The following is a 144179-nucleotide window of genomic DNA, read 5'->3' on the forward strand; positions in this document are numbered from 1 at the left end:
GCAAAAGTGAGGTGCTAAGCAATTCAGTGAGCCCCTGTCTCTAAATAAAAATACAAAATAGGGCTGAGGATGGATGTGGCTCAGTGGATGAGTGCCCCTGAGTTTAATCCCCAGTACCCCCCCCCCAAAAAAAATCTCCTATAAACTCAACAACAAAAAAACAAACAATCCAATATAAAAGTAGGCAAAGGATCTGAGCAGACATTTCTCCCAAATTTAAGGGGAGATGACCAATAACACATGAAAAGATATTCTACAGTTATGTATACTTCATACTCATTAAGATGACTATTATCAAAAAACAAAAGCCACATACACACAAAAAATATATGGAGGTGAAGACATGAGGAAATTGGAGCCCGTGTGTACCATTGGTGAGAATATAAAGTAGTGTAGCCGCTATGAAGAACAGTATGGTGGTTCCCCCCCCAAAAAAAAAAAAATTAAAATGGATCATCATATGATCCAGCAATTCCCTTTCTAAGTATATACCCCAATGAATTAAAAGCAATGTCTCAAAGGGACTTGAACACCTATGTATATGGCAGCATATTCACAATAGCCACAAGGCGAAAATAACCCAAGTGTTCATCTGCAGATAAGTGAATAAACACCACCTGGTACATACATAGAGTGGAATGTTCAGCTTTGAAAGGAACAAAAATCATTATTACAACATTCCAGTGTGGATGAACCTTGCTGACATTATGCTAAGCAAAATCAGCTAACACAAAAAGACAAATATTGATGACTCTACAAATGTAAGATACCTAGAGTAGTCAAATTCACAGACTCAGAAAGTGGAATGGTGCTTTCCAAGGGCTGCGGGCAGGAAAGGATAAGAAGTTATTGTTTAATGGGTAGAAAGTCTTGGAGACTCTCTGGAGACAGGTGGTTGCGATGGTCACACAACAATGTGAATGTACATAATGCCACTGAACTCAACGCTTAAAAATAACTAACGCGGCATTGCCATTTTATGCTATGCATATTTTATATACCTAAAGGCTACTATCATGACCTCACAGAATAATAATCTCCAGAGAAAACACATTTACTTCCTTCAACTCATTCTCATGTCACATGAATCAAGTTCCTTCATACCTCCTTCTGTTCACTCTCTGAATGCTCTCTAGCTACCTGTAACCCCATTTACCCCACAGATTATAAATTGCAGTATGGCACTGACTGGTATCACCTTCCTCAATGTGATACCTAGACTTTCAATAATGGAGCTAGTGTTCCTTCTAGTTTATTAAAACATCACTAATTCTTCTGGAGCTAACTATCCAACTAAAACCATAAGTTATTTTCTAATGTGCTACCACTAAAACCTCTTATTGGTTAGAACTCTCTCAGTGACTAAAAAGAAAACCAAAACATACACACAAGATCATGCAAATTGACTTCAGCAAAAAAATAATTGATTGGCACACGTAAATGTTCTAGAGATGATGGCGACACAAAATGCAGCTTGATTCAGAAGTTTAAATTATGTCACCAGGTCTCGGCTCTTTTCTTCTCTTGAGCCCTGTCTATTCATCTCCTTGTTTTAGTTTTCGTTCTTCTTAGGCAGGCTTTCCACCCATAAAATGTCACAAAGTTGGTGGAACAAAGTTAGAGTATTGTTCCCAACAATAAGACAAATATGTTTGCTTCTGGTGGACTCTAACTGGGTTACATCCCTGTATCAGTCTCTGCCCAAGATAATGCAAATATTGAGTGGCTTTGATTCAGGTCACATGTTTCGTCCCCCAAATCCAGTCAATCCAACTGAATTAGCCCATGGGCTGAATGTGGAACAGAGCTGGTCCCCAGAGAACAATCAGGTTCCGGTTAACAGCAGGGTGAGGGAAGCTTGAGCAACAAAACCCACAGGTTCAACCACCCTTCACTGTGTTTTGTGGACTGACATATGCTACCCTCTGCTTATCCCTATTAAATATGATTTATCTAACTACTCTGGCAAGATATTTTGTGGATCCTGATACTGCAAGGCAGCTCCACAGTGTGATGAATTTGCCTTTGCATGTGTTGTTGCAATCAGCCATATGCAGGTGGTAAGTATATTAGCATATTTTATATAAGCACATTACGTATAGACTCTGAAGACCCACAGTTCTAATGTCACCTTCAGCAGCTCCTTGGCCCACCATGACGATCTTCCTTCTGAGATGATGTTGCTAGCATCTTTGGATGTGCACATACAACCAGACACCAGGCCCATCTTTATCCTTAAGTTTGGGCCCTATTTCTTGTACCCAAAGATATTGGGAGCCATGTTAATAAAAGGTCTAGACTCCTGGGAAAGTCTTTAATAATGAGTTAATGTTCTATGCAACATATAGATTCATTATTAGCATCATCAACAAGAGATATTTTTCTCTACATGTCCCAGATTTTTCATCCTGTCTAAATAAGAGACCTCACCCCTCAAAAAAAAGTAGCCCTAGTAGTAGCAAAGTGCATACAGTGTTTACTAAAAGCTGGATCCTATTCTAAAAGTACATAGGATTAAATATTAACTCATTATCTTCCTCACTACAACCTGATGTGATAGGGAGTCGTCATCATCATCATCATCTCCATTTTAAAGATAAGAAAACTAAGACCCAGAGAGGGTGACTGACCACATTCACACAGGTAGTCAGTACAAGCAGAACTTGTATCCAGATTGGCTCCAGAATTCTCACACTTACCACAAAAGTGGCCCTCAGCCTGAACACCCCTCACCTCCCACTTCCAGCCCCCACACAAACGTACAGGTGAGTCCACTTTTGGAAAAAAAAAATACCACGGAAAAATTAGAGCACTACCATCATACTTTAAAAAACAGTGAATCATTTTCAATAACAAGTTGCTCCTGGTACAGGTTAACTGGTTAAAAATCATTAATGAATTCTTAGAAATACTGGGACAGAAACCCAAACCAAAGGTTAGAAACCCTGCCAACTAAAGATCAATTCAAACTGAAAAGCATCTCTGGTATAATGTCCACATTAGGAGAAAAATACAATTTAGAAAAAAAAAAAAAACCACCTTTAATTTCACTCAAATGTTTTCTTCAGACAATGGCTATGCTTGAGGGGAAAAACATGCCTGGGAGAGAGTGCATAGGGGAGCTCAGCATAGCTTCTCACTAGGAGTCTCCTTATTAGAAAAGCTTGCTTCCCAGACCTTCCTGTGCTCCCTGGGGTCAGGCGACCCATGATTCTATTGTCACCTTTGTATTCATTAGTTCAATCATGCACAACAGTATAATACAGGTGGTGACTCAACTCAAAGGAGATGCATACCACCCTATTCCTTCTGGAGCAACCACCTCATGAAACTCCAGGGATGACAGGAAGGGCCTTTCATGAAGGTACAACACTCAGAGATGAAACAGGATTCCAAGGAAATGCGCCAAAAGTGAACAGGTGAATACCAGCAGGAAGCCGTTACCTAGGTCACAGCTGAAGGAGAATGAGAAGGGATGGTTGTCATGGAGCCCAGTGAGAGCTGGCTCTGCAGAGGAAGAACTGGCAGGAGGGACACTGCTACTGCAAGGCACTGGACTGGGCAGGGGGGAGAATTGCCCTATCTTTCTGTCTCTTCTTCCATCCCCACCCGTCTCCTGCCAGTACCTCCCCTGGACAAGCCAGGGTGTGAGAGGTCTGGGGATAGTCAGTCCTCGGGATGCAGAGCCAGACAGGGAAGCATTCTGAGTGCATCTAAAAGACAGAGAATGAGAAGCACAATGCCTCTCTCAAAAGTGGGTAAACTGAGTCACTGAGAAGCCAAGTAACATGCTTCAGATCAAAAATGAAACACAGAGCCAAGATGAGGGCCCCCTTCCTCCTCTGGTCTTCACTGATTTTGAGAAACCCGAATGCCTGGAAAGAACCACAAAATCTCAAAGAATGTCTAATCCCTCAGTTTCCTTTCCAACATACAGTGGTGTTACACTAGCCCACCTTCCTCCAGAAGTGGTGAAGGTGCCGTGATCAGGATGACTCAGCTGCCTGCCCAGATTCACTAGAAAGGTTTAATGAATCACTCGTGTGGGTGATGATTTAGGTGGTTATTCTTTGAACAAACTCACTCCACACACTAACAGGGTGTCTGTTTGATTCATAAAGGTGACTCATCTGAAGAAGTTGACCTGACCATGGTCTATCAGGCAGCATCTAACGGAGATGTCAATGCTCTGACTGCAGTGATCCGGGAAGACCCCTCTATCCTAGAATGCTGTGACAGTGAAGGTAAGATCTTTACACACTTTAAATCTAGGCTGTTATGTTTTATCCTTTTGAGATGATGTTTTGAGATAATTATGATTTTTAAAATTACTTGTGACAGTACACTTTGGTACTGCAGGATATATTTATTACCTGTGGCTATGTGCAAATACTGCAATATTTCTTTTAAAAAAGGTGTTAGAAAGCTTCAAATTCTTTTACATCATCACTCAGAATAAAGTCAGCTAGTTTATTTCCTTTATCTTCATATGAGTGAGCAAAGCAGAGAGGCCAGATAGTTCTAACAGGGTCATGGAAAGAGTAGGTTACCTTTAGTGGCAATGGATGTTGGAAAAGTGTAACTCTTAGAGAGCAAGGACTTCGGCTTCTGGGAAGAGGGAGTGAATGTGCTTTTCCCTCTATCCTTTCTGGTAAGTACAACTAAAGACCCTGGACATTATAAAACTGTATAAAATCAACATAAGAAAACTCTGGAAGATGGAGAGAAAATGACAGACTGGCTAAGACCTTGGAGCCCAAGGAATGACATGGTGGTAAGTACTCTGGGTTTCCTTTTGCCTGGTACATTCCAGAGTTGGAGTTGAAGAAACTGGCAACCCAGAAATGTCAACAGACACAGACAAAAATGTCCCAACAAAAATTTGCATTTTCTAGCCAAACTACCAGGAAAGAAACAGCTTAGCAAGACAGAAAACTTTTTAGACAATGACGGTTCTATTCCAGCCATCACCCCCCCCCCCCCCCCCCCCCCCCCCCCCCCCCCCGCGCCACACACACCCACTGTGACCCCAGGCAACTCACTCTAGCAATGACCAAGTGAGGAGCCTGCACCTCCACTCCCACCTGGCATTCAGGTCCCCCTTCCCTTACCTGCAGTATGATGTCAGAGGGAGGCCTTGTTGAAAGTTAGGACCTCAAACAGCACCCAGTAATAATCAAGAGTCCTCTTCAGATTTCAATGGAAGCCAAGCAGGGAATCTGGATTTATAACCCCACTTTACCATAATGAGATGTCACCCCCTTTTCTTCCTTTCTTTGAGCAGTGTCTAAGGAAGCCTGCTAAAATAGAGTGAATCAAGAATCACATAATATCCAATATACCAATATATGTAAATTATTTGTCCTACTAAGAAACAGGAAGATCTCAAATCAAATGAACAATCAATAAATGCCAATAAATCAAACAATGTTAAGAGGGAACTTTATATACTAAAACAGATACATATGTTAGAAAAGAGAGGAAACCTCAATCATTAATTAATCTAAGCTCTCACTACCACAAGAGCTTAGAAAAAGAAGAGCAAAATGGTTTAAACCCAAAACAAGCAGAAGGAAAAAATAATAAAGAAAAAAGCTGAAACTGAAAACAGAAAAACAGAGAAAATCAGTAAAATAAAGGACTGGTTCTTTGAAAGATAAAGTTGACAAACTTCTAGCAATACTGCCAAACAAAAAGTAGAAGAAGATACAAATTACCACCTTCAGGAATGCAAAATCAGGAGATCACTGCAAACCCTGCCAGGCATCTAAATGGAAGAAGGAAATACAACAAACAACTGCACACATAAACTTGGCAATTTAGTTAAATGGATTAATTCCTCAAAAAATAACAAACTGGGTGGGAAAATGAAGATTGGATTTGATTAGTGCATGTTCTATGCATGTTTGGAAATATCACACTGAACCTCATTACTATGTACAATTAATATGTGCTAACAAAATTTTCACATAAATTGCCATAATGCAACCAGTAGAAAATTGGTGATTTGAATATTCCTTTGTAAACTCTTTAGGAAATTGAATTTACAATTTTTAATTTCCCCAAAAAGTATATCTTTAGGCCAAGATGGTCTTACTGGAGATATCTACAAACTTCTAAAGAACACTCTGCATCAATTCTACAGAATGTCTTCCATAATACAGAACAAGAGAACAATACAACTTGTCAGTTATATTTATGAGCTAATATTACCTTTGAATCAAAACCAGACAAAGACTATATTTAAAAAAACTCTACAGACCAATAGTTCTCATGAATGTGAATTCAAAACTCCTTAATAAAATCAGGGTAAACTAAATTCAATTATATATGAGAAGAATTATACACAATGATGGGAAGAAGGCAGAGTTCCTAGAGCTATAAGTCTGGCTCAATATTTAAAAGTCATCGTAATCAACCAAGTTAACCAAATAAAGAAGAAAAAGCATGTATTCAGTTCCATTGATACAGAAGAAGCTTTTGACAAAACTTAGTACACATTCATAATTTAAAATCTCAGAAAAATAGGAAGAGATGAGAACTTTCTCAATATGATAAAGATTATCTACAAAGCCAGGTGTGGTTGAATGAGACTGTATATCAGCTACTTAGGAGGCTGAGGTGGAAGGATAATGATTTCAAAGCTGGGGTGAGAAATGTAGTAAGATCCTGTCTCTTATTTTTAAAAAAAAAATCTACAAAAAAAACCCAGAGCTAATATTTTACTTTGTGGTAAAAGTCAAATGCTTTGATCCCAAAATCAGGAACAAGGCATAAATTTTCACCTCAGGCATGAATGTCCACTTTCATCTCTCATGTCCAGCCTAGTGCAATACAAGCATAAAAAGGCAGTTCAAAAAGTTAATGAAATGAAATAAAAGACACATACATTGAAAAGAAAAATGCAACCCTCATGTATTTGTGAGGTAATTTTTATATGTTCATTGGTTTGTGTTTTCTCTTTTGTGAATTGCTTGTATATATGTGTATGTGTATGACTTTTTTTTCTCTTAGGTTGTTGAATTATTGACTTGTTCTTTATTAACTTTAGCAAATAATCTTTTCTTGGTTTTATAAATTAAAATATCTTCTCCCAATATGTGGCCTTTTCATTTTGTTAATGCTACCTTATATAGAAGGTACCAGAATTTTCTTATGTAGAAATTTTAAATTTGAATATAATTGAATTTAATAAAATATTTCCTGGGCTGGGGCTGGGGCTCAGTGGTAGAGCACTTGACTAGCCTGTGTGAGGCACTGGGTTTAATTCTCAGCACCACATATAAATAAATGAATAAAATAAAGGTCCATCAACATCTAAAAAAATATTTTCCTTGCAGTTTATGATTTTTATATCTTCTTCAGTAAAGTCTTGCCAATCTTGAGGTTAGAAAGATATGAGTCTATATTTTCTTTTAGAAATTTGTTAAATTTTGCTTTTCATATTTGGTCTCTAATCCATCTGGACTATGTTAATATATGGTATGAAGTCTGGATTTTATTTTAACTTATCCCTCTGTATCACCAGTTGGTCAGCACCATTTATTAAATAATTTTTTTCTTACTGATTTGTATTGTCCCTTAGTCACACACTTAGTTCCTTTGTAGGTTGGAATGTTCCTGAGGCTCACTTTTCTGCTCTGTTGATCTATTCATTGTTTCAGCAATCAAAACTTTATAATAATTCTTGTCAGTTAATAAGGCAATTTCCCTCCCTTTGTTTTACTTTTAAAGTCCTGGGCATAGGGGGGCTTTTGTTGTTGTTGTTGTTGTAGTTACTTTATTTTTCGAGATAAATTTTAAGATTTTTCTTTCAGGTTTCACAAAAGCTTAGTTGAATTTTTACTGCAATTGCACTAAATTTATAGGTTCAGTTTCATGAAATTTATATTGAGTTTTCCCTTTGTAAACACTGTATATCTTTCCATGTTTAGTTCTTCTTTTATATCATCTAATAAGTTTAATGATTTTGTCCACACATCTTGGTCTTCTTCTGTTAGATCTATTCCTAAGAACCTTAGTTTTTGGTTGCTTGCTTTGTTAGTTTTCCCATTGCTTTTGTTTATAGGAATTCCTTTAATATGTTTTTAATTTTATATACAGCAACAATGATGTACTCTCTTATTTGTTCTATTTTGAGTTTGTATGTTTGTTTTTTGTTTTTTTTGTTTTTGTGTGTGTGTGTATTTTTGTATTATCAATAAGGACAGTCAGGAATGTCAACTTAAAATAAAATTTGGAGTCCATTTGGAAATGAATCTTCCATCAATTCTCTCTAAACCTCAGAGATAACTCAGTAAGATTATCTTAAAATAAGAAATGTTCAGTAATCATTCAGCTATTCATTTGTTAACATCTTCTATGCACTAGGTGTAGTGGTTGTCTCCCAGGATATAGTGATGAGCTCAAGGGATGTGGTTCCTTCCCTTTAGAACTTACAACTCAGAGGATGATTACCCCCAAAAAATGCATACTTACAAAGTTTTAAAAGAGTTATTAAAGAAGAATAAAGGATGATAAGAAGAGCCTGTAACTTGGAGATCTAGTTGGCGGGGTTCTTTAAGGAAATTTATATATAATCTAGGATCTCAAGACAGATAGAGCCGGGTGTGGTGGTACACACCTACAATCCCAGGGACTAAGAAGGCTGAGGCAGGAGTTTCACAAGTTCAAGGCCAGTCCTGGCAACTTAGTGAGACCCTGTTGCAACAAAAAATAAAAAGGACCAGAGATGTAGCTCAGTGGCAGAAAGCCCCTGGGTTTGATCCTCAATATTTGGGATAAAAATAAATAAATAAAATCATTAGCCAGACAAGGAATGTAATTTTTTGAAAATAATATTCAGGAATTCTTTAGTTTTATATACTGACTATTTCAGATTCAAAATGCTTCAATAATTTCCTTTTCAACATGTTCTTTTTTGTCCTAGTAGTTATAACTACCACTTGTTGACAGGAACAAGGGAGGAAGGGAGGGAAGAAAGGAAACTCACCACTATTTTAAGACACAGCACTTCATTGCTGTTTCCACCCAGCACAGATGCCTGAAAGAGTTTTGGAAGGGAGAGATTTAGGAAGAAATTGGGTTGCTGGATGCAATCTTTCTGTGAGAACATCCTGGGCTATTCCTGCCCTCAGGGATCTCTGAGGGTCAAAGCTTGCAGTTCATCCAGGGAAGAATCACAATTCACCATGAATCTCGTCAAAAGACATCTGAACAAATCTGAGTTGGAGGAGGGCCTGTGTCTGGTGTTTGGTTTCTTTTGCTTAAAGGAATGTGAAGCACCTGGATTCCACCTCACCAGCTGGCTGGTTCCAACAGCCCTGCAAAGTTCATCAAAATGTGGAATTTCATCTCTGTTTTTACTCAGGAAGAAAATATACTTAAAAATCAAATACCGTTGCCTATATTGGTTCTGAAAACAGAGAAGTATTCAGTACAAGTAGATCCTTTTAGTTAAAATTTCTATAACCTAAGGCTGAGATTCCATCACTACCTTCAATAGAAGTATACCTGGCTGAAGCTGCTTTCTACACATTTCCAGATTCTGCATTGTCCAAGCCAAGTCAGGATAAACCTGCCTATTTGATTCCAAATTATGTGGATTCCTGGAACAACAATAAGTAATTTTTCTCATTGTCCTCAAATGTTTTAATCAATTATGCAAAATTACAGAAGATTGAAAAAAAAGTCAGAAAGAATAGTTTACATAAATGTAGCAACAATCTTCTTCATCTCTCTTCAATCCCACACAGTTCAACAGCTGGGTTTGTGTTACAAAGAGCAAAATGGAGAGGCAAATAAAATCTGCTCATTAATTTCATAAGTCGAACATTTTTAAAGGCCGTTGAAATGTCTCATTGCAGGATGTACACCCTTGATGCATGCAGTTTCTGGACGCCAAGTGGACACGGTGAAGCTGCTTCTGAAGATGGGAGCCAACATTAACATGCAGGATGCTTATGGCCGTACAAGTTTATGCCTGGCAACCTACTTGGTATGGACTTGAGTGGGTCAAAGGGACTGAGGAACAGGGTGTGGATTAATGCAATAGAACTTGAAGCTTTACCTTAATCATCTTCAACATTGATATCACCACTTTGAGTTCTTTCATGGATTTAATTCATTTAGGATCCTCCAAATGTTAAGATAAAAGGAATGTTATAGAAGTAATGTCACCGCTCGAGAACATTCCTTTCTGTTTTAACAACATCAGAATCTCTCTTGGGACATTCTGGACACTTCTAAGAACAGTGTCCATAAACAACTCGGAAAAGGTGGTATTGTTTTGAAGATTCAGTTAGCATCTGTGGGGTAGGATTAGTTGAGTGGAGGCTCCAGGTTAAGGAATGTGAGAACTGGGATGAATGAGGGGAGTAGCAAGCAGGGGGTGTACCAGACTTATAAGTGGCAATACAGAGTTCACAGTCAGTGCTCAAGTTAGAGGCTGTGTGATGCCAATTTGAGAGATTTCCGTTCAGCATTTCCCGACATTAGAGCAAGCTTGGTTAAGACTCAATGAAAATCTCCAAACCCTCTCCTCTCAAATCCTCCCTGTGGTTCTTCTGGGAGGCCCCAGGGCTGACCTGAGTCCATGTCAAACAAGTTCTAATCACCATACAGGGGACATCCTTCTTCTTCCTCTCGGACAAGGTACCTAGGAACCTTCATATGACCACTATCTCCTTGCATCTGCTGCCTTTTGCATTTGCTATTGCTGCCTGTTGCTGGTGGTGCTTTCCCTCTGGATGAATTCCATTGAAGGCGCCCTGCTTGAAATAAAACATTTCCCTTCCCCCCCAACGTACACCACCCCTTCCTGCCATGATCTAGCATAGATTGCAATGGTGTGTTGCCCAATTCTCAGAGATTTTCTTCTGAACCCAATTTTTCTATGTGCATGCCCTCTTTATCTTGGACTCACAAACAAATCTGGGAAGACTTTTTAAAGTGAGGTCCACAGATCTCTTGTGTCAACATCCCTTGGAGTGTTTTGTCAAATGCAGTTTCCTCTGGTACAACCAAGACCTCCCTGGACTCCAGGAGCAGGATTATGGTGGGAGACAGGGTCTGCACATTGAACAACTTCCTGGAAATTTTTGTGTCCTCTCAAGTTTGAAAAGCACTCTTCTGTGTGTGCCAGCTGATGTCCCAATATCTCAGACAGATGCATGACTCTCTCCCCAGTCCCCTCTCTTCTAGCACATTCCCTAGTACATCTCTTACTACAGATGTTTTGATATCTGAACTGAGGAAAATGGAAAATTTGGGTGAAGATGTCAAGAAAGGGGCAGAGGTGTTGCCTACAGTTGACTGCCATTAGCCTACAGAATATTGTGGGTAAAACTGTATTTGTTTTGAAATTCTAAAATTCAAAATTTCCAATTTCTTTGGCTGAGCTGCTATACAAGGCCTGAAGGAAGGAAGTACTACTCTAGACAGTGAATTATGAGGGGCACCCACCCTTGAAACCTAGAAAGGTAACACCTAAGTACCTATGCATGGTCTCTGTATGACTCCCCAGGGCATGTTCTCTCCCTGGCCCTGCTGAAAGGAGGTGTCTTGGGAGTACACCATGAAGTCTACCACCCATTCCTAGCAATGTTCCAATTCAAGTATTAAAGAGAAACTTGGCAAAGTTTCAGCTCCAAACTCAGTATACAAAATAAACATATAGGTGTGTAACCTTGGACAAACCACTTCACCTCTCTTGTGCCACTTTCCTCATTTGTAAAGTGTAGCAAAACAATAACCTAGGTTTATCATAGCTGAAGGAGAAGTTCACATGAAATCAGCACATACTAGGTACAAAACTCATTTGTTAGTTCAGAATAGTGACAAAGGTTTCAGATATATTCAATGGTGTTCTGATTTTTTATTTTTTTAAAGAACGAAAACCACACACACACACACACACACACAAAATCACACACACACACACAGTTCCAGGAAATATTGCAAAATGATTTTTTTAAAAAACTGTTTCAAATCTTACCCAAAAAAAGATCTGCTTTTCAAAAACTGTAAATGTTAGGCAACCCTAAAATTTGTCCAGCATGCCTTTCTTTTGGATCTTCTGATCTTTTTTCCTCCTTCTAATTAGAGAACTTGATGACTTAGACATTAGCCACTAATAACAGATTGAATGTATTAGTAAATTCTGAGTCAAAACTGACGATACCAGAAAAAATGTTTGCTTCTACTTAAGACTTACATAATATTGGTCCATTCTATAGTACCATATTCAGTATTATAACAGGACTTTGGGTGTGCTTTTGTTGACAGATATTTCCCAGACTTTTCAAAACCAAAAGGTTCTTTTCTTATCATTGTCTTCCTTCTTCTTCATGCATTCATTAATATTTTGGGTTTTTATGATTCCACTATTGTGATGTTAAGGGGGAAATTCGTCAATTATCTTTATCGTCTAAGAAATCTTAAAGCTTAATTACACAAGAATGAAGGAAGCTAGGAAGCTTGCTTCTGAACAAAAGAGAGAGTTGTCACATTTTTTCTTCATAATAATAGTTTCATCTACTTATTAGTTTACTTATAACCCAAGTGGTTCTAGATAAATGTAGGTCTTCATACTCCTCAGCATGAAGCTAACCCTGGTTATCAAAGGTTTAACTCAGTTAAAGTAATATGGAGAGAGAGAGAGAGAGAGAGAGAGAGAGAGGGGGGGGGGGGGGGGGACTAGCCTAGGATGACTCCTGAGATGGGAGAGAGTGAGAAAATGACCCAACTGTGTTGGCCAAGCAGGGGACAAGCATGTGATGTAGCAATACAAGGTCTCCATCTGTACAATTAGTAGACAGCAGGGAGTTCCCACAGCATCTTGGGGAACTCACTGGTGAGTGAAACAGCAATGAGGAGCCCTTGGCAAGTGCTGAAGAGACTCCCCTATTTAGGGATTCAGGCTGTCAGCATCTGAGTCCCAGCCATAGGAGTGGGATTCGGGTTAGGCTTTTGGGCACTGAGGGGGTGAGTAGAAGAAGCAAGATGCTATCTGTGTGGTTACTAGAAAAGGAAACTGGACTAGTGGACCAAGGCCTATTTATCAGACATAGATAAACAGGGATGAAGAATGGAGGCTGAGACTCAAAAATGGTGTAGAAGTCCAGTTGTTAGAATTGAAACATGACATCCAAGTCAGACCATTGGCAAGCATGATCAGGAGTCACGCCCACAGAATGAGAGCCCCAGGCTGGCTCATTACCCTCATCACATGCTACCTGTGGCCCTAGGAACTGGTGCAACCTGAGCATATCAGTGTAACATCGGTGAATGACTCCAGAAATGGGGAGGGGGAGGCAAAGGAGAGAGTCTAGAATCAGTCTGCATCTGATGGGGTAAAGGGCAGAAAGCTTGGGAATTTTTACTTCAAGACCTTCAGATTTCTATTGAGGTGTTTAAGTTGGAGTCGTGGTCTTTAACTACTACAAGTCAAATACACCTTTAGCCAAACCAAAGAAGGGGGGAAACGTAGAGAAAGCCTGTTGGCATATGTTATGGGAGTTTGTGTTATATAATGACGTGGTTGCTCCTGCATTTCAGGGTTGGCTGGAAGGCTGTGTAAGTCTGCTCAGAAATGGTGCCAAGCACAATATTCCAGATAAAAATGGCCGTTTGCCACTGCATGCTGCCACTGCAGAGCCAGATGTGAGGTAAGCAGCCAGGTTCAGAGGACACACAAGTTGGGAGGGATCCAGCTTGCCTTAGAAACTCATCTAATCAATCCACTATAGCTGATAATAACAAAACCCATCCTTTTTTTTTTTTAAGTGGAAACAGACAAGGGTGCAACAAAATACCCTGGAATAATCTTCAATTCTAATGTTATTCTTTCCCCTCCTCCTCTGTTAAAACCTTGTGTTCCTAGATTTTGATTTAAGAAGATATTGCTATTTGACATCATTAGAATTCATGTTTTTATTCATTCAAAATTAGTCAGGCAATTATTAATTGAAAAACTATTTACTGAGCACTTATTATGGACCAAAGATGGCTCTAGTCCCTCACAGACCCATAGGAAGCAAGACAGAGTCTCTGACTTTCCAGAGCCGACAGTCTATTAAAGGAATTCATTGGCATACTGATAAAGAAAGGAATGAAATAATACCTAATAATGAAAGGAATGAGATAATTTCTAATAATGACAAGTGCTTTGAAGAAAGTCAAGCAGGGTAAATGAGCTCTGACTGAGCAGAAAGGTTAATGTCCAAACTGAGTCTACTGCATGTACAGCAGTTGTAAGGAAGCAGCAATGAAGCCTGAGACAGGGAGGCCAGGGGGCTAGAAGGAAGACCAGAAGTGTGTGTTCCTGGAAGCCATATGAAGAGACAGACTTCGAAGAAAGGGGATGATGAAGAAGGCCACATTAAGACACCAAGGAAAAAGGTTTGTCTGGACCAGAGGTAGCTTCCTCATTCCTCTGTGTCTAATTGGCCTCTGTCCCCATTCTTTTGAAAGGCCCCGCCCCCCCACAGCCACTGGCAACAGCATTTCCTACTAGGGAATAGTAACACTGCGGGCTCTTCCTTCGCCTCTGCTGTACGAAACATGCCTCTGACAGGAATCTAGCATTCCCCAGTCCTAAGCCACAGGCCAACACCACAGCCACAGGGAGTGTATTCTGCATGCCTCATCCTCCACACCAGTGTCCAGAACCAAAACCTAAAGCTCTGCAGAGCTGCAGAGAACCAGGCCTTAACCTTCCAGGCTGAGAGACAACAAGGTTCTTCATTTCAATTACTTTAACAGTAATGTAAAAAGGGCCTGGGAATTTCCAGGACTATCCCCAAGACTTGCCTGTTATTATCTTGGACTATATCCAGAAACAACAGAAACTAGGATTTACCCAAAACCCAACAAAGCAAGGAAATTTAGAGAAGAAATAGCAAGCCCAGACAGCCAACAATCAATAAATATCCAATGTAAGGAAGGGGATGACTCTGTTTTGATTAATTTAGGGGAAAAAGATAAAAACAAGAGTGCCTTTTTTAGACAACCCACACAAATATTTAGTCACAAAATTATACTGTTTTTCCAAGCATGGTCTTTAGAAAATAAGTTTAAGATCTACCTTTTAATATAATTTTGCCTTAATTTACCGCACTTACATGCCTTTCTCAGAATTATCACTTTAAAATCTACTAAAATCTATTAACTATTCCTAGAAGAAAAAAGCCTACTTAATAGTACAGCTATTGTAACAAACCCCAAAACTTCGACCTTTTAACACTATGAAAATTTATTTCTCTTCTTGGACGTGTAATGGCTCTGTGTGGATGCTCCTGGATGGTGGGTTGTTTCCCTCCACATGAAGATCAGGGACCCAAGCCTCCCCCGTCACCTGGCTCCGCATCCTCTAAGATTGCAGAATACTCTCCTCTCGGTCTTCTGTGAGTGGGAAAGAGGAGTAAGGAGAAGCCTCATTTATTGCTGTAAAACCTTTAGCTGCAAATGACACAATTCACTTCTTTTCACATTTTACTAAGAGGAACAAGTCATTCAAACGTACCTGGGTGTAATGAGCTTCAGGGAATGCAGTGCCTAGCCAGGAATTGACTTTCCATCTGTAATTCTCATCTATGAAGGGGGAGATGGGTTTTGGTGACAAGTTAGCTGACTCTGCCATCACCCCATTGCACATGAGGGCTGAACTAAGCCTGGTCCGTCAAAATCATATTTGAGGTCAATTAGGCCAATCAATCAGGTTTATCCTCTGCAATCACTGCAGTAATAATCTGAGTCCACTTCCTCTTTGGTGGACCTCTGTGTCTATTTCTTACAATGACCAAAATTGCCTCTGGAAACTCCAGGATTTACATTTATATTGCTATAACTGGGAAAGCAGAATTGCAGCTTCCCCTCCTCTTAAGATTGTACCTAATGGCACAGCCACCACTCTTGGATGAATTGAAGAAAACAAAAAATTCCCCATGTGCTGATGACATAGTTATATTATCCTAAAGGGACACTTGGTTCTGAAAGATAAAATCCAGCTTTAGTTATGATACTACCAGCTGCCTTAACTAATAAAACCCAGAAGTTGAGATTAACTATTCCAAAACCAAAATCATTATTTCTAATAACTGTTCTCCAAAAATTAATTGGGTTAAACTCTAACAACCCCTATAGCAAATCAACCAGTTAAATTACCTACAGAACATTTGGAAACCACCTTGCCTTAAAGGAATTACATTGCTAAAAATTAGATATTTTATGGTAGTTTTGTTGAGAAATTTTATGGTCATGGCAGGTTTTAATAACATTTGCATTAAATGTTTAAAGTAGAAAGTACCCAAGCCATCCTCTCTGCAGAGCTGGCTATAGTCACCATTTGAGTATCAGCATAAACTTAGAATTGCTTTCTGAGAAAAAAAGAAATGGTACAGGACTGGGGTTGTAGCTCAGTGGAAGAGCACTTACCTAGCATGTGTGAGGCACTAGGTTTGATTCTCAGTACCACATACAAATTAAAAAAAAAAAAAGGCTCACCAACAACTAAAATTATATACTGAAAAATAAAAGAAGAAATGGTTCAGCTTGTAGGTACTTCATAATCCTACAACCAAAATGAGGAAGGCAGAAACCTTCTATTAGGTCAAGTGAGTCTGCAAGACCTTAGGCCATCTTGGCTGACCACTTAAGTGTACAAGTCTGTACTTAATTTATGACAATAAGGAGGAGGTAGAGAAAGATGACTGGTTAATACCATGCCATGAGCAACATTCTAAGTGCTTTCTATACTCTTCCTCATTTGATCTTTACCACTCCTCGATGCAGTAGGAAACATTTCTATCACCATTTCATAGATGAGGAAACTGAGGCAGGCACAGGAAAGCTAATTAATTGCCCACTGCATGTGTGAAGATAACCTGCCCAATGGGTGTGCTGTGCTCCTGGGACTTGTTACTATGGAACTTGTAGAATTTATTATGACCATATTTTGCAATAAGCACTTGGCCTTATAAGAAACAGCCTTACTGGCTCATTGTCAGGACATATTTTATTCATTACAGCATCTAAAAAATCCTATACAAGAAACCACAAGGAAAAAATATTCTACTAAAGGAGGAATTGATGTGCTTCTCCAGAGAAATTATTTTTATTATATGGACACTGAATTATGATTGTGTTTTTTTTTCTATGTTTAGAATATTGAAACCCCAATTTGAGTTTCACCCCTGGCTGTAGGACTATAGATTACGTCTTTATTCTGCCATTGTTTTCTTTTTGTCTTCTTTCTTCACTTTTCTTGTTTTACTCCATGTAACTGAAAGCCACTTAAAAGCTCGTTGGTTGAGGTCAAGGGTAACCAGGAGTCAGACATTCCTCTCTTGCCAATCATTTTATCCTGAGCAATTTAATGTATCATGGCTAAATAAGCTTTATTTTCTAGAAAGTAGGCAGAATGTAACACTTACCTTATAGGAAACCAGGGAGAAGTAACTAAGAAAAATGTACAGAAACTGCTGAAAACAGCCTCCAGTACACTGCCATGTTCAGAAAGTATTGGTGATGATGAGGAGGGTGATGATATTGATGATATGGATGACAATAATGATGATGAAGATGATCATGATGATGATAATGGAAAGAAATAAATACCACAGATCATCAGTAAAGAATGGAACCCTTTTAACTGCCACTCTACCGGCTCCTACCCTGACCTTCACCTTGGACTTTCACATGGTCCACAAAAAATATGTACCTATACATAGATCTGTGTACGTGCAGTCCCACATCCCAGTGTATGCACACACATTGACTGCAAAAGATGTTGGAGTATTGTCTTGCCCTGGGGACATGGACTGCTGCTACATTTCAGACCCAATGAATATTAAATTCAACCATTCAACTCCCCAAAACCTCTTTTGCTTCCTTTGTTAGTGCAGATACATCTGCATTTTCCTCCTAACAGTAAGCATGCATGGCCTTGTACAAAGTGTTTATATTGGTTTCAAAATCTGCTGACCCTTAGAATTCCAAACAGCAAGCTCCTACTTGGCACTCGCTGGAAGTTATTCAAAGGGAAGCTTCAAACCAAAGCTGCCTATAAACAAGTCAGAGGGACACTTCAATTAGCCTTCTGCCTGCAGAGGTTCTCTGATGGAAACAACCCTGTCCTAAATCAATCAGTCCTGTCCATATCCTTAGCTGAATTCCACTGCAATGGAAATTGAAGCAGAAACAGGGATAGGTGGTTTATAATTATGACAAGAAGGCACATTGGGTTGATAAAAGCAAAAAAGCACAGGTTTCAGATCATAAGTCCCCTTGCTGCTTTGGACCCTCTGCTTTCTCAGCAGGTCCAAGTTTTTTGCCTTTCAGCTCCCCAGGACTTTTCTTGCTCCCTTGGCCGGGACATTCAGAGGGTGCCTGTGTGAAAGAGGGGGCATGATCATTAAGACAAAGCTCCAAAGAGAACAGAGTTGTGTTTGTACAATGCTGCACATGCTAGTGTTGGAAGGCAAGCAGCAATTTCCTCTGAAAGCAGCCACAGGATTCTCTGAAGGCCTTTTTCATGGTCTCTATGGTTACCAGCAGGTTCTACCACCTCCCTCCCCCCTCCCCCAGTCCAGCAGCTCTGCCTCTTTTCAACACTCTTGACTACAGCCAGAGGGAGGAAGGAAATCATTTCCTTGGGGTCCTGTTCTCTAGTTACCAAGTGATGTGCCCTAACCTGAGGCAGACCAGTCTTTTCATTATAGCATGCTCTCACATCCTGCTCCAGGGGCCAGAAGGGGAGACCACTGGCATAAAAACCATTTCCCCCAATCATCCCTGGGCTAGCTAGCACCAGGGAGCCTGAGGGGCTGGCAAAACAGAAACTTTTACAGAAGTAATTGCCCATAGGATGCTTCTAGCTGATACCCTTACCCCTATGAATTACCTAATGGTGACCAGGGAGTACCTAGAAAAGACAGGCTAAGAGCTTTTAAAAATAGTAATCATTATAATAGAACGTACAGTGGCACATAAAAGCTATTCTAAGTGCTTTTCATAACTTAAGTCATAGCAAATTTTTAGGCATTGATACTATTTTATAGATAAGAAAACATAGTTTTTCTCCATTTTTGCAGATAAGAAAATGTGGGCCTTAAGAGTTTGCCCAAGGTCCCTGATGGTTGGCAGGGACCAAAGATTCTGACAGGCAGGTTAAGCTGGCCCCACCTCTATGCTCTTGTCACTCACATACTGAAGATCAAGCCTGCTGTCTTAGAGATCAAGAGCAAGTGGGAGTTTGAAGTGGTGCTAATGAGAATCATGGGCAAAGATACTCCTGGTCACCATAGCACAAAATGGGAGCTCTGGGAAAACAAGACAAAGAGGTCTGCAAGCCATCTGGTAATTACAATTGATGTGAGCAAGTTCTTGCAGATTACCTTCATAACACAGAGTAGCAAGGAAGCACACACCTAGCTTCTGGTTCAGGCAGGATCACCAAGGCATCCTGTAGTGGCCTTAACAAGTTATATGGGCCTCAAGTTCTTTGCTTTCATAAAGTGAGTAAGAGAGAGAGAGAGAGAGAGAGAGAGAGAGAGAGAGAGAATGGAGATTGTTACCAGTTAAGCCCTGGCCCCCATGCATAAGCAGCCATATGGGATCATTCCACCTGTGTGTGGCTTTATTCTCTACACTCCTGATGTTATGCTCTCTGTTGTACACATGAGGATACAGAAGCTCAGAGGTCACTCAACAGTGAGGCCAGAATTAAATCTCATAGCCTCTTGGCTCCTCACAAATGACCAGGATTAGACTAGATTCCAACTATAGACTTCCTGACTATTTCACCCCCACAACAAATAACAAGAATTCCATTCCCGTTTATCACATTTACTGTGAAGGCAATATGATTAGTCCATCTTTTTTCTATTGTGAGTAGCAATTTAATAGGTAGGTCTTTAGATGTCATCTAAGATGAGAGATAATAAAAACTGGATTGAAGAAGAGACTAAACAGGGCTGGGTATATAGCTCAGTTGGTAGAGTCCTCGCCTTGCATGCACAAGGCCCTGGGTTTGATCCCCAGCACCAAAGGAAAAAAAAAAAAAAAAGGAAAAGATAGAAAGAGACTAAACAATTTTACTTTTCAAAAGTAATTTTTTCAAAATAACTTTGAATATCTTTTATAGGCTACCCATACATTATTCTTCATCCTCTTGATGGTGTCCATTGACTAACTCATTCAGTACCTTTCTCAATGGTTTCCAAACTTGAATGTTTCCAGAATATTCTGAACCACTTTTTAATTTTTTTATTATTATTTTTAAAATTTTGTTTATTTATTTATTTTAGCTACACATGACATTACAATGATCTTGGCAATCTGAACCACTTTTTTAAACTGTAGAAGCTAAACTTCTCCCAGATCTATGGGGTTAGAAACCCTGTGTATAGAGTCCAGGCATCTGTGGTTTTAAAAATTTCCCCTGGTTATTCTGAAACAGTCCAAAGCTCAAACTTCAAGGGTTAAGAGTTCCAGAAATAACACTTTCTGTTTTCCAGGCATTCTCTTGATGCTTTATGCATATTAACTCATGTACTCCTCATACTGAGCTGTAAAATGGGTATTTATTGCCCCTCATCACAGAGGAAGAAGCCTATACAAAACGGTTAATAATTTGCCTGGAGTCACTGAGCTAAATAGTGGCAGGGTTCAGGAAGGGGCAAACTAAATGCTGACTACCTCCCAGCATAATCTATGCATCTAAAAAGCACAACATATAGATAGCCAGGAGTGAAGCAGTTTTGAAAGTCCTGGGTGAATATATGTGAAATTAATAGAGTAAGCACTGGATGATTTGGGTTCTTGAAGTGCATGCCTAGGTGACATAAAGTGGGCCTGGGGAATAAGTTGAACCTGAAGACTCATCTTCTCCATCCCCTTCCAGGGACACCAAATGGGGAGAAGAAGGGGGATTCTTCTCAGGTGTCTTCTTACTTACTACACTGCTTTCTCTTCTCAGATAAGTGGAAAGACCCTCATCTTCATTTGTAGACCTGCAACTGTCTATATGTCTAATGTCATGTTTTTAAACCAATTCTAAAAGCCCTGTGACTCTTCTCTTGAGCCCCTTCTGTTTTTCCTTACAGACTCTTGACAGTCCTGCTGCAGCAGTCCAACCCCAGTGAGATCAATCACCAGGACAATGAGGTGAGTCACCTTCAGGCCACAGGTGGCCCATTTGCCTGCCAGGGTGGAGGGAAGGGCTTTTCTGAACCCTGGTTCTTCCTCTCACAAAGGAGGAAATGGAGCACATTTTTGTGTTCCTACTCTGAAAGGGTAGGTGTCTCCATTGTTAATTCTCAGGAGGAAATGTGGGTGTGAGTAGTTCTAACAGGGAAGAGCTTTATTGCATTAAGTACATTAGCATTAATCATATGACTGAAATTTTGTAATTTCCCTCTGGACATTGAGAAATAAATACTGCTCTCTTTCCTGTCTTCTCGAGTCCCTGAAACTTAGATGACAAATGATGGCTCCAGATGTGTTCTCTCTGAGCAAAAGAGGACAGAGAGTGAGTCATTCCAGGCTACCTACTCCAGAGACCACATAATTAATCTCAGTGATCTTGCAAAGGCAATATCATGGAAAGCTTCCCAAAAGTGGGATGCCCGCACCCCTCTGCCCTTGAGTAAAGTTCTTAAGAGAAGGTGGGTCGGACACTACATAGCTGCCCTGGAATAGCTTAGGTCTTGTTATGTATCCGTAACACTTTTAAAAAGCAGCATTGATTTTCACTAGTTGGCCCAATTTAACAAGCTTCTTAAAACCAATTTAAATACCTGGTGTTTGGTGGAATTTCTTCATAAATTTGTGCTTGGTTTGGCTGCACTTCCCCAAGAAGTTCTGGTAGTATTAAGAAGGCTTTAAAACATTAAAAATGCATTTACACAAGGTGCCACACTACATTGTTTTTCAAGAAAGCCACTGGCCAGACAATAGGGTGGGGGTGGAGCCCCCCAAGAGTTTCCTCGTGGACTGGACCTCCGTCTGTTTAGAGCCTTTTGGTGAAAGGCCTCCTCCTGACCAGCATTAATGACCACAGCAAAAAGCCCCTGCTTGCAGCCTGGGTCTGAGGTTGGACGCCTCCCTGTCTCAGATCACACAACGCTTTCACTCCCCAAATGTTCAGTGGTTTGAAGCCAAACCTCAGAGGACAGAAGATTGCACTGTTTTAAACTTCTGCTTTAAAAATGAGAACCAGGGATGAGACAGTCCCCCTGATCACTCTCTGCCCATGGTATGAAAGCAGGACACTTGAGTGGTCAGCAGATCGGGAACTTCTATATCTGAGGCCAGTTACCAAACACTTCCTCCACCTCCAGTCCCGGCTGTCACCCGCCTACCATGATTCTTATTTAGGAAGGTGACCAGTCATCCATACCCTAAAGCTAAAGTCCACTTACAGACTTCCAACACTGTCCACCCCTCAATTGAACTACGGCCCCTCAGCAAGGCACAGTTCTTATTTCTCCCCACCCTGGGAGGCTCTAGGCTGGTGAACAATGATAGCAGAAGCAGATCTCTTGAAGAATACTCATTGTAATACCTTGCAGATAAAAGGTGGTAAAGTCCTTGATTTTTCCTCATGCAAAGTGGCCTCTGTGAAAAAGACTCCTCCTGCTATGACACCAGCATTTGGACCCCCCCGGGTTTTAAGCTCAGAGAGCAGCAGCCTCAAAAGAAACACTTTCTTTTCGATGTCACAGCTTCCTCTTCAGACTTTGTCACAGCAGGTCTGAAACCCATCTAAAACCAAGTGTTAATGCTTGCCTGTGTTTTTCATAATATGTATGTATTTAGTACACAGTTATCCCTCTGTATCCATGGGGGATTGGTTCCTGGACCCCCTTATGATTCCAAAACCTAAAGATGCTCAATTCCCTTATATTGAATGGTGTAGGCAGGTGCAGTGGCACATAGCTATAATCCCAGCAACTCTGTAATTTGAGGCAGGAGGATTGCAAAGTGGAGGTTGCATCACAGTTTTGCATCCCTTGAAATAAAAAATAAAAAGGGACTTCGGACTTAGCTCAACAGTAACATGCTTCTGAATTTAATCCCAGGACCGCTAAATAAATAAATAAAGCTAAATAAAATAAATAAAAGGATGTAGTATCTGTAAATAACCTATACAACCTCCCATACACTTTAAATCATCTGTTTTGAGCCTTTTGGTAAAAGGCCTTCTCCTGACCAGCATTAATGACCACAGCAAAAAGCCCCTGCTTGCAGTCTGGGTCTGAGGTTGGATGCCTCCCTGTCTCAGATCACACAACGCTTTCACTCCCCTCTAGATGACTTATAAGACCTAAAACAATGTAAATGCTATGTAAATAGTTGTTATACGTTTAAGGAATAATAATAAGAAAAAGTCTGTACATGTTTAGCACTGACACAATTTTGTTTCCCAAATATTTTCTAACAGCAGTTGATTGAACCCATAGATATGAAGGCCACAGATATGGAGAAAGGGGTGCATGTGTACACAGACATATACTCATATGTGTGTATATTACATATATATGCATATATATGTATATGTAGTTGCTAATATGAGCCAATTAGTACATATTTGCAAAGGTGGAAGGGGGAGATGATCAAGAAGTAGAAAGAACACAGCTCAGGCTTTTCATTACTTTCATTTCATATTTCTCTTTCAACGTTTTGAACAAACACTCTTTTTTTCTTCTAATCAGTTTTCAATGAGCTCCAAGTACGAGGTAACTTACAAATTGTATATGGGGGGATGCAGGGATAACATTTAAAACAGATGGACCCACCCTACATCTGCTAAACACCCAGAAGCAAAAACAACAAGGCCAGAAGCAACGAGGAAAAGGGTAAGTTAGTGCTGGTGCAGCATTCCAGTTTCCTGATGACAAGAGCACCGAGTCATGGCATCTTCCAAGTTTAGAGTATTATTTTCCAGAAATAACTGAAGGAACACAAGCTTATCAAAATAAGAGTTAAGGGCTAAATAATCAATTAGTAGAAATCTGACATGATTAAAAGATTATTAGATTAAAAACTGAAATTGAAGAATGGAGAGACAAAAAGAGAAAGAAAAAAATAATTTCTGAAACCATCCTGTGACTGCTCACATAAAACGAAACCTGATGCCATTTTATTTCAGGGTAGTGAATGCCACTTTAGAGGCCGCCCTGATCTGAACTCAATGACTATTTTTTTTTTCCATACCCACCCTTGCTTTTTAAAAATTTAAATATTATTACCAGTAATGCTAGAAAGTCCTTGATTACTTCTACCTGCCACCTTTGCCCTCTGGTAGGCACTGTCTGATATCTCTTTCCCAATCTTTTATATATATTTACAAAAACAATGGAGTATCGCATAAAAGGTATCACACTCTCCGTTGTTCTACAACCTTGATTTTTTTTAACTTAAGAATATATCTAGGGGCTGGGGCTATGGCTTAGCGGTAGATCACTTGTCTAGCAAGTGTGAGGCCCTGGGTTTGATCCTCAGCACCACATAAAAATAAAAAAATAAAATAAAGATATTATGTCCAACTATAACTAAAAAATAAATTAAAAAAAGAATATATCTAAGTCATGAGATTGAGACATGAGGATCGAAAGTTCAAAGCCAGCCTCAGCAATGGCAAGGTGCTAAGCAACTCAGTGAGATTCTGTCTCTCAACAAAATACAAAAAAGAGCTGAAGATGTGGCTCAGTGGCCAAGTACCCTGAGTTCAATCCCTGGTACCTCCCCCCAAAAAAGAATATGTCTTAGAACTCCATTCATGTTGATAGATAGAGCCTTTTAATGGTTTTGCGGTGGTCCATACTACGAAATGCTTCTGTTTAGCCATTCCCCTGTGAATGAATATTGAGGTTGTCTCCCGTTTTTCACCATCATAAACACTATTACAGAGTTGTCTTTTAGGCATCTCACTGAGTACCTTATGGAAGCATTTCTCTAGAATCGTCAGGTAGCAGAGAGTGTACGTTTCTATTTTATTACATGCTGCCTAGTTATTCCCCAAAATAGCTGCATCAGTTTATAGTTTCACAAGCAGTCTAAGTGGTACCCTTTTCAATTCATCACTGGATTTTCTTGTTTACTTGCACTATCCTGGTTAATGAGTTTGCACCTCATTTCATTGGTATAATCATCTGTTTTATATTTTCTTTTCAGACTTGCCTGTTCAAATCCTTTGTCCATTAACCTATTGGATTATTCCTCATTTTCTTATAGATTCACAGGAGTTTTATTTTATAATCAAAATAGTAATCCTTTGCCTACTGTTCAGTTTAAAATATTTTTTCACAGTCTGTTCCTTACTTTGGAACTGTTCATTGTCTTTTCTTGTAGAGAAATTTTAAAATATGATGTAATCAAAATGATCATTTTTTTTTTTCTGTTACTGCTTTTGCTCTTGGTGTCTTTTTAAAGAATGCCTTCCCTACCCCTGAGAACTTAATTACAGTATGCTAAATTTTCTTTTAGTTTGTTATGAGATTTTTTAAAATTTTGTGCTTTCCTTTCCTAACTCTTTATTCTGTTCCAATGATCTGTTTGCTTTTCTTGTTTCATTAACCACATTGCTTAATTGTGAAGTGACTTCTTTAAATGCTATCCAACCACACTGCAGAGTTTAACACTGTAGGAAAGGTGGGATGGGTCAGATTGTCCTTTGTACTTTTGTTCTAATCAGGACCTCATGGGAATCATTGACACAGACGCTTGCCTGTTGCAGCTACAGTTAGTAAATCTCTAAACAACTGAAGCCTAACCTCCTCTGCTCTTATTTTAGCTTTGACAGGAAGAGTACCGCATCAAGAGTGGCTCTAAGAGTTGGGAACATAGGTCAGTGGTAGAGCACTTGCCTAGTGTATGAGCAGCCCTGAATTCAAGCCCTAATATTGGGTGACAGAGGGAGAAAAATAAAAAACTAAAGTGACTCTGAGCTGTTAGCATCTGAGTTAGAACTTTGAATGCATTTATCTAGAGAAGTGCCATTATACATAGTATTTAGAATATATTGTTGATTCCATGCACATTCTTCTGTTAGTAAATTTTTATGAGCAGCCTGACAATCCCAACTTCAATTACAACAGCACTCTGAGAAAATGATTCCAAGTTGCAAAACCAGATGTGAGCTTTTGGACATAATCTTAGTACCAGTTCCATTTACTACATTCCTAAGATATAATCACAAGCAGACATTTTGTGCTCCAAAGGCAAAATCAGGAGAAAGAGACCCTGACTCTAAAAATCTTCTCACTTTACAGTTAGCAAAAGGTAAAATAATAAAGCAAATGTTTTTAAATGCACCCAAATTTTTATCCTAAAACTGAATGTCTCTTAAAAAGTAGAATAAGGTCAGCATGACTTAGGACTTCCCTCTCTCCCCCGCCCCAACCCCATGAATGTCTAAAGGCAGACCACTGATTTCCCATCTTTGTATCCCTAGAATCTAGTTTGGTAACTTACACATGGTGAGACTCAAAAAATATTATACATTTATATATATGTGGATGGATGGATAGATAAATAGATAGATAGATTTAATCCTGGGATTAAATTCAAGAAAAATCCATGTTATTTTGTTTTATGGCCCTTTCTCCTTTTGTTTTATTGACTCAACTTAATTACCCATTTTATCTACCAGACCTGACTCCAGATCAAATAATGTTAGTTATTTCCAAAATCTACTCCCCCAAAATAAGATTTTATGTCATTTTAAAAAATATTTATTTTTTAGTTGTAGGTGGACACAATATTGTTATTTCATTTTTATGTGACGCTTAGGATTGAACCCAGTGCCTCACATGTGCTAGGTAACCGCTCTACCACTGAGCCACATCCCCATCTCCAAGATTTTATATTATTTATGGTCTTTAAAAAAAATGTCCTGCAAACTGTCATGTGTTGTTGAAGCCTAGGGACCCAGTCTCTGATATTCTTCAGAAACTGTCTAAAATTTCATTAAAAAAATATATAGGATAACAAAAATCACTTATACTAAAATAGAGTCATTAAAATGTTTTAAAGCATAGCCAGGCACAGTGGCACACATCTTTAATCCCAGTGGCTCAATAGGCTGAGGCAGGAGGATCCTGAGTTCAAAGTCAGACTTAGGAATTTAGCAAGGTCCTGAGCAACTCAATGAGACCCTGTCTCTAAATAATGTACAAAGTAAAGGGCAGGACTGGGGATGTGGCTTTGTGGTTGAGGGTCCCTGGATTCAATCCCAGTACCAAATAGATATATTCTAAAGCACAAATTTATTTTAATAAATATAATTGATACACTTTTAAATTTACATCATTCATTCCACTTTTCTGAGGAAGGTTTTCTATAATTTTTGTGGGGAATTGTCATCAGTGGCTAGGGGATTATTAGTATATGAATTTTTTATGTCAACCAGAAACAACATGGTTGTGAAATTCTAGATCCTTCAGAGGATGTGGAATGGTTTTGTTACCTCGCCACCTGCTATAATTCTGTCCCCTGGTGCACCAAGACAGGTGGGTACCCAACACCCAAGCCTAGCAAAGTTTCTCTGTGCCTTTTGGGGCTGGCTAGAGTTGGGTTAAAGCGTAGTTCTGAAACATGAAACCTGCTAAACATTAAATCAGATTTCTGACTCAGAAAATAGAAAAGTTGTGGTGGTTTGCGGGGGGTGAATATTCTGAGAAGCTGATAGAACTTGTAAGCTCATAACTGAAATTGTAGTGGCTCAGGCTTGGGGCACAGAATCACTCATTTGAGCAAGAGCACTGTTCCAGAGCAACCCTACTGTGCACCCAACAGTTACAATGTGCATTTATTTAGTCTTCTCAGCGATCTAAAAACAGATCCTAAGTCAACTGAAGTTTAGCACTTGACTTCAAAATATTCAGTTATATTCATAACTGAATGAGAATTATGCTTCACTCTGAGCCAATGCTTTTTATTTTTTAAAAGAAATGGGACTTTGCTGTCAAAGTCCCAAGGCCATCTGGGTATTGTTGCAACATATTTGCAAGTGACTCCTAGATTTTCAACTCCTAGTTGCTTTCAAGGTCCAACTGAGTCTCCAGTGAAACTCTAGGGAGCTAGTAGGAAAGGTCTCCACAGTTTAAACACAGGGGGCTTGTCTTTCTTGCATCCAACAGACTGATTTTGTTCTCCCATATGTTCAAGAAACCTTGATAATGTGCAATTCACTAGTTATTTCTAGTGAACATTTCTTGAACACCTAGTGTATGCTCAGTGCCAGGGACATTCCAGGGTGAATACACCACAACATCTGCCTTTACCTGTGTCAGAGCTTCATTGTGATTTCTGTCACTGTTGACTGATGACACCATTCACCAAGCCTGAAGTCCACCTTGAAAATGGTCAACAACTACAATGACTATAGCATCAATAGAAGCTGAAGAAAGGAGAAGGAGGCAGTTGTAGGAAACTGTTCCTAAAGAAAGAGTGTTGTGCAATACCAACCACTGCCCATGAGCTGATTTTGAAAGTTTTGGTTTTCATATTATTAACTCTAAGAGGATTTATTTTTATTTCTCATTACTCAACTGAAAAAAAAAGGCAACAGCAGGAAATTTCTCTTGGGTGAATGTTCACAAATTGTTTATATTGTGATAGCATTTAGAGAAGTAGTAAAGTAATTCAAGTCTCAATGTGGGGCCATTTAAAGGACTGTCATTCATTTCTAAAGGCACTTGAATTCAGCTCCTGATTCAAAATCACAAAGAAAAGAATTTTCCAGCACCTGAGCTTATTTCCAAAGAATATCAGGGTAAGTTGTAGAAAGAACATTTTTCTCCAGAGTCAGAGAATCCTGAATTTGAATCCCAGACCTACTCTGTACTTGATCAGGGCCTTAAGCAAGTTAGTTACTGTTTCAAATTCCTAATATGTGAAATGGGTCTAAAAATACCACCTTTATATAGGATCATTGGAAAGATTCAATGAGATAGATTGATATGAAGATATGAAGTTCTTGGCACCACGTGGGTGTATCTAAAATAGCAGTAGTTTTGTCATCCCATTCTTTTACCAAAACATGCAAGAATTGGTATTTGAAGGAGTTTTGTTGTTGCTTTAAGAGAATAACTCTGAAAAGTCTGGCAATTGTGTTTAGGTGACTACATAATCACAATTTAATTCACAACTACATTTTCATACTGAATTCTCACATCCCTGAGTCGTATCTCTGAATATAGTTGTTGCTGTCTACCTCATCTTTGACAGCATGACAAAGGACAAGATTACTTGTCAAAAAAATTCTAATTATCAACTGATAAGTTGGTATCAATTATCATATTTGACTAATTCTTTTGCTGTAAAGGAGAGGTCATGTTTTGCCTTTTCCTCGGAGTGTATGATTACAAAAACTCAAAGCCAAATTTTATAGAACCAAGAAATCCAATCGCTAATAGTGAGAAGTTATTCATCCATTTAATAAGTAGTATTTACAGCTTCTACAATGTGCCTGCCACTATTCTAGACTTTAGGGATTTATACAGTCAGACAGGGGCCCAGATCTCATAACTTGAAAATTGACTCAGTCTTTAGTCCTGAATATTGTTGGCACTTAGTGATAAATCCAATGACTCTGAAGCAAATGGAATTTAGAACTGAGAAAGGAGTGAGCCATGCAAAATAAAAATAAAAAATCTGATTCTCTCAAGTTTGAATTCCAATGGGCCCAGTTGAAAATGAAGAGGACCTATTAAAATGCACTGAGGTACTCAGTATTCCCCAAGTAAAACTTCAGCTGTTGGAATAAGAGCAAGACTTTCCACAGCATTCTTTTCCACATGGAACCAATTTTTTTAAAAAGCCTCAAGAATATCTCTAGAGGCTCAGTATTATATGACATTTGAAACTTGAAACCTGAAAGTGCACCATAATTTAAGGATTTAAAATATGGAACTAGTTGAGGGGATTTAGCATTCTAATCCCAGGGCCCCACAAACCTCAAACCCTACATTCAGTTCCGTGCTTACTCGCAGACTTGAGAACTTCTCTAGAGTTCAGTTTCCTCTTCTATAAAATGAGGACAATTGCACCTGTCAGAGTTGACTGTCTGCAATAGCAACCCAAAATCTCAGTGGCCTGACACAAGAAAAACTTATTTCTTGCCTACATTATGGTCCAAAACTAGTTGGCAGGATGGATCGGTTTGCCCTCATCAGTCAGGACTCAGATTTTTCAGTTACATAGTTCCATCATCTTCTAGAACCTTGTCTTTTCTCTGCATTCAGTTGTTGGATGAATAAAGTGAGAAGGTAGAGAGGAATACATGGTCTCTTTTCTGGGCCAAGCTGTAGGGTTTTTCCTCCCTTCTGTCTATATTTGAATAATCAGGACTCAATCACCTGATGACTACACCTGTCTGCAGGAACTTTGCAATATAGTCTGACTATGTGCCTTGGAGGAAGAAATAGAATTTGGTGAACACAGAGTAGACCTCAACACAACAGAGAGGTAGTTTGGAGGATTAAGTAAGATTATATATAAAAGAACTCAGAAAGGTCTCTGGGTCAATAAGTACTAACTTTGGACTGTTATTACTGCATTCCTAACTAGGCAAGGTCTGTCTTCTCCACTCAGCTTATACTGGATGGAGCAGAGAAGGCCAAGGCAATGTCTCGTATCTGCAGGGATGACTATAAGGAAAAAAAAAGAGAGAGAGAGATCTTTAAAGGTGTTCATGCCCTTTGCCTCCTTTAAAGACATCTTATTCCCAATTCATTTTGGATGCATTTTATGTAATAGAGAAGCGTGAGCAAGGAGAAGTGGCTGTCTTTCAGAGTATACTTCCAAATCATACCAGTTCTTTGGGGCCACAATTTTCCAGCATAAACTTATTACTATTAAGTTATCCCTTAACTATATGAAATTCTGAAAGAAGCTGAGGTTCACCAGATTGACTCTCCCAGCTTCCACAGTTTCTTTGCAACAGTATAAATAGGATCATACCAACATCTGCTATATCCTCCACTGTCTTTCCATTGAATTTAGAATTAAATCCAAATGGTTTATACAGCATCAGTATCTACCCTCCAAATTTCCCAGAATCAGCCCCTGCCTCCCTCTCCAACTTCATCTTGTTTTATTCTGTCTCCTACTCCATGCATGCATTCATTCAACAGCTATGCACACAGTCTCTATTCTAGGCTCTGCAAACACAGCAGTCAGAAACATCCCTGTCCTTGTGCTGGGGGTTTGCATTCTAGCATGATTCAGTCTTAGGGGACTTCCTTAAACATACTCTCTTCCTCTGTGGCTTGGTGCTGGATGTCTTCTCCCCCCAATTCTTTTTATGTAAGTCTATTTAGAACAAGCCTTATCCCTTGGCTTACTCTCTAACACAGATCCTTGTGCACATACTTAACAGCATTTACCAATCTACAAAATCCTCTGGCTTGTTTGCATGCATTTATTGTCTTTCTTTACCACCGTGCAACACCCATGAGGGCAAGGTCTTGTTTATCTTACTCACTTTTGTATCCTCAATACCTATTTGCCTGGCAAAAAACAGAAGCTCAACAAATATCTGTTGGGTGAATTATTTAACCAATGAATGAACAAGCGGTAACCAGCCCAACTGCCCAGTACAGGGAGAAAGCACGAGCCCTGGTTTCCTTCCTGGGAGTCTGAGCTCATCTGTGCCCCTCTGATTGTTGTTTTGCAGGGAATGACGCCACTCCACTGGGCAGCTTTCCACAACCGACCTCAACACACCCAAATGCTGTTGAAGAAGGGGGCAGACCCCACCCTTGTGGATAAGGACTTCAAAACAGCTCTCCACTGGGCAGTTCAGGTGAGAGATTGACCAGTGGGCCCATCTCTAGTTTATATGTATAAAATAATATTAAAGATTTTCTAAGCAGGTCGAACGTGAAGGATGGAATTATCACAGGTACAAGGCCTGGTGTGGATATGACAGAGCAAGTAGGATGTACTCTGCCCTTCTCTGCTTCTTTTAAATCCAGAGGGGCAACAACAAATCTGTCACTTTAGAGCCTCTGCCTTGCTGTCTGTCTGCCTGCCTGTCCCCCCCACCCCCGTCACACACATACACACACACACACACACACACATACACACATACCACCCTCTCTTTCTTCATCTCAGTGCTTGCTGCTGGCTTAACAGTAACCTTCAAAGGATTACTGGGACAACCCCTTCAATGTCTTTGAATCATGACTCTGACTCTCTTTCTTCTATTAGAGTCCTGCACAGAGGCCTCATTGCAGGAGATCCTAAACTCTATTCTGAACAGTGAAAATAGTGGCCCTTGATCACAGAAGGGGGTCAATGCCAAAACACAGAACCAAATGTAAAATGACAGAAATCAGAGTAGACCTGCAAAATCTTGAGTCCAAAGAGGGTAAAACAGAATGAGGGAAAGAATGGCAGCTAATGTGTATAGCAGTGCCTTCCATTTTCAAGGGGAATTATTACCTGGTGTAATAACCAAGAAGTTATCTGTTCCCTCCTTCAAGGAGCACAGAGCGCAGTACTATGCTTCCTTTAACAGACGTGTGGGACCACTCTGTCTCTGGATGCATAAACACAGACGTCCCTGCTGTTATTTCCATTGACCCAGTAAAAGCACCCTTTCAAAACTGCTGCCAGCATCCTTGTGAGAGTCGTTTCTGCGGCCCTGACTCTGGTTTCACTCATTGTTTTCATATGCCAAGCGCAGCAGAGGTTGGCACCTGGGACTTTCAGGACTGACACATGTGCCTGGTTAAGGGGAAACAGAAGTGATTTGGAAACTGCTGTTTTTGTCCCTCCAAACTTGGCTTCAGTTACTCTGCACCAGAGCCAACCCCAGGCTAAATTGCAAAGTGAGCAAGACTTGTTTTTGTCATTTCCACCTGCCCTTAGCACCCTCCCACATACTTTCAGTATCTAATCACCCCCCCCCCCCCCCCCCGCCCAGGCCCGCCTTCCCTGCCAGTCTGTGCCCAGGGTCCCCAGAGCTGGCGTCTAGCCAATCACAGGCCACCACTGTAGCAGTGGCCTCAGAACCTGGCTGACTCTCAAAAAAGTGCCCCATGATGTTGGTTCTCAGCTAAGGTGAAAGTGGCATCAGGATCAAGCATTTTCTGTATCGTCATCCTCAATACCTCTGCATTCTGAATCCATAGTTCTGGGATGTATGTGCCTTTTGGAAAATTTTCCCCAGGTAATTCTGACTGACAACCCCTCCCTACCTCTCCTTCAGCCCCAATTTAGAGCGACCTGGCCTTGCAAGGAAATCACTAACAGTACTTGTGACATTACAGATTCCCTGACCCCAACTCCAGACCTTTTGAGTCTAATTCTGTGGGGATAGGACCACTGTTCTGATCCTCTCAGAACCAGTTTTGCAAAACTAAAAGGACAGCATATTCATTTTAGAAGATATGAGTTTTTATTGACAGACCTGGGTTTAATGTGAGGAGAGTCACCAATACCTGCTTGGCTTAACTATCTAGGTATCTTTGGGGGGTATGAATGAGGCCAGGCATATGGAAGTGATATGTAATGTGCTATGGAATTGGAAGAGCTAATTATTTTATTCCTGATTTCCTCCCTAAAATTGTGGTTGTCATACCCATGCCTTCATATCCTGACTCTCTACTTAATGATACATCTTTCAACCTGCTACTTTCATTAGAAGTCATCTGAAGAGCTTTTAAACAAGACTGGTGCTCAGGACCCAAATATTTAAGATTCTCATTCAGTTGTTCTGAGGGAGAGCTCAGGCATCAATATTTTTTAGAGCTCTCTCCTCAGAAAATTATAATGTATAGCTAGGGTTGAGAACGACTATGATAAATGAATCAAATTAATACCTTATCCACTTCTAACCATGATGTTTACATTTTGTCCATGATTGTATAAATGTAATGCCGCCCTCATTTATTTATTCAATCACTTAATAAATATTTCTTGAGCATCTACTGTGTTTCTGGCACTGGTGGTAAAATTATTAACAAGACAGGTACCTTTTTGTACTTCCACAATTGTATGCAATATCGTATGTGTAGTTGTGTGAGTATGTTTGCATTCATTTTAATGAGGAAGGAGTCCACTTCTTTTTTTTCAGTTACTCAGTGAGAATCAGTGACTATCCCTGAAAGGTTAAGGATCATGGCTTTGCTCCGCCCCCTTTGCTCCCTTCTCTGTGGTTAGCAGTAAAATTCAGAAGCATGTGTTCTGCTCTTTACATTGCAAAGACAAAGGGTAATTCCAAACGTCAGTTGCAATCATGATTACACTCGCTTTCTTTAGACTTCTTGTTCATTTATAACACAGAACAGCATTGTACTCCTTAAAGTTTTTCCACATGAATGATTCTATTTCCCATTGTCATTTATTCCTTTTGATGAACTTCCTGTTTTTCTGTTGAACTATATAATGAGATCCCATTTAAAGCTATAGTACTTTGAAATAATAAAGCCTTTGTATTTAGCCCAGTTAACCAAAGCAGTAAATGATTGAAATATGCTGGTTAGACTTCTTGCTCCCATGTCTTAGGTCCCATGGTAGCTAGTGATCCCCTTCAAGAGGCCCATCACTGTCTTTCTCACTCCTCTAACTGCTGAGAAAATGCCACTGCTTGACTGTACCTGGACTAACAATGACCAGGGTTACATCTTCCCCATGACAATCACCCCAAATGGCATCTAGTTCCTTAGGGATATGTCCTTATCTACCTATGATGACACCAACTTATCAGGAGTGAAAGGGAGATGAGGTATCTCCCTGCCTCATCTCCCTTTCATTCTTTAACTAGACATAAGTTTATTCCTGAGTTCCTTTCCCACTGTTCTTAGGAGAGCTTATCAGCTCCTGTGTCATCAACTACCATACAATTCTGAAGAGTCTCAGACAATAACTCCAGCTATGACCTCTCCTGACCAGAGACCCACATTTCCAGCTCTCCTGAGCATCTCCCCACAATTTCCCACAGATACTTCAAACTCAATATAGTCAAACTGAATCTTTAATCCTTCCTTCCTATCACACATCTTCATCATCCCAGTAGCCCAAGCTGAAGACCTCTATGTACTGTATATGAATATATGAATACCATTTGCTTATCACCCTTCACATCCAGTTGGTTATCAAAACCTCTCAATTCTACCTCCTCTCCACTCTCTCTCCTCCTTTCTATCCTCACTGTTCAGGTCAAGGTCCCAGTAGGAAAGAGATGGAACACTCAGATGTGGATCATTGAGGAGAGCGTCATGAAGAGACTATTAGCACATACAATATGAGCAGGTTGCCATTAGGACATATAGGCCTAAAGAGCATGGGAAGGAGGGATTGGCTATGAAGACTTTTTATTTTTATTTTTAGGGGATAAAGTTTCAGAGGTTCAGTTGATGGTGGGCCAACTCCATAGTTCTGAGCCTGAGGTGAGGCAGAACATCAGGGTAGAAGAGCATGGCAGAGGAAAGCAGCTCAAGACATAGCAACAGGAAGTAGAGAGAGGACTCCACTCACCTGAGAAAAAATATTAACCCAAAGGCACGTCCCCAGTAACCTGCTTCTTCCAGTCACACCCTACCTGCCTACAGTTACCACCAGTTAATCTGTTTCAGTGGATTGATCTACTGATTGGGTGACAGCTCTCATAATCTAATCATTTCACTTGTAAACATTCTTGCATTGCCTCATGCATGAGCTTTTGGGGTTACCTCATATCTAAACCATAACATTTTGCCCCTATACTCCCAAAACTCATGCCCATCTCACAATGCAAAATACATTTAGTAACTTTCTAAGCGGTCCCAAAGTATTAATAGTTTCAGCATTAGCCAAAAGTTAAAGTCCAAAATCTCATCTGAGATTCAAAACAAACTCTTCACCATGAGTCAAGATCAAAAGCAAGTTACATATATCCAATCTATTATGGCACAGACTAAACATTTCCTTTCCACAAGGAGAAACAGCAGCATAAAAGAAGGGATGGAATCAAAGCAAGAACAAAATTCCACAGAGCAAATAAGTCTTGTAGTTCCACATCTGGCATCTGGAGCACACGGCATTGTTACCTCAAAAGGGTAGCTCACCCCTGTGGCCTTGCTGATTTTAGCCCACATGGCCTCTTTCTTGGCCTGTCTCTGTTCAATTCCTGCAGCTTTCTATGGTAGACATTCCATGTTACTGGCATCTCTTAATTTCAGGGGTCTCTACTGCATCTTAGGCTTTCTTCGTACATCTTTACACGTTGCCCTCACAGGGGTTATTGGCAGAGATTATTCTTCACATCCAGTTGGTTATCAAAACCTTTCAATTCTACCTCCTCTCAACTCTCTCCCCTCCTTTCTATCCTCAGTGTTCAGGTCAAGGTCCCAGTAGGAAAGAGATGGAACATCAGCCCTGCTCCACTTTTCCTGCCTCTTATGCTTTCCTTTGAAATATGGGTGGAAACCTCCATGACCCCATGACTTTAGGATTCCTGAATTTCTGTAGAACCTACATCATGTGATTTCACAAACCAAGGTCTTGTGCCATCTTGAGCAGTATCCGAGCATCCTGGGGCCACAACTGCAGCAACCTCTGAGTGCCGGGTGACTAAGCATAAGGAAACAAATCCTTGCACCACTCCCTCTTTCCATGGTACCCCCATGGTCTTTCTCAAAGGAATTTTTACTTTTACACCCTTGAGCCTGAGTGGATTTGGTATTGCCAATTTCTGAGATTCCCTCAAGCCATCTTTCCTATTGTTTCTGAGTAAAATACTTAGTATTTTTTTTTTACAGGCTATAATCTCTTTAATAACCACAGCTCCTTAGCCCCAGTTTTACTTGCACTTTTCTGGCCAGACTGCAAGTCTTTCAAATCTTTCTGCCTCTTATTATCACAGTAAACTTTGCAAAAAGTCACCAGCAATATCCATGCCACCCCCAAATGCTGTGCTGCCTTGAGATTTCCTCTGACAATTTAATTAGTCCATCACCTTTAAAATCAGCCCCACAGAAATTCTCAGGACATGAAAAATAGGCAATTTCTTTATCAAAATGAAACATGAATGGCCTCTAGTCTAATTTTCAGTAAAGTCCTCCTTCTCCTCTGAAACCTCATGAACACAGTCTTTACTATCCATAGTTCTATAGGCATTCTGGTGTTTTGAGCTTTCATCAGAATTGATCATTAAGCTCCACTTAGAATATTTTAAAGATTTTCCAGCTTGTATCTCTAAAAACATCTCTAAACTTTTCAAAAATTCTTCCCTCTCTTAAACTAGCTCCAAAGTCTTTTGAACCATGTGGTCAAATTAGTCACAACAATTAACCTTAGTACCAATTTCTGTTTTAGTTAGCTTTTTATCACTATGACCAAGAAACTGACAAGGACAACTTAGAGGAGGAAAAGGTTTATTTTGGCTCATGGTTTCAGAGTTTCAGTCCATGGATGACTGACTCCATAGCTCTAGGCCCAAGGTGAGGCAGAACATTGTGGCAGAAGGAAGTGGTGGAGAGAAGCAGCTCAGAACATGGCAACCAGGATACCGAGAGTGACTACAAAGTCTCATTCTATTTTGGGCTGCTTTAACAGAATACCAGACAATGGGTAACTTATTTTTAAAGGGATTATTTCTCACAGTTCTTGAGACTCAGAAGTCCAACATCAAGAAACCTGCATCTTGTGAAGGCCTTAATGCTGAATTATTCCATGGCAGAAGGCAGAAGGACAAGAGAATATACATGAGAGAGCAGATGGAGGGAGTTGAGCTCATTCTTTATAAGGATGTCATTCCCACCATGATGAGACTATTCCTGAGATAGCAGCATTAATCTATTCATGAGAGCAGAGTCCTCATGACCTAATCATCAATTAAAGGCTCTACTTCTCAATAATGTTGCATTGAGGATTATGTTTATGTTTTTTTTTTTTCTTTTCTCTTTTTTGGTACTGGGGATTGAACCCAGAAGGGTTCACTTAACTACTGAGCCACATCCCCAGCCCTTTTTATATTTTTATTTAGAGACAAGGTCTCACTAAATTGCTGAGGCTGGCTTTGAAATGGAATTGCATTTTCTGGAATTACAGGCATGTGCCACTCTGCCCAACCTGGGATTATGTTTCTAACACATGAACCTTAAAGGATACATTCAAATCATAGCTTTAAGACATAGCAAAAGCTATAGCTATAATAATGCACCTTAACAGAAACTGTAGCCCTTGGTAGAATAACAAAATTAGTTTAGCAGGAAGAGAATTGAGGGATAAATACTCCAATCTCTCTTTCCTCCTACACCCACCTTCAGTCAATGCCACCCACTTGCCAAATCCAACCAGACGCCAAAGGCCAAGGAGACATTCTGATGCAATTCACAGATACTGGACGGTGGACCCAAATGAGAAAAGAACATATGGAAACAATTTAGCACACTTCCATAGACCAAGCTTGTACCTTCTCTCTTCTGAACAGTTACAATAACTGGTATTCCTACTTTCATCACATCCCTTCTCTATATATTCTTATATTGTCATTGAATGTTTTTCCAATTAATCAAAAAGACACCAACATAACTGTTATTTTAGCAAAACAGTTACGATGACTGTTGGTCATTGGCTCAAAAATCCTCACTGAGTTAATTTTGTAGTAAAGGGCAAACTCCTTAAGTCAGTACTTTACTGCTGTAAACAACACCTCCACACTCTACCTCAGCCACCCACAAACCCTCCTTTTCAGTCTATATAGTCTTATCCAATCACACTGAGTTATCATTAACCCCCCCAATCCATCATAGAGATCCATTCTATCTCCCCTCCCCCGATTATTCTCTTTTCTTTGGGTGAAGTGCTTCTTTCTTTTTACATTCCTCACATCATCTCTTCTACCTGTAGAATTACAGAATTTCTGCTTATTCTTTATTATTCCTCAAAGCCCAACTAAATGTCATTTTCTCTGTAAAGATTCCTTTCAGAGTTTTTTCATCCATGTTGTCTGACCAGCACTGTCTTGCACCTAGGGCTTGTGTTGCACTTAGGCAGGGATCTGTGTCTTCCCTTTTAGACTGTGTGCCTAAGAGCCCCTGTGCCTTATTCATCTAACTGCTACTCAAGACCCAAAGCAGAGCTTTCTGAAGCTTAAGTCTCCAAAGATGTATTCACTGAATTCAGTCCCAAGAACAAATCCATGTCAAACTAGTGGGTTAATATGTGTGGATATAATTTTAATTTAAAGATTATTTAAATTTTAATTATTTAAAGGTTATTTAAACTTTAAAGATTATTTTTAGAGGAGTTTTAGATTTGCAAAACTTGAGAAGAATATACAGAGCAATTCTTCATATCCCCTGTACCCCATATGATATGCACAGCCTCATCCATTATAATCTCTCTTACTAGAATGGCATATTTGTTACAATTGATCAACCTATATTAGCACCCCAAATCCATAGTTTACATAAGGGTTCACTCTTGGTTTTGTACATTCTATGGATTTTGACAAATGTGTAATGGCACACAGCCACCATTATTATATCATATAGTGTAGTTTCACTGTCCTAAAAATTCTCTGCACTTTCTTTATTCTTCCCACTGTCTCCCCCAAGCCCTGATCTCCATATTTTTATTTTTTCATTTATGTTTCCTCCATGCCTTTTCATTTATTTTGGTGCCAACTAATATTCCATTGTCTGGATGTATCACAGTTTATCCATTTGCCTGTTTAAAGACATCCTGGTTGCTTCCAAGTTTTGCCATTTATGAATAATGCAGCTATAAATATTCATGTGCTGGTTATTTTTAATATTTATTTTTTAGTTATAGATGGATGCAATATCTTTATTTTATTTTTATGAGGTGTTGAGGATCGAACCCAGTGCCTCACACATAGTAGGCGAGCGCTCTACCCCTGAGCCACAACCCCAGCCCGTGCTGGTTCTTATATAGACATAAGTTTTCAACTTCTTTGGGTAAATACCCAGGAGCAAAATTGTTGAATTATAGGGTAAGGGTATGTTTATTTTTGTAAGAAACCAATAAACTCTCTTCCAAAGTAACTAAACCATTTTACAGTCTCTCTAGCATTTTACATTCCCTGTTGCTCCACACCCTTGCCAGAATTTGATGTTGGTGTTCTGGATTTTGATCATTCTTATAGGTGTATAGTGATATTTCAATGTTTTAATTTGCATTTCCCTGAAGACTTCTGATTTGGAGCATCTTTTTATATATTTGTTTGACATTTGTATATCTTCTTCAGCGAGGTGTTTATTAAGGTCTTTGGTGCATTCTAATTGCAATATTTGTTTCTTATTAGTAAGTTTCACAGGTTCTCTGAATATTTTGGACAACATTCCTTTATCAGATGTGCCTTTGGCAAGTATTTTCATTCAGCTTGTGTCTTGTTTTTTCATTGTTCTGACAGTATCTTTACAAAGCAGACATTTTAAATTTTAATGAAGTGAACTTTATCAATTCTTTCATGGATCATACTTTTGTTACCATATCTAAAAAGATATCATTTATTTAAAGCATCATTTATGTTTTGTCCTATGTAACCTGAACGTTTTATAGTTTCATGTTTTATGTTTAGGTCTCTGATCCATTTTGTGTCAATGTTTCTGAAGGACACAAGGTCTCCTGTGTCTAGATTCATTTGTTTGCATGTAGATGTCCAATTGTTCCAGCACCATTTGTTGAAATGACTATCTTTTGTCCATTCTATTGCCTTTACTCCTTTATGTAAAGATTAGTTGGATATGTATATCTGTACACACACACACAAAGATTTTTTAATATATCTATTGAATATACATGCATATATTTAAATATATATGTATACATATATACTTTTTATTCTTTTCCATTAATCTATTTGTCTGTTCTTTTGCCAATACCATATTGTTTTAATGACTATAACCTTATAATAAGCCTAAGAGTCAGTCCTCCAACTTAATTCTTCTTTTCAATATTTTTTTGTTGTTCTGAGTTTTCTACCTCTCCATGTAAATTTTAGAACCAGAACAATATCCACAGAACAATTTCCTGGCATATTTATTTGAAATGCATTTAATCTATATATTGAGGTGGAAAGGACTGATATTTTGACAATATTGGATTTTACTAACCATGAGCATGGAATATTTCTCCACTCATTTCCTTATAATGCTCTTATACATAATTTGTTAGACTTATACCTGCATATTTTATTTTAGGGGTGCTTATATAAATGGTATATACATTTTTGCCTTAATGCATTTCCTGTTACTATAATAATATCTGAGACTTAGTAATTCTAAGGAAAAAAATGGTTTATTTAGCCATAGTTCTGGAAGTCCATGAGCATAGTGCTAGCATCTGCTTGGCTTCTAGTGAGGGTCTGTTGCTGCTCCAGGAAGGACATAGAATCAGAAGGCAGTGAAGCATGTGCAAAGAGACGGGGAGGGGGAAAAGAAGCTGACTCATTTTATTACAACCCACTCTTGAAATAACTAACCCTTTCTCATGGGAACTACATTTATCCTTTCATAAGGATGAACCAACCCCTCACATGACTTAAGTACCTCTTGAAGATGCCACCTCTCAATGCAATTACATTAGAAATTAAATTTCACCATGAGCTTTGGAAGGGACAACCACATCCAAATGACAGTAGGTTTTATTACAAACTCAAATTGTTCATTGGGGCTGTATAGGAAAATAATTGACTTTTGCATATTAATCTTGTAACCTGTGAATTTACTAAATTTGCTTCTTATTCAGGGTGTTTTATTTTACTTTAGTTTTGTAGTTGCTTCTTGTCTATCTTTCCAGGTTTTCTGTATAGACAACCACATTATCTGCAAAGAGAGATACCTCTTCCTTCATAATCAGTGTGTGTGTGTGTGTGTGTGTGTGTGTGTATGCATGCGTGTGTATGTGTGTGTATGTGTGTGTGTATTTAATTTCCTTTCTTTATCTCATTCTTTCATTTCTGTCCTCTTTGTTTCCTTAGTCTGATCAGAGGCTTCTAAATTTTATTGATCTTTTCAGTAAACTAGCTTTCGGGTTCATCAATTTCCTCTGTTCATTTCCTGTTTTCAATTTCATTGATTTATGTCCTAATTTTCATTTTTCTTTTCTCCTGCTTACTTTGGATTTAAATTGTTCTTCTTTTTATAGTTTTAAAAAGTGGAAACTTGAATAATTGGTTTTTAAATCTGTCTTTTTTTCTTGCATTCAATGCTATAAATTCCCCTCTAAGCATTTCTTTTCCTGCACCCCACAATTTTTGGTAAGTTTTTATTTAATTAAAATATTTTCAAAATTTCTCTTGATATTTTTTCTTCTACATATGTGTTATTTAAAAGTATACTATTTAATCTCCAGATATTTATGAATTTTTCAGTTTTCTTTTTGCTATTGATGTATAGTTTAATTCTCCTGTTTTCTAAGAGCATCCATTATGATTTATATTGTCTTAACTTTACTTAAGGTTTGTTTTATGTCCTAGAATGTGGTTTGTCTTGGTGAATGTTCCAGGTGAGTTTGTTAAGAGTGTGTCTGGGGGTTGGATGGTATAGCTCAGTGACAGAGCACTTTGCCTAGCATACATGAAAACCTGGGTTCAATCCTAAGCACCATGAAAAAAAAATATGTATGTTTGGTTGTGCTGGATGAAGTGGGCCATACATATCAATTATATGCAATTCATTTCAACTATGTCCTAACTTATTTTCTGCTTGCTGGATTTGTCCTTCTCTGAAAGAGAGGTGTTGAGGTTACCAACTATAATAGTAAATATATCTACTTCTTCTTGCAGCCCTATTAATATTTGCTTCATGTATTTTAAGGCTCTGTTGTTGGGTGCATAAGGATTATTTTATCTTCTTGGAGAACTAACCCCTTTATCACTTTGTAATGTCCCATTTATCCTTAATAACTTGCCTTGCTTTGAAATTTGTTCTGCCTCAAATTAATATAGTGACTCCTGCTTTCTCTGGATTAGTGTTTTCATGGTAGATTTTTCTCCATTCATTTACTTTTAATCTATATGTATTTTTACATGTAAAGTGAGTTTCTTGTAGACAACATATAATTGGGTCTTATGTTTTGATCCACTCTGACAATCCTGTCTTAATTGATACATTTGGGTAATTCATGTTCAAAGTGGTTATTGATATATTTAGATTAATATTTGCAATCCTGTTTTCTATTTGCTACTTTTTTCCTTTGTTTTTGTCTTTCACCTTTTTTCTACCTTTTGTGCTTTTAATTAGTATCTTACACAATTCCATATTCTCACCTATCTTAACATATTAGTTGTAATTCTTCACTTTTTTCAGTGGAAGCCTTTTACAACAAATCCAAGTGCACTTTCAATTAACACTGTACCACTTCACAGCTGGTGTGAGTACTTTATAATAACAACAACAAAATCTCAGTTCCTTCCACTCATCTCTTGTATTGTTGCTTTCATCCATTTCATTCATTTGTAAGCATAGATCAATAAATATATTTATCTATATAAAGATATATACATAATGATACATAATTGACTACTGTATTGGTATTATGATTTTGAACAAACTGTTATCTGTTAGGCCAGTTAACAATAAGAAGATTTAAAGTTTTTTTTTTTTAACTTCCATTTAGTTCTTCTTCTGTGTTCTTCTTTCCTTTATGTAAATCAGAACTTCTGGTTTATATTTTCTCTTCTAAGGAAATTCTTTTAAAGTTTATTGCAAAGCAAATTTACCAGCAGCAACAAATTCTTCAATTTTATTTGTCTGGCAAAGTATTTATGTCTTATTTGTTTTTAAAGGAAAATTTCACATAGTACAGATTTCCAGATTGGTAGGGGTTTTTTCTTCTCTCAGCTTTAAATATTTCACTCCATTTTTTTCCTTCTTGCATCGTTTCTGAGAAGTCTGATGTAATTCTTATCTTTGCTTCTCTATAGGGAAGGGTTTTTCCACCTGTTGACTTCTTTCAGGATTTTTTTGTCTTTGATGTTCTGTGGTTGAAAAATACATGCCTAGGTATAAGTTTTCTTTATATCTGTCCTTCTTGATGTTTTCTGAGCTTTGGCATCAAACATTAATTTGAGGAAGTTTTCGGTCATTATTAATGTTTCAGTGATTTCTCCTCTTCCTATCTCTCTTTCTTCTCCTGGTATTCCAGGAGAATACCTGTATGTTATAGCCTTGGTGTTGACCCACATTTCTTTGACATTCTGTTCTGCTTTTTACAGTCTCTGTTTTTCTATTTGAGAAGTTTCTGTAGAGAGATTCTTAAACTTAGAGATCCTTTACTCAGTTATGTTCAGTCCACTAAATTCCATTAAAGGCATTCTTTATTTCTGTTAGTGGTTTTGATCTCTAGCATTTCCCTTTGACTCTTCTTTAGGAATTCCATCACTCTTCTTACTTGCCCATATGTTTTTGCATGCTATCTACTTTATCATTAGGGCCCTTAGCATATTAATTATAGTTTCTTTAAACTCCCAATCTGATAATTCCAACATTTCTGGTCCTGATGTTTGCTCTGTCTCTTCAAATTGTTTTGGCTTGTTTGTTTTGTTTGTTGTTTTCCTTCTAGTATGCTCAGTAATTTTTCTTGTTTGCAAACATGAGATGATGTTGTGGGTAAAAATAAAAGCTGCAAAGAGGCTTTCAGTAATGTGGTATGGTTTGGGGACAGGAGAAGTGTTCTATAGTCCCATGATTATGTCTCAGTCTTTAGTGAGCCTGTACCTCTGGACTGTAAATTTTACAAGAATTTGTTGGGGGTTTTTCCTATGTTTTTAGGTGGAACAGGAGGACTACAGTGGGCTAAAGCCAGGCATTTCTCTTCCCCAAGGTCAGTTAGGCTCTGATAAAACCATGGAAGGTGAGGCTCTGAGACTCTAATTATCTAGCTTCTCTTTAGTGCCCTGCTGTGTTTCAAAATGATTCCTTTCCTTCCCCCAGCCAGAAGCCCATGGGGATTTTTCTCTGATATTTATTGTCAGAACCTAGTCAAGTTCCTGGAGGTAAAACTCACAAAAGTACAGGGCTCCCAGTCTGTCTGGGTCCCTCTGAAGTTTGTAACTCTCTCATTTGTCCACTCGAAGCCAACAACCATTCATCAACTGCAGTTCAGGGTTCCCTACCCCAGCACTTGTCCTCACAGAGGTCCCTGTTCTGAGATGTCATGATTCCCTGTATATGCCTGTCTGCCTCTCCAAGTTGGGGGTCTGCAGTTAGCCCTGTGACCTTACTTTTTTTATGGATCTGAGTTCTGGGATAGCATTTTCAGCTTAACCAAGCAACCCAGGGTTATAGTGTTTTAACACATGGATTTTTGATAACAACAATATCAGGGCAGGTCAGTTAGAGGGGCAAGTATCTACTGCCCCTCAAATTTCACCACTAGTTCCCTTCCCGACTTACTAGAAAATAAGCTTATTTAAGCTATCCCTAAGTTGAGCCGTTCTTTCAGCATACTGTACAAGGGAGGATGGAAAGAAAAGAACTGTACCAATGTAAATGACTATTTTATGATTGTTTATTCAGTATGTGGTGATGTGGTTAAGAAATTTTAACACACACACACACACACACACGGGGTGGGGGAGGGAGAGTTGATCTGTGCCAACTCTTTGAACTGTGTCAAAATTCTGTAAATATAACTTAACTCCAAGTAAATTCATAATGCCAAAGGATAATTATAAATGTAATATGTCAGTGATCCAACTTTTAAGGTGAAAGAATGTTCAAGAGGGAAGGGACTACATAGTCACTTAAGGCCAACCCTTCAACTCCTATGTGGAGAAACTTGGGCACAGATAGATCATCACTTACCCAAGTGCACATAGTGCCCGTGAAAGAACTCAGGCCACAGGACTTCCAGTGCTTGATAAGAGAATGACTACAAAGTCACATGAGCCCAGGGTAAATAAGAAGAAAGTCAAGTTTACAAAATCCATCCTGATTACCCTGGGAGCAGATTCTGACCTGTGGTATTAACCAGAATTCCATCATTGTGACAAAATACCTGATATATGCAACTAAAAAGGAATACAAATTTTCAGAGATTTCAGGCCATGGTCAGCTAACTCTGCCACTTTTGCACCCGTGGCAAGGCAGACTGTCATGGCAAGAAGTATGTGGTAGAACAAAACTAACTAACACATGGGGGCCAGGAAGCAAACAGAGAGAGAAAGGGCAGGGTCCCAGGATCCCCTTCAAAGCATGTCCCCAATGAATCAACCTCCTTCCACCACTTCTCAGAAGTGCCACAGGCTGGCAATCAAACCCTTAAACATGAGCCTTTTGGGGATATTTCAAATTCAAACCATAACACCTTTTGGGGAAGCAGGAGGCTTCAAGGGCAACCTAAGCTGACCATATCTGATCCCCCGTGCTCACTTGTAGAGGGGAAGTGAATGGAGCAGAGTGAGGAAAACAAAGACTGGCCTGGGAGTAAAAAAAAGTGGAGAAAAGATAGAGAAAAGGGGGCGGGGCAAAGAGAAGAGAGAGAAGCCCAAAAGTATGGGTAAAATTCAATTCTGTTTGATTTTCCCTTTAGTTTATGAGGATTGTTTTACCCATTTATTTATTCACTGCTCAGTGCATATTTACTAGGACTTACTCTTTGCTAAGCTTCATTTCAGCAGAAAGTTCCTAGTCACAGTTTGGCATGGACTATACAACTCTCCAGTTCTGGAGATTTCATCTTGCTGGGCAGCCAGACCTTTTCTATACACTAACACTGCAAGAAAGAAGTTTGTTTTCCATGCTAAGTATTCGTACCACCATTTCTGTCTTCCACATTCTCTCCAGGAGAGTCAGCCCCAGGCTTTAGGGTTCAGTAGCCTCTGGAATCCAGGCCACGCAAAAAGCCTGAATCCAAAGGAGTTAACCATGAGGATGGTGCAAACTCTATACCAGGGATCTTGAGTACCTTTCTGCCTCTCGTTAGCCCCAAACCTCTAAGTCTCAAACATTCAGGAGGCACAGATTTGCATATTCCCATTCCAGTCTAACATGTCTGACTCCTGCTGAACTTGGCCAGAGTGGTCTTTTTACAACCCCAAACCACCCAATCTTTTAAGAAGAACATAGGACTAAAATACTAGCCTCTGCTTTATACCATCACCATCACAAGACAAGCAATGCAAACATCCCATCATTCAAGACAAGAAAGATGAGAGTTCCCTCCAAAGGAAGTTACCATGGAATTTATTCACCAGACATATATATGGTAACAAATAACTAACTAGTCCCAAACTTTCCACTTAAGACTTTCTTCAGAGGTTACCTAGAATAAAAAGATACAAAATCAAGATTTTTGCAATCTTATTTTTGTTTTTGATCCATCTTTCTTTAACAAAATGATAATGCATTAATTTAACTTTCTCCTTGATAAGGCTTCTTCTGAGTCAGGCTTTCCCAACTCTCTTCCTCCTTGAAACCTAAAAGAAAACAGCTAGAACTCAGATAGTTCTGGAACAGCAGTTTTCAGAGTACATAAGGTAACATTATGGATTACCTATGGACAAAACCAAAGGGAATAAATCCAGCAAAAACAAATCCACAATCCTGGGCTGGCTGCCCCATGCAGAATTCTGGAACTCTACCCCTGTTAAATAACATTCCCAACAATGTAAACTCATTCTCCATTCTTCCCAAGGGCTCATCTGGGCAACATTCCCATTTCTTCTTCTTGGCATTTCCTGGTCTCTGTGACCCTCCCTGGCCTCCCAGGTCTGAGCATACCTTTGGCTGACACCCAGCCCAGACTGCTAAGAAGGGAATTCTGTCACCAGGAGACCGTCATCAGGGACTTGGCTTACAAACCAGTGCTGTCCAGGGCTCCTTCAAATTCTCATGAGAGTGTACCATGGTAACCTTCCTAGGAGAAACTTTTAAAGTACCTCCTATTTAACTTTAAAGAAGCCTTCAGTTGGCAAGGTATGCATCCCTGCCACTAATGTTGCAAGCTGAAACATCAGTTTCACTTTAGTTCCACCAGTATGAACAGGCAGAATTAAAAAAAAAAAAAAAGTGACCACTCCTTTTATCAGAGACAGAATGAGGTAAAGCACAAAGATACTACAGAGTCCATCCTGGCTCAGTTAATTCACAGCTGTCACCTTGGGCAAGTTACTTAATCCCTATGGGCCTTCCTTCTCTAACCTTTGCAATATGGGGATAATAATAGTATGTTCCTCATGGGATTGTTGTCAGGATTAAATGAGTTCATGGGCTGGTTTAGAAAGGTGCCAAGCACAGAGCATTCACTCAGTAAATGCAGCTATCACTGTTATTTCTGGGAGAATCCTAAGGAAAAGAAAAATACAAATGATAATGTTATAAGTGAGATCCAGGTGTAGAGGTAAAAGAACTAAATGGAGGGGCTGGGGTTGTAGCTCAGTGGTAGAGTGCTTGCCTAACACGTGTGAGGCCCTGGGTTCAATCCTCAGCACTACATAAAGATAAATAAATAAATAAAAGATAAAGGTATTGTGTCCATCTGCAACTACAAAAAAAAATTTTTTAAAGAACTTTCTGGAAAATTCAGAACAAAAGCCATTTTGGAGGAAAAGTATAAATGAGGGTTATGGGTTTTCTTCACTTACCCAGAGAGGTGATCTACAGTTTTGCAGCTCCCAAGACACCTGCTGCTTGGGACTGGCTGGCTACGATCCCAGAAAGAACAAATTCAGGGGTCATTAGCCCCTATTTCAGCTGCACACTTTCAAGTGACTCTTCCCAAGGTGAGAAGGGGAGGAGGAGAGAGGTGAGGAGTGTTTCTGTTTTTCTCCATATGTTCTTAATGCTCCCTCTCCCACAAAGAGGGGAAACTCTTTGTGGGAGAGGGAGCATTACTCCCTTACTGGGTGTTTTGCCCTTTGAGTCACCTTGGCAGCCTGAATTCTTTGACTCTTCCAGGAAATTTTAAACAAAATGAATTTACTGAGCTGGCATTCCTTTAGATTTTCCTTCTTCAGTGGCTGGCTAGTGCTTTCCAAGAAAAAAATGCCTCTTATTGCCTAAAATGTATTTCAGACCTTTGACCTATATTTAGTAACATCAAGTGAAATAATCTTGGAAAAGTTGATAAAGCAAGTGTGAAAACCCAGCTGTGTTCAGTGCATCAGACTTCTGGTGACAGGCACGCCGTGGAACATAAATAGTTGGTCAAGTTTACTTAAAAGTCCTTGTAGGAAAAGGAAAAATGGAGGGAAAAAGAAGACAAGAGGGAAGACAAGAGGAAGAGAAGTTTGTAGGCAGGGATCATTTTATGGGTACATGTCCAGTGCACTGATAGAGGGCCCAGTGCTCAGAAGAGAACCCTGTGCTCGGGGTACAGTGCTCTGGGCTCACCGTCTAGAAATCCTCAATTTATTTTGTAAAAATCCAGTAAGACAAAATCTGATAGGACCTGGGTCAGAGGCTCAGTGCCCTGCTTCCTTGGTTCCCACCCAACAGCTGCTGCTGCCCTCTGCTTGTGACCTTGGCCTGGTCATAAACCCTGGGAGGCCCAGGCTTGATCATGTGCACAGGCATAAGGCAGTCCCAAGCACCCTCAAGGGTCTGCATTTATGATAAGAATTCCTAGCACAAGGGATACCACAATAAATAGTATATAAAAGTCACTATAACAAGTCAAGAGACACCATGGTTGAAAGGAACTATTTTTTTTCCCCTGCATCATGGGGCCACGGTTGGTACTCACCACTTTTTTTTAACATTAAAAATTATAGCCAGGCACAGTGGCATATGTCTGAGGCTACTTGGGAGGCTGAGTCGGGAAGATTCCTTGAGATTAGGAATTCCAGACCAGCCTAGACCACAGAGTGAGACCCCATCTCAAAATTAATCAATTAATTAAATTGAATCGACTCTTCCAGTTCCTAGTAGTCAACCTCAAGAGTAAAAGAGGAAAATAAAATGACAGACCTGTCAAACAAGTTGTTATCTAAGTGGCCCAAACATCAAGCCAGGTCTGATGTCACTCATTTACACCCATGTTGAGGTCTATCCTTAGTTCACTGATTATAGAAGACAATTTCACTCTTATGGGAGACAATAATAATAATAATAATCCTTGCAGAAATTTGGGACAAGTGCAAAATTGTTGGAGATATTAAATAAAATTTGTAGGAAGCCACTGTCTTGAACTAGGTTCCCACACTGAGCCCCAACAAAACATTAAAAAATAAAAATGGCATCAGCTTTGCTTAAGTTCCATGGCACCAAAGCAAAATTATTATCTGACTTTCAGCAAAAGTAGGAGAAATAAAGCTGTATTTCCTAAACAGACCAACCATCACAAAAATGAAGTCCCTTCTTCTTTAATTCTTATGTCCTTTTAATCTTTAGAAAAAGAAATCTGAAATCATCTAGTATTAATGTTATATTTCTACTGTTCTGTCTCAATTTGCTTTTTGTTCTTTGTTTCTGTTTTTGTTTGTTTGTTTGTTTTGAACCCTTTTCTCTCAATAAAACCAAACTCCTTTGCTTAGCCTATTGGGGCACATATATTATAGAATGAAGTATTTCCTGGTTTTAGAATAAAAAATAAAAGCAATTAAAATCTTTAAATTGTAGTAAATTTGTCCCTTGAGATATAATTTGTATAGAACATATTTTGCTTCCATGTTTTCTTTTCTCTCCATGGATTGTTTTGTGTTGTTGTTGTTGTTTTGTTTTTTCACTCTGTATTTTTATCTTAACAGCGATACACAGCACTGGGTTGTTCATACGGGCATTCTCTGACTCTGCTTTTCAGAGTGGAAACAGAATCCTGTGTTCCATCATTCTGAGCCATCATCAGGGTCCATCCATAATCAACTATGATGATGAGAGTGGGAAGACGTGTGTACACATCGCGGCAGCTGCAGGCTTCAGTGACATTATTAACGAACTGGCAAGAGTCCCCGAGTGTAACCTGCAGGCTCTAGATGTGGATGACAGGTATCCATGGCAGAAAGTGCTGGGAACTATCAGACATCTTCCCTGAATGCAAATCATAAAATAAAAATGTTCAAGGAGTTATCCTATATGATTACATCCTTCTTGCCTGTAATACACATGTGTCTATGACAATAAAATTTGCTCTATTTTAGTAAGAGAAGGAAAAATCGTTGTTGTGGAGAGAAATACTGTGACTAGGTATTGTCAGATTTTCCACTTTTTGCTAATGTTTTCAGTGTTCTCAGAAGGCTTTTGGTAGATCAGTTTCCTGTTCTGTGTCCTTTTCTCAGCTGTAGGTTTTATTTTCTTTATTCCTGGATTATGTCATAACATCAACAAGTTCTTGTTACCCAGAGATGAGCATAAGTGAGGCTTTGTATTCAGAATTACTGGGCTTCTAGAACTGGAGGGACCTTCTTAGGTTTTGTTCAATCATTGAAATGTATTGGTTGGAAAGGAAGCTGAGTCCAGGAAGGTGAAAAGTCTCATTCTCAGAGCAAGTTACCAACTCAATGAAGATTTGTACCCCTGTCTTCTAGATTTACAGCTTTTCATCTACACTGTCTTAACTTTCATTTTCCTTTGGCATTGAGTTGATGGAAATGTAAAATATATATATATATCCACAAACAAGACTATTGGAAATAAGTAGAAGTTTTGCATACTATAGTTTTTTACTCTTTTCTACTGAAGTGCAAAATTACTCATCCACTTATCATGATGTTAGATGTCCCAAAAAAGCACTTCCCTTCACACCAGGAATTCTTACAACAGGGAAACAATTTGGGGGTTCCACATAGGTCTCAGAAGCTAAAAGTGGCTGACACGATGGTTTTGATCGAAATGAAGGCATAAATCCTTGAAAATAGACTTTTTTTTCTCCTAAGAGTAGGCAATGATCCTGAGCAGGTAAAAAAGTAGAGGCATGTTAGTTGCATGAGGAGAAAAGGTAAATTATCCATAAAGAAAAGAAAGGAATAAATTTTGGAAAGGAGGGCTGAAGGGACGTTTTCCCAGTTTAAAACACTTTTAGAACCATCTCTGAACAGACTATTTTCCCTTTTGTAGTACTATGCAATTAGCAAAGAAAATCCAATTCCCTGGGCCTCAGGGAAGAAAGTAAACCAAGGGGAGGAAAAACAGTACAAAAAGTCCAAGGAACCTTAAGGTAAGCTCAAAGGAAGGACAGTCCCAAGGAAAGCCCAGTTTTTCTGCTCCAAAGCTCAATTCCTTGTGCACAAATCAAGTCATTTGATGCCTCCATTTTGTTTTGTGTTTTTTGCCACTGAATGTGTGAAGGTGCCTCACACTAAGACTAGAAGTTTCTGTGAGTAGTTGAAGTTTTCAAAATTTTCACAGGCTTCAGTGTTTTAACTATTTATAGTCATTATGAATTCCTTTCCCTTTTCTTTGCTTCCCTAATGAGAATTTTATCAAAAGAAATTTTTTTTTCTTGAAAAGGGAGGAAAATAAAGCAGAAACTAAGAAAAAAAATTAAAAAGATAGAGGAAAAATACAGAGAATTAGTCCTCCTTAATATTTAAGTACTTCCTAAATCTACAGTATTTAAGATATTGTGGTACTCACCTAAGATTCATGGCACAGAAGCATAATCCATAACAAGGGCATGTATTTTAAATGTCCCAAATTCATCATTTTCTGAGGTCACAAGTTCCTTTCATAAGGAGCTCACTTGTCTTTAAGAAGGACATTCTTCTACCAAGTTCTCCTTCCTGCATATGTCAGAGCATTCTCTGGGGAATGTTCACATGTTTTATAACCCATCCCTTGGCTATTGATACTCCAACCAATGCTACATCCTTACACTCATCATCTCTTGCCTTCCAGAGACCACTATATCAGTCCAATGCTTTTCTCTGATGAATTTCTTCTAGATCATAGGCCCTGACCTTCAGTTCCCACTATGATAAGTGGAACAGTGTGCTATGTTTGCAGGACTACCCTGAAGCTTAGGGATAAGAAAGGAACTATAGCTTAGATGATTTGAAATCAGGTGATACAGGTTTGCCACAAAGACCCTTGGTATATTTATCAGAAGTTTTCTGTATGTACCCCTCATTTATCATCAAAACAAGGTTAGTTTGCCACCCTATTCTTCTGGACTTCTTCCTTGGTAATGATCAGAGGAATTAAAACAATCCTGTCTTAGCAATTGTTGTAAGGAATATTTCACAAAACTTCCAAGTGAATTTTCACATGTTGGTAAGCCTGAGTAGATCAATGTCCAACTCTTCAACTACTGAATTTATTGACAATATATTCTTTAGATAGGAGGTGCCTCATCTTGTTTTAAAATAAATATTGTCTGGAGACCTCTCACACATAGAATGGGACAAATCATATCTTCCACATTCAAATACACAAAGTTATTGATCACTGAATATGTGGCCCTACTAAGTATTATAGAATTGCTACTATAGCATAACAAGAAGGGGGTGTTTAGTTGAGAGCATGATCTATTTTGGGGAACTATGGGACTATCTTGTATACATGGATGCTCTCCAAGCATTCTAATCCAGGCCCCTTCACAGATACCCAACTGTAAGTACTTTTCTGCCCAGCCAGCAGTCTAATATTATTAATAGACTAACAATATTATCAGTCTAATTTTACCATCCATGCCAGAGAGGTCACTTGGGTCTCTCAGAAGTGCCCTTCAGCCTAGGGCTGGGATCTTAGCCCAAGGCCTCCCATCTCCTCCTTTCCTTACCCAGGATTGGCCCATTTCCAGAGTGAATGACAGGAGGGATAACCATTCTCTTCATGGGAGACCCCATTCATAAAGATGTCGTTTTGCCCTTTGCTTCTCCTCATCCCACCCCATCCCCCCAGAAAAAAAAAAAAAAAAACCAGAGCACACTGGTATAACACCAGTATGTCAGCCAAAATATGGTTTACTCAATCCTGAACAAACCAAGTATAGAACTGAATGTCCAGATCCTCCTCACCGTATTTTTCAGAATGGCCTGGTGACTAAGGTTATTCATCCTCTGCCATCTTCAGGATCTTCTCTGATCTCCTGGTGACAACTTCCAAGCAATTGCAGGTCCATAGTTTCCAAAGATAGTAACATATAGACACAGAGCATCATAAAACTACACTTAAGAAACATGTCTTCAGAGTAAATGTAATCTGCAGAGAAGCAACTCTCTTCCAACAGGTTGACTTTCTATATGCTTCAGAATTAAGACATAGCCTCTCAAACTTCTCTTTCAGATAAAAGTATTTGCTGAACATTAGAAACACTTAAAAACCCACTGGGATAGGTACAAAATCAAGTAGTCCAAATTCTCATTTCTACCTATAGAGATTTTTTAAAAATTAGTCTAATATTACCCAGAATTATTGTGTCATTAGTATAATACAAAAAGCATTATCATAAATGTTTCCCTTTATTGACTATTTTTAATGAGCTCCTAAATATGCCAGGCAATGTGCTAGGTGCTAGAAGCAACACGATGTGAAATGCTCCCATTTCCTTCCCTTATGGAGTTTATTGTATATATAAGAGGAAAGGATGAGCAGAATGTTGTGGCTCATGCTGAGATCCCAGTGACTCTGGAGATGAAGGCAGGAAAATCTCAGGAATTTGGTGAGGCCCCAAGCAACTTAGCGAAATCCTGTCTCAAAATAAAAAATCAATAGGGCTGATGATGGGATGTAGCTCAGTGATAGAGTGCCCCTGGTTCAATCCCAGTACCCTCCTCCCTCACCAACAGAAAGGGAAAGGATTGCATATTTACTATGTCAAGTATTAATGTTATGACCCAGATTTTAGAAAATTATACTGATTGTTATCATCTGTAAATTAACCTAACTTCTAGTTTTGAATCATCTCAGTAGAGTGGTGGTAAACCCAATTCACCTCCCTCTTTTTCAGACCCCACTTTTCCTTATTGTGCCATGGTTCTGGAATTTTGGGGGAGTACCAAGATGCATAGGACAGAGGTGGATGGTACACCTCATCTTTTGCCCTTGTTCTTTCAGGTCTGATGACATTCAGCTGTTACCATGCTGTGCTTGACAGTACAGTGACCTTGGGCTGCCAAGGATCCTACTGCCGAGACACACCAGAGTCATGCTGGGCCATCCCTCCCAGGGCCTCCACCAAGAAAACAACACTCTGGCCCCAGTTGCCCTGGAATCCCAAAGTCCTTCATGCTCTTATCACCGTCTTGTCACACAGCTGAGGAGGGTTCTCTTTCCAGCCATCTCTCTTTATATGTTCAGCTAAATATTTTGTCTTCGCTCCAGATCTGCTCTTAGTTTTGAACTTGACTTTTGGAAACTGACATTACTTCTCTTTTCTACCCCATCACATCCCTCCCCTGAGTTTAAGTACAAAGTTAATCATCCCCTTAAACAAGGGAAAGAGATAGGATAGAAAACTATGAGTAACACATAGTTCAGTATCTCAAAATATGATACCACCTCATTAATAAGTGGTGTTCAGAAAAGTGGGCCACATATTGGAAAAACAGTTTGACCCCATACCTCATTGCACATGCCAAAACATGCATCTAGAAGCACACACTTTTTATTTTTAGTCCAAATATATCTAGAAAAAAATACTGGTTTTCTTCTTATATCCATCCAGAAAAATTTACTCTTTTTTTAATGTATGAATCTATAAATTTTAACATGAATAGATTCATGTAACTACCACAAACAAATTTCAAAACAACGCCATCAACTCCAACATAAACTCATGTTGATCACTATAAAAGTTTTCCTTTTGTAGTTAGTTCCTCTCCCATCCTAAGCCTTGGCAACCACTGATGAGTTCTCTGTCCCTATAGTTTTGTCTTTCCCAGAATGTCACATGTATGGAAATACAGGTTATATATCCCTTAGCCAAAATGCTGAGGATCAGAAGTGTTTCAGATTTCTGATTACTTTTTTAAAATTTTTAAATTTTACCTATATATAGTAAGATATCTTGGGATGGGATCCAAATCTAAACTCACAAAGTTGTTTATATTTCTGTATTTATTTGGCACCAAGAATTGAACCCATGGGGACTTAACCACTAAGTAACATCCCCAGCCTTTTTTTTTTTTTTTTTAAGACAAGGTCTCACTAAGTTGCTTAGGGAGTTGCTTAGGGCCTCTCTAAGTTGCTGAGGCTAGCTTTGAACTTGTGATCCTCCTGTCTCAGCCTCCCAAGCCCCTGAGATTATAGGCATGCACCACTCTGTGAATGCCTGTAATTTGTTTATTTTTATACACCCAGGCTGAAAGTAATTTAGTGCACCTGCATTATGACCATAACCTTTCAGATGGAATCAGGTGTGGAACTGTCCTTTTGGGGCATGATAACAGTGCTCAGAAAATTTCAGAGTTTGAAGCATTTCAGATTTAAGATTTTTGAATTAGGGAAGCTCAACATATGATACACCATTTAACTTTTTGAGATCAATTTAGGTCACCCAGCAGAACGCATTAAAATTCATCTGTATTGTTGCACATATCAGTAGTATGTTCTTTATAACTGAGCCACATTTTTTTTTTACCCATGGATCTCCTGAAGGACATTGGGTTGTTTCCAGCTTTTGACAATTAGGATAAAGCTGCTATAAACATTAAGAATGGGTTTTTGATTAATGTAAATTTTCATTTCTCTAAATCAGCATGTAGAAGTGGGATTTCTGATTCAAAGGATCAGTATATGCTTAACTTTAGAAGGGACTGCCAGACTGTTTTCCAGAGTGGCTGTTAACCATTTTACATTTCCACCAGAAATGAAACAAATTTCCAGTTGCTCCACATCTTCACAAGCACCTGCAATTGTCAGGCTTTGTTTTGTTATCATTTGGTTTTCCTTATTTTAGCCATTTTAATAGGTGTGTAACAGAATCTCATTGTGGTTTTAATTTGCATCTTTCTAATGATAAATGATATTAAACACCTCTTCATGTGCTTATTTACTATCCAGACATCTTCTTTGATTTGTCTTTTCCAAACAGGTTTGTTTTCTTATTGTTCAGTTCTGAAAGATTTAATATTTTTTGTAATTTTTGTAATTTTTGCCCTAATTACAAAGCCCTTTGTTGTATGTATGATTTGCAAATACTTTTTCCTAGTTTCTGGCTTTTCTTTTTATTTTCTTAAGAAAATGTTGGTTTTGCTATCTAATAACTGTTTAAATACTGGTGAATATCTTCCTTCTAGCTAATAAAGGGCTTTCTAAGCATAATATCATGCAAGATACAAAAAAAATTAAAAAGTAACAAAATGTGATTGTTTTAAGGAATATTTTTTGGAAAAATCACCAAAAATCAAAGCTTAAGTAACAAATTTAAGAAAATATATGCATAAGAATAATCTGTAAAAGATCAGTGTCTTTAATATATAAAGAGCCCATACAAATTAGTAAGAAAAACATGAATTCACCAATAGAAAACTGGACGAAGGGCATTAAGAGTCACCTGAATGAAAAAATTCAAATAGCACATAAGCATATTTCAAAAGTTCAAACTTACTATTAAATGAGTGCAAAAGAAAACAACAGGAAAGCATCATTTTGCCCCCCAATCTGGCAAAAAAAAAAAAGTTAAACATGGTGATAAGAAGAGGAAAAAGGGTCCTGCTGTGAGAGTGGATACTGCAGCCAGTCTTCCTGGAAAACAGTTGGGCACCATGTAAGAGCCTGAAGACGGTGCCTAACCTTTGACCCGCTACTTCCTCCTCCAGGAAATTCTCAGAAAGGCCAGCGAAGAGGGAAAGCCAATGTTTGGAGCCTGAGGAGAGGCCCCTGCGGGTACACCCATCGTCCTCAGGACCCGGTTCACGCATACTATTTCCATACTATAAATAGTATGGAAATAAAACAGTATTTTGCTCCTTCAATATGAGTTGGGGTAGGAGCTGCTGCAGCCCCAGCAGCCTGTTCCATTCTTGAATTTAGACACTTGTGCTTTTCTCCCGTGTGGTTCCTCCAGGACGCCCCTGCACTGGGCTGCAGCGGCAGGCAAGGCAGAATGTGTCCAGTCGCTGCTGGAGTTGGGCATGGACAGCAACCTGCGGGACATCAATGAGAGCACACCGCTGGCCTACGCCCTGCACTGTGGTCACACGGCCTGTGTCAAGCTCCTCTCCCAGGAGAGCAGGTGCGCATCCGTAGGCACGCATCTGCTTCCTCCTCTCAAAGGTTTATGAAGTTGATGAGTTTTCTAATGGAAAACTTAATATTATTATAATAATATAATAGTTAATAATAATTTCACCATCAAATTTACTGTTATCTAATAATAGAGTGAAACGGTCTCCATTATGTGGAACAAAACAGGAATAATAAGTCTGAACCCATCAGCCTAATGCTAATGGACCTTGACTCTTCTTTCTTTTTCCTCTTCCCTTTATGCTTTCTCCTTTTAATCCTCCTTTTACCTAAACTAGCAGTTCTCAAACTTTCTGTTCTCAAGAACTTTATATATCCTCAAAAATTGTTGAGGACCCCAAAGAGGTTTGATTTATGTGAGCTACACCTATCAGTATTTATGGCATTAAAAATTAAAACAGGCCAGGAGTGGTGGGTGGTCTGTGCCTGGAATCCCAGCAGCTGGGGAGGTTGAGGCAAGAGGATCCAAAGTTCAAAACCAGCTTCAGCAACTTAGCCAGGCCCTAAGCAATTTAGCACCATTCTGTCTCGAAATAAAAGATAAACAAAAGTCTGGGACTGTGGCTCACTGGTTAAGTGCCCTTGGGTTTAATTCAAAAAATTAAAACCAATTTTTAACAAAATATTATTTAGTAATTCATTTAGAGTAATAAACAACCCATGGCATTTACATGTTAACACAAATGCAAATTTTAGTTAAAAATAAAAATATTTATTTTTTCTAATTTCCAAATATTCTATTTTTTTTAAATAAGAGGAGCAACATTTTTTCACATTTTTAGCCAATTTCTTTGATATCTTAATAAAAACCTAGTAGAATACAGCTGGGTTACCACATCTACTTCTGCATTCAATCTGATATGATATGATGTTTTGGTTGAAGTATTTTTTTTTTCTTTTTTTGGTACTGGGAACTGAACCCAGGGGCATTTACCCACTGAGCCACATCCCCACCCCTGTTTTATATTTTATTTAGAGGCAGGATATCACTGAGTTGCTTAGGGCCTCACTAAGTTGCTGAGGCTGGCTTTGAACACACAATCCTCCTGCCTCAGCCTCTGGTTGAAATATTTAAAGACAATCTGGCCTCACATAGATAAGTCAATGGAAGGGGAGGAGTATTTCAATAGACTTTTAGATCATTGTGAATATTTTTCTTTGATATTATAGCAAAACTTGACAAGTAGTTGTATCCTAATGGTTAGCTACAATAGGGACTCTATCAGCATATTAATGAATTTTTTATACTTTATTACATTAGAATCCATTACTATATCTGACGCTTACACTTTAATGGTTCTTATATCCCAGCATGATTTATAGCCTCTTAAATTGTTTATTTGGAAAATATTGGTTCACTTAGTTATGAAGAACTTTTAAATGACATATTTAATTAGACATATCAAAAAGTCATATTTGTTAGTACCACCAATGATCTCTTCATAAAAGCCTTTATATATTGAAATGCCATCAAGCTTACAGAATGAATACAAGTTTCCAGAAATCCTAATTTTTACTTAAAAGCTAGACTTTTGTCATTGGCAACAATAATAGCCAGTTCTTTACCTTGAATGACAAGTTCCCTTTGTGCATTTTTAATGTATCCTTATTGTATACTTAAGGTATATAATATGATGTTTAATATGCATATTTAAAGTACAGTTAACTACTGGTCAAGTCACTGAACATATCCTTCATTTTACAGTTACCTTTTGTGTGTGTGTATGTGTGTGTGTGTGTGTTAAGAACACCTAAATTCTATTCTCTTAGCACATTTCTACTATATAATACAACAATATTGCTATAGTTTGAATCTTGAATGTACCCTGAAGGTCCTATGTTTTGAAGACTTGGTCCCCAGACCATGGTGCTGTTGGGAGGTGGTGGAACTTTAAGGAGGTAGGTCTTAGTGGAAGGAAGTTAGGTCACTAAGAACATGATCTTGAAGGAGATATTGGGACCCCAGCCTCTTCCTCTCTCTTTGCATCCTAGCCACCATGAAGTGATCAGTTTCCTCTATCATGTACTGTTCCCATCACAGACTCAAAGCAACAAAGTAAAGTGACTGTGTACTGAAACATCTAAAATAATGGCCAAAATAAACCTTTCCTCCTTTTAACATGTTTATGTCAGGTATTTCATCACAGTCACAGAAAGCTACATAAATATTATTAGCTATAGTCCTCATGGTAAACTTTAGATCTCTAGATTTATTAATTATACATACTCTAAACTTTGTACCCATTGGCCTGTATCTCCGCATCCCTACCCTGGACTCCACCCTCACCTCTGATTTCCACATTTCTATTCTCTGTTTCTATGTATTTCACTTTATTTTTGTTGGAGAAAATATCAGAAAATACCCAACACCACATCACTGTTGTTTGACTGCTGGTCATAAAAATAGTGTTCCATGAAAAAAGTGACCAGTTCTGTTGGCAACCCAAAAATGCCCCATGTGCTTTACCTCAATATAACCATCAAGCCTCAGTATACAGCAGAAGAGCTCTTGGGTTTTCTCATTTGGTCAAATAATGTATACTCAAGGGTAAATATTTAATCAGCTAAATAACTTTTTCTTACCTCAATAGGACAATACTAAATTAAGTGGCTTTCTACTTTTAACTGCATTGATGTCACTGTTGTCCTAATTTGTGCTAAGGTGCCCATAGCTTTCCCACAACCTCCATTGCACTATAGGTATACAGGCAGTTAAAAAGGTAAATGACATGACATGTTGGTATTATTACTAATGTAATGTAACCTGCATGGAAACTCCCAGAGATTCTTGGGGACTCCTCCCCTGGGTTTCAGTGGACCATACTTTGAGACTTGCTGGCCTAAAGCACAGCCTGTAACAAGAGAAGGAGGTGGTGGTAGGAGATACTAAAATAGCATTAATTAGTAAAGGAACCTATTCTGTGTGGGAGCATATAGAGAATGTCAGAAATCCCAGGACTTCTTCTGTTTGTATCAGGAATTCAGAACCTATGCTCAATATTTCAAAATGCATATTGGAAGGTGAAAGAATGGAAATAAAAATACACCATGGGAACAATGATTGAATCACGTACTATGTGACCTGTAAGAAAAGCATTGATATATGCACCCAAAATAAGTGATGATGTTTTTCAAATTACAGATTACAATATGTCACTCCAAAGAGTCATGCTGCAATCTGACTCTTAGGGGCCATGTGTGTGTGGGCCAGGTTTCGTCATTCATTCATACTGCAGAAAGCAATAACTCTTGCGGCCTCAAAAGAGAATAACAATTTTCCAAGGAACAAAAACAGAATAGTGCCTCAGCCAACCTCTTGCCATAAGTAGAGCCATCAACAATTGCTGACCTTTTTCCTTTAGAATTTGCCTGCCCACGGGTATTGTTCACTTTTCTTCTACTATCACACCCAACCCCTGACATGCACATTTCCTCTTTAGCTAGAGCTCAGACTAAGATTGCTCTCCTGTCTCCTTTAGTACACTTTTTAAAGTGTTTAAGTATTTCCAACAGCAAATTTAGCAAAAAGTGAAAGAAACAAAAAGAAAGAAAGAAAGGGAAAAGAAAACACAAATAGCATAAAACGGGCAAAGTTCCTGGGGTGCATAAGGTTGGTGTTCTGTCCAGATTCCCTGGGATCCTCTTCACAGAAAGACAAAAAGCACATTCTCCCCACCTCTGCAACTTTCACCTTCTGCGAAGTGAGGCCTGAATTAAGCCCCTGGCCTTTATCTCTTCACTTATAGCTTGTCTGTCCTTTTTTTTTTTTTTTTTACACTGGGGATTAAACCCAGGGGTGCTCTGCCACTGAGCCACATCCCCAGCCTTCTTTGTTTTTCATTCTGAGACAGGGTCTTACCTAGTGCTTAGAGCCTTGCTGAATTGCTGAGGCTGGCCTTGAACTTGCAATCCTCCTACAGCCATGTGCCACCACACTGGGCAAAGCTGTTCTGCTACTGAACAGTTAAGACTTGAAGCTCTTTTCAGCTAAATTTATCTCCTAGTGAAAACAGATTACCTAGGATAAATTTCATAAGGGTATTCCATGAAGGAGCAAGCAGGGGACTGAAGTGACAAGGAACCCCTTCTGCAAGGAGGTTTAAAGGCTGAGGGTTCTTGCATAGCACCTTTTACTTGAGAGGTCTTTGGGGGTATCCATGGATGATTACAAACAATCTGACCAAGCAGATGGAATAGTGGAGGTCAGTATTTTGATCAACAATATTTCCACTTCCTGTCCTCACATACCATCCTTATCCTTTGATATTTCCGTAGAGCAGAGCCTGCTCGACCCCTTCCCTCCCAGAGCAGTCACCCCCAGAAGAAGGAGGGACGATTCAGCATGCTCAACCAAATCTTCTGCAAAAACAAGAAAGAAGATCTGAAAGCCCATCAGAAGGATCACAGCAGGGACCGACACAGGGGGGAGGACACCTCGGAAGTCGATGACATCATCACCACCTTTGACAGCATCATGGATACTAACTGCCAAGAACAGCCTGGTGACCAGGTAGCAATGGTTGACTTTAAGAAGAGGACCTCAGAGAATTCAAAGTATCTCTTGCCAGAAAAGAAACCTCTGGTCCGTAAAGGGCTTCCACCAATCAGAACACAGAGTCTGCCACCTATCACACTGGGCAATAACTTCCTGACCGCCTCCCATGGAACCACTTCCCACGTTGGCCTGAGCTCTGGCACTCAGCACACTACCCAACGATCACAGAAAAGCCGAAGCGAACAGGATTTACTAAATAACAAGACTGGCTGCCAGCTGTTGTTAGATAACCCCTGGAGAGGTGACTCTAATCAGGTGTTCTCCTACAAAGCGTGGACTGTGTCTTCCTCGGATAAGCTGCTAGACAGGCTGCTCGCTGGCCGGCCTGGTCACCAGGAGCAATCTGGGCCTACACACCTTCCTCATCTACACAACCCTTCACCAGGTAATGTCCTTGATTTCATCCTCTTCATTCCTGACAGTCTCTACACAGGAAGTATCTGTGCAGTTCTAGGTTAGGAATTAGAAACGCGGTAGCCGAGAAGGCAGGTCAAGAGTAAAACGCTGGAGATTTATAGGTTATGAAAATATTCTGCTTTTCCACCCTGACAGCAATCAAGTAAAAAATGTGTTTTGTGCATTTTTATCTTCCCAACAAATACGTGTGAGGTCTGCCAGATTGGAGCAGAAGTAGTACCCTTTCCATTAAAAAGGATTCTTAGCTGGGCACAGTGGCGCACACATCTAATCCCAGCAGCTTTGGAGACTGAGGCAGGAGGATGGAGAGTTCAAAGTCAGCCTCAGAAAAAGCAAGGAGCTAAGCAACTCAGTGAGACTCTGTCTCTAAATAAAATACAGACTAGGGCTAGGCTCAGGGGTTGAATGCCTGTGAGTTCAATCCCCAGTACTCCCCTACCCCCACCCGCCAAAGGAAAAAAAAGGATTCTTAACCCCAATATGTGGCAGAATCACCCATGAGAGGATGATTCACATGATTTTCTGTTTTAAAATTAGGTACTGAATCCCCACCCCAGACCTACTAAACCAAAATCTTGGCGAGGGGGGAGGGGAAAGGCAATGCCTTGTTAGTATGCATGAAGAAATGTAATACATTTGCACATTTATGGTTAAGTCTCAGAGTACCAAAGGATTACACAAAAGTTCTCCTCTCTGCCTCTTCCCTCAGCTACCCAGTGCCCCTCATCCAAAGCTACCAATATCATTAATGTTTTATCTTTCCAGAAATATTTTGCACACATACATATCTGCATTTACATACAAAATGTGTTCATACCCTTTTAAAAATATGACATATCACACTTAAAATTTTTTATTTTTATACACAAATAAATGAGTATGTTTCCCTCCCTCCTCATAAATAAATACATCACACTAAGTAATTTATTTTTTATTCCATAGGTGATTCTGATGCACCCTAGAGTCTAGGAACTTTGGGTCAAAATCTGTTCAGCTACATAATGCCTTGTTGAGTTTTAAATGAATTAATGGTCAATATTTAAAACTTAGGACATTTTACATAAAAACTTAAAAGTTCTAGTTTCTCTTAAGAAATATAAAAAATCTGACAGCACTGAATACAAATTCCCATGTGGTAATAATTGGTTGGATCTGAGTAACCACTGTACCCTCGGATTCCACTGACCCCAGTTCAATTCGGTCTGCACCACTTACTCCTTATCATTATGTTACTGTTGTTATAGTAGGGTTAAGAAAGAAAATGATATGTTTCTTGGACCCATATTTCTATCAAACGTAGAAAAACAAAACACAAAGAGAGCAATGTATTTTAAAAAGTAGTGGAGGTCCACATTTCTTTTAGGATGAGGAACATTCTTCCCTGTTTAATATACAGCATGTTTAACTCTCTTCTCTCATTGACATGTGGCTAGTGCATGAAGACTTTTAAGTAGAATATGCTTCCCCTCATATACATTGCTACATATTTAAAAGCAGGATAAATATGGATTAGCACATAAAGGTTATTTCCTATATCTGGGAAAAACTCCACTCAAGGTTTTGCTTCCTCTGCAAAACACTAAAGGATTTGGCTGGTGACATGGGTAATATTTTTGCATTTTTTTTTTTTTCTGCAGAAGGATGAGGAAGAGAACACATGGTTTTGCCACCTTTTAACACTTTAGTGGCCTCTAGGGCATAACCCAGCCTGCTTTCTTGAGTTAGTCATATCCTGAGCAAGCTAATAACTTCTCTTTTTAAAAATCTTTTGAGATTTTTAAGGTCTTGTTCTCCTTCTGTTCCAAGGACAGCCTTAAACTGTCTTTTCTATCAATTTAGGATTGGGTTTAGCTACCTATAGCAGCAACCCAGTCATAGTGGGTTAAATACATAGAAGTTTATTGCATTTGTTACCAAATCAGGCACATTTTTCCCAATGCACAGTATGCCAATCACTGAAACAAGTGCAAAAGAGAATTTATCCACAAGGCAGCCAAGCATAGAGGAAGTAAGAAACTGAAATCTCAAATCCGCCACCCTGAGAATAGGGTTTGGGGATATTTATGGGGTAAAGAAGCAGGCTGATTTGAGATGGGGAAAAGTGATTGGAGGTAAAGTCACACAATCTGCCTGTGCACAATCAAACTTCATGGCTCTTCATGGAACACATGTATAGAAAATTGTGGCATTAGCATGATCTAAAGGTGGAGTTTTTGGCCTTGTGACATCAAAAGGTCACCCATCAAATACCTGCATAGGCCTAAATGAAGTCAGTGATTTCAACAAAAGCAGCCTTCAAGTCCCTAAAAAGCAACCTGGGCAACCATTATCATAAACCACACAAGAGAGGTGTCAGCATAGCTAATGGGAGACTACTAATATATTGCTCAATTACATGAACTCCATGGACTTCAAAATTAGTGATTAAAAAACATCAGCTAAGAGCAAGGGAAAGCCCAAGGGCTTAGAGAGAGGTAAGAATGCAGTTTTTGTTGTTTTTGATCTTGAACTCTTGAACTGTTGCCTCAGCCTCTGGCATACACAACAACTATGGTAAACTGTGCTTAGTGTGAGACTAGGGAAGCTGTGTTTGTGGACTTGTAATTACCAAAGTTAAGATTCTGTCCTCCTATGGAGTCTTGGAGACTGAGGTCTTATTCTTTTGGTGGTTACATTCTTGCGACTGGCCCTAGGATCCTTGAAGGATGCTTCTAAACTACAAAAGATACTTACTTACAATTGCAAGATGGCCAGGCAAAAGGTTGAGGTCTATGGAACAAAGGCTGGGGTTACTTTACTGTGAAATAAGTATGAAGTAAGCATTTTGCAGGTTTTTGGTGACTACATGTTCCACAGCCTAACATATGGCTTCTACCCTCCAGATCACTTCACAGCCAATAGCTGATGATGCAGGAAGAAGTAAGGGTAGGGGAACACATGTCCCCCAACTAAACCAGCTCCCATTATGAAGTGTCATAAGGCTCACACTGCTATTTGCATTTCATTGGCCAACCTTCCCTCACATTGCAAAGAAGACTGAGAATTGTAGTATTTTAGCTGGGCACCTCACTGTCTCCCCCAAAATGGATTTCTGTGTGGTATTTTTTGGTTTTGTTTTGCAGAGCTGGGGTTGAAGTCAGATTCTCACACATGCTAGGCAAGACCTCTACTGCTGAGCTATATCCCCGGTCCTTATTTTTGCAAGGTCTTTCTAAGTTTCCCAGATTGATCTCAAACTTGCAATTTTCCTGCCTCAACCTACTGAATTACAGGAGTAATTTCAGCTAGAATTACAGGTGTGCACCACCATGTCTGGCTGAATTTGTTTTTAAGGGAGAAGGAGTAGAGATTGGATAGAAAACTAATAGAGAGATTATGCCTCATGTGTCATCCAAAAGTTTCTGTGCTATTTGAAATAAATGGACATTTGATAAATTTGGTTGAGGATTTGCTTGGTCTCCAACAAAGTAACTAGAAAAGTCCCAGAGCAGCAGACTGGCACAAAGGAGAAGTGAAAGTTTCCAAGGCTTTCTTAAGAAATTATTTGTGCTTATTTATCCTACAGAATTAATGTCAGCATATTATAGAGATACATTCATACCCATGGTTAGCGCAGCACAATTTACAATAACAGAATTATGGAACCAGCCTAGGTGCCCATCAACAGACAAAAGAATAAAGAAAGTGTAGTATGTATACACAATGGAGTTTTATTCAGCCATAAAGAAGAATGAAGTTATGTCATTTGCAGGAAAATTGATGAAACTTAAGAACATTATATTAGGCAAAAAAAAAGCCAAACTCAGGAATCAAGGGTCATTTATTTTCTCTCATATGTGGAAGAGGGGGAAAAGAGGGGGGGAAAGTGGCAGGGGCAGGTCTCAGGAAAATCAAAGGGAGATCAGTAGAGTAGAGGAAAGGGGCCAGGAAGGAGGGGAAAGAAAAGGGAAGTACTGGGGAATGATAATGGCCAAATTATGTTGTTATGTCATGTGCATATACAAATATGTAATAACAAACTACACTGTTATGTGTAATTACAATTCACCAATAAAAATAGAGAGATAAAAAAAAAAGAGGGCTGGGGATGTGGCTCAAGCGGTAGCGCACTCGCCTGGCATGCATGCGGCCCGGGTTCGATCCTCAGCACCACATACAAAGATGTTGTGCCCGCCGAAAACTAAAAAATAAATATTAAAATTCTCTCTTTCTCTTTCTCCCTCTCTCACTCTCTCTTTAAAAAAAAAAAAAAGAAATTAGCTGTGTTTATATCAAAGTGTTTATTTTTGCAGCCAGGATTTAAAAATCTATTTATTTATTTATTTATTTATGCTAATTATGACTAGGAACCATTCAAGAAAACTGAGTCATGTTAAGAGAAATCTCCCAAGAGTCTTCAGCCTATACATGAGCTTTAAAGGATATGGATTTGCTAACATGATTGCAAAACTGGCTTTTTATTTTTGTGGAGGGAGGGACTGGGGACCAAATCCTGGGCCTCATGATGCTAGAAAAGTAATCTACCACTGAGCTTTAAATTGACTTTAAATTGATTTTTGTCTTAGGCACTAATCATACATAACAGTTTTTAAATGCAAGGGGTCTTAGTTATCTAATCACTCATTAAATGATTATTAAGTGTTTACCTGATGCAGTAACACATGCTCTCACATACTTGGGAGACTGAGGCAGGAGGATCCCATGAGCCCAGCAATTTGAAGCCAGCCTGTTCAACATACCATCCCTCCTGTCTAAATAAATAAATAAATAAAATTAAATAAAAAGAAAGGGAAAGAGGAGAAAGGAAAACTTTGTACCAACTTTGTGTCTTCCTCCTTTTCTGCTGTTGAGAGAACTATGCCTCTAGCTCCCCTTGCCAGGTAGTTTCTAGATAGTTTTGGCCAATAGAAGACACTGGCAGAAAATAAAGAACAGAAAAAGAAAACCAGTTGTCTCGGGCAGCATTCGTTTCCTATGGAATCTCCAATAGGCTCACCTCCTCCAGCTCTCTCTACACAGCCTGTCACTCTGGGGTTCTGGCTTCTACTAGCTTCTGGGCCTTGGTAATACCATCTCCTCCCATTATCCCTCCAGCCTGGAGATGGGATTTCTGCCATGGCTCCTCTCTAGATACGTTCTGTCACCCTGTCCTGTGTTTGGCTTCCCAGATTTTCCAATATAACCAATATTCCTTATGAAACTCTCTCTGTATAAATGGATTAAAGAAGTCTCTTTTTCTTGATGAAGCTTGACTCACAAAACAAGAAATTTTGCCTCATGAGGCCTTTTCCAGTTACAATTAACATGCCCTAGAAAGTTGAACAAAAAGTTCAATGATTTGCTCCAAACTCTTAGTTAATTAGTGATATATTCAGAGCTTGATCCAAGAGCTACTAAATAGAAAGGTATCACCACAGTGACCATGTGTTCTTCTCTTTAAATCTCAAAGTTCGTTTTGTTGATTTGCATACCAATTACCTACCATGTAATTTTCTTGTCAATTACATTGTCTTCCCCAAAATGAAGGTTCCCTGCCTTATGGATTTTGTTTTTGTGAACATTTTCAGACCCATTTGATATGTGATTTTTAGAATTGCTGAGGCTTCGGCATTACAATCAAAGGGTTCACTTAAGTGGTTGTCAGTCTAAACAGGTTGAAATTTAGCTGATTTCTATATTGAGATTCTGTATTTTCTGTGAAAATACTGTGGTAAAGCAATTGGATACTGTAAATCATATCATTTTTCCACTGTCTTGAGCTTGGATAGTCCTTTTATCTTTGGATCTTTTCCTTTCCTGTTCCAGGTTCACTAGAAATAGCATGGGCTAGCAGTGCTACTATTTGAATTCTGGGCAGCTGCTATCCTGTGCTGATATCAGCAACCCTGAACATTTAGCTGTAATGAGGATTACTTAACATGCATTGAGCCCTGTCCATGGGCTAGATGCAGAGAGATTCAGGATGAAGCACTTATCTTAATGAGTCAGAATTTGGAGCACCTCAGCTTAATTCATTGTGAGCAGTTTTCGGAGAAAATGGAACAGAAAGCTCTGTGGTGTTTTCTACCAGCCTGGTTATTTATAAGCCATCACAAGAAAACTAAGAAAGTGCTCACTTCCTTTCTCTCTCTAGGGAGAACTTCCTTCTCCAGAATTTTCTAGATTATCCCAGGAGCAATGCACTCTTCTTGTTGGGCAGGTCGATCTTGTAGCCCCTTTGTTTAAAATCAGCAGCAGCTTTGCATCTTTCCAGAACAAAATCCAAATTCCTAAACTGAGCACACAAAGCCCTTATCATGGCCTGGCTTCCCATTCTCAACTCACCCCTCCCATCTCAGATCCCCTACCCCATCCCCTTTTGCAGTTCCTTGAATATCTCTCAGTTCCTTGAAAACCTGCTACCTTTCCATTGTATGACATCTACATCTGTGTTATCTTAGCTCCTCACTGCTGTGCGTGTGACCGGTTCCTCCAATCTTTTAAGAGCCAGCTTAAAACTCACCTGTATTTGAAGCTCACCCTGATCCCTGGAGGGAGGGGTGACTCTTCCTTACTACTCATAATAAAAATAGCTCCACCTTGTTGGGTATTTCCCCTTCCACTGCACTGCAAAAGAAGGACTTTTATTCCCATTTTATGGATGAAGAGATTGAGATTTGCAGAAACTAGCTGATTGAGACCTGAGGATGTAGCAGAGCAGACATACAAGCAAGGGCTATGGGATTCAAGAACATGTGGATCTCAGTGCACCTTCTATTCTACTGTGATGCCCTCACATACTCACGGCACTATTCGTGGGGCTTCGGAACTACAAGTTTACCTGTTTCAAGAGAGCTCTGGGCTGTGCAGGGCTCCACCCTTTCTCTCACAACCAAGCCAAATACCAACGTGACATGAAGTTGAACTCTCCTCCCAGCTCCCAAATTGCTGCCAAGACCCCTCTTTCCACTTCTCCCATCCTAAGAATATTGCTTGACTTCTAGGGAAGCAGAACATTATGGGTTTTAGCGTCAGACAGACCTGGCCTGGAGTCTAGGCTCTGTCACTTCCCAGCATGTGAACTTGAGCACATTTTAGAACTCCTCCGAACCACAGGGTCTTCCTCATTTACAAAATGGGGAAGAGAATAGTACCTATCTCACAAGGAAAGCTGGTTGACAGGATTAAATAAGATGATGCCTATAGCAATTAACCTACTTCCTGATAATAGTAAATGTTCACTTAATAAACATCATCTGTAATTAGCAACATCTCATTTCTTAGCCTTGCAAATATCTGCTCATGCATTCATGGACAATTAAGGTATGAGCCGATTTGGGTTTTAATATAATTCTACTCAAGAAGGTTTTCTTTATAAATTATGGCTCCTACAGTAGTTTGACTCCCAAAAATTAAAGGAATAAAGTATAATGGAAAAATATCCACCAGTGTAACTGGAAATTTTCCTCAGTCTCCAACAAATGACACTGCTTAGGTGACTGCCCCTACACAATCTACCACTGGATTCGCATAAGTAGATGAAGACAGATCTTAGCTAATATTTTCTTTTTATTGCCTTTCTTATAATAAGGACTACTTAAACTCCAAGAGCATTGCTATGATGATTCAGGTTCCTTCTTACTAGACTACTAGGCAAAAGGTCAACTTGTCCTTTTTTGCCAATGTTGATGGAATGCTTTACCTTGTACATGGTTTTACACCTGTCCTCCAATCTTCTTGACAACTGGAAAAAGCTATAATTATTTTCACCATTTCAGATTTGAGGAAATCGGAGTTTAGAGAGGTTAGTCACTTACCCAAGATGATACAGCTGAAACCGGGCAAGCAGGGAATGCAGCTTAAGCCTGTCTGACCTCAGAGCCAAAGCTCCTATTCATTATAGGATTTGAACAACTTTTAAAATGGACTTCAACAACTTTTGTATGTTCCCTTCTATTTTCAGACATCTGGGATACCCATCTCTCAGTACTGAGTGTTGAATTTTTAACAACTGACTCTCCAGGAGAAAAATCAGTGCTTTCTTATTTTCGTGGTAGAAATAACTCCCACTTGATGGCCAAGTTTAAAACACCAGGATAGTATCAACCAGCTCACAAAATTCCTGAAAGTGTAACCATCAGCTCTCAGGAATAGGTTCAAATGGCACACACAGCTCCAGGACACCACTGCCAACCATCAGAATTGGAGAATAGTGATTTCCTAAGCACTTTACCCAACTGTCTTCTAGGTCAGTGATTCACAATCCTGGTGGAACATTTGCGTCACCAGAGAGCTAATGACAATCCGACGCCCTACCTCCAGAGATTCTGATTTCATTGACCTGAGGTATAGCCAGGGAAGCAGTAATTTTATTAAAACTCAAATCATTCAGAGGTACAACCAGGGTTGAGAAGCACTGCTCTGGGGAGAAAATATCCTTCTTATCATTCATTCATAAAAGATGCAATGAAAATATGGTATTCTATATCAAATCTATATTTCCTTCACCTTTTCTAACTTAAGTTTTATAGAGAAAGTGGCCAGCTATACTAGTTTATAAGATTTTATTTAACCTAGTTTATTCAAGAAATGATTTCCAATATCTTTTCATCTAAACAGTGAGTGGCATGTAGTAGAAATGCAATCGAGTGTGGTCATTATTATTTTCATTGTTATTATACCTTGAATCTAGTGATGTCTTAACAAACTCTTATGATTCTCTCCTCCACTGATTTTATAACTTGCTCTTGGTTGAGACTCAAATAATTAATGCAATTATGTTTGTCCCCAGGACAAAATTTTCAACATCTCTCCCCAAACAGACCCAAAATCAGGGATCTTCATTTCTCTCGAAACAACCTAGCTCCCCTACCAGATCAAAAATGTAAGTACCATGGCTCTTCCTATTCTTCCTTTGCAAGTGTTAACATGTCTAGATGCAACCAATGCTACTTTATTTTCATTTTGAGAAAGAACATCAGCTACTAACACTTGTGAATTAGAGGAAAACAAAGACAAAGTTCCATAAAGACGAGTAATTCTTATTTTGGATAAAAACTTAAAAAAAGAGTATTCCCTCCCTTCAGAAATGTTTGTGTTTGAACTCTAAAATCAAACCAGAAGTTTATTTTGCTTAACATCTTTAAGAAGATACTTTCAAAATTCTTCTTGATTTTTATTTCCTTACTGGATAAGACAAAGAGAAATGTGCTTCGATTTTAAACTCATAGTGCACACACTCCTAACAAAAGGAATGCTGTTCATCAAGATCATTTGATGTATTTATTTGGCATTCTTGATACATTTGATAGTGTTTTACACAAAAAAACCCACTAATATAAAATATTAATATATACTATGGGCCAGTGATCTTCAAATTTGAGTGTCTAAATACTACCTGGTATACCTACCATAAGGTAGATTACTAGGCATAACACCTATGATTCTGAATTTATGTAGCCTTATACTGGACTTTAAGGCCAGTTATATTATTATTCCCATCATATAAATGGTAAAACCAAGTTCAGAAGAGTTATATGACTTCCCCAGCAGCACCCAGGTTGTAAATAGTAGAGCCAGGAGCAAAAACTACAGGATCCTAAGTCAGTTCCCTTTCCTCACAAAAAAAGCAACACACTGGATTCTAATTTCCTTCCTTCTTTGTCTTCCTGCCCCACCCTGTCCTGTTTCTCTCTCATATGCCTGCTGTCTCACTCTGTCTCCCCCCTACCTCACCCCCCCACAGGCCATTCATATCTTAATTGTCAGATTATTTAAGAACTGTCCTAACCATTTCAGACAAGTTCCTTAACCTTTTTGTATTTCACTTTCCAAACTGTGGCTATAACAAGGGTAGAGCCTGATAAAATGGTTGGAAGGACTAAATAAAATAACATGTATGTACGTAAAACACTTGGCACACATTTGCACAGAGCAAACAGGCCAATATGTCCTCTTTCCCTCAGGCTACATTTTGCAGGAGACCAGTCAAGAGTTCTAGAACTCTTTAGGTAAAAACAATAAACTATGTGGTCTTAGTACAACCTCATCTTTTTGTAGATGAGGAACTAAGGAGTAGTAGAGTATTTATTAAAAGTCACACCGAGTTAGAAGCAGAAGACTAGAACCTGACAAGTCAGCTCTTCTGCCCTTACTAATTTGTGTGAAGTCCAAGTATTGGATCAGTCAGAGTTCCGGTTTTGTGTCCTTTTTAATTATTGCATCAAATTCAAACCTGAGCCCATCTTTAAGAAGAACTGTAGCCACAAAGACATCTGGTTAAGGAGTCAGTCTTGAATCCTGGTGGGGCTTGGAAAAGCCAAAGAGGTTTCCTTTGGCTGAGCCCAGAAGTTTGCTTTCACAATTAAGTTTCAAGAGAGAAACCAAAGATCTCTGACCAATTTAACTCGAGGAAAAAGAAATACAAGATCCCAGCAGCTCGGGAGGCTGGACAGGAGGATCATGAGTTCAAAGCCAGCCTCAGCAAAAAGTGAGGCACTAAGCAACTCAGTGAGACCGTGTCTCTAAATAAAATACAAAATAGAGGGCTAGGGATGTGGCTCAGTGGTCAAGTGCCCCTGAGTTCAATCCCCGGCAACCCCACCCTCCTCACCCCCACCCACCACCCCCCCCAAAAAAAAAAAAGAAAGAAAAAGAAATACAAGGGCATACTGAGCTCTTCCTAAAAGTAGCCTCCCAGCTACGCAGGAAGCTGAGGCAGGTATATTGCAAGTTTGAGGCAGCATTGGCAATTTAGCCAGGGTATTGTCTCAAAAAGAAAAAGAAACCTGAGACCCTTTGGAGGTTTGTTTAAAAGCACAGTACAAATGTCTTAGGGCTTGTATAGAGCCTTGCGCTGACTTGACCATCCATAGCTGCCTCACCCTAAGGAAGAATTCTGACAGGCACGCAGAGTCCAATCATGTTTTGATCAAACTTGGCAATCTTGTATTTGTGCATATTTGAAATCCCTGACTACATATGGTAAGCCTGAATAGATATGCATACCCAGCATTCCTCCACAGTCCAGCTCTGGCCAACATCTTCTTAGAAATGCCTCCACTCCTTAAAAAATAGCACAGTCCCTTGTGAGCCCAGGAGGAAGTAGTTCTTGACCATTTCTTTCTGTTCTTTCTCCACAGTTCTATCTGGAGAACCACTAAGAACAAACCGAGTGCTTCCTGCGATTCCAAGTCAAAGGGGACACAGCACACCACTTGGAGAAAGCGATTGCCCTGCCAATACCACCAACACTCCCAACTAACTGGGGGACCCTAACTGCAGGAACACAGATAGCATATATTTTCAACTCCCAAAGGACGAGATTACTCAAGTTTGTAAGAACAAAGACTAATTTAGTGAACTGCACTCTATAAGCCATTCACAGTTTTTTATAACTCAGAATTCCTTATTCCAAATAAAGACAGTTCCTAAATAAGCACTTAGAATCTTTGAGTGTGCATATATTTAAGTCTGTAAGTTTCTGTGACCTCTACTTGCCAAATTTTAAAAAATATGTTATTAGTAGGGAAACTTAGCTGTGTTTGATTTGCTTTGTGACATGTTTGCTGTTTTGTCTGCTGAATGATTTCATGTGGTTTTGTTTTTTAATGCTTTGCTAAATAAAAAAACAAAAAAGATATCCCAGACTTGTTCTTCGCATTTATTATAGTTCTACCTTGGACTGACAAAACATAATGAAAATTTAAGTAATAAATTCCCATAAGCATCACAGTATATGACTTTTAAATGTATGATCTTGTGCAAAATATTTTCTAATATTGTCAGTTCCTGGCTGCAGCCCAAATCACTTGACATTGTCTGTGTCCCGTCTTTGTTATTTGATGATTTCCACCTACTGTTTTGTTCAGATATGATTGATTATTCCAAAAGTAGAAGGTCATGTGAGTTGGCAAAGTGTACATCCTGGCCTACCATAATTGGATAGGCATTTCTCACACATTCCTCAAATACTCTACATAATTAATAGTTCTTTTTTTCTGTTTCAAAATAATGGTTTCTGCCTACTCAAGGCCTTCTCAAATCTATGACTTAGTAAGGTTTTGAAAGACTACTTCTAACTGCAGACCTCTTTACTAAGATGTTTATGTGCTGTTTGGATTTATTTTGGCTAGAGTCCTGTATAAAGTTCAAGGCTTATCCACATAAGATGATGATTACTCCATGTTATTTCCGAGCTTGCATGTTATTTTGTAAGTATCTCAACTATAGAATTTACTACTTTATATTAGTATTATTCATTTAAAAAGAACAGACTCTCCCATTAGCTACATAGAAGCTCCTTTAGGGCCAAATTGCAGTTCTTTGACTTTGCCCTTCTAGAAATTTGTGCCGAGCCTGGCACAAAGTAAACACTGGATCATTTAATATTTATCAGGAAGGAACAGAAGTAGACAGGGAGTTGGCAAGAGCAGGAATTGTAGGAAGTGATAATGAAGAAGTCATAATCCCATTTTGACAATGGTAGTTGTCTTAATCAGACGTTTTTAACTTAAAGTCTATGGATCAACCTCCAACCTGTGCCACAGCTAGAAAGAAGGAAAATTCTGGTACAAATAGAAGAACTCTCAGGACTCAGATTCTGAAGGGTTTTCTTTTTTGTTGTCTTGTTTATGGGTTGCATTTTTTTTTTTAAGAAGAATGCTTTGTTCGATGTGCCACCAGGCTACTTCTGAACCCATGTCCGTGAGTTAGACATCTTGTCAAATACTACCTATAGGCTAGTTTCTGCTTCAATAATAAACAACCCCAAAAATCTTATTGGCTAACACAATTTGTTTCTCATCCACAATACACGTCCCACACCAGCTTGCAGGGTTGGATTGATATAGATTCCTTATTGTCATGTGCTTCCTTGGTGACCAAGGCAGAGGAAAATGAGACATGTGTCTCATAATTTCCTTTAGCATTTCATTAGCCAAATCAAATCATGTGGGCATGACTAACTTCAAAGAGGGAGGGAAAGGAGTACAGAAATGTAATCCTTGCATGTGTCTGGAAAGGAGAAAATTAGAATATTTATGAATTATCAAAAGAGGACTGCACTAACCAAAACTCAGGTCCTAAGTGATAGTTTAAGGACACTGGTATGATCCTCCTCTAAGTGAATAATTAAAGAGGTCAAAGTAATTTAAAAAACAAAATGCATATTGCTATGGGAAAAGCCACTATCCCCTAATGTCTTCACTTCTTTATACACACATACACACAAAGAATCTTCTGATGTCAGGACTTTCTTTCCAATTTAGTTTAGGAATTGTTTTTAGCTATGAAGAAATAAAATGCTGCTCACTTCCACCTCTTTCAATAGAGCAGCTGTCCTTTCCCCTTCAGCTAAAGTTGCTTACTGGGCAGATTCATCCTTGGCTAATATTTTACTGACCAAATCAGATATTAAGCACTAGAGTTTGGATCTAAAATATCTCCCAAAGCCCATGTGTTCAAGTCCCCAGCTTGATGTTATTGGAGAAGGTGAAATCTTTAAGAGGTGGAACCAAATGTAGGTTTTTCTATTATTTTTGGAATACCCTTGAAGGGGACAGTGGGACTCTGGCCCCTTCCACTCTCTCCTTTTTTAAAATTCTGGCCTTGAGGTAAATAGGTTGTTCTACCTTGTGCTCCTGCACTATGTGCTGCTTCACCCAAAAATCCAGATTCAATGGGGCCAACTAGTCATGGACTAAAACCTCCAGAACTCTGAGTCAAAAATAACTCTTTTCTCTTTATAGATTATCTCATGTATTTTGTTACAGTGATGGAAAGCTGACTAACACATTGAGCATTCTCTAACTAGTACCTGATTTTTAAAAATTTCAGGCAACCTTTTCTTCTCAAATGACTTTTCCTTCTTTTATCACTTATATTTGCCTTCATTGCAAAGAATATATTATTCACTTACACATGTAAAAATCATAACTCTGCATATATTATTTCATTTGAATCATGACATCAACTTATAAAAGAGGCCCTGTCACCAGACAATTCAAGGCAGAAAAAGAAATTAAGTGAATTTCCCCAAGTCATCCAGCTAATAAATGGAAGAGAAGGGCTTTGAATTAAAGTTTCTTCAGTTTCATCACCCACACACAGAATACCCAAACCATTGTTTTCTGGTTCCAGAAAATTCATTCTCATTTCATAGAATGACATACTTTGGGCAAAAACTCCTTTCTGATTTGTACAGTAGAGCATAGCTGCTGTTGTGATTTGAGGAAAATGCCTACCAACTCAGTACTTTGTGCTAAACCATATAGGGTTGTTGGTTTTTTTCCATTTTTTTAGTTTCCTTTGGTAATCACCTGGTTTAACACAGGTATTATTTCTTCCAGTAAACACTTGATCCGATATTCTCATTTTCCTGGAATTGAGCCAGTACAAATAGATTTATATAACTCTGATTTATTATCCTTTCCAACTTTACCAGAGCATATAGCTTGACATTCCATATGATTTTAGAAAACTCTACCAAGTGACTGATTACAAAGATAGTGACTTCCAGAAATACAAACATAACCATTAATTTTGCTTTTGCCTCTACCTTTAGAAATTTATCAGTGCACACCTCTAAGCAAATGCTACCTTGCCCTTGAAATGTACTCTTTTGAAAACAACCTTTGGAATTCACCAAAGGACTAAATGGGATAGCTTAGAATAAACATATTTGACCTTAGCATAACACCCAAGTCAACAACCAAATAATAAAGGAGTATGATAATGTTGCCAGGCTAATGGGCAATGACCAAGCAGACTCCATTTTGCCCTCAGACTCCACATCATTAAGAAATGCTTCTCCTATGGAAAGCCCCGCCTCTATACCCATCAATAGTTGCTTAGCATAGCATGTTTGGCAACACAAAATGGCAATTCTTATACAATGTAAAAGTGTTCTCTCTTTGGTTCCCATTTTTCTTGGACAATGTACCCTGTCAGAGACTGATTGTCTAGATGTTAGTAACCATTCTTTAACTTGTGCTCAACTAGGGACATTTTTTGCCCACTCCCTTTTCTGCCTATGATTTTAGATCTCATGATGTGTGTTTATGGTTTTGAATGATAGCAACAGCCACTTATGCTTTAATATGGTTTTGGACTATAAAAGGTGTGCTTAAACCCCAGAAGGGGGTTGGAGGGTGTAAACTTCAGCCTACCCCTTGGCCCACCAGCTGGTGGATCCAGACCGCTAACTGGTGAATAAAGTTTCCATCTCCTACTTTAAGATGGACTCAATGATTTATTGCAATCTCACCTTAACAATAACAATTCTCACATGTAGTAGTTAGGCCTTATCATTGTCTCCCTGGGGAAAATTACATTTTTAAATGAAGAAATTCTATCAGAATCACATATTTCCTAGACATTGACATAGAAATGTCAATACAGGTGGATTAAAACTATTAATAAATGATAAGTTCGTATCAAAACTATAGCCTTTCAAAGAAAATGCTTTCAATTCTGACCTCTATTCTCTCCCACCTCTTGTTTTGGGAGTTTGCTGAGTGAGTTTTCAGCTACCATTTTACACTAGCAAAACCGTCACTAGAGGGATAAGAGTAGTTATCATGTTGATAAATGTAAAACAGGAAATAACTTGTTGATCATTAAATCCCTACTAAAAAGAAAAAATAAATCATACTAGGGATTGAGCCCAGGGGAGCTTTACCACTGAGCTACATCACAGTGCTTTTGTGGTTTTTAGTTTTGAGAAAGGTCCCACTAAGTTGCTTAGGTCCTCGCTAAGTTGCTAAGGCTGACCTTGATCTTGAAATCCTCCTACCTCAGCCTCCCAAGCTGCTAGGATTATAGACATGAACCACCATGCCCAGCAAAAAAAAAAAAAAAAAAAATTTATTAATGGCGAATGGTAAAACACCTTGCAAGTTCTAGTAAGACCAATGAAAGCAAAAGTCCCTTTAGGAGGATCAGGTAGAATCTAAGTGGTTGACAGTAAAGATAGGAAGCTGAAGTTTTTGGAGACTGAGGTCTGCTGTAAAATGAGAAGGTGAGGTGAAAGACAGAGTAGATGGTAATTGGCCCTACACAGGCAGAAAGCCAAGAACTGAACCCAGATATAAACAGATGGCCATGAGCAACACATCTCTGCTGCTCCAAAAGTGAACCTGGGCCAGAGACATAACAGTGATTGATATAGAAGGATGAAGGAAATTATTTCCATTGCTTCTATTCATGTGACATAAAAGTACTTCCAAAAGCTATTAAGAGAAGCTACTTAGACACTGATAGTACGAAAGACAGGTTATGAGAAAACAAAACCACATCTTAGAGCCCAGAAAATTTTCCTCTGCAATGAGCAAGCCAAGGCCCAGCCTCAGCCTCAGAAAAAGGAGCTCTATTTCTCTTGACAAACACCTCAGACATTGCTCATAGAGCTCTTGGAAGATTCCAACTGCACCTTCTATTTACTTCACTAGGACTCAAGAGATAGATTTAATCAGGTCCTACCTATAAGAAAGATACTGGGCTACAAGTATTAACGTTCCTTCATCAGGTTAAAAAGGAAGCTCAAGACCCTAAAAATGGCCAGGTGTAGTGGCCCACGCCTGTAATCCCAGTGGGAGGCTGAAGGAACTTTGGATAGGGCAAAGGGGGGGAGGGAAGGGTAAGGGAGGAGTATGGGGATAAAAAAAGATGGTGGAATGAGATGGACCCTAGGTACATGTATGATAACATGAATGTTGTGACTCTACTTTGTGTACAGAGACATGAAACTATCGTGCTCTATTTGTATACTATGAATCAAAATGCATTCTGCTGTCATATATAACTAATTAGAACAAATAAATAAATTTTAAAAAGAAATTAAAACAAAAAAAGAAAGATGTGATGGGAGGGGAGGGGGGATAAGAAGGGCAGCACAATACAATAGACACTAGTATGGCCCTATGTATAAACGTAGCTGTATAACCAATGTGATCCTGCAATCTGTACACATGGAAAAATAAGATTACATACCCCATTTGAATCAAATGTATGATATGTCAGGATCATTGTAATGTTTTGAGCAACTAATAAAAAAATTTTTTTAAAAAGAAATTAAACCAAAAAAGGATCACAAGTTCAAAGCCAGCCTCAGCAAAAGCAAGGCACTAAGCAACTCAGTGAGATACTGTCTCTAAATAAAATACAAAAAAGGGATGGGGATGTGGCTTAGCATTTAAGTGCCCCTGGGTTCAATTCCCAGTACAAAAAAAAAAAAAAAAAAAACCTAAAAATGGACTTTAGGTGGATTACTGCTGGGTCAAACACTAACTACATATGAAAATTCTTATTCAAGCTGATAAATTAAATGAGAAAAGCAGAGTTTCTGGAAGTATGTAAGGGAATAACAATAAGTGGAGGTGAAGTCAACCAGCCTAAGATTTTACAATTAGAGGGAAGCCACTAGAGGAGCTTTCTCAAACATACATGAAAAATGAATACAGGAAAAAGTAAATACCAAGGCAATGCTTTCACATGTCCAATGGCTCATTCTAGGATATCTATGCCAATGTTCTCTGAACAAGTGATTTAGGGGCAGCAGGGGTGTAGAAGAATAAAAAACTTGAAAAGATATAAGGAACCAGGTGAGGTGGCACATACCTGTAATCCTAGCAATTCATAAGGCTGAGGCAGGAGGATGATGGCAAGTTCAAGGCCAGTCTCAGCAATTTAGCAAGACCCTGTCTCAAAATAAAAAACATAACAGACTAGGGATGTAGCTCAGTGGTAAACCATCCCTGAGTTCAATACCCAGTACATAAACAAAAAGACACAAGGAATCACCTCTCCCTAGAATCTTTACCTATTCAGTCTTCACAGTCCGGATTGGGTGAACCTGTCTCTGTAAGCACCACCTCCCCTTTGCCACAGTCAACCAAGGATGAAACGTCCTAATACCTTTTGTATTATTAGATTTTATTGTGTGGGGTGTGCTGGAGCCAGCTCCCAACAGCTTGCAAGAGTTCATTGTTAAATGCAATATTCAGGAATTTTATGAACTTTTTAAATCATTAGTAAATTGAAATCAGCCATGTTGGGAATATTTGCACCATGGAAATCATCAGGGCTTTTTAAAAAATTTATATCCTGCACATCACTGGTTGAAACTTTTTTTAAAAAAATTGAATTATAAACATTTTAAATTAAATACTATATTTTAAAAGATATTCCTTTGATAACACTGATAGTACAGAACCTGTTCTTAAAGGGTGATCATGACATGCCTAGGTTTTACCATATTAGATTGCAATATTTTTTGGAATATGATTTAATCCTATGATTAATAAAACCCATATAATATATGCATGTATGATTCAGTGCTGCACCCAGAATGGGATTTCCCCTAAGACCTTACCATGAGCCAAACATGCCTTAATGAGTATTCACCAGGACAGTGTTTGGCCCTGGAATCCTGCAGGCGTACGAACAGCTGCAGCTCAGGTTACTCTGTTTTCCTGTGGGCTTCAAGACTGATCTCCTTACCACCCCACACCCTGTTCACATGCAGGAAATGAAGGTGTGCCCCCTCACCCCGCCCCCCTCAGCTCTCCTTGTAGCCAAGAAATAAACACCAAAGCAGCAAAGGAGTCAAAGTCAAGCAGGAAATGGAAGCGAGAGTGTCTCTCCTGGTGCCAGCTCTTCCAGAATTAAGGGGATTGCTGTAGTTTAGAAATTGTCTGAGTATGTGTCCCCCCCAGGGGCCCATGTGTTCAAATTCAATCCCCTTTGGGAGGTATTAAGAGTGTGGAAATTTAAACAGACTATGGTATTTTCAGGTAGGGCCTTTGAGAGGCGATTAGAACCAGAGATGGTCCTTAGGGCAGAGGCCCCAGATTGAATACTGAGGTTTCATAAGAGGAAGAGAAACCTGAGAAGACAGACGCACATGTACGCATGTATACACGCAGGCACACGCACACAGGCACCTGTATTTCCTGTCTCCTGCCACGTATCACTCTGTGCTGTCCCAGACTCTGCCAACAAGAAGGCCATCACCAGATGTGGCTCCTGTACCTTGAACTTCTAAAGCTATGAGCCAAAATCAACCTCTTTTTATTTAAAATTTTCCTGGTCTGTTGGATTGTGTAATTGGCAATGGAAAATGGACTAAAGTAGATTCTACAGCCAGGCAAAATGCACATATTCTTTTGTGCAGAAATGGATATATATGGATCTGAATTAACTTAGCTAATTGCATAACCAATTAGTATTTGTTAATAAAGAGAAAAGTTAGTTTAAATTGCATGGCCCCAAAACTCAGACCTCCCTAAATAGACAGGAAGGCCTCTTAGGCATTCAGTCGTAAGGTCAAGATCTGGAAATTATCTCTTTTTATGCTGCCTATGTTCTGGACTTGGCTTAGCTGGTACAGGACAAACAAGATGATTGTAGTACATTTGTGCATTATTTATTATTTCAACAAATATTTATTGCTTGCACTGTGGTAGATGCTGCAGGAAAAAAACATAAACTAGAAAGGATATAACCAATTTATGAGTTAAGTTATGTGGGTTTTCTTAAGTGTTTTAAAAAAAGAAAAAAGTTACTAAGCCATATAGTCTCTGTTTGGGTTCTTTATTTATTATGTAAGGCAAATAGATTACCTTTTAATAAAACCAAAGGTTAAATCTCAAAATTGTCTTTCTGCTTTTATTCTTCCACTTGAAGTTATGGAGTCTACCAGAGTCACAGTTTCAGAGCCTTAATACAAAAGACTCTAGAATAAATTTTGATAATTCAAAATGTTAACATCGTAACTCCTCAAGATTCTGAAAGCTCAGAGCCAGAGCCTTTTTTTTTTTTTTCTTGGTACTGAGGATTGAACTCAGGGGCACTTGACCACTGAGCCACATCCCCAGCCCTATTTTATTCAGAGACAGGATCTCACTGAGTTTCTTAGGGCCTCACTTTTGCTGAGGCTGGCTTGAACTTGTGATTCTCCTGCCTCAGCCTCCTGATCTGCTGGGATTATAGGTGTAAAGAGTCTTTTTGTAGCTGATTCATGGTCAGAATGTGAGGAAAACTGCACTGGTTCCTATAAATGGTCACCGTACTGTGTAAGAGGAACCTTAGCATATTGACAAAGCTGCCACCATCTCTTAAGTGTTGGCATCACTGACTTTTTCTTTCTCAAAATGATGCCCAGATTACTAAACCTCATTTCTTTATCAGCTGATTGATAGGAAGGGAAAGCCTGCTGGTGAGACTGTAGGAAGTGGGGAAGAGAGTGGGTGCATTGAGAGCCCTTTCACTAGTAGGTCTCTCACCTGGCCAAAGCTCTTTGACGTCAACCCAACATGGATTAATTCTTCAGGGTGAAGGATCACCAGGATCAGAATCCAGCAACTTTCCCTGATGGTAATGACCCCAGAAGAAAGTACAGCAGTATTCATGATCTTCCCGGGCTCAGCACTTTAATGGATTATCTATTACTTCAACTTTCTTCACACAAACCTTTTAACACAATTGCTTTCAAGAGGCAAAACAAACTGATTTTCATGTTCCTATTTTTCTTAACCACTCATGCATCCTGTGGGTGTGCTCATGAACTCTAGAAGGTGGAGAAGGAAGGAAAGAGGAAGACCTGTCAGCTCTCCATGAAGCCCCTGCATGTTGGAGAATTGGCTGTGTGCAGCATAAGCCCAAATGTATGTGGATACAAAGACACAGAGCATCACGTAAAAGAAGACATTTCTTACTGTAATTTTAATATGAGGCTGGGTTTCATGAAAAAAGCACAGAGAAAAACATAAACAAGCCTCTTAAGTGTGTTTTATCTTCAACATTTGCAGATTAACTTTACAGACCACTTTAAAAATCAAAATTAATAGAGTTATACTTTGCTCATGATTGTTTTTGTTACTTTAAGATTTCACCCACATGAACATATGAGTAATTGCCTTTATTTGATTACACTTAAGCTGGAAAATGTGTCTCCTTGAAAATTTTTCAAAAGAAAAATGAATAATAAGTTGGAAGAAGAATTGCCATTCAGATCCTGAAGACTTACATTCTTATAAAATATGCTAGCCCTTCCAACATCGCTAATGTCCTTTTTGATGCAAAGAAAAATAACTGATAATGATAATGATGACTTTAATCCTTTACTTTAAAATACCATAAAAAGTAGGGTGGTGAACATCAGGAGAAACAATGTAAGCAAACTTCAATAAATCTGTTCCCTTGTTCTCATTCATCAGTTCCCATCTTTTGCTAACTTCCTTTTTCCAAGTAAAATTGATTAAGCAAACAGTTGTGAATACCTACTATGTGCACTGGTATAGGTGAGAGAGTGACAGTTATTAATAAAATAAGCTGCCTACTTTCATAAAGCTCCTGTCACGAGCCAATTAAAATTCTCTAGATTTTGTGTACAGATAAGAATTACAAAAACTGTTCATTATCTCAGGTTCTTTTTTTCATTTTGTTCCATTGAGATCCCAGAGATTCCATCAAACCTGATTCCCAGTTACTAGGATTGCTGCTGCTAATGGCTCTGATTCCCCTGGGTTGTATTTCCTGTGAAAATGATAGAGAGTAAGGGAAGAAATAGAAAATCGGAAGGGAACACTCCACTTAATTCAGAGAGATTCTTTAAATGTGCATTAAGGCAAGATTTCATTAAGAGGAAGTTTCTGGGGGCATTTGATATAGGAAGGAAATGGAGGCCACAGAGTAGGGCCTAAATAAAAAGGGACTTTTATAGCCAGAGGGTACATAATGGAGGAGAGAGAAATAAAAACCAGGAATGGAAACAGACATCCAAACTTGCGGGAAAGAGGAAAGTAGGAAAGAAAAGGAAAAGCAGATGAAGAAAGATCAGTGGAGGGTCCTGAACACTAGAAAATAGTGTTTTTAGATGAAGATGTCAATAAAGAAAAGGAGTAACAATAGCTATTATTACACAAAATGTTATTGGGGCCATTGGTTTGACCTGAGCTCCTGCACTAGGCCCAACAGACCAAACCAAAATGGAGTCACTTTTGCTAATCATCTATGCTACCAAGCCCAAATTTAAGTTGTCTACCTTCAAAGAAATCAGAAGAGAGAGAGAGGTGACAGCCAAATTTCCAAGTGAGCCAGTTGAGGTTGCTTTTAAAGACCTCTGCAAGGAAATTAACTCTGCAACAACAAATCCGTTTTTGTTTTGAGCTTCTGCTTTCCTCAGCCCTGTTTGTAATAAAACTAACCTTCTCTGCTTGGCTCTTGGGAACAGCTATTCTATGTTGTGGAAGAGGTATGTTACCCCATTCTAGATCCACCAATAAGATCCTTTACCTAAATTTGAGTAAATTTTCTCTTTTGACAGAGCAAATGTTTTCCTGTGTCAGACCTGGGCTAGGCACTTCACATTCATTAATAAGAACTAATATTTCTTAGGTATTTAAAATGTGCAGCCACAGTTCCAAGTTCAGTACTTAACCCCGTCATCAGTAAACACCATACTGTACACAATTTACTGTGTAGATTGTACAGTGTAAGAATCACACAGTTACGAAGTAATGGTGCCAGGATTTTAGCCCAAGCAGTCTGGCTCTGACTCTGGCCACTTAATTCCCTGCACACACTGATTCTTCCCCCAGAAAGGTTTGCTGCTATGGACAAGGCTGGTGTTCACTAGAGCTGTTGCTTTTCTTCTCCCTGGGGCAAGTGCCTCCCCTAGTCCCTTGCAGGGAGGTGAGGCGTGGGCTGATTCTGTATGTGACTGTCTATGCTGTGCCTATCTTGCCTAAACCCCCTGGCAGGGTCCTTTATATGCTTTCTATTCTCTTGCCAGAAATCAGATGCAGAGGACCCAAGAAAGGATTCTAGTGTCCTTGAAGATGGCAAAAATACTAGACAGAAGCTGTCTCAATCCAGTTGCCACACACCTAATTGGACTTTAATAGTTTGGGGAAATAACCTGTCAAGTATTAAAACACTGAAACTTTGGAATTATTACAATAATTATTATTTACACTGCTTCCCTGATTAATACAATGGACAAGGTAAAAAATGACTATTAAAAGGCTATTCTTATCAGCATAATTTAAAGGAAAAATATGAGGAATAAGAGTCATCTGTAAATGTTGAGGAGGCTCTCAGCAAAATAAAAGAATGATTATTGGCCTTGCCTTCTTCAGAACTTGGTGATAAGAAACCTAGGCTAATGAGGAAGTTGCACACTCTGGAAGGCTAAGGAGACATTTAGCTCAGAGTTGACACAAAGGTGATTCTCCTAATACAGTCCATCTGAAACTGAGCTGGGGATCCCTCAGACTGAAGCAGACATCTTTGTGTTGAATCCTTATTCTCCTTATCCTCCCAGTTACAAAGAGGTTGATGAAAGTCTGGGCTCCTGGGTTCAAGCCACGCACGTTTCTCAAGAGATTTCTCAATCCCAAATTCCACCCCGCCCTCACTGCCTTCAGTGTCTGTATAAATATCCAAGACCCTGACATACTCATAGCTCCAGACAGTTGCCTCTCAACTTTGATTTTTGAACCACTCAATTACACCTGCTATTGGGGCCCATGATCATCAGGGGCATAATTACAGAAGAGGTATGGGATTGAGATAAATAAGTATCTTCAGTGTTTCATCAACCATAAAATGCTTGCCAGACTCCACCCATAGATACTCCTCTCTTCCCATCAATATCAAGCCATAAGAAAAGGGTACAGAGATAGACCCACCATGAATTTAGAAGGGATCTAAGGAGCAAGCTGCAAGAGTGCATGCTTCCTGGGGCCCACACAGGATCAGTGTTATCTTGAAATGAATCTTGCCAAAGACAACTCCCTAGAGCAGAGAAAGGGGCCCACAAACTCACCATAATTCACAGTGAGTGGTAAGGGAGAGGTGATTTATGATGTCAATTGGAGAGCTCAGAAGGAGAAAGAAAAGGGTAAAAAAAGGAGATGAATGGAATATGGCCATTGCCTCCTTCTCTGCTCTCCTGCCTAGATCCTTGACAGATCATTCTGGATTTTCCTTTGTCATGAGGGGTGAGAAGAAAAAAACAGGGATACAAAGCCAAGCCTATATGAAACGACCAATGTTCTAGAAGCCTGCTGACCTAAATTTCAGGACAAGAAAGGACCCAAATGTTCTCTGAAGGTGATCTTGTCTAAAACAAGGGCAATCTTTAAATTCTTAGTGTTGAGCCTCCCAGGCTTGGCTCTTGATCAAGCACTGCGGTTATTTAGGCTGGCAGGCCCTCAGCTGAAGAAGAAGGAGAAGGAGATATCATCCTTTTCCTGCAGAAGCAATGAGCCAACTGATAGTATCCTGAGTGCCTAACCAGCACCTGAGGTCCTTGACTCTGTTTTGAGACAGTCTAATGTATGCCCCTAAAAGTATGATTTATTTTACTATCTTCTGAGTAGTTGTCAATACCATTAAGTCATATAACTTTGAAACTTCCTTTACTTCATTTATAAAATGAATATGCTGGACTAGAATATCTCTAAATATTCTAGCAGCTGTCAAAGTCTTTGTGCACACATGTATGAGTGTGTGTGTGTGTGTGTGTGTGTGTGGCAGATGCACTTGGCACATACACATAAAAGAAGGCTATAAAGTATCAAATTGCATGAGTTTTTAAACAAACATTCCAAAATGTACATACACAACCCATTTTTTGAAGAAGTTAATCGTAACAGATTGTAAATATGAAAGCAATTTTAATCTTTCCCATCCCTTTATAATAAGCTAACTCTGTGGACCATTTTTCCAGGCTGAAGATAAAATCTCAGTCAAGTCCTATAATTTTCCAGGTCCCAGAACATTCAGTCATTTTTAAAGTTCAGAGAATCCAGGTATGGTGGCATATGCCAGTAATCCTAGAGACTCAAGAGGCTGATGCAAGAGAATCACAAGTTCAAGGCCAGCCTGGACAACTTAAGATCATGTCTCAAAATAAAATAAAAAGGGCTGAGGATGTAGCTCAGTGGCAGAGAATCCCAGGGTACTGGTTCTCCAGTACCCCCATCCCCACATACCCATACACAAAGTTCAGAGAATTTTGGAGCTGGGGATATAGCTAAGTGATAGAGCACTCACCTAACATGCATAAGGCCCTGGGTTTAATACCCAGCACACACACACACACACACACACACACACACCACAAAAAAATAAATAAATAAAAGAGAGAGAGAGAGAAAAGAAAAGAAAAAAAAACCCAACAGTTTAATATCAAAACTTCAACCTTATTTTCATCTGCGTTTCTAGCCATTGTCTGTTTCATGCTTGGAGCCTGCAGAGTGTGCTGACTCCTTCTCTCCTCCTTTGTTAACCTCCTTTCCAACTTCTTAGCCAATGCTTTAGACCTCCTAGGGTCACCCAGGGAGAAGGGAGGAGAGGGGAGAAGGCAGCACAGCTGTCTCTGTCTCTGATGGTGCTACTTCTCCCCTGCTGGGAACAATTTCTCTGGCTGGCAACTTTGGTCTCTCACCAGCCCCTAGATTCCAACTGCTCACTCTTTGGTTGGGGCCCTTTCTGTGTTTAGAAAGTTCTCTTGGGCAATATCCATTTCAAGATGACATGGGTTCCTTTGGGGGACTCAGAGGATATGCACTCTTGCAGCTTGCTCCCAAGACACCCCCTTCACTATGGGTGGGTCTCTCTCTGAAACTGTTCCTTGGTGCTTGACATGGGGCAAGCACTCTCCTCTGTAGCCTTCTTATGGAGAATATAGAAGAATGGCCACAGCTCTCTAACTTCTCCAGCACATTCTGTTCATCTGCAAACTTCTCCAACTTCCCAGCCTCACAACTAGTCCAGAAGAGATGATGGGCTAATTCTGTTACAATCAGTTCACACGTATTAAAATGTCCTGCTTGAAGACTCTAGCACCTCAGTTTAGGATGAGGGGACATCTATTCTTTGGTTCTAGACCAAATTCATGAACTACTGAGCATCTGAGGCCTGGATGAATTAAAATTCCTGACGGGTCATTTCTCTTCAGTGATAACTAGTATTTCACATAAAACAACTCTCTCATTCAAACTCTATTTAAGAAACACTTATATATTTGGATTTTACTCCCATTCAAATATTTACAGGAAAAAAATAAGTTTGATGATCCAATTCTGAGTTTATCTGATTTCACCAAATGAGTTTTTCAGTTTTAGAAGAAAAAGTAACTAAGATCTAATAAAATAAAATGAAATAAAAATAATGTTTTGACTTGGCTCAGGAAATTAATTCTGTTTATTCAGCTTTCAGTTCATAATTCAGTTCAGATTCTGACTATAGCCCTGACCTTATTGACTTCTTTCCTTCCCAGCCTGAATGGTGGTTTAAGGAAGCATTAAATGGTACAATTTCCTCTCTGTGAAGATGGAAATGGAACAACTTAATCCAGGGAACCCTGTTTTCCTGCTAGTTTTCTGCAAAATGTTCTATAACAAGTATGGACAAAGGGACCTCAGATGGCAATTGCAAAAGTCAGATATGTATGATACAATATTATTTATAGCCTCTGCTAGATAGTCACAAAATATCAGACATGTAAACATGTTTGCTCCAGGAAACCGTTGAAAGTTCCACTAACTCACAAATAATGACTTCACTGTGCCTCACAATGACCTCCTTTCACCCAGTACATATTAGCAATTGCATTCCTAAAAGCTAACCAAAAGTCCACTTATTAGTTTATTGTTCATTTACTAGAGATGGGAAGCAAGTGGTCTTGCTTACCAAATTTAAATACAATCTTAAGCACATTGTTAAACACTGTTTTTTGGGGTTTTTTTTTTTTTTTTGGCTTTAACATTTGCAGACACTGAATGATCAGCTGGCTACATATGGTCAACATATATCAAGGATAACCAGGAAATCTACATCTTTGAGGTCAATGTTGCTCAATGTTAGAGATTAGTCCTTGGGGGACTTTTATACAACAAGCCCTAGAGTGGTGATTTCACTTTTTTTTTTAAGAGAGAGAGAGAGAGAGAGAATTTAATATTTATTATTTAGTTTTTCAGCAGACACAACATCTTTGTTTGTATGTGGTGATGAGGATCGAACCCGGGCCGCACACATGCCAGGCGAGCGCGCTACCGCTTGAGCCACATCCCCAGCCCCTGATTTCACTTTTTAATCACCACTTAAATAAAAGGTTAAAAAAAATAAAAGTGACTTTATTTAAATATCATTTCAATGGAAAAATGAGGAAGTGGTTTTGGCTTCTTTCCCTCCCCTTATAAAATAGTATGACCCACAGTAAGTGCTCCATGAACATCATTCCCAATGACAAAAGAAACATGATGACAATTTCAACATTCTCAGGACAAGACATGTCATTGAACCACTTCTGCCCACAACCATTGGTTGGAATCACAGTTATTCATTCAGTAACTATTTGTGCCAGCATTGTGCAAGGTATTAAAAGTGATACAGTCCATTCAAATGGGTCCTGACCCTGAGAGGCATATGTGTGGTAAGATGTTTGGTGGCTGTGCTATTGGCTCTGAGAGCTCTTAAATATCAGGGGAGGTTTTAAGGGTTTCACATTTTTAACCTAGAATCTAAGATATGTTTGAGTTATCTAGAAAGAAAAGAGAAATTTTTCAGGAACTTTACATACAAAGACTGGAAAATGGGAAGGAGTGTTTAGAAGAGTGCAATGGCTCAGTACAGAAACAGATTGGGGGTGAGGGTAATGGAAAAAAAAGAAAAAAAAACAGAGAGGAACAAAAGCAAGAAAAGAACAAAGACAGAGATCCCTGAAGGCCATGTTGTGAAATGTAGACTGTGCTAAGGATTACTGTCCATCAAAGGATTTGTGTAAATAAGGGGTGGGTGACGTGCTCAGATGAGAATGTTTAAGAACAGGGGCTGCTGTATGAAGAATGGAAAGGAAGGGAGCAAAAATGGACTCAGGAAGACTAGTTAGGAAGTTGTTGCATTAACTAGGAGAGAGAGAGTTACTTAAAACAACCCAGAAGTCAATGGATTTGGAGGTATTCAAAAGATAAAATGTATTGGGTCTTGGCAATTGACTGGACATGGGGAAAGTCACAGGAGAACTCAAGAATGATGTCAGAACTCTGATTTCAGCAACTAGAGATATGATATCACCATCAACAGAGAAAGGGACAACAGCTGGGGAGTAGGCCTAGGGAGGGAAATGGTGAGCTTGAGTTAGGATGTGCCCATTCTGAAGTGCTGGTGAGATTTTGGTGTGGCAGTTTCCTTAAACTATGGAATTTTCTATTGATTCTACAATGTAATTTTATTACTAATTACAATTAGTAATTACAATTAGTAATAAAAGAGCCCACAAAACATTCTAAGAGGTTTCAGTGGAAAGATTGATGTCACCACAGCCAAGGAAGATAGTTTGAAGACCACAGTCACCAGTATCAGATGCTTCTTACACTCATGTCAGATAATGCTGGGAGTGGGGGAGTCTTAAACTTAGCAACAAGGCTAGGCATGATGGTGCATGCCTTCAATCCCAGTGACTCAGCATGCTGAAGCAGGAGGATTGCAAGTTTGAGGCCAGCCTCAAATTAGTAAGACCCTCTCTCAAATAAAAGGGAGGAGGGTGGTTCTGGGAATGTAGCTCAGTGATAGAGTGCCCCTGGGTTCAATCCCCAGTACAGAAAAAAAAAAAAAAATTAGCAACAAGGTTATTGGTGATTTTGGTAGGACCCGTGTCAGAAGAATGTTGGAGCAGAAGCCAGATTTTAAGGAGAATTTCACAGTGAGAGCAAGTAAGTGGTGATGATGAGTCCAGACACCTGCTTCAATAAACTTAACTGTAACCAAAACAATTTAGATAAAGCAAGGGTAGAAAGGAGTGTAGAAATAAGAGAGGGCAGTATTTTAAAGATGGGGGGAAATGGGCTTGTTTAAATGCTGGTAGGAAAGTAGCAAGAAAACCAAAGCAGAGAGAAGGAATCTACAATGGAGCAAAGTTGATCGACCTGTAAGAGAGATTTAGGGCCTTGGAACAGACTTTGGCAATGAGAAATCTCTTCAACTATAATAGAGAGAGGAGGACATGGTGAGTTGTGTTGCAGGTAAGTTTGTGGCAAGAACCTGAAGAAGCTCCTTTCTGGTGGCTTTTATTTTCTCTTATAAAGTAGAAGGAAAATTCCCCAACATAAGACTGGTTAAAAAAAAATTATACGTGCCAACTTTACAATCACAAGTTTTCTCCGATTAGGGTTTCATTTATGAGTAAAAACAAAACTTACTGAAATCATTTCCGTCCTTTTAACAGGCAAGTCATAAATACCAGCCACCAACTGTGGTCCCAAGAGTTACATAAGATAAGATACAGTGAGCAGTACAGGGAGCCCCTCAGATACTGATGAACTCTAAGCATAACTCCGGGTCATGGGTTGGATTGCTGTGGGCTCAGTTAGCCTTCATTCACTGGACCATTGGGGAAGGACAGTAAAGCCCACCTGGGAAAGGATTATTGAAAGTAGAGGCAAACCTTAGAGAAAAAGTGAAGGGGAAGGAAGAATAAAACCTAAAGGTAAAAGTCCAGAAATGTCCACTGCAATCCACTCTAGATGACCATAATCAACTTCCAAGGCCCACACTGCAGGGTATACAGAACTGGAAGATGTTAACTAGTGTAGATAGTGTCTGTTGGTATCTCTCTCTCTCTCTCTGCCTCTCCCTCTCCCTCTCCCAACTCCATTTTCCCTGTCTGCCCCCCAAAGCCTTTCCCTCCCCTCTCAGTTTTTATGATTCTTTATATGCCTGTTTCTATATCCACTGACTTCAATAAAACGCCAAGGAGCAGTAAAGACCAAGTGATTATTCCCTGTTACTTGCCTGGCTTCCTAATATACTCCAGAAAACTGAAGCTGACTCCCACGCCCCTTTCTTTGTGTAGCTTTTCACAGTGAGGGAGTATCCAACCTCACAGAAAACCCAAACGCTGTAGATGTCTCTACACACACAGGCGATCCAGACCTTATCCCAATGTGCTTCAGTAGGACTCTCAATTAAAAGTAGTTTTCAGAATCACAGGTCCTAGCTTTTCTTGCTATTCTCAGCAACCTGCTTTTCATACCAACAAAATGATTTTGAGGACAAACAGAGAAGCTTCTCCTGCTCCCCGCCCTCTGGCCCCATTCTGAGGATCAGGTTTTGTGTGGCATAAGGCAGAAGGGTCCTTGAGAAGATGTTTGATTTGTCACCAGCAACTCTCCAAGACAGACAGACAGACACACACACACACACACACACACACACATAGACACACACACATACACTCTAAGCTGTTGCAAAAAAGAAAGACTCAGACCAATGTAGCAAAACTTCTGGAGAAAAAGGTTTCATAACCTTCTGGCAGTGACTATTTCAAAACCAAATAACACTCTAATTCTGCCAGACACTGAAATGAAAGTAGGGAAAGAGAGTAGAGTCAGGGCGGAGGGAGGCAAGGAGAGGGAACATTAGGGCAGAAAGGAAAAACAGGAAACAAAATTAAGAGGAAGAGCCAGAAAATAAAAAGGTTTAACTGACCCACAAATTGAGAATTTAATGAAAAGTATAAAGTCTGCTCTTCTCCACCCTCTTTGTCTATCAAGCATTTTACTATTTTCAGGAAGAATAAAATGTAATCTACTCCACCCCTAGTAGCTGTTGAAGAGCTTTTTCTTATTAAAAAAAAATAATAATAAACACAAATAGAAATCCAGTGAGCCAAAGTCAACAGTTAGGCATTTGTGTCAGGCTAGAAGAAACTGTCCTTTAGGGTTTCCAGCCCGCACCCTTTGCTGGCATGACTCCACCTCTCTTTGTGCCTGGAATTTTCATGTTCTCTGACCGACCTTAGCCCAGGGCCTCTGATCCAAATACACAGCTGTTCTGAAGCACTCCACCTCCTGCATTCTCCCAGTCCCAGCCTCCCATCCACCCCACCTATAAAACAAAAAGTGGATCCTGCTCTTCCTGGCTGATTTGCTGGGGCATCTCAGCCAAGACAATTCCTTGCTGACATTGTGCCAGAGACTGTGACCCAAATTCCTCACATCTCTTAATCAAAACAATGGAAACTTCTCCTCTTCCTTCTCCTCCTCTTTTTCCTCCTTCTCCTCCTCCTCCTCCTCTTTATTTTTCTGGAAGGGGCAGCAACTAGTGTGATTTTCTGCCTGGAGACTCTCTATCCAGAGCCATAAGGTAGGAGTGGGGCTGCTGGACTTTATGTCACTTGGAAAAATAGGTGGTTTTTCTGAGATGAAGTCAAGAGGTTTGTTGAATTTGTGAAAATTAGAAGGAGGGAGTTTTAACTTCATTTTGTAAAATGGTGGCTATGGTTCCTGCTATGCATATGAAGCCTCAGAGCCCCGAGTTCAAAGGCTTTCTCCACAGAATGTGTTAAGGACACTGAGGCTTCATGTGGTTGTTGCTGGAAGCTGTAGAGAGAGTCAGGTAGGCCCTCCTTTATTGGAAGTCTCACACCAGGAAAGGGACATCCAGGCAAAAGATGACAGAGCACAGAAGAGACAAACCTTTACTCTTGAGTCAGTGCCTTAGGGTGCTTGGATTATGGGGACAAAAAGGAGGATAGAAATGGGGGGTTTCTGAAGTAGAGAAGCCCCCATTATGGTGACTTTGATGCTCCCTTAGGTCAGCTCCACCTCACAAGTCTGGGGAGGTCACACAGCACCATGAAAAGGGGCTTTCAACAGAATTGGCCTAATTTTTTTTTAATAAATCAGTAACATGGGAGAAGAGGGAAGAGAAATTGGAGACATAAGAATTCAATGTAATATGTGGCCCTGGAGTGAATTCTGGTTTGAATAACCAAGTTGTAAAGACCTTCTGAGAAGCCAGGCAAGGTGGTACATGCCTGTTATCCCAACTAGTCATGAGGCTGAGGCAGGAAGATCACAAGTTCAAGGCCAGCCTGGGAAACTTAGGAAGATACTGTCTCAAAATAGAAAAAGGAAAAAGGGCTGGGTGTGTGGCTCAGTGATAGCGGGTTTGCCTAACATGTATAGGGCCCTGGTTCCATCCTCAGCACCCCCAAATTTAAAAACAAACAAATAAAAAATAATAAGGCCTTGTAAGAATAATTCATGATATTTGGGAATTATTATTTATTATTATTTATTTTATCATGCCATGTACATAATATTATGGTTCTGCAGGAAAACATCCTTATTTTTAGATAGGCATACATGAGTGAAATATCATTACATCTGTAATTTACTTTGAAATAATTTAGGCTGAAAGAACAGTCATGAAGTAAATATGGTAAGGAGTACGATATTAATTTAGGTAACTCTAAATGAATATTAATTATGCTTTTCTTTATGCTCTTGATTTATTTAAAAATGTGTGATTTTAAAAAAGTTAAAATCAAACAAAATGCCAGGCAGATGTCACATCTATGATCACAACAACTCAGGAAACTGAGACAGAAGGATCACAAGTTCAAGACCAGCCTCAGCAAATTAACAAGATCCTATCTCAAAATAAAAAAAATAAAAAGGGCTGGGGATGTAATTCAGTGGTAGAGCGACCCCAGGTTTGATCCTCAGTACCACAAATAACAAATAAAGTCAAGGACACAATATAGGAAATAGGAAGATTAAACTTCCCATGCAGGTCAATGTTCCCTAACACCAATTGGCCCAATCCAGAGTCAGGAAGTCAAGAACTAATAAAAGTGGTTCTTATTTTTTAGGAGTTAACACTTCAGAGTGACAGGTAGACAGACTAAAAGAGCAAGTATTAGGTGTCCTGGGAACAGGGAAGTGGCATAGTGCCAGCTGGGTTGGTACTTGGGGAGTGGTGGTGGAGGACAGAGGGTTTCCTGAAGGAGATGGCCCCTGGGCTGTGGCTTGATAAATGGGAAGACTTACTAGGCAGAGAAGCTATAGGATGGTCTTCTCCCTCCAGCCAGGAAGCACTCTCAGAACCTGGGTGTGGAATTGAGAGAACAGACGAAGAAGGGAAATGAGGAGAAGAGCAGTCAGAGGAGATGACTTTTAAATAAAGATCCATTTAAGGCATCCTAGCCTAACATGCCCCTAAAGTGGTATAAAATCTGAAAAGGTGAGAGAGATTTCTAAGGGACCCCTGGGTAAGGGTCATTGGCCAAGAACATCATTCCTCTGATAAGCCAAAAGTGGGTCACATAAAACAAAGATGTGTTTACAGAAACACAGAGACGACTAGGTGGGCCCAAAGGTCAAGGCAGAGGCCATAGCCATACCCCAAAATTCCCAATGCTCATCCTGGTGTCCAGCTTTCCCAACCCTGAAGTCCTGGCCTACGGCCTCAGATCTCTCTTCTGTTTTCAGGGAAAGGCTCCAAAGTAAACCCCTACATCTGCTTGGGATCCCAGGATCCAAATATTCTCAAATGACACTTATTTCCACCTAAATTTAATTAACCCACTCCCTGTAGGTGCACTGAACTAATGGGAATCAAGCAGGAGTAGTAACTGGGCCACTCCAGTCAGTGGGTTACTGAACCTTGTAGAATCAGGCAGTGGTACCCGAAGCCTAGGTAGTGATCCAAGACCCTACTGCTTCCAAAATGAATAAGAACCAAGAGCGATGATATGCCTAGTTAAGGAGGAAAGGAGGCCATAGATAATTCAGAAGACCTTTTTACAATAGCCTTAGGACAGCTGGAAAACCACCATAGAGCGAGAGGTTAAGGAGAAATCTTGGAGGCCTTCTGATCCCATCATTGGCCTCACCCAACAATGAAGTCCCTTTTCTTCTGTTTATGCTAAATCCACCTATCAGAGAGTGTGTTGCTGTTTTCCCTAAGTAGAGACCACACCTGTGATTCTCATTAGTTCTCAGACTGAGACATTGTCACTGGAGACTGATGAGGGAGGAAAAAAACAAAGTAACTTCATTTCACACACAGATCTCTTTTCACGATGGAAAATCATTTTCATGTTTATTGGAGAGTGAACTAAAGGAATCTGAAGATTCTCTGGCTAGGGACCTCCAGTTCAATGTAGTCACACCTGAGGTTGGGGCTAGAATCCAAAGGTAGAAACTGTATATGCTCAATTTTAAGAGCCTTTTAAACTTCTGTACAAGTAGAATATATAATTGGATTTAATTCCACCATTTGAATTTAGTTCTAATTTCTCAACTGAGCACCAAAGTAGCTGACCCCTATGTAGAAGCTATGATGTATTTGTACTAGAAAGAAAAGAAGAAATACACCTGAAACAAATGGACACACTAATAATGAAGCGCACCTGTACCCTAAGAAGCGCATGGAATGGAGACCCACCAGTCCAAGGCAGGCCCAGCCTCCTGGTCCTGCCAGGCTTTATAGAAATACATAGACAATCAGGTGGGCCCAAAGGATAATGAGCGAAAGCCAAGAGCCCTGGGAGAACAATGGCAGACAGAATCACTGCACTAAGTAAGTTACCTTCATTCCTCTTTCATGGTTTCCAGTGCACATATATTTGATTTTTCAAAAGTTAAATACACTGATACTATAATTCCAGACAGAATTATAAATCCACAGAGTTCAATTTTCACTAGTTCATTTTCTGGTTCTATTCTATAAGGTAGGACTTCTACAACTGCACTATGATTGAGCATTAAAAATAGATCCTTTGCTTACCAGGAGCAGATATAAAGGTTGAAAAAGAACAAGCTAGAATGCTACACTGTCAGAGAATACTCCAGATCAATTTGTGAACAGATACTGTCTTGATTTGTAAATAAGAAATGCTAAATCAGAGAAATTAAAACTACTCTAAGATACCATCTCACTCCAGTAAGCATGGCAGCCATAATGAAGACAAACAACAACAAGTGCTGGTGAGGATGTGGGAGAAAAGGTACACTCATACACTGCTGGTGGGACTGCAAATTGGTGCAGCCAAATTGGAAAGCAGTATGGAATCTCCTTGAAAAGCTGGGAATGGAATCCATCATTTGACCCAGCTATTCCTCTTCTCGGACTATACCCAAAAGACCTAAAAACGGCATACTACAGGGACACAGCCACATCAATGTTTATAGCAGCACAATTCACAATAGCTAGACTGTGGAGCCAACCTAAATGCCCTTCAATGGATGCATGGATTTTAAAAATGTGGCATATATACACAATGGAATATTATTCAGCACTAAAAAATGATGAGATCATGGTATTTGCAGGGAAATGGATGGCATTAGAGCAGATTATGCTAAGTGAAGTTAGCCAATCCCAAAAAACAAATGCCAAATGTCTTCTCTGATATAAGGGGAGTGACTCAAAATGGGGAAGAGAGGAGGAGCATGGGAAGAAGATTACCTCTACATACGGAAGAGGGGTGGGAGGGAAAGAGAGGGAGAAAGGAAATTGCATGGATGGTGGAAGGAGACCCTCATTGTTATACAAAATACATGTATGAAGATGTGAGAAAAAAAAGAATAGTGTTACCCTAGATTAAGTAGAGAGAAGTGATGGGAGGGGAAGGGAGGGGTTGGGGAGATAGGAAGGATAGTAGAATGAAACAGACATTATTATTACTGTGTGTATACATGTGATTGCATGACCAATGTGATTCTGCAACCTGTATACTCAGAAAAATGAGAAATTATATCCCATCTGATTCAAATGTATGATATGTCAAGGTCATTGTACTGTCATGTGTAACTAATTAAAACAAATTTAAAAAAAAAGAAATGCTAAAGCTGTACCCAGAAAACTGAAATCACTCCAACCCAATGGAGCCAGGGGGAACTTTGTGGCATAGGTAGACCCTAGCTGGGAGACAGGAGCCTCAGATCAGTCCAGTGGCTCCGTCTTGCCTCTGCTGTTTACTACCTTTAACAGACTTTCTAAATCTGTTTCACTTCTGTTCATGGGGGTGATAATAGTACGTATCTCCAAAGGCTGTTATGAGGATTAAATAAGATAATGTACATGTCAGTGCCTGGCACATAGTAAACATTCATAAAAATGCTATTATCATGCTGAGCAGGGCCTTGAAGGATGCGAAGAATTCAGAAAAGCAGCAGGGGTGCAAGGAGGTGGGTGTGGGGAGTGAAGTCCAAGCTAAGGCCATCTGCATCTGGGGTGAAGATGATGGGGAGAAGGGAAGCATCCATGAAAATGGCATGGGTTCTGGATGTGGTTCACCTTCCTTATGATTTGGGGCAAGTATGCACTATGCTTCAGTTTAGTTTACTATTAAAGATGATAATATCAACTACCACATAGGGAGGTAGTATGAATTAAATGAGACTTTACACACACACACATACACGTATGCACACACGCAAGCGCTAGTGTGTGTGTGTGTGTGTGTGTTTCCCCCTCCCTGACATGGGATCTTGGTACATTGCCCAGGCTGATCTCTGTCTACTGAACTCAACTCCTCCCTCAGCCTCAGCCTCAGCCTCAGCCTCTCAACTTACTTTATGTACATCTCACTCTTTTGCCCTTTGATTTCTTTTAAATGTTTTACTGGACAGAGATTTATAATTTTTAAAAAATACAATCTCAAAAAGACATACATACAAAAACAGATCAGGGCTGGGGACAGAGCACAGTGGTAGAAGACTTGACTAGTGTACACCTCCCTTCACAACACAACACATAGTCACGCACAAATCCTTCCTATAAAATATCTTTTTGCCAGGCACAGTGGCCCACACCTATAATCCCAGAGACTTGGGAGGCTGAGAAAGAAGGATCACAAGTGTGAGGGCAGGCAACTTAGACTATAACTTCACAATTTGAATATAGCCCTTGCTGCTCTAAAACAGACTTTTTTTCTCTCTTCTTGCTCTCCTCCCCTAATTTCTCCTCCCTAATCTTACCCCACCCCCAATCTTGGGGGAAATAGGATTCCTTTGGATCACCTCTTTAAAAACCTTCTGTTGCCTTGATGAGGAGAATCCTAACCTCTGGACAGGGGTCCCCTGTGTTTCTCCTTGGTTACCAAAGCAATAAAACTTCTTTTTATTTTTTCTCAAAATGGTGTCCACCATATTGGATTGGCATCAGGGACAAGGACCAAGCTTTCCAGAACAAATTGGTGACTGAAGTGGAAACCCTTCACTGTGGTTTTCTTAGGTAGGCCTGATGCTCCAGGGGTCTCCTTTTCCTTGCTGAGGATGTAAAGTGGCTGGGAGCTTGTTGAGAGCCAACTGCTGGAGACTTAGGAGATGGGGTGAGTTAGAAGATAGGGTAGATCTGGGGGAGCTGTTTCTGTGAGTAAAGGGAGGGACTGAGGGACAGTCCCAGCAGCTGCTGAAGCTCCTTTTGCTTTGGGGAACTCCCCTTCTCCCCCTGAACTATACAGTTTGCTCCATCAGTTGGTCTACTTTGAAAAAAGGAAACTGAATGCAGTAAAGTCGTGATACTCTTGGCCATCTGGTAAGTCTCCCGGTGTGCACACCAAGACCCTCGATTTCACCCGTCTGGTTCCTCTTTATGGGAACACCTGGTCCCACTTTGTGGGAACAGCTGGAACATCACTGGTGTAGGAGTCATGGCTCAGTGGGACTCAGGAACCTTGGGATTTTGCTCCCTTCTGGTCTGTTTTCTAGGTTCTTACCTGTTTGTTGGTCTTGGGTTCTGGAATCCCCTCTGGTTGACTATCCCTCTGTGTGTTTTGTTTGTTTGGGGGTTTTGTTTTGTTTTGTGGGGGGTGTAGTTGTTGTTTTGCATCTCTTACTGGCCCTTTAAGACACTGCATTGATCCTGTAGGTAGTCTCTTGGGAAAGATCTTGGCTGAAAAGACCACCTATAATTACAAATAAGCATGTCTAAGAGAAAGATGTTTTACTGTAACACCGTTTGACCTTTGAATGTTTTTCTGAATTACTGTACAGCCTTGAAGTTGGTCTGTCAGAGGTAAAATAAGTGGGAGAAATTCTGTATATACAGGCATTTATGCAGTTGCATGATAAGGAGTCCAAATAGTTAGAAACTAACTTAAGATGTGCAAGCGTAGCAGGACACCAGAATAAAGGGTTTTTTAAAAAGATTGAAATCTTTTTAACCCAGTGCTGAGCGTCCCAGCACTGCTTCTTAGCCTGGCCCTAGGCAACTGCAGATCATCTCACTGGGGGTAAAGGATATCTGCCCTGGGCTGGGGGGCGGGGGGAGGGACCCAGGAAAACTGCCTGGGCTGTAGAGATATGGGCAAAGAGGACCTAGTTTCTGCCCTGCCTTCCAGCCCCTTTTGTCCATGGTGGGTGGAGCTGCTGGCCACAAAGTTCATGGCAGTAAGTTCCAGCACTGTTAGTTTGTGACCTGGGGACAGGAATGGTCTCCCCTTTTAAGATCTGACAGGACACCCCATTTGACCATGGAACCCCCATCACTGGGGCAGAGCAATTCTTGCTATAATAGTGTCCCATCAAACAAAATGCATGAGGAGACTGGAGGGATAAACAACTGTACAGAAAAGACCAAAAAGAAACTAAAGCCAACCTGTGTTTTGTTAGCAAATTCTACAAAGGGACCTTCAAGGAAGCCTAAAGAAAAGAACAGAAAGGGCCTCCTCCATTGAATACCAATGTGCCTACTGTAAGAGAAAGGCCCCCCAAAACTCTCTGTGTACAACTGACAGTGGGAAACTCAAAGTGGAAGGCATTGTGAGAATCGGAGGGAGACAGGCCAGGCTCAACAATATCCTGTGCTCCATCCAACCCCTTGAATGCAATCTAGGAGAAAAAAGATTAAGGCATAGTTTTTGTATATGCCAGATTGTCTGATCTCTCTCTTGGAATGAAATTTGTTGTGTAAATTAAATGCACAGAAAGCATTCATAAGAATTGTTTCAGAATATTTTAAGAAAGGATCTAAAACTAGAAAAGAGATATAAGAAAGTTATAGGTAGAGAAATATGTATATATTTAGTATGGAAAATTAGAAGGAAAAAGAAATGTTTCTGGATGAGAAGTATTTTGTATGGTAGAATAATATTCTTATGCTAAAATCCAACATGAAAGAGAGGACAAAACTAAGGAGGTAGATAAGTGTAAAATGTCTAAGTAAGTTGCAGAAGATTTGTGGAAGGTAAATCTCAAAAAGTTTATGTATGTCATTAAGTTGGCTATAATTAGCACAAAGTTATTTGAGAGTTTTTCTAAAGTCGAATTTTAATGTACTGATATGAAGTAAAGTCTGAAACATTGATAGCTCTTATCTACCCAGATAACTTCTTATGTCAGGTTTTATTACTTAGGGAAAATAAGTATTAGAGGAATTAGGGTTTGTACCTGTTTTAAAGTCTTTCAAATGATCCTTTGAAATTGGTTATTTTAGATTCTTACAATATAGTTGGCATACTACATATATGTGATTAGAGATATGTATTCATCTGAGAACTATGTTTGTCTGAACCTTGTCTAAGTGTTAAGTTAAAGTTCATAAAATGAAAGTTTATGTAGGTTTACAGGCAAGGAAATTAAGAGTTCTCGTAGCCTTTTTGTTTAATTATGTTTCAGATGTAATGCATTACATTGAATGAGATTCACATAGAATCAGGAAATAATATATGAGAATTTATAGAATGATGTTTTTTTAAAAAAGAGGAAAAGATCACCTCCAGAAATAAACACTTTAAGATTTGTCAAGAGGCCTTACCTGAGTTGAGGCTCTGCCTCTCATCCTTCTCCATGTTAGCATGATTCCAAAGTAGGCTAGAATTAAGCTAAAGTTGTGTTTAAAAGATGGACTTTTACTATGATCTCAAAATAAACGGGCTGTGGTATAAAACTTAAGTCAAAGTTGGACCAATTGTAAAAGATACTTAGGTTTGTAAAAGAATTTTAAAAGAAGTAAAACTTGGAAAGAATTTCATAAGTAATCGAGTTGATAAATATATGGGTCTTTGTAAAGGCTAAATAGATACCCAAGATAAATTAGTGTTCATTTTGTATTTTCCTTGTAAAATTTTATAAATGTTGCCTTGCAGAAGTTCTACTTCTAACAGAACACCTGAGCTAATTTAAGACAATATGACATCACCTATAGGACAGATAGAATATAATGCTAACTCCCAGTACTAATACTGACCCCAATTAAATGAAAAGGGTAAGTGTAAATTTATAGACATTGACGTTATAACCCATTACTCCCACTTTAAGACTGATGAAACTGGCCTCCTCAGTGTTTAAAACCAAACATTTGGAGACCAAAGTGAAGGAAGCAAAAGGGCCAAGGAAAAAGCAGCCAACATTTTGGCCCCTGACTCTAAAGTCAGCTTGGATCCAGGGAATGATAGGACTCCCCTAGAGTCCTGCAACTCCAGTAAGTCATCTTACCTCCTGATCAGGGATCAAGAGGACCACAGAGAACAAGAAACCAACCAGCACACATTCTGCAAGGAGAAAGGTAATTGGAGAGGGAAATGTCCCTGATGCTTCAGAAGGAAGCCATATATGGTCAGCAAGACTCTGCCCATCCTGACAGATGGCACTACTGGTAGAGGAAGGCTGACGGGGTCAAGAGGCTTCTCACACATCCCAAGAGTTATCTCTGGGAAATCTCAGCTGACCTTAAGAGTAGATAATAACAAGGTCAATTTTAACCAACTTTCTCTCAAACACCAGGCAGAAGAGTATAACCAAAGCACAGTCATACCTGGACATGTGAAAGGAAATACAGTGGGGTTTTTTTTTAATGTAACTTAAGATGTACACTTGTGTCATCCCTACCAAAAGTAAGTAAAGCTGGAGGCTATAAAGGAAGCATCCTTGTGTAGAAGTGCCTAATAACAAAGGGCTCTAGAGCAACAAGGTTGTCCTGAGTTTCAGAGACTAGCTGAAATGCTAATTGTTTTGATGCTAATTGTTTACCAAAAAAGTAATGTTTTGCTGTCTTATTGTTGTCCTAGCATGATCCCTGCCCTATATATCCCTTGTCCAATCACCCACCAACTGACACTAAGGACCTCTGGACATCCTTGACGCTAAAAACCCTTAATTGTCCATGCCCAATTGCTAGAGAACAGAACTTCTGTTCACTTACTCCCAATTCCTCCTTCTCTCAGCAGGAAGCAGCTTGGAGATGTACATTGCCCATTTTTCCATAGAATGGAAAGTAGAAATTGACAGTGGGAAAGTGTAACAGGGGTCCACTTCATAATTTGAATATAACCCTTGCTGCTCTAAAAGAGAAATATTTTTTTTCTCTTCTTCCTCTCCTTCCCTAATCACTCCTCCCTGATCTCTCCTCCCTAATCTTGAGGGAAACAGGATTCCTTTGGATCACCTCTTTAAAAACCCTGTGTTCCCCTGATAGGGAGAATCACAAGTCTCTGTTTCTTCTTTGCTAGCAAAGCAATAAAAACTTCTTTTTCCTTTTTCTCAAACCTTGTCCTTGTTATTGGGTTGGCATCAGGACCAAGGACCAGGTTTTAGTAATAAGACCTGCCTCAAAATAAAATAAAAACAAGATGTAACTCTGTGGCAGAATGCCCCTGGACTCAATCCTCAATACAGGACAAAGAAAGAGGAACAAGAAAGAAAGAAAAGAAACAATCTGTGCAAAGTCTGATTCATAGTAAATATAAAATATAAAATAAATGGGAACAGTTATTATATTATTATGGAACAAAACTATATTCTTTCACACTTTGCTAAAAAGTACATAGTAATTTCAAACCAAACCTGCCAATGCATATTTTGAAAAAAATAAGATTTTCAAAACAAATCCTAAAATTGTTTAGATATCTTGTGGAAACAAATTGTTTTCAAGTACTTCAAGTAATTTTAACACCCTCTGTTTAGATTACTCGATTATAATTTTTCTTCTGTAGGCATTTAAGCAATCCCAGGATTCCTATTTGTTTCTTTAGCTATTTAACTGTTAAGAGAAATGCCTTAAAATATCAAATTTATATTTACTTTTAAATTTAATATATTGTTTATGTTTTTACCCAGATCAGTCCTCTTTGAGACTATGCTAGCTGTTGAGCAATTCAAACTCAGAAACCATAAAAGTAAAGAACATTATTTGGAACTGTAATTCAGGAGACACAGCTGCAGATGGATCTGAATCCATGTTCCAAACAAGGCAAGGAAAGTGGAAGCATAAATCAGTAGGCAGCACGATTTATCACAGAGTGGATAAAATTTCTCTGTAGGAAACATCAATTGAAATGTTGAGAAAAAACAGGGGCTAGAGACTGACAGCAGATAAAGAAAAGAATGTATAAACAGAATGGACATGTTCATAAAAAAAAAACAAGAGTCCAATAACCTTGATATGCATCACAATATAATTATCTGGTTGTTCCAGATGCTGCAGTCAAAGGGTGAGGGTGGCAGAAGTTCACACTTCAGCTCCAGCTGCAGAGTGCATGAGGCCTCTTCCCTCAGTGCCTCCCAACTCCCTCCACCCACCCACACAGTGAGGACTGAACCCAGGGTCGCTCTGCCTCTGAGCTACATCTGCAGCCCTTTTTCATTTTATTTTGATATAGGCTCATGCTAAGTTCCAGGCAATCCTCCTGCCTTAGTTTCCAAGTCTCTGGGATCACAGGCATGCACCACCATGCCCAGCTCCTCTTGTCCCTTTATAAGTGTTGCTCCCCATTTCCTCCCTGTACAGTTTCCTATCAAAAAAAAAAAAAAAAGTGGATCTGCTTGATATATTCTCGTGGCAGCTCTGAGCCTTCCTAAGCAGAAATGGCAGCTCTAAAATGCTTCCCCAGTTTCTCCAGAGACCCATAGATCAGAGGTTAAATAATCAGCCCCGAGGATCCCAGGCTTGCTTTCCTGCCTTGGCTCAGAGCCGCTTTCCCCTGGGCACTCACAGTGACTGGTGACCCAGCACACACCATCTTCCAGGGAAGTCACTGTTGTGAATCAGCTACAGGAAGTTTAATTACTACTACGAAGTACCAAGATGCAGTGGAGACTTCCTGTGTTAAGCTGATGTCTCACTTGTAAAAGATCTGATCATTTTACATTCTGTGTTCAATACTCATGGAAGTTCCTTGCTTCCCTTCAGCCAGGGACTTTTTACTCTTACTATAGAAAACCTATTGTGTGACAAACATGCTAACATTGCTTCAATTTCAGGGTAAAACTACAAGAAGTGAAGAGGAAACGAATTAAGTGAAATCTACACACTTCCGATTTTGTTTCGGGATAGATCCTATCCTAATTTACTTTTCAGGTCAGAGATGGTTTTTTCAATTGGCATTTCTACTTTCAACTTACTAGTTACAAGGTTGAAGTCAAAATTCTCATAGCTGGATCACAAGTTCAAAGCTAGCGTCAGAAACTTAGTGAGGCCCTAAGCAACTCAGCAAGACTGTCTCTAAATAAAATACAAAAAGTGGGCTGGGGATATGACTCAGTGGTTGAGAACCCAGGAGATCAATTCCCAGCACCAAAAATAAAATAAAATTCTCATAACTGGTCAATGAAAACCTGAGTATAGCTTTTCATGCAATTTCAATAGATGACAAGATGGTACAGAAAATGCATTCAGAGATAACAGACTTTCCCAACTTGCTGTTTGCCTCACAGAGCAGAGCAAATCTTACATTCCTCCTGTTTGGCCCCAAGATACTTCTCTGGAAAGTCTCTTGCACAATAGCCAAGGATACCCATTTTTAGAGCTCTGCTGCTAAGAAAAGGCACATTATCACTTTGTATGTAAAAACAAAGCTGGAAGATATTATTTCTTTCAGATGAATATGAAGTGATTTCCAAAGAAATGGAGGAATTGATTTGTGTCTAGTCTTGTCAAGAGCAGTTCAAAGTTTGCATCATCAGTAAAATAGGTTTATTCTTCTCCTGAGAGTGCTGGGGTTAGCTGCTGGTGGGAAATAGAAGATAGGATACATTCAGGAATTGTTTCTATGTAAGAATTTTTGGTAAATTGCCTAATCTCAGAAGAAAAGGACATGGATCTCCAAGGATTTAGTAATTTTTTTTTTCATCAGTGCTAGGAATCAAACCCAGGGCCTTGCACATACTAGGCAAGCACTGGACCAACTATGCCATACCTTCAGCCCTATTCTAAGAACTTACTATGATTCATTTTTTCTTTCTATATACTTATTTTCATACCAATTTTTTAAAAAACATTTATTTTTTAGTTGAGTTGGACACAATACCTTTATTTCACTTATTTATTTTTGTGTGGTGCTGAGGATCGAACCCAGGGTCTCACACGTGCAAGGCAAGTGCTCTACCGCTGAGCCACAGCCCCAGCCTCATACCAATTTTTTAAAATATATTTATTTATTCTAATTTGTTATACATGACAGCAGAATGCATTTCAATCCGTAGTAAGTACACATATAGAGCACATTTTTCATGTCTCTGGTTTTTCACAAAGTAGAGTCACACCATTCATGTCTTCATACATGTACTTAGGGTAATGATGTCTATCTCATTCCACCATCTCTCCTACCCCCATGTCCCTCCCTTCCCCTCCCTCCCCTTTGCCTTATATAAAGTGCCTCCACTCCTCCCATATTCCATCCCCACATTTTGGATCAGCATCCACATACCAGAGAAAGCATTTGGCCTTTGGTTTTGGGGGACTGGCTTATTTTACTTAGCATGATATTCTCCAACTCCATCCACTGACCTGCAAATGCCATGATTTTATTCTCTTTTAATTCTGAGTCATACCAATTTTTATATTCATAATTTTACATTCTTTTCCTTAAACAGCACCCAAAATTATATAAGCTTCAGGACTCATGCAAAATCTGGCTCCATCACTATATAAGAATGAATGATTTTTTAATTATAATTTACTACCAAGTCTCAGTTCTTCATTTCCTTAATTGATGGCTTCTTGTTCCTGTTCCATTTTAAAAATAGATTTTACATTATAACCTTTCCTTCATTCAGCTAAGCTATAGAATAAAATTTAGAGGTGTGTGTCTGTGTGTGTGTGTGTGTGTGTTGATAGGAGAAAAGAGCAAAGGCACTGGAGTTTTGAAGACAGGACTTAGTCCTTCTACTAGAAAATAGACTGCTATTTTTTTTTCCTCACTGAAATATTGAAATGTCCTAAACTGGCAATATGTTTCTGGCTCTTCAAAGTTATGAATACATACTGAAATTTCAAAGAAACCTCTTTCACCATTCCAAGAGTAGAATTACTTTTCTGAAGGATGCTGTTAGGAAGAGCTTATCGCTAGACTTCCGCTAAGGATATGATGGAGCACATTGTTCAACATTTCACCCTGTCTTTTTCTGGAGCTCTTTCCAGAGAATTTTTCTGACCCTAATTCCAGGAATGGCTGTACTTCTTTGGGGCCACTGACCTTTTTATCTTATTGACTATGTGAACTATATAAGTAGTCACTGTTCCCATTTTGAGCTGCCTGCTGGTAAACCCAAAGCTAAATCTGCCAATGGGTCATGCCTTGTAATTATTTTTTCTTGTGATACTTGGGATTTAACCCAGGAGCATTTTACTACTGAGCTACATTTCCCGCACTTTTTGTTTTTATTTCAAGACAGGGTCTTGCTAAGTTGCTGAGGCTGGCCTGGAGCTTGGAATCCTCCTGACTCAGCCACCTGAGTAGCTAGGATTACAGGAGTACACCACCACACCAGGCTTTATGCCTAGTAACTATGGTGTAGATAGACTCCTGACTCCATTTTAGGTTGTCTTTCTTCCTTTGTTTCTAATCATTACTCACTTAGTGTTGTTGTATTTTGTATTTTCTTTCTGGAGAGAGGATTAGAGATGTGAATTAATAAACCATTCTTTCAAAAGAATTCTGATTATAGTTTTAGCATGGATATATGGATTTGTAGCAAAAATAAATAAATAAAATAAAAATCTTTACTGACCAGACCAAAATAATAAGATTTTGAAGTGAGTTATGAGGAGCTTCCTTCCTTCCCACCTCTTCACACTCAAGTGCTGCTGGCTCACCAAGGGAGTCAACCATGCCTTCCGTATCCCAGGATTCTGTCACCTAACCTTGGGAACATTGATAATGGTGACTGTTTCTAAACAATCTTTGCCATGCCCAGAATCTACTGCACACACACACACCCTCCCACACACACACATTCCTAATAAGACCCCTATGCTCTAAGAGCACTTACTAAGTCCAAGATCTATTCAGGATATCCATTCCACTTGCTCAGGGGCAGAGGCATACAAAAGAAGTTTCAGAGAAGGTCCTCGGGTGCCTGGAAGAGAGTTGGAGGCATCCTGGCTCTAAAAATGGCATCACAGATCATTTAGGAAGGAAAGAGAACTGACTGGGGGAGGGGAGCCCCAACCTCCCTGGATGAGGCTTGAGCCATCTTGTGGGCACACTAGGTCTCCTAGAGGAAGCAGGTAAGGACTGAAGTGCTGGGGTGGCCAGAAGCAGGGAGCACAGCTGTCTAGAAGGGAAAGGGGTCCTTGGGATTAACTCTGGCCAGGTCAGTCGTCTTCAGAATAGATCTAACCTTAGATCTCAAACTTCTCATTGCTCATGATTTCAGATCCAAATCAGAGTGAGAAGAGTTTTATCATTACTCCAGAATTTCTAGTTCGGATGTACTTTTGCCCCAACCTCCCTGTTTATGGAAGTGTTCAGCCCCCAGACTTCACTCTTATGGCATCACCCCCAATCCCACCCAACTTCACTCTGCTAGAAACCCTCTCATTGATATTGTTGATTCTTTTTTTCTATTTCAATTAGGGGTGCCTTTCTCAGATTTTTTCTCCTATTCCTAAAAAGAAGAGGTAGGTTGGTTGTGGGTAAACTTGAGATTCTGTATGCATCAGATTGATCTGAGTGTTTTATTTCCACCCACAAATTGAGATGACTAATACTGAGTTATGTTACCTAAGAAAGGAAAATCAACATTCAAATATATGTTAAGACCCAGACTGAAGAGGATACTAAATGGACACTTTAGAATTAAGTGCACTCAATCTGCTTGCTACAATGTAAGATCCATTGTGGGTCTATTTTGTTTAACTGCTATATCCCCAGAACCTGACACATACATAATATGTGTTCACTTAGTATTATTGCTGTGTTGATTGTTGGCACAAATGGATCTGTATTGATGATTAGAATGATACTCTTTTCAGGCTGCTGTAACTAAATACCATAGATTAGATTGAATAATTTATAAAAACATTTATTACTCCTAGTTCTGGAGGCTGGGAAGCCCAAGATGAAGCTACCAATAGATTCAGTGTCTAGTGAGGGCCTATTTCCAGTTTCATTAAAATGGCACCTCCTCACTGTGTCTTCACGTGGTGGAAGGACAAGGCAGTCATCCATAGGATGCCCTTTTTATAAAGGAAGGAATCTCATTTATGAAGGCTCCACCCCTGTGACCTCGTGACCTAGTCGTCTCCCAAAAGGCTCCATAGATGGAATTTCTTTTTCTCTCTCTCTCTTTGGAGACAGCATCTTTATCTAAAAGATCTCTGTCTTTTTGGAGACAGCGTCTCTGTTTCCCAGACTGGCTTCAAACTGGCAATTCTCCTGCCTTCTCTTCCTAAGTAATTGGGATTGTAGGTGTGCATCACCATGCCCAGAAAGGGAGTTAGGATTTTCACATATTTACTTGGGAGTAAGGGACACATACATTCAGACCATAGCACTGAACAAAGTCTCACAAAATCTGAGGCCTTCTTTCTCCATCTCTTATGCCCGTAGAGGAGAGACCAAGTTGACTGTTAGTTTTTAGAGGAAAAAAGGGAGGAGGAATAAAGAAAGGGAAATCAAGTCATTTAGGTTTCCTCATTAAGGGATATATTTGCTTCACTATTAGACACTGTACTTAGTGAAACTGGTGAACTCCACAACTGAGATTGCAGACATCAAATTGTGACCAAGACAGACACTATTTATTTCTTCCTTTCCTTCTCCCACAAAGAAAATTTTGCTAACAAATCTTCAGTTTTGCTCAGTATTATATGACTGTGTATTTCAGAAACATCAGCCCCTTTCCCATCTGGTGATGAATCTTGATTCATCTAGACCATTCATGGTATTCTACCTGCCCTTACCAGGCTATAAGAGACATGTGAAGCAACCCAGAGAGGGAATCTGCTAGGACACTTCTGCAAGAGTCTTCATCACATCGTGTTTGATGGAACATGAGGAAAACATAGGCCTCTTCACCTCTTCACATCTTGGAACCTGAGGAGCCAGTGCAGGTATGTTTAGAACATGAGAGGGTGAGCCTCAGAGCAGGCAGAAATGGCAAAACAGAAGAGTAGAAAATATGTGGGTCCTGCCTTACATCATTGAGCCATTGATTAATCAATGCAAGAGCTTCCTTTCTTCTAACATGATAATGAGAGTTAATACAAATTTCTACATTGAAACTATTCATTTGCATTTTCTGTTACATACACCAAAAGCATATCTGCTGGTACAATGACCAAAAGCAAGAGAAACAAAAGAAAAATACTCCACACTCATCCTGGTAGAACGAGCTAAGAATGTATACCTTAGAAACAGTTAAGGTTCCCAAAAAGGCCAATTAGCTTTGACTTGAGTTATATAAATATCACTCTCCACAATTTGCCATTTTCACTATGATTCATTTGCCTAAGGTTAAACTTTATCCAGTCATTTCCCCTAAGGTTTTTTTTTTATACTTATGACCCCTTTCTTGGCAGCTGAATTTACTCTGGAACAAAAGTCGACAAACTTTTTATAAAGGGCTAGATGATAAATATTTCATGCTTTGCAGGCCATACAATCTCTATCACAACTACTTTATTCTCTCACTGCAACACAAAAGTAGCCATCAATAATACATCAATGAATGAGTGTGGCCATTCTCCAAACTTCATTTATGAATACTGGAATTTGAACTTCCTATTATTTTCAGATATCACCAAAATATTCCTTTTATTGCTTTCAACCATTCACAAATGTAAAAACCACACAAATGAATACACATAAAATCAGAGTAAATCTGGATAAGATTTGATGTTAGCATATTGTGTTGTATAGTTTTGTAAGATGTTACCTACCATTGGAGAAAATAGTAAAAAAATACATGGGGTCTCTCTATATTCTTTTTTTTAATAGTGGTAAAGTATACATAGAATTTGTGATTTTAACCATTTTTAAGTTTATAATTCAGTGGCATTAAGTTACATTTACTTTTACATCGATCTCTAGAACTTTTTCATTCTTTCAAAATGAAATTCTGTACCTACTAAAAAATAACTCCTCATCACTCCATTCCTAGACCCTTTTTAGTCTCTGTGAAATTGACTCTCCTAGGTGCCTCATGTAAGTAGAATCATACAATATTTGTCCTTTTGTTTCTGGTGTGTTTTTTTTCACTTAGCATGAAAGTTCATCCAGGTTATAACATGTATCAGGATTTTATTCCTTTGTTTAAATTTTTAATTTATTTATTTATTTATCTTAATTAGGTATGTATGACAGAATGCATTTTGATTCATTGTACACAATTGCTGCAGAACTTTTCATTTTTCTGGTTGTACATGATGTAGCATCACACCATATGTGCAGTCATACATGTACCTAGGGTAATGATGTCCATCTCATTCCACCATCTTTCCTGCCCTTATGCCCCATCCCCACTCCACCCTCCCCTTTGCCCAATCAAAGTTCTTCCATTTTCTCCATGCCACCCCCTCCCCCATTATGGTTCAACATCCACTTATCAGAGAGAGCATTCGGCCTTTGGTTATTGGGGATTGGATTACTTTGCTTAGCATGATATTCTCCAACACCATCCATTTACCTGCAAATGCCATAATTTTATTCTCTTTTAATGATGAGTAATATCCCATTGGATAAAAATAACCATAGTTTCTTTATCCATTCATCTATTGAAGGACACCTAGGTTGGTTCCACAATTTAGCTAATGTGAATTGAGCTGCTATAAACATTGATGTGGCTGCATTACTATAGTAAGCTGATTTTAAGTCCTTTCGGTATAGACTGAGGAGTGGGATAGCTGGGTCAAATGGCGGTTCCATTCCAAGTTTTCTAAGGAATCTCCATACTGCTTTCCAGATTGGTTGCACCAGTTTGCAGTCCTACTAGCAATGTATGAGTGTGCCTTCTCCCCCACATCCTCGCTAACACTTATTGTTGTCTGTATTCTTGATTATTGCCATTCTGACTGGTGTGACATGAAGGATTTTATTCCTTTTAAAAAGCTGAATGATGGGGTTGGAGTTGTGGCTCAATAGTAAAGCGCTTGCCTCTAACACGTGAGCCACAGCACCACATAAAAATAAATAAATAAAGATATTGTGTTCATCTACAACTAAAAAATATTTTTTAAAAAAGCTGAATGATGTTCCATTATATGCACAGACCATATTTTGTTTAGTTATTCTTCTAGGGCTGAGCTTTGAGTTGTTTCCACCATTTGGCTGCTATGAATATGCTGTTCTGAACATTGGTATACAAATATCACTAAGTCCCTGTTTTCAGTTCTTTTAGCTATATACCAATAAGTAGAATTGCTGAATACTATGGTAATTATTGCTGAATAATATGGTAATTCTATGCTTCATTTTTTGAGGAAATACAGTACTGTTTTCCAGAATGGCTGCACCATTTTACATTCCCACCAGCAGTGCACATGGATTCCAACTTCTCTACATCTTTGCTAATACTTTATTTTTTTGTCTTTTTGGTATAGTCATTCTAATAAATGTGGAAGTGGTATTTTATTGTGCTTTTGATTTACATGATTATTTATGTTGAATTTTTCTTCATGTGCTTATTGATCATCAATATTTCTTTAGAGAAATGTCTATTCAAATCATTTATGCATATTTAAATAATTTTATTTCTATTTGTTTATAAGAATTCTTTATATTTCTGGACATCAATCTTATCAGATTTACAAATATTTTCTCCCATTCTGTGAATTGTCTTTTTATTCTTTTGATACATAAATATTGTCTTCTTCTTCTTCTTGCTCTTTCTTCTTCTTTGGATCAAAATCAGAGTCTCATGCATGCTGGGCAAGCTCTCTAATACTGAGCCACATTCCCCAGCCTACTGATATACAAATATTTTTCATATGTTTGATGAACTGCATATTTTTATATGCTTGAAAAAGAGCATATTTTTATGTTTGTTCAGGACAGCATATTCACAATAGCCAAAAGGTAGAAACAACTCAATGCTCATCAATGGATAAACAAAATATGGTAAGTGCATGCAATGGAATATTATTTGGTCTTTAAAAAGGAATGAAAGCCTGATACATATTCCAGCCTGAATGAACCTTAAATACATTATGCTAAGTGAAAAAAAAATGAAACGAAAGGTAAAATATTGTACAATTCACTCATATGAGGTACCTAGAAGAGTGAAATTCACAGAGACTAAAATTGACTGAGATAATTTTGATGAAGGATCCTTTATCTATTTTTCCATTTCTTATCACCATGTGTGCATCTATAATTATCTCAAATTTTAATCAAACAAAATACAAGAACTATTATTTGCTCATGATCATATGAAAAAACAAGTACCACTTGGCTCACAAAGACATAGTCTGCCAATGCCTGCTATGGAATAGAAAATGGAGTTATTTCAACTGTTTTCTTATATTCAAAAAGCTCTATACAATGTCTCATCAGCTTCTAACCCACTACCTGGGGCTCAAAATTTTAAAATAGTTCGGTATATATATATATATATATATATATATATATATATATATATGCATATGGTTTCATCTTACTTGTTCCTAAGATCAAGGGACTTACCAAAAAGTAGCTGTTCCACATTTGATTTTAAAAAACCAACATCCCATGTTTTTAAATGCCCCTTGAGAACTTTGCTCTTAACATGTTTTCATGCTCTCTATTGCACTGCAAATAGCATTTCAAAATGGGCCCTTTAAAGTCATCCACCCTCCCTCCTCTCCTGGGAATCCTTCTTCCACGTCCTTACACAGACTGTCTGCAGCTTGGCCTCCCACAGCTTCCAGAGGCAGCCACTTCCAGAGCTTATGGGCTCTAATGGATAGCAAGTCCTGATATCACTGCAATTCAAGAACAGTTTTCAATTCCTTTTTAAAATTGAGTACAGAGGCTTGCTTACAAAAGGTGCTACGTTAGATCACATTCTCCAAAGTTGGTATGTTGGATACTTACTCACCAAATTCACGTGTTAATGGTGTTTGGCAGCAGGGCCTTTGGGAGGTATTAGGTTTAGATGAAGTCATGAGGGTGGAGTCCCCTGAAAGCATTAGTGGCTTTATAAGAAGAGGAAAAGAGACAAGAGCTAGCACACTTACTCTGTTCGGCCTCTGCCATGTTATAATGCAGCAAGAAGACCCTCACCAAATGCCAGCACCATGCTTTTGGATTTCCCAGCCTCCAGAACCATGAGGTAAAAAAAAATATCTATTCTTCACAAACTACCCAGTCTGTGGTATTCCGTTATATAGTAACAGCAAACAGACTAGGACAGAGGATTTCATGATAATAATGTTCTAGTTCTAGAACAAAGAGATGGCTTCACATATCTCCTATTATGTTTTATAATTTACTTTAATGCTACATAAATTCTTTTTAAAATATCAAGCATTTTATGATAAACATATTTTAAAAGAAGTAATTATTTGTGTCTCTTATAAATGTTACTATATAAAAGGTGCCAGTGCAAATCTTCTCAGGGAAATTCAAAGAGAACATCTCCAAGGTTATAACCCCAACCCAAGCTCCGTCATGAATTCTCCCAGACAATTCAACAACCATCCCACAGTCCCATAATTGCCTCCTTCCAGTCCATTCCCCATACTGTGAACAGACTGATCTGCTTAAAAGGCACAATGTTTATGCTTCCCTTTTGCTTAAAATATTTTAATAGTCTCTCATCATTCGCAGAATAAAAGCCAAAATTCCCACAACAACCCACGAAGCCCCACACTAGCCACATCTCCAGCTTTGTCTTGTTGTCTCCTCTTTATCCTCCATGCAAGAGTGCAAGTGCTCCCTCTTCCAGAATGCTCTGTGTCTACCCCACACACCACTCCTGGCCAAGAGCTGTGTGTTTTCACTTCTCTGGGGTAAATAGGTAGGAGTGAGATTATTACATATATGTTTAACTTTATAAGAAACTGCCAAGTTGTTTTTTCCCAAATGCCCCATTTTGCATTTCCCTCAGTAATATACAAAAGTTCTAGTGTTACAGTCCTTGCTAGCACGTGGCATTGGTAGCTTTGTTATATGCTATATGTTTAACGAAGCGAAGAGTAGTATCTGATTATGAGGTTCTGCTAAGATGCATAGAGGATGAGTTAACTCCTTTGATCTCGTTTCAGTGAGAGTTCTCTGGTCTGTTATCTCCCCCTCACCCTCCAGCCTTCATGGTAATAACCTTTAGCCAAGCTGCCATGAAAACACAGGGGGATTTAACATGCTTAACCACAGAGATTGTTTTTCAGACTGAATTGATAAAAGTACAGCAGCTTCAAAGTCTTACCTTACCGTCTCTACCGAGCACAGTCTTACTTACCCCTGACCATGACTTCTTTGTAGGAATCAAAGTGGTGAGTGTGAAGGTTACATGTATGGAAATGTCACAAAGGGCATAGTCACAGAGGGTGAGAGACTTCCGGGAACGGAAATACTTCTGAAGGTTGGTTAACATATTTTCCAGATCAACTGGTAGTTTAACTCTGCAGAAGACTACCGATAAACTCTTTTTTTTTTTTTTTTCATTAACCCATCACTACCTGTTGGTAGGCACTGGGAACCACAGGTACCTTTAACAGTTGTACTTTGGGATATTGAGTGTGAGGGTGTTAATGTTACACCCCTTAAAAGGTTGACATGCAAATTGCTAGGAGGGCTTTGCAGTTTGCTTTTGATTTCATCAGAATACTCCAGTGAGAATGTTTTTGACTAATAGAGTAAAAGAAGGCTGGCTCTGGAGCTAGCCTTTGCTAAGGTAGCATTAATGAGTCAACAGAAACTATAAATAGGACTCGGCATGAACTTCTGTCCACAATTACACCACTATTCCCACAAAAAGAGATGTTACTAATGAAAAACACAGCCTGCTAGCCACTACTAAAACCAAAGGCTATACAAACAGCCCTGAAGTCTGATTTACCAAGATGTCATTGTGTGTTTCTTGGTGGCCCTTATGGGTTGTGAAGCAGTTGTATTGTTTTCCTTAAGGATCATCAATGGGTGTACCAGCTGCTTGTCAAATTCTCTCCTGGTGATAAATCCCAGACAAAAAATTCCTTGACTCGGTCATTTATCTTTTTAACTTTAACTTTGTTTCTTTCCTTCTCCTTCCCAGCACATAGTACATATATCAGATAGTACAGTGCAAGTGCACACAGGAGAGTTCCATAATTATTCTTGGAATGGATGAACAGATGGACAAATGTGAATGTTAACTCTATACTTCTGCATTATACCTGGAATTTTGAAAAAATATATATATATATCCATATATTCTAGTAAATTCCTCATATAATATGTATTGAAATGGTTCCTTTTTCAAAAAATATCTCTACCAACCACTCTACCATTTTTCCTTACACCCTTCCCTGAGAAAATAAAATGTTATCTGGAAGCAGTGAAAGGGCAGCATGTTAAGACCCCACCATTCACCACAGCCAAGGTCCAGTTTTCCACTACCTCTGAAAGACAGGAGACAGGAGAAGTAGGGTTTAGAAAAGAGAAGTGTTCAGAAATGGTGGAGTACATGAAGTTCTACTAGTGTAGACAACCAGAGCCCTTCACTCTGGGGGTCTCTAAAGGCACCAGATTCTAAAGAAAGAGGTCCAGAAAAGGAAACAGAGGTAGCAAATTATCTTTGTTGCAAGTTTGTCTGGTTGTCCTGTGGGCCCATGGTCAAGTTCTTGTATATGCCCTAACCCTGAGTCAGAGAAAGCAAGGAAAGTTGGGAAGATGAGTTGTGCATAGCAGACTGCAGTATTTCCTCTTGCTCGTGTTCTGATGCAATCTAAGTAGACAGTGGACATTCACTTTTCCTTCCCCACATCAGATATCATAAACAATAGCCTTCCTCCAAGGCCACCCTCCATCTCTGCTGTAAAGTGCAATCCTTTTGCAATGTGTAGACTAATCTATCTGAAGAGACTCTGTTATAGGGATCGAAGAAAAAGAAGAGATTCCATTGGTATGCAAGACCAGTATCCTCTGAAATTAGTAATAAGAAGTCCAAACAATGTCTTCTTCAGATTCTAAGACTCAGTTCTGTTGAGACGTGCAGGACTTGAGATGTTGCCTGCTTTTCAAAAGGGCTCCCCACCCCCCACTGCTATAGTGGTGTAAGAAAATGCAGAGAAACAGAGCTCAACTCTGAGCTTCAACTTCCAGCCCCCTTCTCCCTTTAGCTCATTCTCTCATCCTCAAAGTCGCAAAGAGCACATAGATTCCAGAAAAAGAACGTATTCATGTATGACGATTCTCAGATTGGGCAAGTGGCTAAAGTTTGAAGTGATTCAGAAAAGACAAAATCAGAAGATATAAGAATATAAACCATCAAGGGTGGCAAAGCATGAAGGAATATTAGAATGACGAATGGATTTCCATAGACCCAGGGAATACTCTCTCTATTTCTCTGCTTCAGTCTTTAAAGAGAAAGGAAATAGTTCAGAACTAAGATCTCACATGTTACTGTCCTATGCTCTTTTTACCTTACTGGTCTACCTCATAAGGACATCTGACTAGTTTTACTCATCTCTGAAGACCTGTCCATGCTCTGACATAGTTAAGGTTATGAATATAAGGTCTTCCCAGTATATCTTGAGCCAGTTAATGAAGTTTAATCTATTTGAATGCTGCAATAAGTAGTTTCATCTTAGGCATGGTGGTACACACCTGTAGTCCCAGCTATTGGGAGGCTTAATACATAAGTATCACTTGAGTGTGTGAGTTCAAGACCAGCCTAGGCAACATAGTGAGACCCATTTTCTAAAAAAAGTTGATTTACATTGATAAATTATAAAAATATGGTTACATGGTTTACTTAAGGTTTGGATATTAGATTATGAGCTGTCCTCTAGAAACTATGTTGATGCAGGAATGTTTGGAGATACAATGATTGGATTATGAAAGCTGTAATCTAATCAGTCCATCCTACTTTGCATGTACTGACTAATAAGTGTAGACAGATGGGGCATGGCTGGAGGAGGTAGGTCACTTTGGGCATGCCTTAGAAGAGTTCATCTTCCCAATGGTCCTTCACCCTCTCCCCTCTGCTTCCTGATTCTGTCAGGAGCTGAGCAGCTGTCTTCCGCTGGACCCTTCTGCCATGATGTACTGTTTCATCTTGGGCCAGGAGCAATGGAGTGGACCACATACAGACTGAGAGTTCTAAAACCATGAGCCCCAAATAAACTTTTCCTTTGCTAAGTTGTTCTAGTCAGGTATTTTGGCCACAGAAACAAAAAGCTGACTAACATAGATATGAACTGATATCCAGTGGATCCTGGACATCCAAAAGGATTCTTAAGATTGTCTCTACAGACTCTATGGTTAGTCTGTACTGGATGATCTTACAGTGACTTTAAAACTTTCTTAAGAAATGAATTATACTTCATCTTTTCATCAGATTAATCTTAATCAGATTAATATAGAATTCATTTCCTTGATGAGGATAGATGTAAAACATCACACTTAACAACCGATTTTTAAGATTAACCAAAAAAACAATTTTGTGGTAAGTCTGACAATCATAACTAGTGTAGGTCATATTGGTTATTTTCATAAAATTAGATGCCTAGTTTATAGAAACAAAACAAGAGGCTTACTTGGCCATGATCCAAAGTGAATCATTAGCATTTTTTTAAATTCTTTTATTTATTTTAAGTAGTTATACATGACAGTAGAATGATATATGCACTTTTATATATCATGAAATCTTTGAATACTTTTGATTTGCATTTCTCTAATTGCTAGAGATGTTGAACACTTTTTCATATATTTGTTGATCAATTGTATTTCTTCTTCAGTGAAGTGTCTGTTCAGTTCCTTAGCCCATTTATTGATTGGGTTATTTGGGGTATTTTGTTTTGTTCTTTTTTGGTGTTAAGTTTTTTGAGTTCTTTATATATCCTAGAGATTAATGCTTTATCGGAGATGTGTGTGGTAAAGATTTTCTCTTAATCTGTAGGCTCTCTCCTCATGTTATTAATTGTTTCCTTTACTGAGAATAAGCTTTTTAATTTGAATCCATCCTATTTATTGATTCTTGATTTTAGTTCTTGCGCTTTAGAAGTCTTGTTAAGGAAGTCAGATGCTAGGCCGACGTTGTGTGGATTTGGGCCTATTTTTTCTTCTATTAGGTGGAAGGGTCTCTGTTCTGGTGCCTAAGTCTTTGCTCCACTTTGAGTTGATTTTTGTGCAGGGTAAGAGATAAAGGTTTAATTTCATTTTTTTACATATGGATTTCCAGTTTTTCCAGCACCATTTGTTGCATAGGCTATCTTTTCTCCAGTGAATGTTTTTGGCACCCTTATCTAGTATGAGATAACCGTATTTATTTGGGTTTGTCTCTGTGTCCTTTATTCTGTACCATTGGTCTACAAGTCTATTTTGGTGCCAATACCATGCCATTTTTGTTACTATAGCTCTGTAGTATTAAGGTTAAGATCTAGTATTGTGATGCCTCTTTCTTCACTTTTCTTGCTAGGGATTGATTTAGCTATTCTGAGTCTCTTATTTTTCCAAATAAATTTCATGATTGCTTTTTTCTATTTCTATGAAGAATATCATTGGGATTCTAATAGGAATTGCATTAAATCTGTATAATGCTTTTGGAAGTATGGCCATATTGATGCAAAAATTCTCAATAAAATTCTGGCAAATTGCATACAAAACCATATTTTTTTTAAAAAAAGAGTGCACCATGATCAAGTTGGATTCATCCCAGGGATGCAGGGTTGGTTCAACATATGGAAATCAACACACGTAATTCATCATATAATAGACTTACTTAAAAACAAGAATCATATGATCATCTCAATAGGTTTAGAAAAAGCATTTGACAAAATACAGCACACCTGCATGTTCCAAACACTAGAAAAATTAGGGATAGTAGGAACATACCTCAACATTGTAAAAGCTATCTATGCTAAATCCAAGGCCAGCATCATTCTAAATGGAGAAAAATTTAAAGCATTCCCACTAAAAACTGGAACAAGACAAGGATGTCCTCTTTCATCACTTCTATTCAACATCATCCTTGAAACTCTAGCCAGAGCAACTAGACAAAAGAAAGAAATTAAAGGGATACAAATAGGTAAAGAAGAACTCAAACTATCAAACTTGCTGATGACATGATTCTATATCAAGAAGATCCAAAAAATTCCACCAGAAAATTTCTAGAACTAGTAAATGAATTCAGCAAAGTAGCAGGATATAAAATCAACACCCATAAATCAACCATATTCCTATACATCAGCCATGAATCCACTGAAAGAGAAATTAGGAAAACTACACTATTCACAATAGCCTCAAAAAAAAAAAAAAATACCTGGGAATCAATCTAACAAAAGAGGTGAAAGAGCTCTACAATGAAGACTATAAAACACTAAAGAAAGAAATTGAAGAAAAATTCAGAAGATGGAAAGATCTCCCATGCTCCTGGAAAGGCAGAATTAATATTGTCAATAGCATATTTGACAATAGATATTTTGGAGAATCCTGGACCACAGATGTTTGTGAAAAGTTACAACTATGAACAACTTATGAAGATAGTGTATAGGTGTTTACATGTATAATCACACTGCTCCAGTCCAGAAGAAATTGGATCCAGGCCTATGGTGATCCTTCAGGGCTCTGGTTAGACCTGAGCAGAGATGATGACCTCAGAATTCTGGGCCCATCCAAACCAGGAGCAACCAGACATAAGCTACAGACTTACCTGTTAACCTCCCAAAACTTTTAAGATTCCTTCAGTTTTCTAAGGAAAATTCAATTTGCTACAGATTTGCAAGATTGGACCATAACTCAAGAGACTGAGAACAGTGTAGACATCTTTTTACATGAAACCCAGCAAGATATAGCCTCCACAATCAGAGCTTTCAAATATTAGAATCACCTGGGAGCATGTTTTTAAAAACTGAGATAAAATGAATATGACATAAAGTAACCATCAACCATTTTACAGAGTATAATTCAGTGGTATTTCATGCATTTATAATGCTGTGCAACCATTACTTGTATTTCCAAAACATTTTATCACTCAAAAGACAATCCTTATCCATTAAGAAATTGCACCTGGGGAGCATTTTAAAAGTGCATATTCCAAGGCCCAGACCCAAGAGATTGTAATTCTGAGAGCATGGAGATGTTTTTCAAAACTTCCGGGTATCTCATTCTTAGATATTTACCCAAATGGAATGAAAACATGCCCGTACAAGGAATTACACATGAATGGCTATAGTAACTTTATTCATAATTACCCAAACCTTGGGTAACCCAAACTTCTCTCAATTAGATAATATATAAGCAAACTGATAACATCCATATAATGAAATAGTACTTAGCAATTAAAAGGAACCAACATGCAACAAAAGTGAAATCTCCAGTGTATTATACAAAGACATAGAAATCTATTTTCCATACCATATTCCATTACATGGCATTCCGGAAAATATAAAACTATAGCAATGGAGAATAAACAGGTGGTTTCCAGAATTTAAGGGTAGCACCTAGGTTTTGAGTATAAAATGATAGCACGAGGGAAGTTTCAGAGCAATGAAGCAACTGTTCTACATCTTGGCTATAGTGTGGTAGCAAGGATTTGTCAAAACTCCAACTTGATATCAAAAAGAGTGAATTTTACTAGATTTTAGAATGTTAAGGTAAATTCCATGTGTTTCTGAATGGGCAACCTCTCTGGGGAACACGTGCATAAATAATGCTGGACAAACTAGTTATTTTATAACCCAGGCAAGTTACACTTTGGACACTTGGAAGCCATCGATTTGCCATTACTAGTTCTCTGGTTGTCCTCATAGCATTTGGATGTTTTTCACAGTCTAGAAGTACAAAAGCAGGCTGCCGAGCTATAGCTTGGTGTGGCCTGGGCTGCACTGTGGTTTTGTTTTAGTGTTTGTCAAACGGAAACCACCACCAAACATGGTAAATTTAGAACTTTTTCTAAAAATGAGTTAGACTGTCTCCTCATCAGATTAATTTTAATCATATTAATATGGAAGTCATTTTTTGATGGGGATAGATGAAGACAAAAGATAAAATATCGAGGTTAACAATTGATTTTTAGGATTAACTCCACATCAGAAACCTAAACTCAGCATTTAAAAAAAATTTTTTTTAGTTGTTGATGGATCTTTATTTTATTGATTTATATGTAGTGCTGAGAATTAAACCTAGTGCCTCACACATACTAGGCAAGTGTTCTACCACTGAGCCACAACCCTAGCCCTAAATTGAGTGGTTTGGATATGGTAAATCTGATGATCCAAACCAATTCCAGTATAGGTCAGTTTTGTTATTTTCATAAAATTAGATGCCTTTTATGCATGTGTGTTGGAGAAAAGAATATTGGGAATTAAACTGAGGGCGCTTTACCATCACTGAGCTACACCCCCAGTCCTTTATTTTTTTATTGGAGACAAGGTCTCATTAAGTTACCAGGTTGACCTTGAAGTTGAAATCCTTGTGCCTCAGCCTCGAGAGTCACTGGGATTACAGGTGTGCACCACCACACCCAGCTAGGTATCTTTTCTATAGGAAAGAAAATAAGAGGTTTACTTGGCCAGAGACCAAAATGAGTCAAAAGCATATTTGACAATACACGTTTTTGTAGAATCCAGGACCCCTTTATTTGTGAAAATTTACAACTATGGAAAACGTATGAAAATAGTGTGTACATGTTTATGTAATTAGTCTCAACAATTCTAAGTCTAACCCTGCATAAATCGACCTCACTTAAAAAAAAAAAAAAAAAGCCATATCCTGCTGTGGCTGATCATACCCTGAAAACTAAATTTCAAAATAACATGGCTAAAACTCAAATTGAAATTCCCAGGTATAAGAAGAAAATAAACAAGAAATAGGCACAACTTAAGATAAAGATAATTTCAACTGTGGAACTCAGAAAATGAGCAAACAAACATGTCCCCATGCAAGGAAGTAGGTCCTGCTGAGGTTTCTATCCTGTTAATCCATATTTTCTAATTTTCAATTCTCTTTGCTGGCCCTAGTCTCCAGTGATTTCTGTTAATACTATAGCTTTGCTTCCTCATCACTTTGCAAAAGATAGCAAAAACTCCTTCTCTAAGACTTTCTGTTCACATTGCTTCTTTTTTTAGAGCTGCTTGTGCCTGAGAGGAAATGGAGCTACGAGTGTTTCCTTTCCATTCAAAACTGGCACTTTTTGTAGTGGGGGAGGTAGCTAAGGGTTTACAGTTTGTTCCCAACAGATTGAGATAGCACCAAGTTTTCCTATAAGCCTCTCTGGAGGCCCTTGTGTTACAAATTATTTATAAATTTTATCAAAACCTCCAGGAAGCAAGCTGGGCAAACTCTCCCAATGCCAGATGGCTCAGCAGACTTGAGATATTGCTGCTCTATTGCATGTCCCTGCTTCTGTTGCTCCAGACCCCAAAACACATCCAATGAGCGAGTGCATGGAAAGCACTCACAGGTTCTCATGCAAAGTTCCTCTCTACAGAGGAATGTACAGGGGAAAAAATAATTGGACCTATCTAAAGCTTAGAACAATGATAACAGACCTCCAAGTTTCCCACCAAAACACCTCCAGGTGGAAAGGAATATGTACAGCCCCAAGGACTAGACCATAGCCAGATATTCTACTTAATTATATGTATCTGTGGTTTAAAAACAAAAATGATATTGGGGTACTTGTGCAAACTTAATAATAGTATACAAGGGCTCTTTCAGAAATGTTGCTATATTTATTGTGTGAACCAGAATTCTTTGGGTTGTAAGTGATAGACCATATTTTGAACTAGCTTAGAGAGAGAAGGGCACTTGTCAGCTCCTATAAACAGAAAAGACAAGATGATTCAAGGGATGGAGAGTACTAGTACATTTATCCCCTCTGCCTCTGGTTTCTTCTTCCCACAAGGGGAAGGTTGAGGGGCCCATATTTCAGTTTCTCCCTAAAAAAGGAAAGAACTGCTGCAACACACACACACACACACACACACACACACACACACATCAATCATATTTGAAGACTTAGACTGCATGTCCAAGTGATGGAGTACAAAAGGACAATTCCCACAAAAGAAGGGAAGAACACAGACATGGCCTCTGGGGGAAAAAAAATTGGCACTAAGATCGGATTATTTTTATCTTGGGGCTTCATGTATTTCCAAGCATGAGGCCTTAGAATTCCAAAAATATATTTATGTCAGTTTGAGAAGCACAGATACATGTGTCATATAGGCCTCAGAGGGCCTCGGGTTTGATGCTGTGTGAAGAATTTTCTAGTGAGGAGCTGTCTTGTTCTTTGGTAAAACATTTAGATGGACAGTGAGACCCTTAGGAGCCTGTGGGAGACAAGGCAGTGAGAAAGAATTTGAAGCCTTCTGTTAGAAAATATTAACAGAAATGTCAGCATAGGAGAAGAGATAAAAAGAAGGAAGATATAAAGTGGAGGAAAGAAGAGAAGTTGGCACGAGTCTGTGAATTACATTAAAAATTCCTAGTAGCAAAGTAACCAAGAAATTCCTAAATACTAGGAGATATAATGTTAAATTTGAGGCTGTGTTGCTACAAAATAAATTCTGTAACAGTGATAAATTACAAAACCCATTTTCTTTCCTTTCTGGGCTCAAAACTAGTCTACATTTCCCAGCTTCCTTTGAAGTTAGATATAGTCATATGACTAATTTTAGCCAATGGGGTATAGGCAGAAGTGATATGTGCTACCTCCAGACCTGGCCAATATAGCTTCCACATTATCCTCTACTCTGTTCCTTTTCCTATAGAATCAAGTGGGGGACTCCATATCCTAGAAGATGCTGGAGCCACTGAGAGGAGTTCTTTGAAGAACTAGGCTGTTCAAGCCTCTTCTACTTCCCGTTGACTATAATGTAAGTAAACAATAATCCTTCATTGTTCTTGCTAGGTTATTTCAAGAGAGTTTGTTTTAGTGGTCGCATCCTAACTGATACATCTTCTTTACTCCATCCCCTTTTGAATCCTCAAAAAAGTTTATTAGGCATATAAATGTCCTATAATGGCTCTGTGGCAGTCAAAAGAAGGCTTGAGGTTTACAACTGGGTTAACACGGAACAGAAACAATATTTACAAGAACGCAACATGTTCCATAATCTAAAACCATTTGCAAAAACAGGATCAGGGGTGACAATGAGACTATAAGCTCCTAGAAAATTTGCAGAAGTGTGGGAATGGGCTTTGACTTCCACAGAGCATGGAATGAGGGAGGTTTCAGGAACTTTATTTAGATCTAAGGGGGCAAGCAATCCTCAAATGACTATTTTTATATTCAGGGTGCTATGAGTGAAAAGTCTTTGCTTTACATCCCAAGGATGAAGCACAAAGTCTACACTTTTCTGGTTGCCTCACCCAAATAGAGATTTCCCCCTCCATTTCTGTTTTTCATATAGGTTACTGATTGTCTTTAAGGCATTAATGATATCAAAAAATTTTAGCTATGCACCCCCCACCCAAGACTCTAAGCTTGGTGAGGACAAGGGGTGCCTGTTTTATCCTCCATTGTATACCTGGCACCTAAAACAGTGCCTATCACACACTCCACAGATTTTAGTTGAAATTAATGAAATGGAATCTCTAAGTGTGGAAGCCTCAAATAATCCCCCACTGTCCTCAGAGAATCACTTCTTACTACAATTTTGGCCAATTGAATATTTGTTTCGCTATCTGGTTATTTGAAAATGCATTATGACCTTTCTTTATACAAAGAACATATGACATTTATTATATTATGATATTTTGCATACATGAATTTCAAAATAGAAACAGAGATATGTAGGTTTTATTTTTTTACGGGTAACATTTGCTTCTTTCTAGAAAACACAAGAATCTTTTTTCCATGTGTTATAGCCTAGACTGAGTTTGAAACTAAAAGTCCCCTGTCCCATCAGCTCAGGAAGTGACAATATTAAATAAAAGCCTTCCTGACGTGCCTTCTGGAACCTTTCTCATCAGAGTTCCAAGAACGATAACTTTCGTTTTTAGAGAACAAGATATTAAAAGAGCAGAGTGATATCCTTTGTCTGATTGCTTTATATGAATTTTGCAGTTTTTCCTCAAACTGCACAGCTTAGACTTCTAATTATTCTTTTCTCCCAACAGGTCTCATTTTACCCTACACAAATCTGAAAGTTCAAACTTCCACTTTAATGTCTTGTTAGCAATTTTTAATAATTTTGTCAAATTGACATTAAATATATACCTATCTCCTTTTCTTTCTTTGCTTGTAAGTTTACTAGGGGCAGATTTAATAAATACCTGATGACTTTCTTTTCCCTTTTATTTTGAGAATGAGCCTTTGGGATTATTGTTCTTTCTTCCAATAGTAGTTTATTAAAGAATAAATTCTACATCAACATTCATTTTATAGATGAGACAGCGACTTAGCAGCAGATCATTTTCCCTCTTATTTTATGTCAATATTATAATATGTTGATTTTTTTTTTAATATTTTTTATTTATCGGCGGACACAACATCTTTGTTTGTATGTGGTGCTGAGGATCGAACCCGGGCCGCACGCATGCCAGGCGAGCGCGCTACCGCTTGAGCCACATCCCCAGCCCAAATATGTTGATATTTTCTTGATGCAGTAACTTCACATACATGATTACTTTTGAGTTCACCACAAAATTATAATTTATGATTTACCATTATGAGCAATATACATAATATTACAAAAACAGAACTTATAGTAATGGTAAATTATACCAAATTTCTTGCAATTTCTTAGATATGCCACATAGGGGTTTTTTTTTAGGCATCCAAGTCATTACAAACAATTTTACTTCAGCCTACAATGTCCTTTCCTAGCTTCTAAGCCTCTTTTATCTATCAAGACCAAATTGAAAGGTCACTGTCTCTGTAGTCTTCCACATCTCACTCTCTTCTCTGTATTGCCATGGCTCACTATACTAAGTTTGTACTTGGCAAAGCTGAATACCATCAAGGCCAAGTCCTTGATGTCTATATTCTTCCCCAGAACCTAGTACTGATTTGTACATTACATGGACACTTAATTAATATCATTGGAGGAGTAAGGGAATGAATTAATAAGTAAACCAAACTCAATACCCCTTCACTGAAATTAGTTATTGGTTTCTTGAGAGTTAAAGCAAAGAAGGAAAAAAAAATAAGGATGTCTTATATAATCTGTCAGTGTGACCCTGTAGCTGCTAAATGACATGAATACCTAATGCATCCTACACAATGCTGATACAGACACTTAGTAAATGTTCCCCCATCCATCCTCCATTATGTACACACAATTGTTTTAGCAGAATGAAAATAAGAAGATCAGTGTTTGAAGTTGTATCAAATATTGTGATAAGAGAAATGAGCTTCTTTATCCTTTGAGAGATTAACTGGATTGTCCAGTGGAGGTGGCTGAGCAGGTTGATAACTACCCAAGTTAGAAGACTATCTTGGTGCCCAAGACAAAAAAGAAGCTGTAGTACCTCTAAGCACAGAGGAAATTAAAATGCCATGGTCAATTAGCCATGTTTGCCTTGGGCACAAGACAGGGAACTGGAGCTTCTTGTCCTAGATCTAGAATCTATTTCCTTAAACTGAAGCAGACCTGGAATAACTTACTGAGTTAATGAAGTACACAGAGTGATTAACAAAAGTGAAGACCTGGGGGCTGGGGTGTAGTCCAATGATAGAGTACTCCCCTGGCAGCCTCAAGGCCCTGGGTTCAGTCCCAGAGCTTCTCCCTGGGATGCCTTAGAAAATTATGCTAATACAGGGGAAATTCTAGAGAAAGGTATTGGCCATATTATATTGTTATATCATGTGCATGTACAAATATGTAACAATGAATTCTAGCATTACGGATAATTATAATATCCAATAAACATATGGGAGAAAAAAAGAAAACTCTGCCAATGTTTCTTTAAAATACAGCACATAATACTAATATTTTATATTATAAATTTGTTTGGTTAGTGTTCACACTTCTTTTAATTTTTTATTTGTTTTAATTAGTTATACATGACAGTAGAATGCACTTACATACCTTGATATATCATACATAGATGGGATATAATTTCTCATTTTTCTGAGTGTACATATTGTAGAATCACATTGGTCATACAGTCACACACATACATAAAGTAATAATGTCTGTTTCATTCTACTATCATTCTTACCCCCACATCCCCGCCTTCCCCCTCCTTTCACTTTCCTCTACCTAATCTAAGGTAACTTTTTTTTTGCATTACAATTCTTAATACACATATATACCACAATTTTTGTATCTCTGTTTGTATATAAAGTATGTTGACACCCAATTCAAGTCTTCATACGTGTACTTTGTATAATGACGTCCCTCACATTCCAACATCCTTGCTAATCCCCTGCCCCCTCCCTTTCCCTCCCACTCCTCTTTCTTATCTAGAATTCATCTATTCCTCCCAGGCTCTCCCTCCCAATCCCACTATGTGTCAACCTCGTTATATCAGAGAAAACATTTGGTATTTGTTTTGGGGGGATTGGCTGACTTCACTTAGCATTATATTCTCCAAGGCCATCCATTTACCTGCAAATGCCATGGTTTTGTTCTTTTTTAATGCTGAGTAAAAATTCCATTGTGTATATATGCCACACTTTTTTTATCCATTCATCCACTGAAGGACATCTAGATTAGCTCCACAGTTTAGCTATTGTGAATTGTGCTGCTATAAAATGCAAAACAAAACCGCTCTAAGATATCACCTCACTCTAGTCAGAATGGCAGCTATTATGAAGACAAATAACAATGAGTGTTAGGGAGGATGTGGGGGGAAAGGTACACTCATACATTGCTGGTGGGACTGCAAATTGGTGCAGCCAATTTGGAAAGCAGTATGGAGATTCCTTGGCAAACTGGGTATGGAACCAACCATTTGACCCAGCTATTCCTCTCCTCAGACTATACCCAAAGGACTTAAAAACAGCATACTATAAGGACACAGCCACATCAATGTTTATAGTGTTCACACTTTTCTAAGCCTTGAAAAATAGTTTGTCAAACGGTTTCTGTGCTGTCCAATAATATTTGAAGCTGATTCAATGATTGATATGGTATGGCTGGTTTCCCTTACTGGGAATAGAGCACAAAAGACAAAAATTAAAATTCTCATCTTCTTGCAACCAAGAGAAAGTAGAGTTATCTCATTAGGGTTTTTGAAGCTGATCAAGTATTTGGGGTTTTAGGGCTAGTCACTGTTACATGAGTACCATGACTAGCAATTGAAAATACTGCTTTAAATAAGTTACACAAAATATTTCACTATCAGGTGTCATACTTCAGAGGAATTCTTCTAAAGATTGAGTCTCATTTTTACCTCAAAGTGAACTAACTGGAAAAATCAACCACCATTTCTCTTTATAATGTATGTGTAAATGAAAGAAGCCATTAAGCAAATCACTGTTGAGCACTTTCTATATGCCCAACTCTAAAATACTAAGATTTTTTAAAAACTTAAATGTTGTTATATGTCTTACTATAAGTAGATTTTCATATAATTTCAATAATTAAAAAAGTGTTAAGTTTAGCCTGTTCTACTGAAAAACCAGCCTCTACCTCAGAGCAAAGCCTGTCCAAGGAAGGGACATCATCTTTGTCCTTGGAAAGACCCACAGAGCACTCCTAGGCACTTCCTCACCCTGCTGAGTTGTTTATCTACAAATAACAGGAGAGATCTGCTGTGCCAGGTGTCCCTGACTCAGTCAGGCTAGGTGGGGATCCATAGCAACCCCCTAGCAGCCACCAATCAGCATGACACAGGGAAATACCTGGGATGCCAGATGACCCTCCCAGTAGTTTATGGTGGTTGATAACATGTTGGGAAACCATGCAGTTCAGCACGTACACCCCTCTTGGCTTAAACCAATCAGTTCAAATGAATACCCCTTTTGTACTGACCAATCACCCCTACCCAACTTGTTCCCTCCAGGGAATGTGCTAATCATGTTTTAGAGTTGTTATTTGATTTTCCCAGTGTATGATGATTTGCTAAGAGATGCTATGATGTATGTGAAGTCCCTGCCTTCTCCAAAGAATGTATAAAACTGCTGCAAACCCTGGGCTCGGGACCTCTCAGCATCACCAGTTGCTGTGTGTGCGCGCAGAGGACCGAGCTAGCTCTCAATAAACACCTCTTTGCTGCTTATGATACCGCTGACCGGTGACGAGTCCTTGCTTCCCCAATGTTGAAGAATAACACCAAAGAAGCACGCCGAGGCAAGGTCAGAGTAGAAATTAGAAGTTTATTAAAGGACAGCAGAAAAGACTTCTCCTGGAGGAAGAAGGGGACCCAAGAGGTGGAATCCATGGAAGGGATGTTGTCTCCCCTTTTTATAGTTCTTTCAGTGATGGAATGTAGGTGGGAAGGCCCGAGGGGTGGGACACAGGTGGGCCAAAGAAGTAATCTGGTCAGGAAGGACTTCTGAGTCAGCACCTTTTTGCTGGGGGCTGTTCATTAACATTTCTTTGAGGTGGACTTTGGCCTAGGGCCTTTTCGGGACTTCATTAACATTCCATGAGTTGTCCTGCATTTCCCGGAATCATTGCCAGCATGGCCTCCATTTTAGATTTCACTCGGCATTAGACCCGATTTATCTAACTACACTGACTACCTAACTTTAAATCTGGCTTCACTTACATCGATCTTGGGTCTCTGGTGGTCTTTTGGGGGTCCAAAATTTGAGCATAACACTACTTATTAAGGTTTAAAATAGAAACAGGTAACTTTTTGAACTTTCATTATGTACCAGGTACCATGCTAAGTATTTTATAAGTACTAATTTAACCCTCAAAATTCCCTATAAGGTATTAATTGACCCTCTGTCTTGGTTTGTTTTCTGTAACTACAACAAAATACCTGAGGCTGAGTAAGTTATTAAGAAATGATGATTTTTTAGATCACAATTCTGCAGATAAGGAAGTTCAAGATCAGGAAGCTGTCTGGAGAGGGCCTCATCCTGTGCTAAATGTTGTGGTGGCATCCCATGGCAGGAGCATGAGTGAGAATAGCAAACCAGTGTGCAAAAGGGGCCAAAACACCAGGGATAATCTTGCTTTGTAACCACTCACTCTTGCAATAATTAATCTAGTCCCTCAAGACTCAACTCACTCCCACAAGATCTAATCTAGTCTCAAGAGACATAACTCAGTCTCTTGAGAAAGACACTAACTATTCATGAGGGTACTGCCCCCATGTTGCAACCACATCCCAAAGGCCCCACCTCCTGACACTACTGCAATGAGGAATTAAGCTTCAACATGAGTTTTGTCAGGAACAAACTATAGCACCTTCTTTTATAAATAAGGCAACAGAATTCACAAGAGTCAACTTTCTTCACAAGATCACACAGCTCATCAGGGCTGAGCTGGGACTTGAGTTCAGGCCCATGTAACTCCAGAGCTTAGATTCTTTCTTTCTTTATTTTTTTTAGTTGTAGATGGACACAATACCTTTATTTTGTTTATTTACTATTATGTGGTGCTGATGATTGAACCCAGTGTCTCACATGTGCAAGGCAAGCGCTCTATCACTGAGCCACAACCCCAGCACCCAGAGCTTGGATTCTTAACAACTGCTGTATGTGGTCTTTCCTATGCTTTAAACAATTTGCATAAGCTCATTTTAAAACAGAGGGCTTTTAGTTAATTCTCAGCTGATCCCAAAACTGAAATAGCCATGCAATTCAATTCAAAAATGCTTTATATTTCAGACACCTTCACAGTTCGATCTTCTGCTCATATCTTTTGAATACACCTACTTTTGTTTGTTTTGTATTGCTATCAAAGAATACCACAAACTGGGTAATTTATAAAGAAAAGCAATGTATATCTCATTGTTCTGAAGGCTGGGAAGTTCAATATCAAGACACCAGCATCTGGGAATGTCCTCTTGCTGTGGTATCCCAGGGTGAATTATGAGACAGTGAGAAAAGACAAGAGAAGGTGGGTCAGGAAAGGGTGAAACTTGCTTTCATAACAAACCCACTCCTGTGATAGTGACAGCAATTCTTTCAAGGCAGAGTCCTTGTGCCCAGATCACGTCTCAGAGGTCCCACATCCCAACACTGTTGCATTGGAGATTATTCCCAACACATGGAATTTGTAGAACACATCTGAATACACACACACACACACACACACACACACACGCACACACACTTGGGTTGCCAGATTCTGAAAAGAAATTTTAAAATGCCCAGTTGCTTTTGAATATCAGATAAACAACATTATTTCATGTATGTCTCGTGAAATATTTGCATTTTATCTGGAAACCCTAACTGAAGTTGCCACTTGTTCCATATCAAAGGGATATGAGATTGGTTATAATATCGTGTGATTTAGCAACAAATTTTAACAGGAGTGCCGTGATTAAAGATGGCTGCAAATTCTCTACTCTTCTTCTCCTGTTGAATCTGGGTTGGTCTTAGTGGCTCACTTAACAAATAGAATGTGATAGAGTGGCATTCTAGGATATCTGAAGCTAGGTTATAAGAAAACTTGTAGCCAAGGACTACAAGGCTAGAAACTTGGACTCTGTCTAGAAACTGCAAGCTGCCTTGTAAGAAATGAGACCACCCATGCTGGAGATGACCCAGGTTGGTGCCCTGAATGACAGTCCCAGCTGAGTCCAGGTTTGTAACCAACACTCTCAAAATACCAGACATGCAAGTAAAGCCATCCTGGACTCTCCAAATGAACCTGTCTAACAACTGAATCCAAGAGTGACATTACATGGAGGAGAAGAAATACCTAGCCAAACTCTCTCCGAATTTCTCATCTCAAAATACAAGATTTGACAAAAGGTGGTTCTTGAAGCCAGTTAGTTTGGCAGTACTTTGTAACAGCAATAGATAACCAGAACAGAAGGAAATGGTTTTACTATTCAGTACTCTAACAATCAGTTGTACAGAATACTAGGAATGGGTTACTTTCTCACACAAGAAATACAATCTCATTTAAACCAATACCAAGATCTCACTTTGTATGATCAATGGACAAGAGTTATATCTATTATCATCATCAAGTGATAAAAATGATAACTCTAAAAATTACCATTTAAGTTTTTCAGAATTTTAAACAAATTTCAATAAGCAGTTGAAACTTTGAATTTATTTATTCCTTTGAATCTCTGACACCTCCAGTGACCCTTCCTGACATCCATCTCCTCAGTCCATCTTTTACTCCAGCCACTGCAGAACAACCTGTTTCCCACAGGTGTAAGCTGACAGCATCTTTCTTCACCTGTACCCTCTCGTTCTAGCTCTTGTCCCCTTGGGCTTCTCTGACACTCTGACATCCAGTAGGATGCCTGTAGGAAATTGCCTGGCCCCCATGCATACACCTAGGGCAGACAAGAGCATGTGACCTAAGCAGTGTTACCAGGCCCCTTGCTCAGAAGGGTGTCATTTTTGGCTTAAGCCCCAGCCATCTCCATCTTGAAATTTTAATACTAGTTGAATAAGGACTTGTAATGTCATTTTGCACTAAATCTTGCAAACTATGTAGGTGGTCTTGCATGCACCCATGGGAATGTGGGCTCTTGGCCAAAGCTGACACAGAATCTGTTAGGTAGGTACCCCTTTTTTCTTTCTTGTGGATGGACAGTCCTGAGACAATTGACTCCACAGAAGATGCCCATTATTGTGATTCCTAGTCTTAAGTGGTCACGACAGTAACGACTTGAGAACAGACGTCTGGGCTGCTTTCCCTCCTTCACTGTTTGCTGAACTTTACTTTTCTTGCATGGAATCATTTCCCAAAATGCAAGCAGATCCTGGGAGCAGACTTCATTTTCCAGAGGAAACCCTGGCTAAAATGGGATTTTCCCAGTGCCTTCTATGTGCCACAGTTCTAGATTCCAGGGATTCAGAAGTAAACAAGTTATCCTACTGTCATGGAGTTCACATTCCAGGTGGAAAAGACACTAATTCAATAAATGAACAAAGAAGATCATTGTAGATTGCACCAGGAAGAACATAAACAGTGCTCTGGGAGCAGGAAGGGTGGAGACAGAGATAACAGATACAAGACCTGAATAATGAGGATGCAAATGCACACAAGGCCTGGGAATGATAGCCAGTCCAAAGGTCCTGGGGTAGAAATGTCCTTGGCATTTTCTGGTGACAGAAAAGAAAGCAGAGTGTTGGGAGCACAGAGAACAAGGAGAAGAGAGGGACAATGTGCTACTGGAGACAGGAAGGGACCAACCACACATGTCCATGTTTGCATTTTATTCTAAGTGCTATAGAAAGCTGCTGGAAAGTTTTTAAATAAGGGGTTGCATTCTCGTTAGGTTTTTAAAATATTACCCTGTACGGAGAATGGATTGGAGGGAAACCACTTAGGAAGCTCTTGTAAGAGTCACAGTGAGAGTTGCTGGTGGCTCAGGGAAGATGAAATCAGGGAAGATGGAGAGAAGGATACATCAGAGGAGGTGTAGGAGGGGGCCCTTGCTGCTGAGCCTTGGTCTGATCTCCTCACTGGAGATGAACAAGCTCCTACTATAGCAAGGCAAGTGACAACTTCTCCCCTCTGTGCAGAAGCTGGGGCCACTGCCATAGCCCCAGTGAGGAGGGAGGGAGAGAAAAAAGCAGGGCTGAGAGAGAGAAGGGAAACAAGGGGGCGGGGGTGGCAGATCACTGACCACAGCAAATCAAAAACTCAGCCCATGGCTGCGTTGGGCAAGCCCCACTGGCCAGCACCCAGGGCTGCAGACACTGTGTTACTCACCATCCCTGACATTTCCCTTTCACTCCTCTAGGATGAGTACCCACCCCACTTCACCCCTCCTTCTCTGCCCCTAAGTCTTTTTCTTATAGGAGTGAGAGAACAAGAGGGAGAGATTGCTTCCTCTGTTTCATTTTTTCCCCACACATTTTCAGTAACAAACAATACCCATGAACAGAATTAAAGAGTATAATGATTGGAAAAAGATTAATGTTACTTCTAGATGATCCAATTATGTATTTAGAAATCCAACTGACTCCACTCTAAACCTTTTAGCAGTCCAAATAGAGTTCTTTGGAAGTCTCCAAAAATCTATATATGTTCTATATGCCAGCAATGTTAGGCCTTATAATAGAAGCAGCAAATCCACTTACAAAAGTATTAAAAACTATAGAAATAATATTAGGTAGGCTTATGTGAAAACAACCACAAAATCAACTGCAGACTTGCAAAACTTTAAAAATGAAATTGCAATAAATGAAGAAATAGTCTATGTTCCTAAAACAGAATTAATTTATAGGTTGAATCCAATCTAATTTAAAAGATTTTTTTATATGTAGGAACTTGACATAAGGACATTAAAATAAGTTGAAAATCATAAGCATTCAAGAAATTCTAAGAAATATTTGGAAGCAAATGTCTAGCAGGTGTTCAAAGGTGCTATAAAGCTAGAGTAACAGTGTTGTGTTGATGCAAAACTGGAATCTTTTTGGAAACGTCAACAATAGACCTTAGAATATATAATTCAAATTATAGATGATAAACTATGTATACAAACTAATGTGGGAGATGGACTGGATTTCTAAGCAAAAAAAAGCAATAGGAAAGATGTTAAAGAAAATATCTTTTTTTTTTTTTTTTGGTACCAGAGATTGAACCCAGAGGTGCTTAACCACTGAGTGACAACCCCAGCCCTTTTTTATTTCTTATTTTGAGACAGGATCTCACTTAATTGCTTACAGCCTCACTAAATTGCTGAGGCTGACTTTGAACTTGCAATCCTCTTGCCTCAACCTCCTGAGCCACTCAGATTGCAAGCAAATGCCACCACACCTGCCTTAAAAGGTAATTTAAAACTGAAAAAATTGGCAGTATTCATGACATGCAAAAGGGTAATATTTTTAATATACAAAGAGCTCCAACAAATATGTAACAAGTGAACACAAAACCCCAATTAGAAGGAGTGAATGGACAAGAATAGACAGTTCACACAGACACAAATGGGCCAGCAAAAATGATATTGTTTAATCATAAATAGCAAACAAAGAATGCAGTTTTGCCTATACCTGTGGGTATGCATGTGCATTACTGAGGATTAATCCAGGGCCTTGTGCATACTAGGCAAGCACTTTACCACTGAGCCACATCTCCAGCCCTAAAGAAAGCAATTAAAAATATCAAAGAGATACAGCTTTTCACATGTCAAATCATAAAAGAATCTTATTAAAAGCAATAAGCTAGCAACAATAACAATAAATTTTAACAATGTATTTTTAATAATAATTTACTTATTTTCTATTTTAATACCATTTAAATATATATGATAATGTATTGTTGAAATTAATGTATCATTGAAACTTTATAACAACCCTATGAAGTAGTCAGTATTGTTATACCTGTTTAATAGAAGAGAAACCAGGAAGCAGCTAAACAACTTTTCCCATCCACATGGGTAGAAAGTGGGATTCAACTCTAGACAGCCTGATTCAGGAGCCAAATACCACAACTAAACCGTTAGGCAAGCCAGGTGTGTCGGTACACATCTGTAATCCCAGGAGTTTGGGAAGAGGCTGAGTCAGGAGGATTGTGAATTCAAAACCAGCCTCAGCAACTTAGCAAGGCCCTTAGCAACAGAGTAAGACCCTGTGTCAAAATAAAAAATAAAAAGGGTTGGGGATGTGTAAAGCGCCCCTGGCTTCAATCCCTGGTACAAAAAAAATTAGGCAAGAGTCTATCGGGGAGGATAATGAAACAGACAATATCCTGACACTATTCTGTGCTGCTATTGGTAGAATAAATGATAAATGATGTTTCTCTGAAAAGCAATTTGACTCTAAGTATCAAGAGTCTTCAAAGGATTTGTTGTACTTGATGCAATATAATTCTGCTCTTAGATTCTATCCTAAGGATATTAGAGAAAAATTGAGAATCATGTTAAGAACTTTTTTTTTTTTTTAATTAGTACTAGGGATTGAACTCAGGCACACTCAGCTCCTGAGCCAGAATTCTTAGAGCATTCTCCCAAGTTCTCCCTTCAGAAAAGTCAGAAAATCTTTGAAAGTCAATCCACAAATTGGGAAGATTTTATAACCTAACAAAAGGGTATATGCCTAAGATTTTTGAGAACCAAGATCTCAGGAAGTTTCTCTGGGAAGTCTCTGGACCTTGGTTGCTCCAAATGTGGAATGAGAGCTAGGTAACTCCTAAGTTGATTTCAAACTAAAAGGTCCTGGATCAGAACTGTCAATGTCCACTTGGTTCTTGGTCTAAATTTCCACAGAATCTCTCTGCATCTACCAAGTTCAAATGAAATCTAAATTTTCTCCATGTCTCTCTGAGTACCTCTGGGTAGATGTACCATCCATGGGATTCAAGGAGGTCCCTTCCTGGAGCCCTACTCCTTAGAGGTGACTCTAACTTTTTTTTCTGGTCATCTTTCCTCCAGATAGGACAAGGAGTCTTCAGGGCCATGGGGTGTGCCCACCAGTAGGCAGCTCTACAATTCCTGTATTAACTTGGGCTGCCATAACAAAATACCATAGTTTGTGTTCCTTTAACAACAGAAATGTAGTTTCTCACAGTTTTGGAGGCTAGAAATCCAAGGGCAAGGTGCCAGCACAGTCAGTTTCTCTTAAGGACATTCTTCCTGGTTTGCAGATGGCCCCCATCACTCTGCATCTTCACATGGTCTTTTGTTGGTGAATGTGCACAGAAAGGAGACTGAAGAGAGGGAGAGAACAAGAAAGAAGGAGGAAGCACTGGTATCTTTTCTTATAAGGACATTAAGCCTATTGGATGAATTCCTGGTATCCAAGACTTCTTCTCCCAACCATAATGTATTGCCTCCTTAGAAAAGAGTTAATATTTACTGTGCATTTGCTGTATAACAGAACTTTTTCCATTGCTAAAGCTACAAAGTCAATAGTATTATTTCTTCTTTTCAGTGGGGAATTACAGGGGTGGAGCCCAGGGTCACTCTACCACTAAGTTATATCTCTAGCCTTTTTATTCTTTTCTTTTGAGACAAGATCTCTCTAAATTGTCCAGGCTGGTCTCAATCTTGGAATCCTCCTATCTCAGTTTCCTGAGTAGCTGGAATAAGCAGGCATGGTGGCATGTACCTGGTTCCTTATATCTTTACATTTTCAAGTGTGTGCTACCATGCCCAGCTTATTTCTCCATTTTATAGGTGGTAAAATTATAATTTAGCAAGGTTGAGAAATCCATCTGGAGGTAGATCTCTAGCAAGCCAGGTTGGTACATTCAAACTCAGTCAATCACATTTCAAAGCACATGCCAATTGGGCTCCTTCAAGAGCTTTTCCCTGAAGGAGAATATGCAGATGGTGAGGAGAGCCTGGACATCTCAATGGGACAGATGGTGACATCACAGAAGAAATTCATCTGCGCTGTATGAAGAAATCAGCTCTTTGAGTAATCTGCTAATTTGAGAGAAGTTAAATGGATTAAAATTATAGATTGTGTTTCACATTGGGAACTATACTGGCATTTTAGTGCTTGTGGCTTGAAATAAAATCCCAGAGTGAATCATTACCATCGCATTCTGACTTTAAGCATATTTTCAGTACCACTAAGAATAATTGACTCCTCAGAAATTTACGAGCTACTTGAAATAGGTGAGGTCTGGAAGCAACCTAATTTCTTCAATCTGTTTCAGTCTAATTCAACATGATCCCAGATAATATAATAGATCTGCCACAAGGGAGATGTTTGACTCTGTATGAAAGTTTGTCAACTAGGAAGCTTTTCCCATGACAACTAACACAGTTACCTTGCTTTAGGACATTGCTCAAATCCTCATCCATATGATTAAAAGTTGGAAATATGATGATATGCAGGGTGTCCAACAAATATACCATCTCACCTATGAAGGTTCATATCTAAAAGTTTCTCCAGCACCAAAGAATCACTGAGGGTCAAAGTGAATCCAAAACCTTACTCTTCTTCCCCTATTTTGATGACCACCAGAAGTCTGCCATCACTCTATCAGAAGCTAATGGATTCCTGTGAGACATCTTGGCTCTGCATTGCCCTCTACTAGGGTATTTTCTAGTCCTTTAGTCTAGCACAGGACTGAGTTTGCTGATCTTCGCTGTCTTTGGATACATTGTTCTATTATGGGAAAGAGCCTTATTAGAGTAAGTTAAAATATGAACTCACAGTTAATGTAAAAAGAATGCTAGCTTGGGGGAGAAGAAGGCAGCCCCCGTGCTGTGATTTCTCTAGAAGATTCCATATCTCAAAACAAAAACCATATGAACTTTGCTCCCACCCCCAGATTCCTTCCTAGTTAATGTCTGATATCCCTATTGGTATATTTTAATTTCTTTAGCTAAACAAAGCTCTGCATTCTTGCTCATATCTAGAATATTCCCTTTATCCAAAAGGATTGTATCTAACTCAATTATGTGCAAATAATAGTAAAGATTAGGTTAGGATGGTGGTTCTTAAATTTAGCATGCATCAGAATCCCCAGGAACTCTTTTTAAAACATAAATTACTGGGTCACACCCTGCGAGTTTCTGACTTAGTAGGCCTGGAATTGGACCCCCAAATTTTTGTTTCTAGTCAGTTCCCAGGTGATGCTCTAAGGACCCTGGATTAATAGTTCTCAAGCTTTTCCCCAAGCTCTGACACATCTAAGGGTAGGACATGCTGCTGTCAGTGATATAGGATCAGCAGGACAGTGATCTTGATTGCATTTTAAAAGTACCAGAAACTGTAGTAAAATATCACCCAGGAATCTACTCCAAACCAATGAACTCAGATGCCTGGAAGTACACCCAACCATGGGCAGTTTGTGAAATTTCCCCAGGTGATTTTATGTATAGTCAGGGTTGAAAACCTTTGTTTCATAAAACTCAAGGACAGGGGGATGGAGGGGAAAGGTCATTTTTTTTTTAGTCTTTCCCCAGGTATTTTAATACATCTCCTCCATGGGGCAATATTCTTCCCTCTCCCATTTTATAATCAGGTTCAAAGTCACCAGCTAAGAATGTCCAAAAATTGTGGTCTATTTATGGCTTCCCCAAAGCTAAATGGTCAGGGTCACATACCTGGAATTTCTTGTAAATAACATTTTCCTTTGGAAAATGGATAATTGGATAGGAGTATAAGAAGCAGGATGAGAGAAGCCAGAAAATAAAGGAGCTAGAATAAACATAGTCAGTTCTTTTTTTGGCCTTTTTCCCTGTCCCACTTTTAACCTTCACCTTCCTTCTGTACTTACCAATATCTGGACCAGAGAGAAGACTAACTCCCATTGACTAAAACAGAAGACCTGGTACACCCTAATATTTTTTATTATCTGAAACTTTTTTACAACAAAGATGTACAGCCCAGAAACAAGTGGATGCTCTAAGAGGTGAGGTCTAGGTGGGCAGTACATTGAGCTTCCCTCAACTCCCAGGGATACCTTGAGCCAAAGGTATGAAACTATTCTGTAAATCAGCTCAGGATCAAATGTTGCTAGACAATGACCCTGAAACCCAAGGTCTCCACTGCAATGTTAGCATTCCCTAACAGACTAAGAGTAAGGCATTTAACTTCCTGGATTCCCAAGTTTCCCTACATGTAGGATAAGGAGAACATGTGGTGAGACCAACTAATGTGTTCTTAGCAAAATTTTAAAAAGTTCAGACTGCAGCAATATTCACTGGGTTAGATAATATTGCCATTTTTAACTTCATAATATTTCTATGTAATTCATTTTCCCCCTACAAACACATGGGAATTCCAGAGTTTATAATTCAGTAACTATAACTCTAGCACATGTACATATACAATTCAGCCTTCAGCATAACAAGCAGTTCATAAATATTTGTTGACTAAATAATGGATGACTAATCAATGGATTGAATGAAAGCGTTTTCAAAATCAAATGCACCACAAATAAATAAAATCCCAAGCAGTTATTCTAAATAAATAACTCAGTGACTATTTCCTGAGCTGAATTAATTACCATTGTCTACAACAACCTTGCATTAAGCATATTGAATATGTAAAATAAGCAATAAATTACAAAATTAATCAATTTACTCATGGCTGTGTTTGACACAGTAAGTAGAAGTAGAAAAAGTAATGGCCACAGTAATGAAATCCAGTATACCTTGCTATTCCATGACCAGGAAGAATCTAGTCCCCAAACCCCTATCCTGCTCTCCTTTTTCTTGTTTTCCATAGCAGTTAGCATGTTTTAAAACAGTGTATAATTGACTTTTGTATTATGTTTATTATTTATTTCTCTCCTCTCCCTAGTATACAAGTACCACAAGGACAGGGATGTTTGTGTATTTTGTTCATTGACATATCTTGGCTTTTAAATATCCAGCACACAGAAGGGGCTCAATAAGTACTTGTCAAATTAATAAATGAATGGATTAATGAATACTTCATTTATCTCACTGCTATATAATATTTATAAGCCCCACACCTACCTTGAGAGTCTGCACAAGACCAAATCACTGGTTCAGTGATTCCCAAAAGCTCATTGAGTAACAGTTTTCATCAGTCCTTAGGAAAAAATGTGTATGTAAATTCATCAGTTGCCATTCTATGTTGCTCTTCCTTTTTTGATGTTAAAAAAATTTTTATTTTATAAAATTGTAGTAAGAGCAGATAGTAATTGGGTGAGTGCGGGGGTAGGATATTTTCTTTATGTTAGGAGGAATTTGGTGGCTAAAAACTCTGGTGTGTGTGTTCTGACTTAGCAAAATAAAAAGTTAGACATTTTTAAATCAGTCATAAAGCACCCAACTATATTTTTTCATAATTGTGTAGTCTGTGAAATCCCAACTCTTTCTCATATGGTTTCATACTTGCTAATTCAAGGACTCAACTGGATTATAAGGCCCAGGAAAAAGCTCAACTAAAACTATGCATATTTAAGGTAACCACAAGTTTAACATATGTATAATGTATTTTCTGGTGTTTTGTTCTGCTTTCATCTTGTTTTGTTTTTGCATTGCTGGGGATTCAACCGGAGCTTGGTGCATGCTAGGGAAACATTCTGCCTCTGAGTTATACTCCCAAACCTAGTGTGTTTTCTGACAAAGCAAAACCAACATTATATTATATATAGCCTATAAGATATAGAATCCATCTCATAGAAAGTAAGGTCAATGTATTGATCAGAATGTACTTATTCAGTTCTAGACACCATCATTTTGACAAGGTTGACACAAGCTGGAGTGATTTTGAAGTGAAAAGTTGGTCTAAACAAAATCTAGAAATTGCATCAGATAACGAAGAATGGTACTCACTATGGATTTTTATTTTTAAGAATGTGTTGGTATAAGCATGATGGCTAAGAACTTTGGTATAAAAAAAAAAGGCAGTACATTTATTCAGTTTCAGTCATCTCAGGCTGCCATAACAAATTACCATAGACTAGGCAGCTTGAAACAAAATCAAAAATTTATTTTTCATAGTTTGGAAGCTGGGAAGTTAAACATCAATGTGCCAGCTAATTTGGTTTCTGGTAGCTCTCTTCATGGTTTGCAGACGCCCATACTTTCTTGTTTTCTCATATGGCCTTTCCTAAGATCTCTCTCTCTCTCTCTCTCTCTCCTTAAAGGCCACTAATTGTATTGGATTTGGACCCCAACATTGTGACCTCTTTTATCTTAATTACTGCCCCAAAGCTCTGTCTCCAAATACAGTCATACTGCAGGTTAGGACCCCTAAATCTTGAGGGAGGGGAGGAATGCAGTGCAGTCCATAGATTGGTCTATGGATTTCTACAAGTGAATGTATTGAGAAACACATTGAGAGTCACTGTAAGAAAACATCCTAGCTAAAGTCATTCAACAATAAAAGTAATTCCCCACCTCACCCCCCATGTTGTCTGTGGCTTCCCTTCTCTCAGGGATCTTGAAGGAGGAAACTCCAACAATGAATGGAAGTTTAGAACTGAAGACTGTTAGGATCTCTTCAGCTCAAAAAGTCTACCATATTTATCTTTTTATATTCACCCAGAATTGTCCTTATCCTGAAAGATTAGAACCATATGTGGTTATTTTGGCATGAGAATAAAGTCTAGTAAAAGGCTTTAAAAAACAAAGTTCAAACAATTTTGGATTAACTAAAATTTCACAATTCTTGGTTTTGCAAAGAGCCATG

At 39.0% G+C, this 144179-nt stretch overlaps 1 protein-coding gene and 2 long non-coding RNA genes across 3 annotated transcripts; 1 reads left to right on the top strand and 2 right to left on the bottom strand.

The window, feature by feature from the left end:
• Positions 1 to 4120: 4120 nt before the first annotated feature.
• Positions 4121 to 74570, top strand: Ankrd55 (ankyrin repeat domain 55). The gene is made up of 10 exons (XM_027938179.2): positions 4121 to 4244; positions 9867 to 9997; positions 13558 to 13667; positions 21105 to 21165; positions 31682 to 31810; positions 50710 to 50894; positions 57856 to 58023; positions 62310 to 62974; positions 71777 to 71869; positions 74127 to 74570. Exons 1-10 carry the CDS (start codon positions 4151 to 4153, stop codon positions 74246 to 74248), a joined length of 1758 nt encoding a protein of 585 aa, XP_027793980.2. The 5' UTR covers positions 4121 to 4150; the 3' UTR covers positions 74249 to 74570.
• Positions 5118 to 81441, bottom strand: LOC139705795 (uncharacterized). Its single transcript, XR_011707630.1, has 3 exons — positions 81356 to 81441; positions 80602 to 80681; positions 5118 to 5300 (listed from the first exon to the last, which is right to left on the bottom strand). It is a non-coding gene; the product is annotated as an uncharacterized lncRNA (long non-coding RNA).
• Positions 81442 to 108745: 27304 nt separating this feature from the next.
• Positions 108746 to 115093, bottom strand: LOC114095003 (uncharacterized). Its single transcript, XR_003583177.2, has 4 exons — positions 115020 to 115093; positions 110908 to 111040; positions 108993 to 109079; positions 108746 to 108864 (listed from the first exon to the last, which is right to left on the bottom strand). It is a non-coding gene; the product is annotated as an uncharacterized lncRNA (long non-coding RNA).
• Positions 115094 to 144179: the final 29086 nt, after the last annotated feature.

The sequence above is a fragment of the Marmota flaviventris genome, chromosome 5 (genome assembly GCF_047511675.1).
Source record: "Marmota flaviventris isolate mMarFla1 chromosome 5, mMarFla1.hap1, whole genome shotgun sequence".
Classification (NCBI taxonomy): Eukaryota; Metazoa; Chordata; class Mammalia; order Rodentia; family Sciuridae; genus Marmota; species Marmota flaviventris.

Bases quoted from the DNA above. Each gene is read 5' to 3' on its own strand.
- Ankrd55 (XM_027938179.2), top strand. From the start codon at position 4,151: ATGGTCTATCAGGCAGCATCTAACGGAGATGTCAATGCTCTGACTGCA. The intron at 4,245-9,866 runs GTAAGATCTTTA...GTCTCATTGCAG, and splicing joins AGAATGCTGTGACAGTGAAG to GATGTACACCCTTGATGCAT. The intron at 62,975-71,776 runs GTAATGTCCTTG...GTTTGTCCCCAG, and splicing joins TCTACACAACCCTTCACCAG to GACAAAATTTTCAACATCTC.